General features: G+C 38.2%; 3 protein-coding genes, 1 long non-coding RNA gene, 8 other non-coding genes and 2 pseudogenes across 15 annotated transcripts; 4 read left to right on the top strand and 10 right to left on the bottom strand.

Annotated features, from left to right (window-relative positions):
• Window positions 1-2,521: 2,521 nt before the first annotated feature.
• LOC137494489 (U1 spliceosomal RNA) lies at window positions 2,522-2,673 on the bottom strand (annotated as a pseudogene).
• A 1,389-nt stretch (window positions 2,674-4,062) lies between these two features.
• On the bottom strand, window positions 4,063-4,227 carry LOC137494390 (U1 spliceosomal RNA). Its single transcript, XR_015485819.1, has one exon. It is a non-coding gene; the product is annotated as a U1 spliceosomal RNA (small nuclear RNA).
• A 1,363-nt stretch (window positions 4,228-5,590) lies between these two features.
• Window positions 5,591-5,754, bottom strand: LOC137494393 (U1 spliceosomal RNA). Its single transcript, XR_015485841.1, has one exon. It is a non-coding gene; the product is annotated as a U1 spliceosomal RNA (small nuclear RNA).
• Window positions 5,755-7,146: 1,392 nt separating this feature from the next.
• LOC148682135 (U1 spliceosomal RNA) lies at window positions 7,147-7,310 on the bottom strand. The gene has a single exon (XR_015944362.1). It is a non-coding gene; the product is annotated as a U1 spliceosomal RNA (small nuclear RNA).
• Window positions 7,311-8,892: 1,582 nt separating this feature from the next.
• LOC148682136 (uncharacterized) lies at window positions 8,893-15,299 on the top strand. The gene is made up of 3 exons (XM_088649873.1): window positions 8,893-11,775; window positions 11,862-12,224; window positions 12,385-15,299. Exons 1-3 carry the CDS (start codon window positions 11,404-11,406, stop codon window positions 12,577-12,579), a joined length of 930 nt encoding a protein of 309 aa, XP_088505999.1. The 5' UTR covers window positions 8,893-11,403; the 3' UTR covers window positions 12,580-15,299.
• Window positions 15,300-15,584: 285 nt separating this feature from the next.
• LOC137494497 (U1 spliceosomal RNA) lies at window positions 15,585-15,731 on the bottom strand (annotated as a pseudogene).
• Window positions 15,732-17,123: 1,392 nt separating this feature from the next.
• Window positions 17,124-17,287, bottom strand: LOC137494255 (U1 spliceosomal RNA). The gene has a single exon (XR_015486010.1). It is a non-coding gene; the product is annotated as a U1 spliceosomal RNA (small nuclear RNA).
• A 1,392-nt stretch (window positions 17,288-18,679) lies between these two features.
• LOC137494256 (U1 spliceosomal RNA) lies at window positions 18,680-18,843 on the bottom strand. The gene has a single exon (XR_015486130.1). It is a non-coding gene; the product is annotated as a U1 spliceosomal RNA (small nuclear RNA).
• Window positions 18,844-20,235: 1,392 nt separating this feature from the next.
• Window positions 20,236-20,399, bottom strand: LOC137494258 (U1 spliceosomal RNA). The gene has a single exon (XR_015485395.1). It is a non-coding gene; the product is annotated as a U1 spliceosomal RNA (small nuclear RNA).
• Window positions 20,400-21,791: 1,392 nt separating this feature from the next.
• On the bottom strand, window positions 21,792-21,955 carry LOC137494259 (U1 spliceosomal RNA). The gene has a single exon (XR_015486246.1). It is a non-coding gene; the product is annotated as a U1 spliceosomal RNA (small nuclear RNA).
• A 7,486-nt stretch (window positions 21,956-29,441) lies between these two features.
• LOC108183741 (uncharacterized) lies at window positions 29,442-33,885 on the top strand. Its single transcript, XR_015483784.2, has 4 exons — window positions 29,442-29,519; window positions 29,647-29,690; window positions 31,631-31,768; window positions 31,844-33,885. It is a non-coding gene; the product is annotated as an uncharacterized LOC108183741 (long non-coding RNA).
• Window positions 33,886-35,231: 1,346 nt separating this feature from the next.
• trnae-uuc (transfer RNA glutamic acid (anticodon UUC)) lies at window positions 35,232-35,303 on the top strand. The gene has a single exon. It is a non-coding gene; the product is annotated as a tRNA-Glu (tRNA).
• Window positions 35,304-46,694: 11,391 nt separating this feature from the next.
• Window positions 46,695-70,206, top strand: LOC103910606 (uncharacterized). The gene is made up of 3 exons (XM_087248984.1): window positions 46,695-46,734; window positions 47,845-47,994; window positions 62,237-70,206. Exons 2-3 carry the CDS (start codon window positions 47,910-47,912, stop codon window positions 63,355-63,357), a joined length of 1,206 nt encoding a protein of 401 aa, XP_087105110.1. The 5' UTR covers window positions 46,695-46,734; window positions 47,845-47,909; the 3' UTR covers window positions 63,358-70,206.
• A 6,903-nt stretch (window positions 70,207-77,109) lies between these two features.
• On the bottom strand, window positions 77,110-107,841 carry LOC141381691 (uncharacterized). 4 transcript variants are annotated; one of them, XM_087249478.1, is made up of 4 exons: window positions 107,803-107,841; window positions 107,205-107,354; window positions 106,352-106,498; window positions 77,110-77,386 (listed from the first exon to the last, which is right to left on the bottom strand). In XM_087249478.1, the coding sequence occupies exons 2-4, from the start codon at window positions 107,287-107,289 to the stop codon at window positions 77,340-77,342; spliced, it is 279 nt and encodes a 92-aa protein (XP_087105604.1). In that variant the 5' UTR covers window positions 107,290-107,354; window positions 107,803-107,841; the 3' UTR covers window positions 77,110-77,339. The 4 variants fall into 4 exon arrangements, with proteins under 4 accessions (XP_087105604.1, XP_087105605.1, XP_087105602.1 ...); XM_087249479.1 differs by having other exon boundaries at window positions 107,205-107,386; XM_087249476.1 differs by lacking the exon at window positions 77,110-77,386 and adding an exon at window positions 95,874-99,089.
• Window positions 107,842-113,677: the final 5,836 nt, after the last annotated feature.

Genomic DNA, 113,677 nt, shown 5'->3' on the forward strand with positions numbered 1-113,677 from the left:
TCTCCAGCACCAGCCAGCCCCCCGCTGAGGAGCTTCCAGAGGAAAGACCCCATACCAGCCGGCCTGCAGTGCAGTATCCCATCACCACTTCTCTGGCCGGCACCCGAAAGTTGAAGCAAAGGTTCCCGCAAATCTTACCTGTCCCTCCCTCTGCTCTTGCTCAACCAGTTCCTGCGCCGGCCCATTCGATGCCCGCAGGACTCCGGCACACACACACTCCGCTGACTGCACCTCCCGCTGTTTCCTTGCCGCAGGCATCCACTCCGCTAATGTTGCCCTCAAGATCAACAGTCTACAAGAGGAAAAAGGCAGAACTCAGTGGCTCTGGACATCCAACCTCAGTGAAGGTTTACATCTGTGCTCTGTGTGGCCAACCAACTCAAGGCCACAAGAAATACAGAAAGAAGAGCTACTGTGAGAGCTCCAAAGCCTCCACGTCCACAAACCTTGCTGGGCAGACGTTTGACTGTTTTGAAGACTTTAAAAGGGCTGTGGACGTTCTCTTGGGCTCTCAGTCTCAGGCCTCCGAGTCTGTCTAACTGGACCTCTATCCATGTTGCGGTTCATAGTTCTTGACTTGTAACAGTATTATTGTTGCAAAAATGGATATGTTATAATAACAGTTGGTTGTTTGAAAGTTTACAGTGTTTTACACTAATCTGTTGATTGTTGTAACACTGGTATTGATGCAAAAATGTATGTTATAATAACAGTTGATTTTTTAAAAGTTTACAGGTTTTTACGGTTTGCACTAATTTGTTGACTGTTTTTTACACTTATTGTTGCACAAATGTTCGCAATATTAACAGTTGACTGTTTCAGAGTATACATCGTTTTATACTAATTTGTAGATTGTAACTTATTGTTAATTTACAAAAGTTAAGCTTTTTTTTTTTTTTACAGTTTGCACTAATTTGTTGATTGTTGTAGAAACAAATTTTATATTAACATTTGACTGTTTAAGTTTACAATGTTTTACACTAATTTGTTGATTGTTGTAACACTGTTTTGTTCCAGAAATGTATGTTATATTAACAGTTTATTGTTTTACAGTTTACAGTATTTCTTTAATTGTTTTCTTGTTTTTATTTATTTATTTATTTATTTATTTATTTATTTATGTATTTATTTATGTTTATTAAGTATATATTATCATAATGTTATTTAAAGTACTTTAATATAATTATTTTATTTAATTATTTATTTATTATAAAATTTTAGTAATAAAAAATATAAAATTATGTTATTTAAAGTACTTTAATTATTACTTTGTGATAACTAATGTTGCTTTATATACTTTAATTGTTAGCTTAGTTTTTTTTTTAAGAGGATTTAATTTTTTATTTTTATTTTTTTTATATCTAAATGCTTGACCTGGCAGTATTTTTTTATGTATACAAATATATTCTTATATCTATAACTGCTATCAGTAATATTAAAACTAATGATTGTAATAGTAATGTGTTTTTTATTATGTACAAAGTATATCTATAGTATACATTTTTTTATGTCAGGCAGGTCTAACAATATGTTTAGAACTTTTCTTTTGCACTTTTAATAAATTTGGATAATAAAATACAATCTCGTGTTTTTTTTTGTATGTGTTGGAAGGACTTCATTGGTTTTTAAAAATTGACTAAATCTTCTGATTTTGAATTTAATTTAGAATCATTATCTGAGTCTATGACAATAATATGCAGTAGATTTTAATAGTAACCTCTGGTACAGGCGCTCTGAAAAGTCTATTGCTCCTCTGTGTTTTTCCAAGTCCAGCTCTGGAGTCGATGACAGCTTATCCTGTTGCCGTCAGATGGGATGCCAGTGGATTCATCCTTAAACCACATTCCAACATCAAGCTCCACCTGCAACACACAAATACAAAAACAGTACATTATTCAAATATCCTATGCCATTACACTCTCAAAATAGAACTGTCGTAATTTGTTACAAAGTAGTTAGTTACTATAATTAAAATACTTACCCAGTAACAAAGTAAGGGATTATTATTCATTTTATGTAATTATATTACTGCTATTAGAAATATGATGGTATATCTGTATAATATAATAGAACAGATGCTAAATATTTCCATTTTTTGTTATACAAACAAATATTTTTTTTAATATTTAAGAATAATTCTACTAAACATTATGCATTTATAAAAAAGTTTGACCTTTAATTACTACTATTACATATGAATATTTTATTTATAGAACTGATATTACATATATTAATTTATATATTCCATTTGTTGAGGTTTATGGGGATTTTGAGTGAACCATAAAAAGTAATTTAATTTAAAAAGCAACTTAAATTTTAATAACAAACTTATTAAATGATCATTTCATGGTTCACTTTTATGCACAGTTAGGGTTGTTTGCTTTAATTTCAAAAGCACCACAGCATATGCAACGTGTCCTGACAGTTACTACTATTTGTTTTGATGACATCACCATGGGGGTTGTTCACTCGCAAAAGCAGTTCATTCATGGTTTGCTGAAACTCAATCAACCAATCAGGTGCTGTAATTGCCTACAGATCTAAAATGAAATTTGCACGCCGTACAGGTCGATCGCCATTCGCAGGGGTCAGCGTGGCCGGAGTGCAATGGCCAAGCCTCGCCCTGGGTGAACCACCTTCTTGATCATGGTATCTCCCCTGCCAGGTAAGTATGAGTTGCCGGGCGGCGCAAATGGCAGCCGCCGTTTTCTATCGGCCGTACTCCAGGGCGGTGATGCCCAGCCACCGAGCATGGGGAATGGGCCAGCAACCCCTGTCTCCTGACGGCGCTGTACTTGCAGCAGACGTGCCTGTGCCTGCAAACCACTCGCTAGTAACTGTGGCAACGCATGAAGAGTTTGAGCTTCCTCCAGATGCTTGCTTTGTGTTTTGTCATCAGTTGGGGCTGCCAACACATGGATTCCACCGGACGCACTCGACCTGGGGATAACAGACCCTCTATGGGGGGAGGGGAGGGGATCCTCCTGTTCTTTCTTTCTTTTCCTCCATCTGTTTTCTTTCTCTACAGATGCCGTTTTTCTCTGCTTAGTTTCTGATTTGGTCTATTTGGACATGTCGACCTCCTGCTTTGCTGCGGTTCGGACCGCCTTTGCCTAGAGCTCCGTGCTTTGCACTCTTGCCTTGTATGTTTTGTGTCCTGTTTTCTCACGTCAGCCTATCAGCACAGTGCTCAAACGACATAGCTTGAAGAAGACGAGGGGATCTACAAACGTTCCGCAAAAGAACTTCACTGACGAAAGCGGAAGCGCTAACGAAACAACCTCCCGCTGCAAGCACCTTACATTCCTGGGACGGGAAACCACCGACGGCTGGCTGCGAAATTGCCTCTGGTTCAGATTGGTTTAGAACCGTCCCTCTGCCCAAAAGGCCACAGACGTCTGCAAAAGATTGCAGTTCTTGAAACAAAGTTACCTCTGATCCGAGCAGAAGCGTTCGCTTACTTAATGGCAGATAAAATGATGACCTTTCACACGGTCTGCATTCGTTCCGTCAGTAACAGCGGCAGGCCGGTAAAAATAAAATTCTGACATTCCACAGGGCACACTCGCTTGGCGGACAAAAGCCACCGGGGGCTCTCTTTGCGTGTTCCTTCACCTGGTCAAACCGCTTTGAGGGGGGACCTTCGAGTAGTTTTCGGCGTCAGAACAGACTCTTCTAGCGACGGGTGGGCAGGCCTTCCACAGGCGCGCGCGGCTCTACTGGAGCAAAAGAGGCTTGGCAGAGGACGAGGAAGAGAGGGAAGCGCCGCTCCAGCGAGGGGGTGCTCGCTGCAGAGCCATTCGAGGAGAGCTGAGCTCCAGCGAGGGGGAGCATGAGCTGTCGCTCCTCCTCCTGTAAGCTGTTTTAATGCGTACACCAACCCCACCCCTAACCCTACCCCCAGTGACATCACTCGTAGAAGAAGTGCAAAAAAGGTGGAGCTCAAGCTTAAGCTCCCCCTCGCTGGAGCTCAGCTCTCCTCAAATGGCTCTGCAGCGAGCACCACTTGGCTCCAGCCGGGTCCGACGCTACCGCCTGAGCTCTGTCTTGAACCACTGTGCTCAGGGGAGAGCGCGAACGCAGTCCCCCACTACCAGAAATTATGCAGTCGAGATTCCCACATTTGGGGAAATTCGCAGGGGTCAGCGTGGCCGGAGTGCAATGGCCAAGCCTCGCCCTGGGTGAACCACCTTCTTGATCATGGTATCTCCCCTGCCAGGTAAGTATGAGTTGCCGGGCGGCGCAAATGGCAGCCGCCGTTTTCTATCGGCCGTACTCCAGGGCGGTGATGCCCAGCCACCGAGCATGGGGAATGGGCCAGCAACCCCTGTCTCCTGACGGCGCTGTACTTGCAGCAGACGTGCCTGTGCCTGCAAACCACTCGCTAGTAACTGTGGCAACGCATGAAGAGTTTGAGCTTCCTCCAGATGCTTGCTTTGTGTTTTGTCATCAGTTGGGGCTGCCAACACATGGATTCCACCGGACGCACTCGACCTGGGGATAACAGACCCTCTATGGGGGGAGGGGAGGGGATCCTCCTGTTCTTTCTTTCTTTTCCTCCATCTGTTTTCTTTCTCTACAGATGCCGTTTTTCTCTGCTTAGTTTCTGATTTGGTCTATTTGGACATGTCGACCTCCTGCTTTGCTGAGGTTCGGACCGCCTTTGCCTAGAGCTCCGTGCTTTGCACTCTTGCCTTGTATGTTTTGTGTCCTGTTTTCTCACGTCAGCCTATCAGCACAGTGCTCAAACGACATAGCTTGAAGAAGACGAGGGGATCTACAAACGTTCCGCAAAAGAACTTCACTGACGAAAGCGGAAGCGCTAACGAAACAACCTCCCGCTGCAAGCACCTTACATTCCTGGGACGGGAAACCACCGACGGCTGGCTGCGAAATTGCCTGTGGTTCAGATTGGTTTAGAACCGTCCCTCTGCCCAAAAGGCCACAGACGTCTGCAAAAGATTGCAGTTCTTGAAACAAAGTTACCTCTGATCCGAGCAGAAGCGTTCGCTTACTTAATGGCAGATAAAATGATGACCTTTCACACGGTCTGCATTCGTTCCGTCAGTAACAGCGGCAGGCCGGTAAAAATAAAATTCTGACATTCCACAGGGCACACTCGCTTGGCGGACAAAAGCCACCGGGGGCTCTCTTTGCGTGTTCCTTCACCTGGTCAAACCGCTTTGAGGGGGGACCTTTCGAGTAGTTTTCGGCGTCAGAACAGACTCTTCTAGCGACGGGTGGGCATGCCTTCCACAGGCGCGCGCGGCTCTACTGGAGCAAAAGAGGCTTGGCAGAGGACGAGGAAGAGAGGGAAGCGCCGCTCCAGCGAGGGGGTGCTCGCTGCAGAGCCATTCGAGGAGAGCTGAGCTCCAGCGAGGGGGAGCATGAGCTGTCGCTCCTCCTCCTGTAAGCTGTTTTAATGCGTACACCAACCCCACCCCTAACCCTACCCCCAGTGACATCACTCGTAGAAGAAGTGCAAAAGAAGGTGGAGCTCAGCTCTCCTCAAATGGCTCTGCAGCGAGCACCACTTGGCTCCAGCCAGGTCCGACGCTACCGCCTGAGCTCTGTCTTGAACCACTGTGCTCAGGGGAGAGCGCGAACGCAGTCCCCCACTACCAGAAATTATGCAGTCGAGATTCCCACATTTGGGGAATTCGCAGGGGTCAGCGTGGCCGGAGTGCAATGGCCAAGCCTCGCCCTGGGTGAACCACCTTCTTGATCACGGTATCTCCCCTGCCAAGTAAGTATGAGTTGCCGGGCGGCGCAAATGGCAGCCGCCGTTTTCTATCGGCCGTACTCCAGGGCGGTGATGCCCAGCCACCGAGCATGGGGAATGGGCCAGCAACCCCTGTCTCCTGACGGCGCTGTACTTGCAGCAGACGTGCCTGTGCCTGCAAACCACTCGCTAGTAACTGTGGCAACGCATGAAGAGTTTGAGCTTCCTCCAGATGCTTGCTTTGTGTTTTGTCATCAGTTGGGGCTGCCAACACATGGATTCCACCGGACGCACTCGATCTGGGGATAACAGACCCTCTATGGGGGGAGGGGAGGGGATCCTCCTGTTCTTTCTTTCTTTTCCTCCATCTGTTTTCTTTCTCTACAGATGCCGTTTTTCTCTGCTTAGTTTCTGATTTGGTCTATTTGGACATGTCGACCTCCTGCTTTGCTGCGGTTCGGACCGCCTTTGCCTAGAGCTCCGTGCTTTGCACTCTTGCCTTGTATGTTTTGTGTCCTGTTTTCTCACGTCAGCCTATCAGCACAGTGCTCAAACGACATAGCTTGAAGAAGACGACGGGATCTACAAACGTTCCGCAAAAGAACTTCACTGACGAAAGCGGAAGCGCTAACGAAACAACCTCCCGCTGCAAGCACCTTACATTCCTGGGACGGGAAACCACCGACGGCTGGCTGCGAAATTGCCTCTGGTTCAGATTGGTTTAGAACCGTCCCTCTGCCCAAAAGGCCACAGACGTCTGCAAAAGATTGCAGTTCTTGAAACAAAGTTACCTCTGATCCGAGCAGAAGCGTTCGCTTACTTAATGGCAGATAAAATGATGACCTTTCACACGGTCTGCATTCGTTCCGTCTGTAACAGCGGCAGGCCGGTAAAAATAAAATTCTGACATTCCACAGGGCACACTCGCTTGGCGGACAAAAGCCACCGGGGGCTCTCTTTGCGTGTTCCTTCACCTGGTCAAACCGCTTTGAGGGGGGACCTTTCGAGTAGTTTTCGGCGTCAGAACAGACTCTTCTAGCGACGGGTGGGCAGGCCTTCCACAGGCGCGCGCGGCTCTACTGGAGCAAAAGAGGCTTGGCAGAGGACGAGGAAGAGAGGGAAGCGCCACTCCAGCGTGGGGGTGCTCGCTGCAGAGCCATTCGAGGAGAGCTGAGCTCCAGCGAGGGGGAGCATGAGCTGTCGCTCCTCCTCCTGTAAGCTGTTTTAATGCGTACACCAACCCCACCCCTAACCCTACCCCCAGTGACATCACTCGTAGAAGTAGTGCAAAAAAAAGGTGGAGCTCAAGCTTAAGCTCCCCCTCGCTGGAGCTCAGCTCTCCTCAAATGGCTCTGCAGCGAGCACCACTTGGCTCCAGCCGGGTCCGACGCTACCGCCTGAGCTCTGTCTTGAACCACTGTGCTCAGGGGAGAGCGCGAACGCAGTCCCCCACTACCAGAAACTGTGCAGTCGAGATTCCCACATTTGGGGAATTCGCAGGGGTCAGCGTGGCCGGAGTGCAATGGCCAAGCCTTGCCCTGAGTGAACCACCTTCTTGATCATGGTATCTCCCCTGCCAAGTAAGTATGACTTGCCGGGCGGCGCAAATGGCAGCCGCCGTTTTCTATCGGCCGTACTCCAGGGCGGTGATGCCCAGCCACCGAGCATGGGGAATGGGCCAGCAACCCCTGTCTCCTGACGGCGCTGTACTTGCAGCAGACGTGCCTGTGCCTGCAAACCACTCGCTAGTAACTGTGGCAACGCATGAAGAGTTTGAGCTTCCTCCAGATGCTTGCTTTGTGTTTTGTCATCAGTTGGGGCTGCCAACACATGGATTCCACCGGACGCACTCGATCTGGGGATAACAGACCCTCTATGGGGGGAGGGGAGGGGATCCTCCTGTTCTTTCTTTCTTTTCCTCCATCTGTTTTCTTTCTCTACAGATGCCGTTTTTCTCTGCTTAGTTTCTGATTTGGTCTATTTGGACATGTCGACCTCCTGCTTTGCTGCGGTTCGGACCGCCTTTGCCTAGAGCTCCGTGCTTTGCACTCTTGCCTTGTATGTTTTGTGTCCTGTTTTCTCACGTCAGCCTATCAGCACAGTGCTCAAACGACATAGCTTGAAGAAGACAACGGGATCTACAAACGTTCCGCAAAAGAACTTCACTGACGAAAGCGGAAGCGCTAACGAAACAACCTCCCGCTGCAAGCACCTTACATTCCTGGGACGGGAAACCACCGACGGCTGGCTGCGAAATTGCCTCTGGTTCAGATTGGTTTAGAACCGTCCCTCTGCCCAAAAGGCCACAGACGTCTGCAAAAGATTGCAGTTCTTGAAACAAAGTTACCTCTGATCCGAGCAGAAGCGTTCGCTTACTTAATGGCAGATAAAATGATGACCTTTCACACGGTCTGCATTCGTTCCGTCAGTAACAGCGGCAGGCCGGTAAAAATAAAATTCTGACATTCCACAGGGCACACTCGCTTGGCGGACAAAAGCCACCGGGGGCTCTCTTTGCGTGTTCCTTCACCTGGTCAAACCGCTTTGAGGGGGGACCTTTCGAGTAGTTTTCGGCGTCAGAACAGACTCTTCTAGCGACGGGTGGGCAGGCCTTCCACAGGCGCGCGCGGCTCTACTGGAGCAAAAGAGGCTTGGCAGAGGACGAGGAAGAGAGGGAAGCGCCGCTCCAGCGAGGGGGTGCTCGCTGCAGAGCCATTCGAGGAGAGCTGAGCTCCAGCGAGGGGGAGCATGAGCTGTCGCTCCTCCTCCTGTAAGCTGTTTTAATGCGTACACCAACCCCACCCCTATCCCTACCCCCAGTGACATCACTCGTAGAAGAAGTGCAAAAAAAGTGGAGCTCAAGCTTAAGCTCCCCATCGCTGGAGCTCAGCTCTCCTCAAATGGCTCTGCAGCGAGCACCACTTGGCTCCAGCCGGGTCCGACACTACCGCCTGAGCTCTGTCTTGAACCACTGTGCTCAGGGGAGAGCGCGAACGCAGTCCCCCACTACCAGAAATTATGCAGTCGAGATACCCACATTTGGGGAGTTCGCAGAGGTTCTTTCTACAGTCGTGCAATGTGTACGGTGACCGTAGATATTGTCTACTGTCTGCGACCAATGAAAACAGCGGATTGTGAATCCAGCCGTCCAATCGCTGCAAGGGGGCGTCATCCTTTCGCTCTTCTCGCCGCAATCAAAGGATTCAAACTTTAGTTTGTTGCTTTTTCTGTTTTAAACAAATGTAAATGCATAAACACTGGATTTCTTCAGCTTAAATAACCTACAACCAGCATACAACGGCGTTGCTTTGAAGGTGAGTCCACATCTGTTGATTTTACTACTCAAATCATTGACTAAGCAGACATAAAGATTAATTTTGCTGTTGTAAACAGTCTAATTGTGTTTATCAAGCTTGAAAAACTTGCAATTGGTGTTCTATTGCGACGCAGTATTGTTGTTGATTGATAAAGATTAATTTTCGGATCGTGACAAGTTACAGTATGTACAGTAAACCGGTGTTTTAACGTGTATTTAGACATTCGGTGCGACGTACTGTTTATCCTGTTCCACCGTAACGTTCATCATGTCCCCGATTGACAAAAACAAACATAAATGACAAAACAACAATGTCTCGGACACAATATGCTTTTGTATGCTGTCTAAAAGTGAATTTACGTTTAACACAATATTTATAAACACAACGAATATATGAAAACGCTTGATTCATCGTCACTGATACTGTAAACATGACAAAACATTTAACAAAAGCTGATATCGATGTATGCATTTATGTAAATCAAATATAACAGTAAATATTCATGTAAAAGTCAAGACAAGTATACCTAAATATACTATTCATGGCCTTTAGCTGGTGATTATAACGTTCTATTCAAATGTTTAATGTTATTAATGTTTTTATAATGGGAAATAGTCATATCTTTAATGAGAGCACATACATAAACACCTTTGAACCACTAAAAATGTTTATAAACATGATAGGCAGCATTTTTAAAAAGCTTATTCAGCCCTGTGATTTTTAGTAATAAATACCTATGTAAACATTAACATGTGAGCTCCGTCTATGTTAATAAATCTTTATAGCATTTAGCTAGTAATTACAGCATTATATCATTTTATTATATTATTATTATGTTGCAATAATGTGAAATCATCCTAACTGCAACGATCAGCACATAAATGGGCACATTTATATCTCTGAAAACATTTATAAACATGACAGACAGCATTAAAAAAAAGCGATACCACCTTGTAGTCATTTATTCCATTAAATATTTATGTAAACATTAAGACATGTGCTTACATTAATTAACCATTCATGTTTTGATGTAATCAACCATTCATGTTCACTTTGATGCCTTTTAGCTTGAGATTACAACATTATATCATTCAAGTCAAGCATTATATTGTTTAAAGCATGCATTTATGTTTAATAATGTTAATAATGTGTTAGCATAAATTTCTAAATATATTTATGACTGCATGATATCATTCATAAGGCTTAAAACCCATCCAATATATGTGTTTTTTTCCAGAGACCTCCGAGATGGCATTGCCGACACTCCGGATTGTAAATCCATCTGCTCCTCTGGACCGTCAGCAAGCCATTTTACAGGCGTCAAAGGAGGCCCGTTTGTACAGGGAGAGAAAGCTTAGCTTTGCTCTCCCACCGGCACAGCTCCTGAACGAACATGCTGCATTTAATCATGCAGAAAGGCTCCTTCGAGCTGAAGGAACTTTGGCTCCATCACGGCAGCAGTGTTTGGGAAAGCTGGTGCTACCTTTTGGCCAGTATGCCAACGCCCCATTCCACTGGCTGGCAGAAAATGATGTGGGCTACATGAAGTTGTAAGCACATGCCATTTTGTGTTTTATAAATTTAAGAACTACTAAAATTAGATAATATAGTTAACTTTATATTATATATAATGTCTATATTTATACAGATGTTTTCAGTCTAGTTTATTTTGCTATTTATTTGCTGTGCAATTGTTCAAATGTGTTTGCAGTGTGATCGATAAGCACAGGGAGGAACTGGCCACGCAACCCAAAAAGATCCACAATGGCTGGATAAAGGACTGCTTGGCAGAATATGCAGAGAGCTTCCCTCAGCTGTCAGTAACCCTGGAAGCTAACGTCCACCGTGGCATCTACGGGCAGAAAGGGTTTGAACACTACACATTTCAGGAGATGTGGGAGCTGTACAGCCAGCGTGCTGCCTTGATGGACAGGCCTCAAGATTTTAGCAGCAATCAGAAAGACCTAATCCTCAGGGCACATAACTCTGTCACCCGCTGGCTGCACACTCCTGTTACACACATCAGCAGTGTGCAGATGAAGCGGTTTAGAAAATACATATATGACAAAAAGGACCAGGTAAGTCTTATGAAATACAAAGCATAAAACGTTATGTCACTTCTTATTTTTATTTGTACGTACAACATTTTGGATTAAATTGACATTTTAATGTTTTTTTTTTTTTTTTTTTACATAGAATTTAAAATGTACAGCTGATGTTCCTTCATGGTCAAGGTCAAAAGTGCCATCATCAAGAACCACATCAACATCAGCATCTGCTTCTACCTCTGCCAAGGCTGCCACCACCGCCACGGCTTTCACTTCTGCTACAGCTTCCACCACCGCTACGGCTTTAACCTCTGCTATGGCTGCCACCACCTCCATGGCCTTTACCTCTGCCATGGCTGCCACCACCTCCATGGCTCTCACCTCTGCCCTGGCTGCCACCACCTCCATGGCTTTCACCTCTGCTACGGCTGCCACCACTGCTACGGCCTCCACCTCTTACATGGCTGCCACCACTGCTACGGCCTCCACCTCTTACACGGCTGCCACTGCTACAGTTTTCACCTTTGCCATGGCTGCCAACACTGCTACGGCTTCAACATCTACTTTCACATCAGCTACCGCTTCCAAGTATGCCACCGCCATGTCTGCCACTGCTTCCATGTCCGCCTCCACGTCCTCCACCACCAAACACAAGGAGCCAGTGTCCTCAGCCATGAGTGACTCTTCTGTAAGTAAATATTCATGTTAAGTGCACAAATGAAAAGTGAATTGTTATTAAAGCAGTAAGATAATCTTTGTTCACATGTATTGCAGGTTGAACTTGAGGGTTGGGTGCGCTTGTGGGAAAACCCTAATGGCATTTCACCAGCTGACCTCTCGTGGGTGAAGGATGACACAGAAAGAGGGCTCTTCACCAACATTCAGGTCTACCAGGACAGTACAGGTGTGCTGAAGAGAAGGCGGGTAATGAAGTCGGACAGAATGTGGTTTTACCCCCCTGAACCTCCAGGCTACGTCAGCGGGACTGTGCCATCTCCAAACCTGTTCTTTCGGGGCCGCATCTTTGTCTGGAGACCAGTTGGGGTGTGGAGATATTCACTGAAGTGTCCCCGTGGTAAAGACTGTGTGGGTAGTGGAAACAAGGTGCACCTCTACAAGTCAGGATACCACACCAAGGTTTGTCTGTTTACATTTTGTATGATTTTTACAGCAATTAGTGCACTGCATCATATTTAGTTGCAATTAGTGCAACATATTGTACTTTTTTAAATGACAATTTTCAACAAATGTAAATTCATACACAGTTCAAATTACACAATGGTTTATCATGTTACAGGTTCGTTACATCTGTGATGTAGCCAACTGGTACACGATGCTGACTGAGGTCCTGTGCTGTGGGCCATGCACAAAGGAAGGCAGAAAAGGTGCTGGTGCCAAGGTGGGTCGTTGGTTGGCATGGCATCCTGAAATCCTTTGTCAGCTCAGTGAGGCTCACCAAGCCATGTTCCCTGCGATTTTAACACACAGGTAAGTAAACTGACAGGTGGCATATATTTAACATTTACCACAATAGCATCTGTTTTATCACACACTGATTATCACACTTTATAGGCGTGGTGTAGACAAGAGTGTGATCCGGCTTCTGCGGGATCGCACCGAAGGGAACACAATGATAAAAGTGTGGCGGCAGGTTCAGGAAAACCACGTGGAGGATTATCTCCACAGAAAGGACCTGTACACAACCCTCCTGATGACCCTGGTAAAACCCGGAGCGATTGTGTCAGCCTTTAGACACCAGTTTGAGGCTCCACCTCCTCAAAGAGAGATGCCTTCTGCTCACCTGCTTCGCCACGCCTTCCTTCTCGCTGAGGCCGAAAATGTGCAGGACTACAGAAGCCAGATTCTGTCCACTTTTGGCACAGTGCTGAAAATGGACTCTACTAAAAAGGTAAATACAGCAATATAGAACATTGTTAAAAATTTATATATTTTTTTCATTAACTTACAATTATGTTGTTCCAACACCTGCATGACACTTGAGTGGTTAACAAAAACATATAGAGTAGAATGACAGGTTTTGTCACTGTTCATTTACACTGTAAAAAATTGCTGTTAAAAAACGGTCAGATTCTACAGTAAAATAATGTTTTTTCACTAAAACAGTAATATTCTGTTAAAAACAGTGCTTTCTGGGTAACATTTTTGTTTTCGAGAAAGTAACCAACTGCAGAAAACTGTGAGCTAACAGAGTTCAGATTCGATGTTTTGAAGTCTGTGTTTGAAATCACGCTTTGTGCCCTTGTTCACTATTTCATACACTAGTTAACTAATATAGTTCACCTGACAGTTTTAATGAACACTAATGAGTGAATTCAGACACTGATGAACACCTGCTGTTAATAATTACAATTACTGAAGAAAATAAACAAGAAACACAAACAGTGACTTGAGTTACAACATTAAATAAAATCAAATAAAATAAAACAGCTTCAGTCTCAGCAGAGGATCATTAAACAACTCCACAAACAACAGCAGACACACACTTATTACTGACTGATTTAACTTCCATACTATTCTCATTGAGATCCAACAGAAATTAAGGTGGTTTTTGTGTCACCGTAATGGAGTGAGGGGCTGATTTAGTTGGGCTCTTCACCCTTGTACTCATTTAAGAAGACTTTTAAACTGCTGTAATACAGAGTTTACAAAACGTTTGTACTACAGCATTAAAGTTGGGAAGTCAATAAATAGAGAAATCTATTTGTCTGAAATTAGTTCTAATAAATGTTTTGGTATAAATCTGGAAGAAGGGCCTCATGCAATAAATTTTATGCTTAGCTGCAGGTATTAATTTAATTAATGAGAAGTGGAAACAGAAAAGATACCTCTGTAATTACTTAACAGTTAAGAAATAACATACAAAAACAGTTCAGTTATGACAACTGCACACTCAGACCTCATGAATCTGACCTTGTATCTCAACAATGGTAACATCTCAAATGTTTCATGCTGCAGTGCATGCTGGGAGTGGCACTGTACAAATATCCCAGCATGCATTGCGGTATAAATAAATGTTGTATAATGGTCTAACGGTTTTCTTTATTTGTGTTTGATTCTGCTGTTGTTTATGTTTAGACTTTCAGTTGCCTGTTTGTGAGTTAAACTGTTAATTTTGTTAGTTGTCACCATTATTGAGGTTCATATGCTGATTATTGATGTCTGTTTGAGTGCGATTTACACCATAGAGCAGTGTTATTGTCCAAGATATTCTTAAAAACTTCCAGAAATCATTGCCATATATAGACATATAATGTAAACTATAGATTTAACATTGAATAGGAGCAGTAAATTTCATTATACTAAATGAGAACAGACTCTGCCATTTAATAGCAACATGAACATCACCAGATCTAATTTAGGTTTTTGGCTGGCTTGCCACAACAAAGGAGCTTTTTAAACAAAGTTTTTAAAAATTGCAGCAGCCAAGATATATAAATGTTAAAAATGACAGGGCTAAGAGCCCAACTAAAGTAAACTCTGTTCTCCATGATGGTGACGTAAAACTTTCAGTTTTTCTCAAGAAGAACTTTAGTAGATGTTATACAAAAATACATGTATTAAGTAATAAGTGTAGCTGGTGATGATGTTTGTAGAGTTGTTTAATCATCCGCTGATCATTTCAATGATTTAATCATTTGTTGTTCTTCAGGTTATTTCATTATAAAGCTGTGACTAAAGTTTTGTATGTTCTGTTCTTGTTTTTTTCCTTCAGTATTTCTTCATTTATTCATTGTTAATCCTCAATTATCATTTAATTAGTAAGTTAATTAATTAATTCACTTCAGCTTTGCTCCATGTTTCTTGAACACTCAGTAGTGTGGAAACTTCAATTAAAACTGAAGTATATGCTCTGGGGTTTAAAGGGTTAAAGGTGTGAGAGGTAAAAACACAGTGTAAAATGTATTTTAACAGTAATATACTGTTAATTTAAACTACGGAAATCGACTGTAAAAAAACAGTAGATTGCTGGCAACCACAGCTGCCAGTAGATTACTGTTAAATCAAGGAAAAAACAGTATTTTACTGTAAAACCTGAAGCTAATTTCTTCTGTCTGTCACCGTTGTGGAGGAGAGTAGAGCCAGTGTATGAGTTAAAGATGAACAATGAACTGCTGATGTTATTCTGCATGTTTCTCTATTTAAAGATAGCGGCTGTTTAGTTGCTGATGCAGTCAGAATCTCTCTGGTGATTCCAGATTTACATGTATGTGTGCTGTTGTGAAAAATAAGACATTAGAGTTAAACCGAACTTTTCTAATTAACTAAAATAAGTTATCATTATAAGTATGCTTCTAAGCATATATAGCACATTACTTCATAAACTCATTCAGCAGTTGACCAAGTTGAGGCAGTTGCTTTCAGTGAGCAAAATGAGTTCACTTGAGTATTGTGTAAATCAATGTAGTCCATGTATTTTTACAGCAACATACTGTAAAATAACAGTACATTGCTGGCAACTGCAGCTGCCAGTATTTTACTGTTTTTTAACGGGACAATTTTTAACAGTGTACCATACGTCCCACCGCCGTTCGCAGGGGTCAGCGTGGCCGGAGTGCAATGGCCAAGCCTCGCCCTGGGTGAACCACCTTCTTGATCATGGTATCTCCCCTGCCAGGTAAGTATGAGTTGCCGGGCGGCGCAAATGGCAGCCGCCGTTTTCTATCGGCCGTACTCCAGGGCGGTGATGCCCAGCCACCGAGCATGGGGAATGGGCCAGCAACCCCTGTCTCCTGACGGCGCTGTACTTGCAGCAGACGTGCCTGTGCCTGCAAACCACTCGCTAGTAACTGTGGCAACGCATGAAGAGTTTGAGCTTCCTCCAGATGCTTGCTTTGGGTTTTGTCATCAGTTGGGGCTGCCAACACATGGATTCCACCGGACGCACTCGATCTGGGGATAACAGACCCGCTATGGGGGGAGGGGAGGGGATCCTCCTGTTCTTTCTTTCTTTTCCTCCATCTGTTTTCTTTCTCTACAGATGCCGTTTTTCTCTGCTTAGTTTCTGATTTGGTCTATTTGGACATGTCGACCTCCTGCTTTGCTGCGGTTCGGACCGCCTTAGCCTAGAGCTCCGTGCTTTGCACTCTTGCCTTGTACGTTTTGTGTCCTGTTTTCTCACGTCAGCCTATCAGCACAGTGCTCAAACGACATAGCTTGAAGAAGACGACGGGATCTACAAACGTTCCGCAAAAGAACTTCACTGACGAAAGCGGAAGCGCTAACGAAACAACCTCCCGCTGCAAGCACCTTACATTCCTGGGACGGGAAACCACCGACGGCTGGCTGCGAAATTGCCTCTGGTTCAGATTGGTTTAGAACCGTCCCTCTGCCCAAAACGCCACAGACGTCTGCAAAAGATTGCAGTTCTTGAAACAAAGTTACCTCTGATCCGAGCCGAAGCGTTCGCTTACTTAATGGCAGATAAAATGATGACCTTTCACACGGTCTGCATTCGTTCCGTCAGTAACAGCGGCAGGCCGGTAAAAATACAATTCTGACATTCCACAGGGCACACTCGCTTGGCGGACAAAAGCCACCGGGGGCTCTCTTTGCGTGTTCCTTCACCTGGTCAAACCGCTTTGAGGGGGGACCTTTCGAGTAGCTTTCGGCGTCAGAACAGGCTCTTCTAGCGACGGGTGGGCAGGCCTTCCACAGGCGCGCGCGCGGCTCTACTGGAGCAAAAGAGGCTTGGCAAAGGACGAGGAAGAGAGGGAAGCGCCGCTCCAGCGAGAGGGTGCTCGCTGCAGAGCCATTTGAGGAGAGCTGAGCTCCAGCGAGGGGGAGCATGAGCTGTCGCTCCTCCTCCTGTAAGCTGTTTTAATGCGTACACCAACCCCGCCCCTAACCCTACCCCCAGTGACATCACTCGTAGAAGAAGTGCAAAAAAGGTGGAGCTCAAGCTTAAGCTCCCCCTCGCTGGAGCTCAGCTCTCCTCAAATGGCTCTGCAGCGAGCACCACTTGGCTCCAGCCGGGTCCGACGCTACCGCCTGAACTCTGTCTTGAACCACTGTGCTCAGGGGAGAGCGCGAACGCAGTCCCCCACTACCAGAAATTATGCAGTCGAGATTCCCACATTTGGGGAATTCGCAGGGGTCAGCGTGGCCGGAGTGCAATGGCCAAGCCTCGCCCTGGGTGAACCACCTTCTTGATCATGGTATCTCCCCTGCCAGGTAAGTATGAGTTGCCGGGCGGCGCAAATGGCAGCCGCCGTTTTCTATCGGCCGTACTCCAGGGCGGTGATGCCCAGCCACCGAGCATGGGGAATGGGCCAGCAACCCCTGTCTCCTGACGGCGCTGTACTTGCAGCAGACGTGCCTGTGCCTGCAAACCACTCGCTAGTAACTGTGGCAACGCATGAAGAGTTTGAGCTTCCTCCAGATGCTTGCTTTGGGTTTTGTCATCAGTTGGGGCTGCCAACACATGGATTCCACCGGACGCACTCGATCTGGGGATAACAGACCCGCTATGGGGGGAGGGGAGGGGATCCTCCTGTTCTTTCTTTCTTTTCCTCCATCTGTTTTCTTTCTCTACAGATGCCGTTTTTCTCTGCTTAGTTTCTGATTTGGTCTATTTGGACATGTCGACCTCCTGCTTTGCTGCGGTTCGGACCGCCTTAGCCTAGAGCTCCGTGCTTTGCACTCTTGCCTTGTACGTTTTGTGTCCTGTTTTCTCACGTCAGCCTATCAGCACAGTGCTCAAACGACATAGCTTGAAGAAGACGACGGGATCTACAAACGTTCCGCAAAAGAACTTCACTGACGAAAGCGGAAGCGCTAACGAAACAACCTCCCGCTGCAAGCACCTTACATTCCTGGGACGGGAAACCACCGACGGCTGGCTGCGAAATTGCCTCTGGTTCAGATTGGTTTAGAACCGTCCCTCTGCCCAAAACGCCACAGACGTCTGCAAAAGATTGCAGTTCTTGAAACAAAGTTACCTCTGATCCGAGCCGAAGCGTTCGCTTACTTAATGGCAGATAAAATGATGACCTTTCACACGGTCTGCATTCGTTCCGTCAGTAACAGCGGCAGGCCGGTAAAAATAAAATTCTGACATTCCACAGGGCACACTCGCTTGGCGGACAAAAGCCACCGGGGGCTCTCTTTGCGTGTTCCTTCACCTGGTCAAACCGCTTTGAGGGGGGACCTTTCGAGTAGCTTTCGGCGTCAGAACAGGCTCTTCTAGCGACGGGTGGGCAGGCCTTCCACAGGCGCGCGCGCGGCTCTACTGGAGCAAAAGAGGCTTGGCAAAGGACGAGGAAGAGAGGGAAGCGCCGCTCCAGCGAGAGGGTGCTCGCTGCAGAGCCATTTGAGGAGAGCTGAGCTCCAGCGAGGGGGAGCATGAGCTGTCGCTCCTCCTCCTGTAAGCTGTTTTAATGCGTACACCAACCCCGCCCCTAACCCTACCCCCAGTGACATCACTCGTAGAAGAAGTGCAAAAAAGGTGGAGCTCAAGCTTAAGCTCCCCCTCGCTGGAGCTCAGCTCTCCTCAAATGGCTCTGCAGCGAGCACCACTTGGCTCCAGCCGGGTCCGACGCTACCGCCTGAACTCTGTCTTGAACCACTGTGCTCAGGGGAGAGCGCGAACGCAGTCCCCCACTACCAGAAATTATGCAGTCGAGATTCCCACATTTGGGGAATTCGCAGGGGTCAGCGTGGCCGGAGTGCAATGGCCAAGCCTCGCCCTGGGTGAACCACCTTCTTGATCATGGTATCTCCCCTGCCAGGTAAGTATGAGTTGCCGGGCGGCGCAAATGGCAGCCGCCGTTTTCTATCGGCCGTACTCCAGGGCGGTGATGCCCAGCCACCGAGCATGGGGAATGGGCCAGCAACCCCTGTCTCCTGACGGCGCTGTACTTGCAGCAGACGTGCCTGTGCCTGCAAACCACTCGCTAGTAACTGTGGCAACGCATGAAGAGTTTGAGCTTCCTCCAGATGCTTGCTTTGGGTTTTGTCATCAGTTGGGGCTGCCAACACATGGATTCCACCGGACGCACTCGATCTGGGGATAACAGACCCTCTATGGGGGGAGGGGAGGGGATCCTCCTGTTCTTTCTTTCTTTTCCTCCATCTGTTTTCTTTCTCTACAGATGCCGTTTTTCTCTGCTTAGTTTCTGATTTGGTCTATTTGGACATGTCGACCTCCTGCTTTGCTGCGGTTCGGACCGCCTTAGCCTAGAGCTCCGTGCTTTGCACTCTTGCCTTGTACGTTTTGTGTCCTGTTTTCTCACGTCAGCCTATCAGCACAGTGCTCAAACGACATAGCTTGAAGAAGACGACGGGATCTACAAACGTTCCGCAAAAGAACTTCACTGACGAAAGCGGAAGCGCTAACGAAACAACCTCCCGCTGCAAGCACCTTACATTCCTGGGACGGGAAACCACCGACGGCTGGCTGCGAAATTGCCTCTGGTTCAGATTGGTTTAGAACCGTCCCTCTGCCCAAAACGCCACAGACGTCTGCAAAAGATTGCAGTTCTTGAAACAAAGTTACCTCTGATCCGAGCCGAAGCGTTCGCTTACTTAATGGCAGATAAAATGATGACCTTTCACACGGTCTGCATTCGTTCCGTCAGTAACAGCGGCAGGCCGGTAAAAATACAATTCTGACATTCCACAGGGCACACTCGCTTGGCGGACAAAAGCCACCGGGGGCTCTCTTTGCGTGTTCCTTCACCTGGTCAAACCGCTTTGAGGGGGGACCTTTCGAGTAGCTTTCGGCGTCAGAACAGGCTCTTCTAGCGACGGGTGGGCAGGCCTTCCACAGGCGCGCGCGCGGCTCTACTGGAGCAAAAGAGGCTTGGCAAAGGACGAGGAAGAGAGGGAAGCGCCGCTCCAGCGAGAGGGTGCTCGCTGCAGAGCCATTTGAGGAGAGCTGAGCTCCAGCGAGGGGGAGCATGAGCTGTCGCTCCTCCTCCTGTAAGCTGTTTTAATGCGTACACCAACCCCGCCCCTAACCCTACCCCCAGTGACATCACTCGTAGAAGAAGTGCAAAAAAGGTGGAGCTCAAGCTTAAGCTCCCCCTCGCTGGAGCTCAGCTCTCCTCAAATGGCTCTGCAGCGAGCACCACTTGGCTCCAGCCGGGTCCGACGCTACCGCCTGAACTCTGTCTTGAACCACTGTGCTCAGGGGAGAGCGCGAACGCAGTCCCCCACTGCCAGAAATTATGCAGTCGAGATTCCCACATTTGGGGAATTCGCAGGGGTCAGCGTGGCCGGAGTGCAATGGCCAAGCCTCGCCCTGGGTGAACCACCTTCTTGATCATGGTATCTCCCCTGCCAGGTAAGTATGAGTTGCCGGGCGGCGCAAATGGCAGCCGCCGTTTTCTATCGGCCGTACTCCAGGGCGGTGATGCCCAGCCACCGAGCATGGGGAATGGGCCAGCAACCCCTGTCTCCTGACGGCGCTGTACTTGCAGCAGACGTGCCTGTGCCTGCAAACCACTCGCTAGTAACTGTGGCAACGCATGAAGAGTTTGAGCTTCCTCCAGATGCTTGCTTTGGGTTTTGTCATCAGTTGGGGCTGCCAACACATGGATTCCACCGGACGCACTCGATCTGGGGATAACAGACCCTCTATGGGGGGAGGGGAGGGGATCCTCCTGTTCTTTCTTTCTTTTCCTCCATCTGTTTTCTTTCTCTACAGATGCCGTTTTTCTCTGCTTAGTTTCTGATTTGGTCTATTTGGACATGTCGACCTCCTGCTTTGCTGCGGTTCGGACCGCCTTTGCCTAGAGCTCCGTGCTTTGCACTCTTGCCTTGTACGTTTTGTGTCCTGTTTTCTCACGTCAGCCTATCAGCACAGTGCTCAAACGACATAGCTTGAAGAAGACGACGGGATCTACAAACGTTCCGCAAAAGAACTTCACTGACGAAAGCGGAAGCGCTAACGAAACAACCTCCCGCTGCAAGCACCTTACATTCCTGGGACGGGAAACCACCGACGGCTGGCTGCGAAATTGCCTCTGGTTCAGATTGGTTTAGAACCGTCCCTCTGCCCAAAACGCCACAGACGTCTGCAAAAGATTGCAGTTCTTGAAACAAAGTTACCTCTGATCCGAGCCGAAGCGTTCGCTTACTTAATGGCAGATAAAATGATGACCTTTCACACGGTCTGCATTCGTTCCGTCAGTAACAGCGGCAGGCCGGTAAAAATACAATTCTGACATTCCACAGGGCACACTAGCTTGGCGGACAAAAGCCACCGGGGGCTCTCTTTGCGTGTTCCTTCACCTGGTCAAACCGCTTTGAGGGGGGACCTTTCGAGTAGCTTTCGGCGTCAGAACAGGCTCTTCTAGCGACGGGTGGGCAGGCCTTCCACAGGCGCGCGCGCGGCTCTACTGGAGCAAAAGAGGCTTGGCAAAGGACGAGGAAGAGAGGGAAGCGCCGCTCCAGCGAGAGGGTGCTCGCTGCAGAGCCATTTGAGGAGAGCTGAGCTCCAGCGAGGGGGAGCATGAGCTGTCGCTCCTCCTCCTGTAAGCTGTTTTAATGCGTACACCAACCCCGCCCCTAACCCTACCCCCAGTGACATCACTCGTAGAAGAAGTGCAAAAAAGGTGGAGCTCAAGCTTAAGCTCCCCCTCGCTGGAGCTCAGCTCTCCTCAAATGGCTCTGCAGCGAGCACCACTTGGCTCCAGCCGGGTCCGACGCTACCGCCTGAACTCTGTCTTGAACCACTGTGCTCAGGGGAGAGCGCGAACGCAGTCCCCCACTACCAGAAATTATGCAGTCGAGATTCCCACATTTGGGGAATTCGCAGGGGTCAGCGTGGCCGGAGTGCAATGGCCAAGCCTCGCCCTGGGTGAACCACCTTCTTGATCATGGTATCTCCCCTGCCAGGTAAGTATGAGTTGCCGGGCGGCGCAAATGGCAGCCGCCGTTTTCTATCGGCCGTACTCCAGGGCGGTGATGCCCAGCCACCGAGCATGGGGAATGGGCCAGCAACCCCTGTCTCCTGACGGCGCTGTACTTGCAGCAGACGTGCCTGTGCCTGCAAACCACTCGCTAGTAACTGTGGCAACGCATGAAGAGTTTGAGCTTCCTCCAGATGCTTGCTTTGGGTTTTGTCATCAGTTGGGGCTGCCAACACATGGATTCCACCGGACGCACTCGATCTGGGGATAACAGACCCTCTATGGGGGGAGGGGAGGGGATCCTCCTGTTCTTTCTTTCTTTTCCTCCATCTGTTTTCTTTCTCTACAGATGCCGTTTTTCTCTGCTTAGTTTCTGATTTGGTCTATTTGGACATGTCGACCTCCTGCTTTGCTGCGGTTCGGACCGCCTTAGCCTAGAGCTCCGTGCTTTGCACTCTTGCCTTGTATGTTTTGTGTCCTGTTTTCTCACGTCAGCCTATCAGCACAGTGCTCAAACGACATAGCTTGAAGAAGACGACGGGATCTACAAACGTTCCGCAAAAGAACTTCACTGACGAAAGCGGAAGCGCTAACGAAACAACCTCCCGCTGCAAGCACCTTACATTCCTGGGACGGGAAACCACCGACGGCTGGCTGCGAAATTGCCTCTGGTTCAGATTGGTTTAGAACCGTCCCTCTGCCCAAAACGCCACAGACGTCTGCAAAAGATTGCAGTTCTTGAAACAAAGTTACCTCTGATCCGAGCAGAAGCGTTCGCTTACTTAATGGCAGATAAAATGATGACCTTTCACACGGTCTGCATTCGTTCCGTCAGTAACAGCGGCAGGCCGGCAAATAAAATCCTGACATTCCACAGGGCACACTCGCTTGGCGGACAAAAGCCACCGGGGGCTCTCTTTGCGTGTTCCTTCACCTGGTCAAACCGCTTTGAGGGGGGACCTTTCGAGTAGTTTTCGGCCAGTAGCTTGGCCAAGGACGAGAGGGAAGCGCCGCTCCAGCCGGGCCCGACGCTACCGCCTGAACTCTGTCTTGAACCACTGTGCTCAGGGGAGAGCGCGAACGCAGTCCCCCACTACCAGAAATTATGCAGTCGAGATTCCCACATTTGGGGAGTTCACAGACATCTGCCCAGGGAACGTGCAATGGTAACTGTAGACTCTCGTCCAACGAGAAGCCGCGATTGTCTACAGTTTGCTTAGACCCTGGGCTAATCGGAGGGATGCATTGTCTAAAGTTTAAAATCAGGGCCAATCAGCGCTGAGGATTTTCCAAAGTTTCTCTTGCTCTGAATGCTCAATTTATAGGGTCAGAAAGTTCATCTGCTGTCAAGATTAATTCGTATGTTAAAGTGATTTTGTGTGGAAAGTTATTTTTATACTGTTATATTGATGCACAGTATGTTTTGTTCACGACATGTTTGAAATATCTCACTTTTTGAGCAGTATTCGTGAGGCTGCACCTTCAGAAAGTACACCTGTTGTTGAGATTTCGTGTGGTAAGTTACTTTTATACTGTTATATTGATGCACAGTATGTTCTGGTTACATCACGTTCGAAGTTTTTCACTCTTTGTGCAGCATTTTGTCTTTGTTCGTGAGGCTGCGCTATCAGCAAATACACCTCTCATAGTGATTTAGAGCGGTAGGTTATTTTTATCCTGTTCTGATAAACAGTATGTTTTGCTCACATCACATTTAAAATATTTCACTGTGTGTGCAGTATTTTGTCTGTGTGCCTGACGCTGCACTGTCAGACGTTCATTCATTACAGAGATTTTGTGCGGTAAGTTATTTTTATTGTTACAATAATGCTAAGGTCACATCATGTTTGAAATATCTCATTCTTTGTGCAGTGGTTGGTCTGTGCTGGTGACGCTGTGTCGTCAGAAAGTTCACCTGTCCTAGAGATTTCGTGTTGTAGGTTATTTTTATACTGTGATATTACTTATATGTATATATGGCTGCAAAAAACCTGAAAAAGTTTAGCTTATGTATTATTTTCAACGCTCGTGTCGGTTTGATAGCTCCATTTACATAGTAAACAGTTGTTTCATTAAAATATAGCAACCATCATGCTAATAAATAAATATCCCTTCATATACAGCAATATATGTGACCATGACAATTATTATCATTAGTTGTTACTATGAGAAGTAAAGAACATTTTAAGATCTTAGCTGGGACAAAACATATGATCCATACCTGTACACAGTAATATCATCAGAGTAAAATTTACTCAGTTCAGAGAACATTTGGTCCCTCTCTAAATTGAGCGAAATTTACTCAGCAGCAGAGTAAAGTTAATGAGCCGATGATGAGTTTAATTAAGTGATGATTGAGCACTGATGATGAACACCTGCTGTTAATATGCAGAAACAGAAGAGAAGCAGCAGCAGCTACGCTCATTGCTTACCTGATTGACTTTATTTCTGTCAGATGTTCAAAAAATCCATATGAGACTGTGGCGAGGGGGCGTGGCCGAGAGCCGTGGGAACGGAGTAAGGCCACCGCGTAAGTGGATACACCTGCGGTGCGCACCTACCTCGGATCCCACGGAAGGAGCTCTGGACCATAAAAGGAGGAACTATGGCAGAGGAAGCCGAGAGAGGACCGGGCCCAGGCATATTTTACTTTTGCTTTCAGTTTGACGGCAGTCTTCGTGAGGAGCTGCCGTCCGTCCGTTTTGGTTTAGACACGGAGACTGCCGTCCTTGTTATTAATAAATATTTTAAAACTGCGTCGGTTCTCCGCCTCCTTCTTTCTGGCGGCCAAAGGGCCATGAACTTTATTACATTGGTGCCGAAGCCCGGGAGAAGGAGGGACGCGTTGTCCAGATGCCCTTGCCGCTGAGAGAGGGGCGAGTGTTTGGGAGTTAAACCGAGTGGGGGAGAAACCTGTTCGTCTGCCCAGAGTGCCGGGGCGGCCTGAGGCTGGCGAGGAAAGGATCTGCCTGCTGCCGTCTCCCAGCATGGGGAGGAGCAGGAGACGCGGGGCTCACCACCGAAGGGGAAAGTGCTGAAGGGAGCCATTCCACAGAACCCGGGGGAGTTGCCGCGATCCACCATGATGCCAGAGCCTGCATCCATCCACATCTCTGGAGACCAGAGATGCCGCCAGCCAGCCAGGAGAACCGCGGCCGGACGCCAGAAGACAGACGGGTGGAAAGATTCCTCCACAGGGCTCCCAGCACGTCATCGCATCTCTCAGCTGGTGGAGGACCGAGTGGCAGCGTGTCTGGAGAACCGAACCCCAATTTTTTTTTTCATTTTCCTCTCTCCCCTTTCCTGGTCTACTCTGTCTTTCCTTTTTTTCATCTCCTGTTCTCTCGGCCCATCTCATATAGGTCTCGCAGGGGCTGTGGCGCCAACCCCCCCATTGTCTCCGTGAGGAGCTGCCGTCCCTGTTATTAATAAATATTTTTAAACTACGTCGGTTCTCCGCCTCCTTCTTCCAGGCGGCCAAAGGGCCGTGAACTTTATTACAGAGACTTATAGTCAAGTCCAGTGTTGTAATGAGAAACTAAATCATTTGGTGATGAAAGGTTAGTAATTTCAGGAAGAGAGTTAATACTAGCAAAAAAAAGGATTTTAAATTAATATGTTTTATGTTACGGAAGGAAATAGTACGGAGAGATTTGGTGGAAGAAAGAGAGAGTGCAAAATTAAATCAGAGGAGAAAATGATCCGTTATAAGGAGTTCCTCAGCAGAGAGGTCAATGGGTGAGACACCAGAGCAGCAGATGAGGTTGAGGGTGTGTCCTTTAGAGTGTGTGGGAACATTGACATGCTGTTGAAGTCCAAAGCTCTCAAGACAGGATATAAAATCTCTTGTAAGGGAGTTATTAAAATTATCCACATGAATATTAAAATCTCCTAAAACCATAATATTAGGTGAGAGGGTGGTAATATGTGTTAAAAAGCAGCAAAGTCATTTAGAAATTCATTATTTAGTTTGGGTGGACGATAAATTATGGCAACATTTGTAGGTGTGGATCCAGAAAGTTTTGAAATCATAGATTCGAATGAAGGAATAATGTGAAAATGTTTTTAAAGGAAAATGAGAAAGATTTTCAAGAATGTGTTCTCAAAAATTTCTACATTTGTTTCAGAAACAAAGTGCATAAAAGACCAGTTTCAGAACAATTTTGGAAAAAAATATTTGTGGAAATAGACGAAGAGGGAATCTGGAAGAATTTAAAATGGAAATATTTAGACGCAAAAATTGAAACGTTGGATTATTTTATCAGACATAATGTTATTTTCACTGAAACAAAACTGGCACAAATTGGAAGCAGTGAGAATGCATTATGCAAAATATGTGGACTGGAAAATGAAGGTATTATGCATTTGTTTTTAAAATGTGTTGAATTTAATACATTTATGGCAAAGTTAAAAGAAAGTATTAAACAAATGATGAAAAGTAAAACAGAGCAGATTGAGGAGGAGACAGAATGGTATAAAATATTTTTATTTGGTTTTAATTAGGGATGCACCGATATGGATTTTTTGGCCGATACCGATAACCGATAATTCTTCAGACTTGGAGGCCGATAGCCGATATGTATAGGCCGATAATAATAAATATTTTAAATTGTTATATTTTTATACAGCAAACTTCATAAAAGATTGAACTGCTCTTATGAACTGAATAGTCTATACTTGAAGCAAAAAAGATATGATTTCGAAATTGCAAGGTGTCAACATCAGATCGATAACGATAATCTTAAAAATAGCATTTATCGGACAATAACGATATGGGCGCCGATATATCGTGCATCCCTAGTTTTAATGGAAGTAAAACAAGAATTGCCAATTTGTTTCTATCAGTTGCAAGAACTGTAATTTGAGAAAGGAGAAACATTGTTAAAAATAAACATGCTAAAATGGAGTTATGGAAAATGTATAAAAGAAACTGGAAAACTATATTAAAACTGTGGAACAATATTTTAGAATGGAAGAAAAAGAGACTGAATTTTACAAAACGTTTATGTTGAATACTCCTTATATTACGTACTCACTAGATGGTTTGAAAATAGATTTGCCAGAATGATTATGCTTGTTGTTTTCCTGTTTTGAAACCAACATAATGTCATAAGGAATGTTTGTAAATGATATTTTTATATGCTTCTGAACTGATGTTTTGAAAAAAAAAAAACATATATTTGGATCGATACAGAGAATATTAGCATGGCCCCTGTGAAAAGGAACCTGATGGATCTTCTCTGTCCCCACCCTGTGGCCCCCAGCAGCCCTCTCGACGTCACATGGCCTTAGACTGCAGAGTAGTGACCCCTAAACCCCATTGGTGTCACCTGTGGCTTTGAAGGGTGCTCATGCTTGTTGAAATTAAACAAATTTGCCCAATATGGTAAAAAATCAAAGGCGGGAACTGGCATAATTAGCCATGTGCTTTCTGGGGTATGACAGGTGCATATTAATTAGCCATGTGCTGTAGACTGCTCTCATTGTATATCATTTATTACATAATTTGAAAAAGAAAATCCATTTTAAATGAATTGAGTAACATATAATAATAAGTATTATTTTTTAATAAATGTATTAGATTATATTCAAATATAATTGTATGTTTATTTGCAACATAACTAAATATAGCTTTTTTGAATTGCATGTCAGTTAGATAAAATGTTTTTATGATTGGGACTTATATTTCACACCTTTTAAGAAATAAAATATTTTAAAATTTCAATAATAAACATACTGAAATATTGACTTTTAAATGTTTTAGAATTTTGTCAATTATATTGACCGTAATGTTCAGGTAACTTATTTATTAATATTAAATAACACAAAATAAAATATTTAAACAACTGATTAAACTAAATATAGTACCTAAAATATTAGGTTGTAGGATATAAGAAATATTATATTAAAATACGTTCAAATTTAAATTTCAGGCATTGATATTTAAATAGGTTTGTCAATTTTTTAAAGTTTGAATTATTTAAAAATTCAATTAAATATATTTTAAAATATTTCATTTACATCAATGTTTACAGTTATATTTACATATACACATATTATTTTTAGGTGTTACTGCATTTACATTGAATATTTACCTAAATTTAATTTACAATATAATTTTATACCATTTTATTTTTACTGTTAGCTAAACTAGAGTTTATAACTTGTTTATGAATAATATACAGAACCCTAATATTACCATCCTTTAAATTACACAATGATAACATTAAAGCAACCACATGAATATGTGTACGCAGTGTATTTTTGGAAGTTTTATTTTATCCTTCAACTCTTGTTTGCAATAAATGAATAGAAAAAATGATGTAAAGTGTAATATAAATATTGTGTAAAGTTATTCGAGTCACAACAGATAACTCACTCTTGGGACACTGTAGCTACTAAACAAATATCTTTAAAAAAAGCTGAAATGTACACAGAGATTAGAAATAAAATAGAAAAAAAAATTTATTTACACAAAATATATAACTATTTATACTTTTAACATATTAGGGCAGTACAATATAGCGTAAAATTATTTTATTATCACAACAGTTTATGCAATATTTTTTTAAAAATCACAAACGTATGATAAATTATTATTTTATAAACTACCTTCCCAGTAGTTGCTGCTCGGCTATTTGCTAGAGCAGCTCAAAGCTTAACGCAGAGCTGAAAATAAACACTAATAGCAGAAGTTAAGAAGAAAAAAGAAAATGACAACAGACAATCAGAGTCAGAATATCTTGCTTATTTGTTTTAAAAAAATGATGTTTGCACCTTTACAGTGTTTTTAGACTTAGACTTAATTTTTAGAATTAGTTATTTGCATCTGAACAATATCTTTTAACTGTTTAATATTATTAAGTAAAAGATTAAATAACAGATAAAAAAATGCATTTTTGTTGGGAAATGTTATCTTAGAAATAATAGCATTTTCTATGCTATCATAAATGTTATTTTAGAAATAATAGCATTTTCTATGCTATCATAAAGCCCTACAACTTGTACATGTATATTTGTATTTGTTTTATACAAAATAAACATTTATTTTGCTTAGTTGTTTTAAAGACTAAATGTTTGCACCTTGACAGTGTTTTTAGACTTATAATTTTTAGAATTAGAGTTAATTGCATCTGAACAATATCTTTTAACCACTTAATATTATTAAGTAAATGATTTAATAACACAGAAAAAAAAATGCATTTTTCTAGGGAAAAGTTATTTTAGAAATAATCGCGTTTTTCTATGCTATCATAAAGCCCTAAAACATATACATGTATATATCTATTTTTTTGTCAAACAAAATAAACATTTACAACAAAGCTTGTCGTCTTTATAGTCTGTTTTGTCTCCTTTTTTAACTTCCTCTTTCCACTGCACCGCGTGATTTTTTTTCCCAAACCAGTTCAGCGCTAACCACGCCCCTACGCGAAAACCCCACCCCGCAGCTGTGACACGCGCGATTTCATTGGGCAACGTTGTTACTTGTCGTCTGAGAAAGAAGTTCAGAGTGCACATCAATCAAGTTCGTCTCTAATGGATCTATCGTTGACAAACGGTAAACACTTCTTGCTTAATAATGTTTAATATTAATAATTTAGTCATGGAGATGTGAGTGTATGTTTTTTTTATAGTGTTCATTTTATTTATTTCATCTTTATTTTATCATTTTCGATTGCCCTCAGGAGAGTACGATTGTAGTCCCAAAGACCAAGCTGCGGATCTAAAGGTAAAAAATACATTGTTTTTTCATTTAACACACAAATTTAGTACACAGTCTTTCAAAAATTTGGGATCAGCAAGGATTGTAATTTTGTTTATAGAAGGATGCTTCAGTTAATCCAAAATACAGAATTAAATAAATGCTGAAGTTAAAATAATGCGTTTCTTATTTACTGAAAACTAATTTAATTAAACTGTTTCCAACAATGATAATAAATCAGCATTTATAATGATTTCTGAAGTATGGTGTGACACTTGAGTGATACATATAGTGTAAGACTAGAGTAATAATGTTGATTATTCAGCTTTCACATCGCAGGAATAAATGATCGATTTACATCAAAATATAAATATTACTATAAATTTCATTAACATTTCACAATAATGCAACTTTCTGTATTTTTATTAAAGTGAATGCAGCCTTGGTGAGCAAAAAAAGCTAATATTGATCTCAAACGTTTGAACAGCATTAAAAGATTTATAAATAATATAAATTATTATTATTACTTTTATTGTAATAAACTTGGCTTACTGTAAAATTTTGGGATATCTCAGTTAAAATGCTTATGGGTGAACAGTCTTTCAGGTAAATTATTTCTACTTTTACAGAACTGGTTGCCTCTTGAGAATAAATACCACTTCTGCACCTATCGCTTAGGCCGTACAAACAGTAAATCACATTTGGGCCACACATGTTTTGAAGCAATTCTAAAAAATGCATTGAGAGATTTGGGAAGTAAAGGAATGGGTAAAAAAAACTTAGTGAGCCTTGAGTAAGTTGGAGAGTGGCAGTGACAAAACCTAAAAAGGGACAATGTAAAATCAGTTCATTCTTTTTTACACTATATAAATGTAACTCACTGAAAATAACTTTACAGTAAATATTGTAAACATACATAGTTCTACTGTTCAAAACATTTTAGATTCTTCACACAAATTGAGATGTTTATTAATATATTTTGCTTTAGTGTGCCAGTTAGAAATCTCAGTTAACATTGACTTGGTTAATGGTTTGTAATAGTCCAGTGAGATTTTTACCCTTGTGATGGCTCCAGTATTTGTATAAACTTAGGACAGGTCATATGGATAGATGATTGGATAGACAGATTTTCATATGCACAGCCACAGTGATTCTGAAATCATATAGTCTCAGCCTCAGACATCATGCCAAGCAACTTCTGATGCATATGGCACACTTTTCTGGAAATCTTTTTAAAGATCCTCAGTCGTCCTCTGATTAGTTTAAATATATAGGATTTCTGTGAGTTGACAGCCCACCTAGAAACAAGTCTGTGCAAATAAAATAGCTGCAATGGTTATATTGATGACAGCACTTATTAATAAACCTATAACTTTCTGAGACATTTAGTGATTTACTGCCTGCATGCTTGTCTGTGATGATAGGCATTTATTCATTGGATTTAAATGCGAAATAATTAAAAGTATCCAATATTCACTGCATAAAAGCTTTAACTCACGATATTGACAAACTTGCAGGTATGCTTGTATATATGTGTGTGTGTGTGCGTGAGCGTGTGTGTGTGTATATATATATTTTTTTTCTAATGGCAGTGTAAATCTTCAAATATTCTGTCATTTTGGTCATAAAGATAAGAGAATGACCATTCAAAGCAGCAACTGTTTTTTTTTTTATTTGTGGATACTCACAAAAACAACAAAACCTTGCTTTTATAGAACAAAGTAAACTTTTACTCACTTATCTCATCTGAGGTGATCTTTAGGTAAAAATGCTTCATCAAAATAATGAATGAATCTGAAAACAAATGCTATATACATGTCCTACAGATTTCCTGTATGTTTTGTTGACAGATCATTTAGAATATTGCTGCATCATTGTTGTAAACGTTTGAAATTTCTAAATGTAAAATAAAAATATCTAACATTTCTGCACACTTAAACATTTAAAAATTAATATTTTTCCTGTAGGCTCATTACAGGTGCCAGCACAATGTTCATGTTCGATCAGGCATGGCTAGTCAACAACGGCTGTCCAAAAACATGCTGTGGGGCAAAAATGGTTTGCACTTTGGTAAAGACTGTAGACAAAAGGGGAGGATCAAGTAGGTGAGTTAGAAATGTCAAAATTGTAAAAATAATTTTTTTTTTAGTTTCTTTGTGTAATTTATTTTCATTTTTCAGGAACAATGAACCCCATATTCCCACTTACTCAACTTCTGTGCGTAAGAGTTAACTCTGTTGAGATGCCACCATGTCAGAGCCTGAGCTGCCAGTTGCCACCAGAGCTATTGATGCCAGATTCACAAGAGTTATTGTCAACAGAACCGCTTACAAAGCCTCAACCACATTCAGACCCATTCCAGCAAAACTGCCAGAGCCCATGGTGCTAGAGCTGGCAGATCTGCTGCTGCCATAGCCAACGCTTCCAGAGCCACCGATGCCACCACCTGAGCTCCAAGATTGGCCACCTCTGCTAGAACCAACTAACCTATAATAGCCACTCTACCTATTTCTAAAGTGAGGACAATTTATGCTTTATAAATCTCTAATAAATGACAATTCAAGGCTCAGTGTCAAATGAACAGTACACCTTTGTAATTCTATCTAAAAATAAAATTACTGTAAAGTTTAAACATTGCCGAATAACAGGAGTGTCAAAATACGACATAAAATTGGATAAAAAAACAACAACAATATAATATTTAACAATATATTATGATACAAAATTATAATGTTATTTAGCGAAGTTTAAACTGTACGGTAACTTTATTTTAGTTAAGATTGCAAAAATGTATTTTTCATTTGATGCAGATTCATTTATGTATCTTCAAATGATAAGAAATAAATCAAGTCGTGTTTTTTTCCCCTGTTTAGAAGATAACTGAGCCTTTAATTGTTATTTATAAGGGATTTATAAAGCATAAATAGTCCTCACTTTAGATTAGGTCACAAAACTGGATGAAGTTAAAATACTAAAGCATTTATTAACATACAAATTAATTATTAGTATATGCCTGAATAATAAGATATATAAATGTTAATTTGAATGGTTTATTATTTACTTATGCGTTCTAAATGATCTTTAAAAGCCACAAAGTACTCTCAAATAATTGGTTTGTAAATGATACAATACTTAAGTATTGAAAAAATTATTATTAACAAAGTATGAAAATACAATCATTAAGCACATTATAGATGTGCTTATAAATCAAGAATAGAGCATTTGTATCTGTAGTTAGAAACTGCTTACTAACTTCTGTTAATGTAGAGTTAATGCTTAACAAATGATGAATTAAATTTGCTAATGCTTAATACATTATTAGCGTGTAGTTATTATAAAGTGTTACCAAAATGTGTATTGTTTATTTATTTTTTATGGGAGGGCTCTAACAATGAATATTATTGCTGTCCAACTGATTATTCTCATTTTCTGGTCATTAAAGGTAAAACAATAGGCACTGTGAGAGGAATCATATGATCAATTTTAACTTGTTTTCAGCATTAAATGAAAGCCTTATTTGAAAGGCCTGCAGAACATATGTTGGTCTCATTTGCAGTTATTAAACATTCAAACTCTGTATAGAAACAGGTATAGTTCAATGTACTTGTGCTTCAGTTGATTTTCATCTGATATGCAGATTATGTGCAGTGTTGGGTAAGTTACTCTGAAAACGTAATTCATTATTGATTATTACTAGTTATAATTTAAAAATAAATACAATTGTATTTTAAATTACTTTTTTATTCAATTTAATTAAAAACTTAATTACTCAGTAAATCATTTATTACTCAATATTATAAAAGAAATATCCACAAATCCCAAAGCATTGACAATATAAATAAATAATTTAATTCTTTAAATTTGAGTCTAACAGGACCTTTTAGTTTCATTCAACATTATATATTTCAAATATTTTCAAATTTGATACCACAAATGTAACATTCTTTAATTTAAAAAAATGGGTTATTTTGCAAAATATCTGAATTTTGACAACAAATTATACACATTCCTATCCCACTTCTCTGAATTAATACAAGATATTGTCAGAATAAATCTTTCAATTTAACTATTTTATACTAGACAACGAAAGATAAAGAGGTTATGTTTGCATGCAGGGGCTGTGTTAAATTAATAATATATAAAAATGTTTTTTTAAATAAATATTATGTTTGTGTGTTTTTTGCTGGTTTTTGTACTTGAGTAAAATTTTTCTCATTGTTAAGATGATGTTGTGTGTGTGTTTACTTCATGTATTTTTGGCACTATTTTTATTCATTAAACACAGCTTTTTATATAAGCTGTAGATTGTTTGTACTACGTTTTATTTCATACACGCACTTTGTTAACCTTTCGTATTTTAGGTCTTTTATTAAAAAATAGTTTGTGCTCGCTGCCATTGTGATAAAGCTGGAGCTGCTGGACCAATGAAATCGAGCCACGGACGTGAGTCACAGCAGCGGGGTGGGGTTTTCGCGTAGGGGGCGTGGTTTGCGCTGAACTGGTTTGGGAAAAAAAATCACGCATGCCACACAGTGCAGACGCTCATACTACTGAAAAGGAAGTTACCTGACTGAGAAAGGTATAAATAGAAATCGGAGCCTGCTCCAAACGACCTGGTCAGCCCCAAGTGGGCTGTAAAAACCTCCTGGAGTTTTCATTCATTTAATGTCTGGTACAAGACACTGCGTCCAACCAGTTATGTTTGAATGTCAAACCTACCCCAATCCTTAAACCAACCTCACAGTTTCCTGCTGTGTTTTATCAACCTCCCAACCTACCCCAACTCTTAACCCAACCTCACAGTAACAAACCTCCATGTGGGTTTCATTGATTCAATGTCTCGTACATGGCACAGAATACAACCTATCGCAGTTTATTAAAATCACACCTACCCCAGCCCTAGGCCCAACCACACGGTAACCTGCTGTGTTTTATTCAATTTTACTCCTACCCCAACCCTAAACACAACCTCAGAGTAAGCAGTTTATATATATTTTTTATTTTTATGAATGTCTACTACAGCTACATCAATCGCAAACCCAGCCTACGTGCGGTATAAGTGCCTACCACTTAGAGGTCATCCAGCCAACTTGCAGTGTAATCTCCTCCACTTGTAGGTCTCTGAGCTGCAGCAACACCTAAGGGCTCTGACACACAGACACAAAAGAAACCATTGCTTTTAACCTACTCTTGGAGAGGAGAGAGTCTCCGACCCTGGATCTCAGGTCTTCTATGGAGGGACTGTCAGGAACCCTGTAAGAGCATCCCATCCACACAACCTCTTGCCATAAAAACAAAGCAGAATGTGTGGTGAAGGAACTCCGGGTTGACAGAGCCTTGTCCTTGCTTCAAGCAAAGTGCTAACAAGGTGCTGAACAGAGTGACGGTGGCACAAAGGTTAGCGCTTATGACTACGGATCGGAAGATTCTCGGTTTACGGAAACCAAGAAACTGTGTATGAGAGAGTGCGTAAGTGTATGAGTGGCACTTGTGCAAGCGGAGCAGGGACGTGCCAGCGATCAGAATGAACTGGAGTTTGTGCCAAGACTGGGTTTCAAGTGTGGCAGTTCCCATATGGTCTAGCGGTTAGGATTCCTGGTTTTCACCCAGGCGGCCCGGGTTCGACTCCCGGTATGGGAAGGCTTGAGTGCTTTTGCTTCTGTCCTTTTTGGCCAGCGCTCGGTCTGCAGCTACCTTATAGGATGTGGTTGTGGAACTGCCCCGTAAGCCTTCGATAGCTCAGTTGGTAGAGCGGAGGACTGTAGGTGGGATGATGGCAATGCTTAGGTTGCTGGTTCGACTCCGGCTCGAAGGACATCTTTTGCGCTCAGAGCCGCTTTCTTGCCTTCGCCAAGTGAGTTAACCACTCCTCAAAGTTCAGCATGGAGGTGAAAAGGAAGTTGCCTGACCGGGAATCGAACCCTGGCCGCGGCGGTGAGAGCGCCAAATCCTAACCACTAGACCACCAGGGAAGGTCTGCGTAAATGTTGGCCTCAAGTCTAGCTGTGGGCCTCCACCCAGGTGTGCTGCAGCTGCTCTGACAAAAATAACTAACGTTTGCAACCTCCTCCTGGAGAAGAGAAAGTCTCAGAGCCTGGATCACAGTTCTTCTTGGGAGGGACTGTCACATGCTCGGTGTAAGAGCATCCTATCGACACCACAACTTGCCATGACAACAAAGCACAGCATGCGTTGAAGGAACTCCATGTTCACCGAGCCGTGTCCTCTTTCCAAGCAGCATGCTAATGAGCACTGCTGACGTGGACTGGGCCAGGGGCGCAATGGATAACGCATCTGACTACGGATCTGAAGATTCTAGGTTCGACTCCTGGCTGGCCCATTCAGGATTTTTTTGCGTTGCTCTCAGTGCAGTGCGGTCGCGGTTTGCGCCTGCCTGAGATGTTCGGTTCTACTCTGGAGTGAATCGAGTTTCTGGGGCCGCCAGAACAGAGCCTGTGGGGTGCTCTCCTGGGTTCAAAGGCTGCCCCAACTGCTCTAATGTCTTGGTCCCGTACATCCCTCAGGACTTCCAGAAGAAACCAGTACAGCCACTCTCCTGGGAAGATGGCAGTGACAGCTTGTAGACCAAAATGTTTGCTGTGAGGCTAAGGCGTTCTACTGCAGCACAGATACGCATTCGAAAAGCAGACAATATTCAAAAACAAAGTGCCAACCTAAAACAAGATTGCAGTCAAAATGACCACCTCAGACAAGTGTGAGCAATGTTTCAGTCTCTGTTATATGTCGGCAAATATGCCACACAGTGCAGACTGGGCCAGTGGCGCATACTGTCACCTGTAAGTTGTGGTTATTCTTGGTTACACCGGCCAATCACGTTCTGAGTTGGAACCAAGATTTTTTTTAATTCTTGGTCATGCTGGCCAATCACGTCCCGAGCTGGAACCAAGATTCACCCTATTCTTTGTTACGGCAGCCAATCGTGTTCCGAGTTACAATGAACGCTATGGCCAATCAGAGCCCTTATACCATTCAATATTTGTACTGTTATAACAGATTTCGTTGCAGATTAATTCGGACAACAATTGCAAACTAAGTATTTTTATAACAAGTTGGTTTAAATGAATAACCATTACAGTAACGTTGAATACTACACTGTTAAAAATTGTCCCGTTAAAAAACAGTAAAATACTGCCAGCTGCAGTTGCCAGCAATGTACTGTTATTTTACAGTATGTTGCTGTAAAAATACATGGACTACATTGATTTACACAATACTCAAGTGAACTCATTTTGCTCACTGAAAGCAACTGCCTCAACTTGGTCAACTGCTGAATGAGTTTATGAAGTAATGTGCTATATATGCTTAGAAGCATACTTATAGTGATAACTTATTTTAGTTAATTAGAAAAGTTCGGTTTAACTCTAATTTCTTATTTTTCACAACAGCACACATACATGTAAATCTGGAATCACCAGTGAGATTCTGACTGCATCAGCAACTAAACAGCCGCTCTCTTTAAATAGAAAAAAACCATGCCGAATAACATCAGCAGTTCATTGTTCATCTTTAACTCATACACTGGCTCTACTCTCCTCCACAACGGTGACAGACAGAAGAAATTAGCTTCAGGTCTTACAGTAAAATACTGTTTTTTCCTTGATTTAACAGTAATCTACTGGCAGCTGTGGTTGCCAGCAATCTACTGTTTTTTTACAGTCTACTTCCGTAGTTTAAGTTAACAGTATATTACTGTTAAAATACATTTTACACTGTGTTTTTACCTCTCACACCTTTAACCCTTTAAACCCCAGAGCATATACTTCAGTTTTTATTGAAGTGTCCACACTACTGAGTGTTCAAGAAACATGGAGCAAAGCTGAAGTAAATTCATTAATTAACTGACTAATTAAATGATAATTGAGGATTAACAATGAACAAATGAAGAAATACTGAAGGGAAAAAAACAAGAACAGAACATACAAAACTTTAGTCACAGCTTTATAATGAAATAACCTGAAGAACAACAAATGATTAAATCATTTAAATGATCAGCGGATGATTAAACAACTCTACAAACATCATCACCAGCTACACTTATTACTTAATACATGTATTTTTGTATAACATCTACTAAAGTTCTTCTTGAGAAAAAAGTTAAAGTTTTACGTCACCATCATGGAGAACAGATTTTGCTTTAGTTGGGCTCTTAGCCCTGTCATTTTTAACATTTATATATCTTGGCTGCTGCAATTGTTAAGAACTTAGTTTATAAAGCTCCTTTGTTGAGGCAAGCCAGCCAAAAACCTCAATAAGATCTGGTGATGTTCATGTTGCTATTAAATGACAGAGTCTGTTCTCATTTAGTATAATAAAATTTACTGCTCTTATTCAATGTTTAATCTATTGTTTTACATTATATGTCTATATATATATGGCAATGATTTCTGGAAGTTTTTAAGAATATATTGGACAATAACACTGCTCTATGGTGTAAATCGCACTCAAAGAGACATCAATAATCAGCATATGAACCTCAATAATAGTGAAAACAAATTTAACAAAATTCAACAAAATTAACAGTTTAACTCACAAACAGGCAACTGAAAGTCTAAACATAAACAACAGCAGAATAAAACACAAATAAAGAAAACTGTTAGACCATTATACAACATTTATTTATACCGCAATGCATACTGGGATATTTGTACAGTGCCACTCCCAGCATGCATTGCAGCATGAAACATTTGAGATGTTACCATTGTTGAGATACAAGGTCAGATTCATGAGGTCTGAGTGTGTATTTGTCATAACTGAACTGTTTTTGTATGTTATTTCTTAACTGTTAAGTAATTAAGGAGGTATCTTTTCTGTTTCCACTTCTCATTAATTAAGTTAATACCTGCAACTAAGCATAAAATCTATTGAATGAGGCCCTTCTTCCAGATTTATACCAAAACATTTATCAGAACTAATTTCAGACAAATAGATTTCTCTATTTATTGACTTCCCAACTTTATTGCTATAGTACAAACGTTTTGTAAACTCTGTATTCAAGCAGATGGAAAGTCTTCTTAAATGAGTTCAAGGGTGAAGAGCCCAACTAAACCAGCCCCTCACTCCATTACGGTGACACAAAAAACACCTTAATTTCTGTTGGATCTCAATGAGAATATTATGGAAGTCAAATCAGTCAGTAATAAGTGTGTCTGCTGTTGTTTGTGGAGTTGTTTAATGATCCTCTGCTGAGACTGAAGCTGTTTTATTTTATTTTATTTTATTTAATGCTGTAACTCAAGTCACTGTTTGTGTTTCTTGTTTATTTTCTTCAGTAATTGTGATTATTAACAGCTGGTGTTCATCAGTGTCTGAATTCACTCATTAGTGTTCATTAACTCTGTCAGGTGAACTATATTAGTTAACTAGTGTATGGAATAGTGAACAAGGACACAAAGTGTGATTTTAAACACAGACTTCAAAACATCGAATCTGAACTCTGTTAGCTCACAGTTTTCTGCAGTTGGTTACTTTCTCGAAAACAAAAATGTTACCCAGAAAGCACTGTTTTAACAGAATATTACTGTTTTAGTGAAAAAACATTATTTTACCATAGAATCTGACCGTTTTTTAACAGCAATTTTTTACAGTGTAATGATGTTGAGGAAGAGGCTACTGATGTATTTGATTTTCTGCACTGTTGAAGCAATTTATAGAGAAAGTTTGCCTTCATTCTGAAATTCAGAGAAAATGTTGATGACAAATTATTTATTATGACCGAGTATTCTGCCTAAAGACAAATACTTTGGACTTTATAAAGTGCAGTACTTGTTGTAGATGTGTAATGTGTTTATAAATCTTAAACAGTATTCTTGTGGTCTTTGTATTAAGTGTAGATTATTCAGTTTTTATTTGTTATCTAAATTGTTCTTTTTACTGTTTTACATGTCTGCTTTATACTTGCTGTGTAATTTTATTTCTTAACATTCAGTTGTGAGTTGTAATTAAATATTTCTACATTAATAAATAAAAATGGACATCTGTGAACCAAAATATTTTATTTATTTATTTGTGCATGCAGTCACCAAAGGATCAAAATGCCTGGGTCAGTACCCTGAAAATACTATATAATATAAAAAGGTACATTTTTGTACCTTCAGTGTCTAAGGTACAAAATTGTCCCTTAAAGGGTACAAATGTAGAAGGTACAATTTTGTACCTTTTAAATAGAGGTACAAATTTGTACCCTTAAGGGTACCACCCCAGTGACGGGCCATTTGTACCCCAAAAGGTACAATTTTGTACCTTTTTTTCTGAGAGTGTGAACAAAGAAAAATAAAGACTTGTATAAAAAAGATTTAAGACCTACAACACAACATTTCAGTAAATTTAAGACTTTTTAAGGCCTAAAATTTTAGATTTTGAAATTTAAAGGGGTGGTCCAGAATGTTATTTTTAAGGCTTGGTTGTGTTAATAAGATGCAAAGCAATGTGTGCTCATGTTTAACTTGAAGGAAATCGTGTTATTTTTTCATAAATCTCACTTTGATTATACACAGCTACTCAGCTAACATGAAAACGACTGTCATATTTCCTAGTTCCTCTAAAAGGCCCACCCTCAAGTGACTCTGATTGGTCATCATCATAATATGCTGTGATACGCCGATCGGCTTCACGTCACGCCCTGACAAGCACGCGCGTTTTGTGTAAACAGTCAGTCAGTCAGTCAGTCAACACGTGTCTGTAACGAGTGAAAATGGGATGCGGCTCCTTTAACTGTTTCTGTGCCTTTTAGTGTGTTTATGCGTGTATACGATGAAGTATTTGTAACACGAGAAGCGCATGTGCGCGGGAGAGATTTTTATTGTTCTTTTTCTCTCATGCTCGGATTAAGTTATTTTCTGTGGTGACAGAATAAAGCACAAGATGTGAGATGAGACCTTTGTGAGCCTGGATTGATTTGTTTTTGATGTTACACTCCAGTTGGGAAATCATTGCTGTATTTTTTTTTTAAATCAATGCGTTACAGGACGTCTTTCATGCATATGCGGAATATGCCTGTGTAAGTAACATGAATCGTTCACATATCTTTTGCGACTTTATTGTCCGAGTTGTAAAACGCATAGCATAGCTGCCTATAGAGAGAAATTCTGCCGTCTCACACAGAGAGACGCAGGTGCTGGCCAAGAGTGCGTGTATGTGTATGTGTGTGTGTGCGTTTACAGCCGTTTGATAAATATGGATTTGTAACGTTAGCGAAGTCGTTAGCGGTTACCATAATTTCCCGTTGTTTACATCTTTGCTACAACACACCGTTAAAGTTAGACACTGTACATGTCATGATCAATTTTAACAAATAAAAACACTTACAGGTCATGACTCAGAGTTCACAGCGTCTCCTTGCTCCATCTTTGAGGAGATTTTAACTGAATCCAGCACTGAACTGGGAGAGATTCTGGAAGCTGTGTTTTGTCAAATCATGCTTGCTATGTATTTTATAGTTCTCTGGAACATAATTAATATTGAACTGTAAGCACTTCTGTGTTTGGGTCGTGTCATTTGGAAGCCCAACAACAGAAACAGAACAGCTCTGTGGAAACAGCAGGATGGCATTTCTCTCTCTGCAGTAACGTTACAGCGCCTCTGGCCACGGCCTTTACCTGCGCAGTGTGGGATGCGCAATAACGAACTTTTGTGATCTCACAGGGGGCGGAAGTATTTTTTGTAGTCCCCAAAATTCGTTAATTGTAGGCGTTGCTAAGCTAACTCTGTACAAATCAAGGTCTCCCTTTGCATTAAACTTTGAATATTTTACATTCAGAGATGCTGTTTATGTTCACACAGCTACATTACACATCAACTGAAGTTTAAAATATAATATCGTAGTGGACCACCCCTTTAAGACATTTTAAGACACTGCAGGTTTTAAATAGGGAATAGCCCTGGTAATTAGTTAATATAACTATGATGTCATTCTAACTCAGTTACTATCTGTGAGAACTAGTAACAACTACTAGAAACAAGTTTAAACCCAAAAAGTTGATTAAAAAAAGGGGAATTGTGATCAACATGACATATGCAAATGGAAAGTACTAAGCCAACACTATCACTGTAATAGAAGATATCTTTTATGAGGATAGAATAGGTCAAATATCGTCAGCTCAGGTAAACCTTTTTAATTTATTGTTTTTATTTATTTTAAATAGCGCCAGTGCTCATGGACGCTTTACAAACAGTAGGAGAACAAGAAATGCAATAACCTTAAGAAGGTAGGGAAAATGGGAGACTATTAAAACAGAAAAAGAATGACACGAGAACAAGTATGAAAGAAACTCATTCCTATCTTTCAATAAGTGCTTATGTGCGTTTAGGATAATTAGGCAGCACACTCAGGGCTGCAAGATGGATTATATTTAGTATTTTTATTATTAAAATATATCTGAATGAGGATCAAATGACTGAGTTGGTGTTTGAGAATGAAAACCAACCTGTTTGTTCCTGCAGATCTTCCTGTTTGACTGTGAATGTTTCTTCAATCTTCACATCTTCACTCTCCTCTTTAATAAACGCCATCTTTATAACAGTGTGGAGATCAGTCGCTTCAGCAGGAGTTTTTCTCTGTGTTTGGACACTTTATTCTGTTTAAAATTAACAAAACAATGAACAGAAACAAACTTATCTTTAACATTTGCTTTAACAGTTTCTTTATATGAGAGTAATTAACAAAAACAAATCAGGTAAGTCTGAGCAAGAAACAATAGCCACAAATGAGCTGATTAAAACTAGTGACGTAACTACATGTCAGGATAAAAACAATATTTATAACCAAATAAACAAACAAAAAACTGAATAGTTGTAAAGAAGCTTTGAAAAAAGACTGAAGAACTTAATACAATGTTGAACAATGCATCCACACATATTTACATTTTATAATGTTAGCATTCAGACATTATTTGAGTGTAAATTCAAAATGTGCAACTCACCTTTTCTGTCTTCAATGAAGAAGTGGGATAAAAAAGTCCTCAGTGGGTTTTTCTTTGTAGGTTGTTGTTGGTAATAATCCCAATGTAGAAATCCACAATCGTAGTTTGTCCTCCAAAGTTGTTCTCTTACAGCTAAATCAGATAATGAAGCATCCGTTGGAAACACTGAATATATAGATGCAACCCTGCTGAGATACTGGATCTGGAATGTGATTGGATTAGACTCAATTGGCCCCAATTAAAGCTGGTATAAAGATGCAAATTAGCAGTGGGGAGCAGTGAAGATTCAAGACACATACAGTGGGGGATGGGAAGTTCAGCAGCTTTACAAACCAGTTTTACAGAGAAATAATGATGTATTGGGAAAATAAGTTGACTTTAGCCATCATCATTTGTTTTGTTGCTGTTGTTTTATAGGACTATTGATGGAAGCTTTTTTTATTTTGGCTGCTGCATTTTGTAGTTAATGCTGATACACTTATGTTGAGGTATTTTGATTTGAAACACATTTTAATTGTTTTTTTTCCCCAAGCTGGTTTTTGTTTAAAGATGCAAATAAGCATTGAAGACTTAAACCACACTGATGTCTCAACACACACAACTACATTCACTCATATAATAGTTATGTAAGTGATACTATTATACTGTGATATATCATTATTCGTTAAAAGAAACAATTTCTAATCTTCACAGTGAGGTTTTATTTGTGTTAAGTTCAGTCAATATATTAATATTTGCAATGTTTTAGTCATTTATTTATCACTGAACCTGTTCTTTATGTGAGTTTAGAGTCCTTTACTTCTCCTAAAGCACATGCAGCTCATTACTGCTTCCTGTAAACTGTCAACACACTCTTAACAGGTCAATTATTTCTTTCCAAAAGTGTCTATACATTTTTATGATCAAAATGTAACTTGTTTCTGTGCCAATTTTTTTTCTTTCCTTCGTTTTTATAGTTGAACAGAACATGTGTGAGCAGCTCATCTTTCTCGAAAGCCTCTTATTCACCTGATATGTAACAAAGATGTTTTTCCCTCTGATTATCACTTGTTTTTGTGCATACAAATATGCATAGACATTCACAAAAGAATATATAAGATACCCTGTGACAAAACCTTTTTTAATACAGTTGAAGTGATCACATACTGTCCATTTTTGCTACTTTTGGCCTTAGAAGATAATTGTTTGTACATTAATCACAAATGGATGAGACACACTGTAACTTCAAACTCATTTGTGTTTATTCCAGGTGCAGTGAAATGTTATGTACAAGCTGCAGAGGCAATCAGGTGTGAGTAAAGTGCCATATATCTGATCTAGTCCTCCAGCATCTTTTTTGCTTCAAATTAAAGTCTTTTACACTAAAATCATTATGAAGTTGGTCTTTTGTTGCTAATAATTGATTTATACTATCTGAAATATAACTAATTCTACTATATAGCCTTATCTATTAACCAGGAGAAGGAGGGTAAATGCACTCACTCACTCAATGCAGTCGAATCAATGAGCAAAAAACAACACATTAAAGGTTACCAAGACACATATCACAACAAGAGAGATCTGTCATGGTACAGGCACAAATCATAATTTTAATCAGAAACTTCTACAGCACAGCAGCTTCTAGATGTACCCACTGTCTAAGGTAGGCTCATACATATATATAGCAGCCGGGCATAGTTAATCTGAAAGCAAGTTGGGCTGCAGTCACACTAGAGTTTGTGCTTGCAAAATTCTTTCGTACAGCGCTGCAAAAAAGGGTGGGATAAAACAATATAATTAGACGATACTAAAAGCGACTGGTTGCTCCATATAGCTCATGTTTTGATCTTCTATTGGTCTCATGCACTCACGTGATGCGATTTCAAGCTTTGGTCTTACCTTTGTGGAGTCCACTATCAAATCTGTCATGCAGCTATATATTTATAATTAGAAAATAATTATGTCACAAGTTAAACTATTGTATAGGCAGTTTATACAGCGTGATTCAATGACAAGAGTTCACTTTCATATCTACACAATGCTGAACTTTTAATGTGATTAACCTGCTCCACCGACACCAACTACAGCATTTCTCAGACTTCTGTTTCACTATGGTGTAATCACAGTGGTGAACATCACATACAACAACTGCACTTACTCCTGTAACTTGTTTGCAACAATGAAATTTAAATATCTGTGTCACATATTCATTTAAATAAATGGCTCATCATCATGTGCAGTCGTCTTTATTAATAGCTGCCTAATAGGCCAGACCATTAACTGAATAGGACCATTTTACATATATAAAACCTGTTAACAGTTATAGCTGTTCATGCCAATACCAACTTGATAGCCTAAAGCATATTACATGAACAGGACCTGCCTAACATCTCTTAAGACAAATAAGCAAAGGTGTCTATAACAATGCATGCTTGATTGCCCAGATCATTACATCTGAATGGTGCCTTTTAGTAAGCATAGTTCTTCACCAATACCAGTTTAATACCTCAAATAAAGACACAGATGTGAGGCGTCACAGTGGTGCAGTGGGTAGCATGATCACCTCACAGCAAGAAGGTTGCTGGTTCGAGCCTCAACTGGGTCAGTTGGCATTTCTGTGTGGAGTTTGCATGTTGTTTGCGTGAGTTTCCTCCAGATGCTCTGGTTTTCACAAAGTCCATAGACATGCGGTGTGTGTGAATGAGTGTGTATGCTTGTTTCCCAATATTGGGTTGCAGCTGGAAGGGCATCCGCTGTGTAAAGCATGTGCTGGATAAGTTGGCAGTTCATTCCACTATGGCGACCCCTGATTAATAAAGGGACTGAGCTGTAAAAAAAATTAATAAATATATGAGTTATATCACACGAGTATCATTTTCTGTATTTTTATTTGTTGTAATGGCCAGTTGTTATTGCAATAAAAAAATTAATAAATAAATTTGAAAAAAGCAGTGTGATGTGGCTCTTGAGAACGATTGTCTCTCTACCTGTTGTTTCAATCCCCTGAGAACTTTTCTCATCTTCAGAACGCAAATGAAAACACTTTAGATGAAATCAGAGAGCTCCCTCGTCTGTCATAGACAGCAAGAGTCCAGAGATGCTTGGCTTGACAGTGGTTTTTCTGGAAAAGAAACCAAAAACATTGTCAAAAACTGTGACGTGACTTTTAGTGGTTAAATTGTAATCGAGTTCCAAGAACATTTTGTGTGCCAGAAAATGTTGATAAAAGCAGCCATGTCCAAAGCAGGAGCTGTTGAAAGATATAGTGTCTGTTTTTTGCCCCTGTATTCTCTTCATTTGAATTCAGCAGAAGAAACTCAAACAGGTTTGGCTCAAGTAGTGGATGAGTAAATTACCGAATTGTAAATTTTTAATGTAAACTACCCATTTAATGCTTCTGTAAGTAAAGGTAAATGAAATATTATTACTGAAGATATTGCTAAAGAATGGCAGGAAACGTGGCACACAGATAATAAGAGACAATTCATATGAAACAATAAGAAACACTATATAGGCCTATGAAGTTGTAAAAATAGAAAAGAAAATAAGGGGTCATAATTATAAGATTTGGACTCAGATATTAATAAGAAGTAATGTTTTGTAGACATGCAAGTCATCATGAACTGGATGAAGAAAGTTTTTCAAAATTGTCTTAAAATGTTTAGATTAAAGGTTTTGATCAACTTTAAATAATAAAGTGTGTGTTTGTAAGAGAGAGATCTAATCTATTTTAATTTTTATTAATATTTATTATTTTATCAATCTTTTTATTTTTATCTATCTATTTTTATTTTATTTATTTCTGTGTTTTTTTCTGTATTAAATTTTAAATCTATATTTGTTTGCACTACTGCCCTTTTTGCCTTTTGCGTCTTGTTTTTACGCAGTGTCGTTGCACTGCTTTTGGCAATACGAATGTAGTTATTTGTCATGCCAATAAAGCACCTACAATGTGAGGGGGAGAAAGAGAGAGAGAGAGAGAGAGAGAGAGAGCAGAAATAGTATAGAGTGAAAAACTAGAAAGAAATGTGTCAATAAGTCATGACTGCAACAGTAAGGGGCAAAAAAGCTAAACAAAAAAGACTTTTATTTTGGCGTGGTGTGTGACGTCATCAGGTGGCGCCGCTTCAGCGCTTTGATTCAACTGCAGAAAGGTTTGTGTTTTTAAATGTTTACGGATATAACCCGATTTAATTTCAGGTTTTTCATCCGATGCTACATTATGTACCCGCTGTTGGAATTATTATTTTAACCATTTATACAGCCTACTACTATTTTATTCTCAGTAACCGAGGGCTTTTGATTGAAACAGAAAAGTGTGTAATGCGAGTTTTAAAATAGAGGCAAAGTTGGTTTTATATTCGCACATTTGTTCATTTAGAAGTCTCTATATTGTTTACCATGTTACTTTGAATATTTGATCTAAATTAGCATGCAAGTATGACTTGAAAACAACATCAACACTGTTTATTTGACTGTGAACAATGTTGTACTTTGATAGTCATTTGCTGCTATTATGATTTTACTGTTTAGAGTTTGCAATAATACTTTTATGAAATTATATTATTAAGGGGAAAGTCTGAATGTGCAAATATAAAAACCAACTTTACTTCTATAATGCCAGTGACCTGCGACCCCCACATTCATTTATTTAGCAGTACTGAAAATATTCGGTCAGAATTAGCATGCAAGTATGACTTCCAAACAACATTAGCACTATCTAATTGACTGTAAACAATGCTGTACTTTGGTAATTATTAGCTGCTAATATGATTTCCATATTTAGAGTTTGCAAAGAATACATTTAGGAAATTTTATTATTAAGGGGAATGTCTGAATACCCAAATATAAAACCAACTTTACCTCAATTATCTACAGAGGTAAAGTTGGTTTTATATTCAGATATTCAGACATTCCCCTAATAATATAATTTCAGAAAAGTATTATTTGCAAACTTTAAATAGTGAAATCATATTAGAATTCAATGACTATCAAAGTACAACATTGGTCACAGTCAAATAAACATTGTTAATGTTGTTTTTAAGTCACACTTGCATGCTAATTCCGATCGAATGTTCAAAGTACATGGTAAACAATATAGAGACTTCTGTTTTAAAGAAACGTTTTACCTGATTTCTTTTTGTTAATTACTCTCATTAATAGAAACTGTTGAAGCAAGTGTTAAAGAGAAGTTATTTTGTTTCTGTTCATTGTTTTATTTATTTTAAACAGGAAGTTTTTATTGTTTTGTTCATTTTAAACAGGATAAAGTGTCCAAACGCAGAGAAAAACTCCTGCTGAAGCAACTGATCTCCACACTGTTATAAAGATGGCGTTTATTAAAGAGGAGAGTGAAGATGTGAAGATTGAAGAAACATTCACAGTCAAACAGGAAGATTTGCAGAAACAAACAGGTTGGTTTTCACTCTCAAACACCAACTCAGTCATTTGATCCTCATTCAGATATATTAATAATAAGAATACTGAATTAAATCCATCTTGCAGCCCTGAGTGTGCTGCCTAGTTCTCCTAAACGCACACAAGCACTCATTGAAAGACCGAAAAAAGTTTCTTTTGTCTCTTGTTCTCGTGTCTTTTGTCTTTCTTTTATTTATTATTAGTCTCCCATTTTCTCTACCTTCTTAAGGTTATTGCTTTTCTTGTTCTCCTACTGTTTGTTAAGCGTCATTGAGCACTGGCACTATATAAAATAAATAAAAACAATACATTTAAAAAGGTTTAACTGAGCTGGCGATACTTGACCTACAGTATTCTCATAGAAGACTCATTTTAACTCTATTCATCATAATGGTTTAATTATTTTCCTTACAATAACATTTGTTTAAATGTGCTCCATGTATTTACTGCTGAGGACATCGACATGGACAGATTGTTCTGCATAGATTTAGTTTATTATAGTTTTTTTAAAACTTTTAAAACATTTGTTCATTTTTTATTATTATAAAGAAAGTTTATGTTGGAGTACAAGTTGAGCTGGCTTGTTTTTACACAATATTTATTTTTTTTTCAAAGAAATATCTAAAATATATTAAATATATATATATATATATATATATATATATATATATATATATATATATATATATATATATATTAATTTATTATTGTATTATTAAATGTATTCACTTGTAATATTTGTTTGATGGGGCAAATAAAAACCTTTTCGATCTGGGCCATATGAAAAGTTCTTTAGCCTTTATGAGTCTAAAATTTCATTCATAATGGCCTTGAAAATGTCTTAAGAAGTCTTACATTTAACTTGGTAAAACCCACAGAGAGCCTGGTTTAAAGTATGTCAAAAATGTGGATGCCCCTAATATTAAACAAGTTGAATGAAATGGACACTAAAATAATTAATTTTTTTAAACATTGTACTGTCTCAGAATATAGACCATATTCTTCATTTACCAGCAGGCGGCGCCATTGGAATCTTTTTGCTTGAGACTTTTTTAAAGAATAAATTTTTAGATCCTAAAAACGTTGTTTTATAATTTATCTGTTTTTATTATTTTCCTTACAATAACATTTGTTTAAACGTGCTCCATGTATTTACTGCTGAGGACATCAACCTGGACAGATTTAGTTTATTGTAGTTTTTTTAAACTTTTAAAACATTTGTCCATGTTTTATTATTATGAAGTATGTTTATGTTAGAATACAAGTAGAGCTTGCTTGTTTTTACACACTATTTATTTTTTTTCAAAGAAATATCTAAAATATATATAAAAATATGATTAATTTATTATTGTATTATTAAATGTATTAAATTATAATATTTTTTGGCAAATAAAATTTTTTTTCATCTGGGTATTTTGAAAAGTTATTTAGCCTTTAGACCTATATGAGTCTAAAATTTCATTCATAATGGTCTTAAAAATGTCGTAAAAAGTCTTAAATTTATCTTGGTGAAACCTGCAGAAACCCTGGTTTAAAGTATGTCAGAAAATGTGGATGCCCCCAATATTAAATATGCTGAATGAAATAGACACTCAAATAATTAGTTGTTATAAAACATTGAACAATCTGAGATTATTGACCATATTCTTTATACACCAGCAGGCGGCGCCATTGGAATCTTTTTGCTTGAGACTTTTTAAAAAAATTAATTTTCAGATCCTAAAATCAGAGTTATGCTTCTTAGGCATGGGGCGATAACCATGTTCAAGGTTTACCGCTGTTTGGAAAAGTCAATGTTTTACAAACCGCCAACATTTTCTGCTGTGCCTTTTTAATAAATCTGTGATTCATTTGAATGATTTAGCCTGACATGTTTACTGCTCCAAAATATTTTATAAGTTTCTGAGAAGAAAATATATTTTAGTTTATCATACCATCAGAATCTTAAACTGGCCCATGCCAAATCCTTGATGTTGCAAAGTCATATTTTCTAATTTTATTATTTTTCTTTGTATGTATAGTCATTAACACACCTGTATGTAGAGCAAGTAGTGTGACTGTTTGCTTAAAGTATTCTGGCACCATGCCGGATCTCCGGTGTGCGGCCCTGAGGGGAAAAAAAAATTCAGAGCCTGCACATGCAGTTTAATTATAGTGCATTTGTAACCGATTTGTAACCGATTAATGTTATCAGTTAAACAATAAAACAATAAAAAAAATACTTTATATATTTTTAAAGTTTGGCTGCATAAGGGGCATATGTTGAATAGTTACTAACGACCGCAAGTGTTTTGCTGTTGCGCGCTGTGTGCTCGAGCGGGAAAAAGCGTATAACCTCAGTCTCATCTTTTTTATTCTTTAATCAAATGAAAGCACTGCAGGGTTTCTGTTGAGGTGACAGCAGTGTTTGGATTGTCAAGGTGACTATGGCAAACTTTTAATGATGGAGGAGACTTGTGGTTGCTGGTTCAATCCAGAGCTGTATTACTTTACAGATCTTGAATATCATAATATTTTTAAAATTACAATTATAACATCGACAGCAACATGACTCACGCACACCAGCTGATTCAGTCGTTTTCCAGTGACATAAAAAAAGAGCACTGGGCTTCTTTTTTTTTTTTGTTACAGATGTTGCCAAGGACTACATTTATGAATATAACGTTAGAGGCGATTCAGCGAGTTCAAATTCAGCCATGAAACTCTTTGGAAAACCTGTTACATTGCCTATTTGGGAACATTTTGGATTTGTGGCGTACGAGAAAGGCGAACCAATAATTTGGATGAAACAATTTGCAGGGCTTGTTTTTTTATTTAAAAATAGATAAATAAATAAATAAAACACCTGACCGATAGGATGATACAAAGAAAAAGCATGTTTTTAATCATTCTTCATAATCTGATTCATAGCCTACATGTAATAAACCCATATTGCGCCAACAAGAACAAGCTCTAAAAGGTAAAGTTTAAAGTGAGAGGAGTTATTGATAAGTTATTAATATTAGTTGTTAAAATTAATCATCATAAACACGACCTGCGTTGTATAATAAATGCCGTCATGGTGTCGTGTCTGCGGTCTTTTCTCATTGAAGAATAGATAATTCATGTTATCCCCGTCTTCCCAAACAGGTTTTCATCCACAGTTTCCTCTTTTGTTTCTTCTCAAACCATAAAGTATCGCTATAGCAGACCCGGCGACAGGATGTCATAATTCATAATTCAATTTCATCAATGAAGGTCAGGCAACGATACCATTTCAATTAATGCAGACAGATCATGGCTTAAGAACCAAACAAGTGGTTTAAATTAAATGTCAGTCTCCTTTTTTCTTTCAGTTTTATTTTAAATAAATGTTTAAAGTTTTAGGTAAAGACGTCAAACTATGTCCACACATGCAAGCTAAACTAAATCATGCTTTATTACCCAACCAATATCAGCATTAGGAAAAAAAATTAAATGTTGCAATTGAATGCCATTTAATATTTGTTAAACAAATGTTACTTTAAAAAAAGCATATATATCTATTAAAACTGAATAAAGTACATCGTCTAATCGGAAATAAAGGAAATTAGTTATTATTTCCATTATTACATGTATTAAAAGGCTAGTCTTTTAATTAAGTTAGTTAATTGATCTGAAAATTTTAGTTGCATTTTCTTTTCTTGTAAATAATAAAAGTTGCATCAGATTGATGAAAACAAACCTGAATACTCGTGTGAACAGGGCCACAATGACTTCTTTTTTTCTTTTTATTTTTTTTACATAGAAACTATAGAATAGTGTCTTTTGTCTATAGACTGGCAAATGCGTCTGAAAAAGAAACTGCTGAATCTCTGTGAATATTTGGTAACTTATAAAACAAATGTTGTCTGGTTTAGTGATATTAGTAATGCATAAAAAATGCAAAGGAGAATTCTCCTACACTTAACACACTGATGACAGCCACTTTGTGATGGCTTTCAAGGTGGTTAATGAGGTTTGTTGTGTTACCTTGGGAAGTTTGAACTGAACAATCTACATTGTAAAAGCGCTATACAAATAAAGGTGAATTGAACAGAAGCAAAGGCTACCTGATCACCATTACATTCCTTGAAAAAAACACTTGCAATCTAGACACAGTCACCTCATGCTTGTGTTGTGCTACAATCTGTAAACTCCACTCATTAAAATAATGGCTGGGTGTTTATACTGTAAAATCATGACTATATTTAATTATTGACTGTGGACCACAAATATCGTTATCATGATAGTAATATGATAATTGTGCAGCCCTATACCCTTTCATTATGTTCTTGGCTGTTTTTGACCCATTGACTTTCATTATAACCACATTTTTTTAACCGCAAAGCCATGACACCAAGTCTATCAGATAAAGAGCAGGATTCAGAGATTCAATTAAAAGAAAGTTTACTGTAGATAGTTTGCAGTTTCATCAGCAGAGGCCAGCTTAAACACAAAGTTTGTAGACCGCTCAACATACAAACTCAGAACAACATATAGACTCTTACATACCGTCATTAACTGTATAATATTATAATGCCAAAAAGCATTCTCTCTTTTTTCTCTCCGCGAACTGTTTTTAGATACGCATCAGTAAAGTGCACTGAAACTCCAAGAAAACAAAACACACAGATGACTGGAAAGGATTATTTGAACCTATGGGCTTACAATATACTGATACCCTGTTTTTCTAGGCCTACCTCTAGTATATGCTTTTGCGCAGTCCCATACAATTAGTGGAGATACGTCTGAGGTGTCATTTATACTTAATTTAATTTAAGGTCACTTGTGATCAATGAAATAAATTCATTATCATTGAGGAGCGAAGTGTTAGGTCTCCATTGTTTGGAAGTATGCTTATTACCTAAGTCCCATAATATTTCTATTGGTAAATGGTCCGACGTGGTCATCGGTAATATCTTTATGCTAGTTATTCTGTGCAGCTTATCTCTGGAAGTGAAAAAATAATCTATTCTGGAGTAAGACTGATGGCTATGTTAATAGAATGTGAAGTCTTTGTGATTTGGAAAATTGCTTCGCCATACGTCCACAGGTCCAAGTTCTGAAGATTGAGATTTTATTATTTTGAGTTCATCAGAGGCTGGATTCAAACTGAGTTCTTGCTCGAATGTGTCAAAACATTTTACCATGCGTTTTACAAGCTACGCCACTCACACCGTTAAGGACACTGCAAAATTTTAAACCTATAAATCTCACTTTTTCTTTTTTAACCCACTCAGTGCTATGTTCAAACTTAACTGTGTTAACAGCATCAGCTCAACTGTCCCACTCTATTTTTTTTCTTTTGTTATTAATTCCGGAGAACAAACTTGCAAATAACACGTTTTTCTCCGGTCTACCTCCGAAAGCAGCACCTCCAATTAACATTCTATTCAAAGTTTCTCTTTTTGCTTGCTTTTGCCGTTGCTTTTTTGTTGGGTTTTGCCAAAGTAGAGTCATTAGCATATTCATTCGGGGGAGGAGGCAAGGAGGGGTTTTGCGCTCTTCCGTGTTGCACTCAGTTTCACGTTCATTCGAATGTACGAGAATATGCGTGTTATTCGGCGTACGCAGTGTTTCAGACTCCTACAGAACCATAATTTTTGAAACTCAAAATAAACAGCTTCATAAACAGACACGTGTTTTTCCAAGCATAAAAACTGCTGTATAAAGTTAGCTAATCTGTTCATACCATGGAAGAAAACAAATACCTCATACCTCATAAAAATCAATTGTAAGGATCAGTCAAATGCAACGTAAGGAGTCGAGAGTGGATTATCACCTAATAAGTTTGAAGGCAGGATACTTATTGTTTAGTGTTGTAATCTTCAAGTAGAATAAGTGTCAACTATTAGATTGATTGTCAGATATGATTTTCTTTTTCAAATAATCCATTGCCTCGGACACAATGAAACCACTTTTCTTTTCCATTGTGTGAAATTCGGAACCTTGCCGGGAAAAGCTGTCCATATTGCTTGTCCTGTCGCCCCCGAAGAGCTCTCCTGACATCAGTGAAGGCTGCTCTTGCCCCTGCAACATTGGCGGCGTAATCCTGAAAGATGGTGATTTGATTAACGTTGTAAATGAGCCGTGCGCGTTCTCTGGCTTTTTGTAAGATCTCCACGGCATCTATATTGTAATGTAACTTTGCGGTTATGGTACAAGGCTTGTCCCCTGGCCTTTTTGGAACAAGGCTATGATGTGAGTGGTCAATTTTGACATCTCTGTTCATTTGAAGCACTTTTTTTAGCAGTTTGAATACTGCTGTAGTTTTGATCCTGGGAGCTCGGAGATTACAGTAACGCGCATATTTCCGCCTTCTCATGCGCCCTTCCATATCTTCACATTTTTCTTTTAAGTCGTCAACGTGCCTTGTGAGTTTAGTTACAGTTGCTTGGAGAGTGACCATCTCGTCTAACCAAGTTGAGAGTCCTCCCTCTACATCCTTAATGTTCTCTTTTCTTTGGTCAATTTCAGAACGCACAGCTTTGGCATTAATCAAGATTTCGGGTCTCATAGCCTGTAGTTCAGATTTAAGTGCATCAAAATCCTTTGTCAATGCGTTCTTCAATTTTTTCGTTATTACAGATCATTTGTCCACTCTTAAGGAGCAGAGAATGTCCGCCTTTATCTTCTCGAAGACAGTATTTGTATCGTCACAACGGTGGTAGGGCCAGAATACTTGTATTTATGGAGATTCGCTGCCATCCTTGACTGTATTTAATCAACGTGGTCTTCTGTTTGTTTGCAAGAACAAATACTGTTCATTCCCAGACATTAAACAGCTGTTAATATAACAATTTTTAAAGATTATATAGGAGCGCTGAAAACACGTGTTTACTCCATCACGCTCGGCAGCGCCCCCTCGACTGACACAGTTTTAATGGACTCTATGCAAGATCTCTTCCGCGTTTGTGATTAGCCCTCATGTCAACTTCTGGTACAGCACCGCGATCACTGTAAGCGGATGGCGCAGTTGATGATGATAGATTACACTCGTTGTTTATAAGTTTCCTTGCAATACCATGAAGGACAATAATGGAATCGTGAGACAGAGAGCTGTCACACCAAACAGCAAAGAAGAAAAGGGGTTAAAATTCTACATTTCGAGTTGCATCGATCATTTTGAGGGTGAGTATTATTATGCTATATATAAGAAAAGCAATTAAATGCTAGCCGTATCTGTTTTTCTCATAGTTCATATTGATTTTTATGTTGTTTTAATTACCTGTATCATTTCTATCCATCAGTCTGTTTATCTATTTACATGTATGTGGACATTGTGTCCTTAATATCCATAAGTATGAACGTTACTATGGGTTATTTCTAACTGTCCTATAAGAGTGGAGTGACGGGAGATCAGCATTTCAGGCTGATAGTAAAGTCAGATAAGCTGCAAAGTTTGAGTGAAAGGTTATTTATACTCGGGATGGTTATTTATACTCGGGATCCAGCTCATCTACAATAACATCAAATTGTTTCAGGGGAAGCCAAACTTTTTTTTTTTTTTTTTACTTTTACCTGTCAAGATGACTGCAGATTTGAACAAACACACTCACACAACTTTTTTTGTTTAAAATTGTCAAATTTACACGTGTCAAAAAAATTATTTATATTTATGCTGCAGTGCAAATGTCTAATTACTTATATTTAGATAGTTTGGGGTTTTCCTTGTTGAAAATTTGTTTAAGAGGGTATCCCATTTGTTACATTTTTGCTACTTGAAACAAATGCATTTTGCATTATTGAGCATCACTGGGGGTCTGACAGAAGTTGCCTGCCTGATTTTTGCTTGAAGGCGGAGGTGGTACATCACAAAATTCTGCACAATAAACTCTGCATAATTACATTAGTGCAAGTATCTACAGTGATTTATATATTTACATTAGTGCAGAGCAAATGTTCACTCAAATTGTTCTGTTATTTATGTTTGTAATCTTTAGCTTAAACTTTTACTGATGGGCAGAAGGTAAGCCATTGTGTAAATCTGGTTGATGCTCGCTGTAATAGAAAGAGATGATGACTGTCCAGCTTGTTGCTTCACCCTGTGGATGAGATGCTCAGTGTGGACCTATAGTCTTGTGAAGGATGGCTTCTCCCTCACAGTTGCTCTTACTCTGAACGCATTACTCTAGATGTTGTAGGATGTAAATGAATAAATCAGATAGAAATGCATTTGGCTTTGAGTATAAAGACTTGTGCTTAACATATTTGTTTTAGTTTGTTATTGACCTCTTATATGATACTAGAATGTTTGATGTGGGTGTGTATATGCATGTATACAGTATATACAGTATAATATAATTTACTATAATATGGTTAAAAATTTAATATTTTATATAAAATACAATTACAACTTGTTACTACTTTCATCTGGGTTAAATTCTAGTACATCATTTTTACTGTACCTTTAGAATCTTTTAACATCACTAAAAGTAGCATTGAAGCAGTCTCCTTTCAGTTACTCTACCTCTTCACTGTGATTATTAGTCTGATCTGGTGTATTAATCAACAATAATGATGTTTCAGATGCTGAGCATCCACTGGCACTAGATCCTTCAATCTTCCTTCTTTGCCATGCTCTGATTTGTTTAGGTTTCACCGCTATTAGATTTCACTGTAGAACGATTTCGCTATGCGGAAGAGCCTGACTGATATTCTACCGGAAACACGTCAGCAGAGTTTGTGCATAGAGCCCATTTACTATAACTTTTATGTTAATCTGCTTTGACAGTTTACATTGTAAAAGCACTAGATAAATAAAGATGAATTGAATCTGCTTAAATGTGTACATGTTAATGGACCAAACAAAATATGATCTGATTTATTTACATTTAATGTGCATTAAAATTACAGTGTGTGTAGCCAATGTTTCCAGTGTCTTTTCACTTTTGATAGTTTTTAAGACTTAATGGAAACTAATGTTTTATTTATTTATTTCAGACCTAATTGAAGAGAATGAGGGGAGTAAAGAGGAGGAACATCATGTCAAAATTGAGGAAAAATCTCATTTACAGACTGATGATATTTTGAAAAGAAGAGACAAGAATCAATTCACCTGCACTCAGTGTGGAAAGAGTTTTAAAAGAAAAGACATTCTTAAGACTCACATGAGGATCCACACCGGAGAGAAACCATTCACATGCACTCAGTGTGGAAAGAGATTCAACCAATCATCACACCTTAATCTACACATGAAAATCCACACTGGAGAAAAACTATTCACTTGCACTCAGTGTGGGAAGAGTTTCGGCCAATCATCGTACCTTAATCTACACATGAGGATCCACACTGGAGAGAAACCATTCACATGCACTCAGTGTTGGAGGAGTTTTATTTGCTCATCACACCTTAATCAACACATGAGGATCCACACTAGAGAGAAACCATTCACATGCGCTCAGTGTGGGAAGAGTTTCAGCAGCTCATCAAACCTTTATCAACACATGAGAATCCACACTGGGGAGAAACCGTTCACATGCACTCAGTGTGGGAAGAGTTTTAACTGCTCATCAAACCTTAATCAACACATGAGGAACCACACTAGAGAGAAACCATTCAGATGCACTCAGTGTATGAAGAGTTTTAACTGCTCATCAGACCTAAATCTACACATGAGGATCCACACTGAAGAGAAACCATTCACATGCACTCAGTGTGGGAGGAATTACAGCCAATCATCATCCCTTAAGCGACACATGATGAGCCACACTGAAGAGAAACCATTTATGTCTAATCATTTTGTTTAATCCCGCCCCTTTTCGCAGCAACGTACAAAAGAATTTCTCATGCTCAAACTCTAGTGTAATTGCAGCTTTGGTGTGGGATGAGTTTTAGCAACTCATCAGACCTTAATAAACGCATGAAGACCCACACTGAAGACCATTCACATACACTCAGTGTGTTGGGAAAAGTTTCAACTGATGAGCAAACCTTAATGTAGACATGAAGATCCACACTGGTGTGAAAGAGTATATGTGCTTGAATGTGAGAAAATTTTTATTACAGCTCAAATTTAAACTGCACCAGACGATTCACACTGGAGAGACCCTACAAGTGTTCACACTGTGACAAGAGGTTTAATCAGTTAACAGATCTGAAAACACAAAAGAGGATTCACACTGGAGAGAAACCGTACAGATCTGATCAGTGTCTTTACAATTGGACAAAAAGTTGCACACATGACCTGAATGCAGCAAAACAAGCACAGGATGTTTCATGTCTGAATAATGTTTGAAAAGGCTGAGTGATGGTATACTGTTTTCCTACACTGCAGTAGGTGGGGTTGTAAATGTGTTGCGCTCATCTCGTTTACCGTAAACATTGCTAGCGGCTGAGAGAAGAATAGTTTCATAAACATCTGACAAACAGCATCTCAGCGGCTTAAAATCTCTCTTTGCAAGTGATTGTACAGGTGCGGATACATCTGTACTCCACTCTCCAGTGTATTCATGTAGCTAGTGTTGTTTTGGATGATGTTCTCCTTCTTACTCCCTGAATGAGAAACAAATCACTGGGAAGACACCACACATCAAGGAAGGTGGAGCTCCAAGACAGTTAGTTTTCAGTATACCAGGGCCTCAAGTTTAGAAAATATAATGACTAAGAGCAATTTATTTAAAAACGAAAGGAAAGGAGAGTGTTAAGTGTTTCAGGACATAAGGGCAAGTAATAAAATAGGCTATAGCCTACATTTCGCTCCACAGAAGCCCAGCTTTAGCCTGATCAGGCCCTGGAAGTGACAGTGGAAACGCGACTGGCCTGGGCTCCCTCGCTTTTGGTGCGATAGTGGAAATGGGGCTAATGGTTCTGGTGGCTCTCAATGGTGTGGAACACTGGTCAGTTTTTGTTGGCTTGTCACTGGGTTACCACCATTCAGTGGCAACACAGTAGTCCTCACTGTATTGGGCAGATTTTTGAAGCAGCTCACTTTATTTCACTCCTCAAATAATCTTCATCGAGGGAAACAGCAGCCATTGTCTTGGACCACATGTTCCGTATTCTTGGCCTCCTAGTTGACATGGTTCTAGACAGGGGTCTGCAATTTGTATCTAGGTTTTGGGCAGAATTCTGCCGACAGCTAGGGGCGACTGCTAGCCTCTCATGAGCACCACCCACAGACCAATGGCCAGGCCAAGCAAGCTAGTCTGCAGCTGGAGAGGGTCCTGCATTGCGTTGCATGCAGGGAACCCTTATCTTGTAGGTCTAGATTAACCATGGTCAAATATGCATAAAACTCTCTTCCTATCTTGTCTATGGGCTTGTCTCCCTATCAGTGCTGCTTAGACTACCATTCCTCTGTGTAGACTGATTTTATGTGTCTGCCATTTTAAAAGCAGTGTCAAGGCTGTGTTGGGAAGAAACCTGGAAGTATCGCCTGGAGTCGCACAGGATCATTGTGTACCTGGCTGTATATCTTAATCACAGTCATTTTTAACGGGCACCAGTGAACACTATGGCAAATCAGCGCTGTTTAAGAACACGCTCAGCGGCACCTAAACGTTAGCGGGAAATGTTTTTAAAATCCCATTTTAAAATCCCATTTTTTAAAACTTCAGTACCGGAACAATTCTATTACATACAACACGAGGGTGTTATATCGCTCACCCAGTTACTTAGGCCGAAGCAAGGAATCGTCCCCACAGTGTTTACCTGGTGCCGTGAACTGAATCCTAGGAGGACACTTAAGCGTATTACTCTTAAAGAGATTGTAATTTTATTTGATGCTTAATTTGCTTTTAAGTGTTTAAATTAAACTGAACTAAATGATGTTAAAGTGATGTTTACATCATCTGCATTTTGAAATCGCGGCAACAGCTGGAGGTTTGTAGTCCACCGCAAGTTGTTGCAATGTTTACAGTGCTGATCCTATACTTCCATGTGTTTTCCCACCTCAGCCTAGCTTTCGTTAAAATGGTTTTTCGTTTAAAATGGTGGCCATGTGAAATAAGCGTATTCTCTTCCCAAGAACCAGATGCCATTGTTTCCTCATGCATTTGTTCATTCAGAGATGCCTCTAGACATGAAGGATCACCAGAAAAGGACTAGCAATAGAAATTCAGCGTTTGCCCCCTCTATATATGTGTGGTCAGAAAGTCTGGTTATCTTCCAAAGGCATTCCTCTCAGCTTTCCCTCACATAAATTGAGACCCAAATTCATTGGACCTTTTTCTGTTATCAAGGTGCTCAGTCTAGTGTTTGTTCAAATTAAGCTCTAAGTTTAAAGACATTCATCCGTTTTTTCCAGGTGTCTAAGATCAAGCCCATTCTTCTCTCCCCCCTGCAGCCCATAACCTCTGCTACTCTACGTCCCAGACTGGTTGAGGGTGCATTCACATACACAGTGCACTGGCTCCTGGATGTGAGGAGGAGAGGTAGAAAGATTATCAGTATCGGGTATACTGGAAGGGTTATGGTCCAGAGGGGAGATGTTGGATTCCGGCTTTGGATATTCTGGACCGCTCTCTCATTGATCAGTTTAAATAGGTCCACAGTGAGTCTTAAGGGAATGCTAGGGGGCATTCTTGAGGGAGGGGGTACTGTCACCATGCCTCACAGATTTGCTCTCTTCTCCTGTTCTGGGTCACAGGAGCTCTCGTTTCCCTTTTTTCCTGTTTATACAACATCATTTCCCTTCATGTTTGTCAGTATGTTATCGATCATTTGTGTGCATATTATTTTGTTACTCACCCTGTATTCGTGTGCAGGAATGCTAGTGAGTGAGTGTCTGGTTGTTTTCTCCCACGGCACTTTCTCAGTGCTCACTCGACCAGATGTTTACTTTGACTTTTGCTTATTCCAGGACTCACTCCCCAAACACATTGTTTTTCTGCATTTGAGTTCACTTCTTTTTTCCTTGTGACAAGTATTTTCTTTCTCATTTGTGTTTAAAGGTCTTTAGGTTTTGGCATGATGTCTAGCTTTTGAAGCTCTTTTGGTCTACTTCACTTTGTCAGACACATCCTATTTAGGTGATTTATTGATTGCAAACATGTGGTAGTAATCGGGTCTGGGTGTGGCTAGAGAACTTGAAGCCGGTGTGAAAAAGTTAAGTTAGGTTTTAATGGGGAAAAACATTTTCACACAAGGCTATGTAGTTCAGTACTTTGTCTTCCTTTTAAGAATAAAAACCTTAAAAACTGCACAATGTGTTTAATTGTGTTCTCTTTAATCAATATTCACATTTGTTTGATGATCTGAGACTGTTAAGTATTAGAATTCTGCACTGTAGATTACTAACCCTTAGAACATTTGTCATTCAAAGGTGCAGGCTTTATGCAGATATGTCTCATGTCTATGGAGGCAAATACTCAGAGATTCAGCTGTTTTTTTTGACAGGTTTACCATTCAGGCACAGAATGAAAAACATTCCCTATCTGCTTTACAAAAACATGTTGTTTTGAGTGATTACGAATGTATACAAAATGAAAAAACTGGCCATTTACAGCTTTCAAATTTGTGTCTCATCAATATGACCAAAAATGATCTGGGATAAATCATATAAGAATACACTTAAATGTGCATGTGTGTATGTAACAGGGAGACTGACATGGAGGGATCCATTTTGCAGTATTTATTAGACACAGTCAAACACAAACATCCAACACGCACTAAAGTGCGAACACACATCAACAGTAATCAATAAAGGTTGTGGGGCTGGCGGCTAACAGACAGAGTGATTTACCAGGCATAGATCAGTGGCAGGCGGCGTGGCTCAGAGTCCTTATGACAGGCGTAGGTCGTGGGCAGGCAGCGTGGTTCAGAGTCCGTGTAACAACCAAGGGTCGTGGGCAGGCAGAAGGCAATTCAGAGTCAGAAACAGTCCGTGGTAATGTACAGGAGATCAGGCAGGAAAGACCGCTCAGTAATGCTGGCCGGGGCTAAACAAGATTTCGCACTGAACAGTGGTTTGAGTGTGGCTTATATAGGTGGCGTGGGTCATTACCGAGATTCAGTTCAGGTGTGTGCACAATCAGTCTAGGTGGATGATGTAATGCTAGAAGTCTGGGGATGGCGGCCTCTGCTGGCCAACGAGGGGAATGACTGGGACCGAGTTGGTGACAGTGTAATGGACCCCAGGAGGTTGATGTGACAAGATTAATCTAAATATGATCTGCTATGTCTTTACATTTAATGTGCATTAAAATTAAGGTTTGTGTAGCCAATGTGTTAGAGCCCTTTTACTTCAGCTTTCGATGAGCTTTAATGATTTACTAAAAACTTAACTTTTTTTTTCAGACCTAATTGAAGACTATGAGGAGAGTAAAGAGGAGGAACATCATGTCAAGATTGAGGACAAAACTCATTTAGAGACTGATGGTATTTTAAAAGTGAGAGACAAGAGTTGTTTTACCTGCACTCAGTGTGGAAAGAGTTTGGCAATCAAAAGCAAACTGAAGATTCACTTGAGGATTCACACTGGAGAAAAGCCATTCACATGCACTCAGTGTGGGAAGAGTTTTAGCCACTCAGCAAACCTTAATCAACACATGAGGATCCACACTGGAGAAAGACCATTCAAGTGCACTCCATGTCGGAAGAGTTTCAGCCAATTATCATCCTTTAAGCAACACATGAGGATACACACTGGAGAGAAACCATTCACATGCCCTCAGTGTGGGAAGAGTTTCAGCCAATCATCAAATCTTAATCTACACATAAGGATCCACACTGGAGAGAAACCATTCACATGCCCTCAGTGTGGGAAGAGTTTCAGCCAATCATCAAATCTTAATCTACACATGAGGATCCACACTGGAGAGAAACCATTCACATGCCCTCAGTGTGGGAAGAGTTTTAGCCAATCATCAAATCTTAATCTACACATGAGGATCCACACTGGAGATAAACCATTTACATGCACTCAATGTGGGAAGAGTTTTAGCCACTTATCACACCTTAATCAACACATGATGATCCACACTGGGGAGAAACCATTCACATGCACTCAGTGTGGGAAGAGTTTCAGCCAATCATCATCCCTTAATCAACACATGAGGATCCACACTGGAGAGAAACCATTCACATGCCCTCAGTGTGGGAAGAGTTTCAGCAAGTCATCCTCGCTTTATAGACACATGAAGATCCACACTGGAGAGAAACCATTCACATGCCCTCAGTGTGGGAAGAGTTTCAGCCTATCATCATCACTTTATAGACACATGAAGATCCACACTGGAGAAAAACCATTTACATGCACTAAGTGTGGGAAGAGTTTCAACCAATCATCATACCTTAATAAACACATTAGGATCCACACGGGAAAGAGATCATTCACATGCACTCGGTGCGGGAAGAGTTTCACCCACTCATCACACCTTAAAAAACACATGAAGATCCACACTGGTGTGAGAGAGTAAATGTGCTTGGAGTGCGAGAAGACTTTTATTACTGCTGCAGAATTGAAACAGCACCAGAGGATTCACACTGGATAAAAACCGTACAAGTGTTCACTCTGCAGTAAGAGGTTTATCACTCAGGAACCCTGTGAACACATTAGAGGATTCACACTGGAGAAAAACCGTAGACATGATCAGTGTGTGCAGAGTTTTACTCATTCGGGGCAGCTTAAGAAACACATGGGATGGTTTCCAGTATGGCGTTAACACATGTAGCAGCATAGAAAGAGCGCTCCCATACACACTGGTATTAATCCTTCTTTTTACATCATATGTAATAACCAAAACCATATTTAAATAACATGAAGGGGGACAAAAACAAAAAGGCTAGGACAAAACAACCATTGAAACCTGAAAAAAACGAGAAATCAACAGATGAAAAATTAGAGACGGACAGGATAGCTAATAGCCCGTCAGCTAGCATTGCATTTCATTGCAAAACGAACTGTCACTTGATGAATTGGACCTTACAATCCAATGGTGTCACTGGGTACTCGGACCAAAACAACCTGCTGACGCACACCCTAGATCAGCGTTGGTATTCTTACTGGAAAACAAAACAAAGGACCTGGTTTTCCACTTTGCATGGATAAAGAAAGTAATACAGTGGAACGAAAAAAGGATTTTCTTTGACCAATATTACCCACCTGAATTCCAACAGAAAAGACGGGCTTTTGCTCCAATAGGAAAAATTCTTAAAGAAAAGGGGATTAAGTTCCAATCACCACCGCCGGCGAAACTTAGAATCTTTTCTGGAAAACGGGCAGGTCATGTACAATTTGATGACAGGCATCAAGAGATCTGAAAGAAAAAGAACTGATAAACAACGAAGAAGAAACCATTATAGGAATTTCTGGGAAAGAGAAACAAAGATTTTGGCAAAGTTTGGAGTGACATCGAAGAAGAGAAAACTATGTGACTTTTAAAGGGACAACACTAGCTCTGTTTGAAAGAAGAGTAAAACCTGACAGATCCTAACAAAGAACTCTGAGAGGCTGGTAAAACTTCTTGACTTTATTTACAGATGATGGACATTTACATGATTTACATGAAAGAATGATATTTAACCGAACTTACCAACGACACACCAAGACTCGAGTCATTGAGTAACATACTGGTAGAAAGACATAAAGGAATTCTATTTTATACACGTAAAATCCCTTGCTATAATTAGTAGAAATATATAACTTGAAAACCTAGCTGGAAATAAAAGAATATAATATTGCCAGATATATTGCCAGATATAGAGACTAAATATGGTAATAAAAAGATCCAGATATTTTAATATGATCAAATAAGTTTAAGCAAGAATAAGGAAACAATAGGCAGAGTAGAGTATCAATAAAATCAAAGATCCCAAAATCAAAAAGATATGTCATAGATTGGAGGAAATACAACAGGGCTCGAAATTGCGACCATTTTGGTCGCATATGCCCCCGAAATATGCGACCTCAAAATATATTTGGGAGCATTTGTGCGAGTGCAAAAAATTGTTGTGTGCGACCAGTTTTTACTGCAAAATGTTCACCACATTTTGATTTCACGCAGAATGCATCCCTGCACTTAAAGCGCGAAACGCAGCGCTCAGGAATGGTTTAAAACAGTTGTCATGTCAACATGCTGCAGTAACCAAAGCCAAGTCCGTAATGTTTTCCCCGCCTTCGTGCTCTTCTTATTGGCCCACCCCTGCTCTAGCACTGAAATATCAGCTGTCAATCACTCAGTCAATGCCTTCTGGCTTGGGATGACAGAGAGAGCTACTACCGCTAAAAATTGTAAAGCGCTGAAGATGAGAATGAAGATAACACTGACAGATTTTGTTTTAGAAACCATGGCATCTAAAGTTACAAATAATGACTTATCTTAGGTGTAAAAAAGGATAGTGATGATGCTTGGACAGAAGTATGGGTTGTCCTCTTGTGGCAACTCTGATAGACCATCTGATATTTCCTTCTTCACTTTTTCCATAACTTGCTTAAAATAAGCTACGAATGGTGATCTGGCCATGATGGTCAATGAATTTCTCCTTTCCTTACTCTCATAGATTTCCCAGTCTTTAGGCTGCATATTTTCTTCAAGTGGATTGTCTTTGCCCTTTGAAATGACAGTTTCCAAAAGAGACAGACTTTCCTTAACACAGCTTGTGTTTTGTGGGCTTGTGAGCAGGACACACAGTGCACGGAACACAATTGTTGCTTGTGTCATGTTGGCGGCATTTTGGAGTCTGGCGAAAGCATAGGTGGCAAAGTCTCCCAGACTCTTGTCATCTGTTTGCCTACGGATTGACTGTCTGACAGCTTTCAAAATGTGCGGTGAGCAAATGTGCAGGATAGTAAATGACTTAATTTCATTCCATGATTTTTGTCCCGTGCAGAACTGATATGCTCTGTCAAGATAACAGCTCATGTTCTCTTTGTTGAAAGCATGAAGCGCACACAGCATCAAAGCCCAGCTGTAATCAGTCTCGATGTGGTGAATGTTGATTTTGGTGTATTTTGACAAATCTAATTGAAAGCTCATGAGCAGAGGTGGTGCATTTCTATCCTTTCTTCACCTCTAAAAAAAGATGGCGGCGCCCAGTACGGCAGCGGCTACTCCGGCTCCGTGTAACGATGTGCGTTTTATGTTAAATGTGTCGTCTGAATCGCCTCAGTCATGTACGAGAAAAGTCTACAAGAGAGACCTACTGCTTGGTCTACGAAACACGAACTTTTCAAACGATTTCTCTGGAATTATGTTTGCTTTGGATCACAAAATTCTCGACGAGCTAGGTATCCTACGACTGCAAGACCCAGAGGCCTGCAAAGCAGCGGTCTCCCCTCCCGATACTGGCCGATGCTCGAGGCGACGTAAGCGGTGGGAGGGACGTAGCACTCGTCGCAAGCGGTGTGCTAGACCTAGCAAGCGAGGGAGTTGAGCGGGTATTAGCGCAAGGCTAAAAGCTAAACCATACAGACCTGCACTTCCTGCGATTCTGCTTTCCAACGTTCGCTCGCTGGAAAACAAAATGGACTATCTCAGATTGGATCTAAATACACAAAAGAAGGTGAAAGATTGCAGCGCCATCGTCCTCACCGAGACATGGCTTAACCACAGCGTTCCAGATAACGCTATTCAGGTGGACGGACTAACAACATTCAGAGCGGACAGGAGTCACGCACTCACTGGTAAGCTACGAGGTGGTGGAGTGGCAATCTACATCAATAACAACTGGTGCACTAATGCTAAAGTTCTCCGAAGTCACTGTTCTGAAGACATAGAATTTTTAACAGTTAAATGTTGTCCAGTATACTTGCCAAGAGAATTCTCAGCCGTGACTATTACAGCCGTGTATATACCGCCCAGTGCGAATACAAAAGACACACTTACTACATTGTATCAATCTGTGAGCTCGATGCAGGACTCAAACCCGGACTCTGCCTGTATAATTGCTGGCGATTTCAATCAGGCCAAACTAAAGACAGTACTCCCACACTTTTATAAATATGTGGACTTTGCAACCAGGGGAGAGAACATTCTGGACCAGGTCTACTCAAACATCAAACAGGCATACAGAGCTGTTCCCCACCCCCATCTGGGTAACTCGGACCATCTTTCTGTTATACTTATGCCATCTTACAGGCCACTGTTAGTGAGAAACAAAGCTTCTGTGAAGCAGATCCGAACCTGGCCTGAGGGGGCCACTTTAGCCCTCCAAGACTGTTTTGACTGCACAGATTGGGCTGTTTTCAGGGAGGCTGCCACTTCCAACCAGCTTGTTAATATAACGGAATACACTGAATCTGTGACAGGATATATATCCAAATGCATAGAAGATGTGACCGTCATAAAACACATTACCACCAGGGAGGTTTGTGAGCTTCTAAAAGCACGGAATGTAGCTTTCAAGTCCGGAGACAAAGAGGCCCTCAGAATTGCCAGGGCCAACTTGAACCGGGGCCTGAGAGTAGCAAAGCGTGCCTATGGACGAAAAATCCAGTCACACTTTACTGACATAAATGACCCTAGACGCCTCTGGCAAGGCATCCAGTCAGTAACAGACTACAGGCCTATACCTCCACCGTGTGAGGACAGCACAGTCTTCTTAAACTCACTCAATTCATTCTTCAGCCGTTTTGAGGTAAACAACAACATCATTCCAACAAAAGCTCCACACTGTGTGGACGATGTAATACTTCAACTTGACCCTGCTGATGTGCGGAGGACCCTTCAAAAGGTCAACCCCTGGAAGGCTGCTGGGGCCTCATGTATCAACGCTGCGTACGCACAAAAACTTTGCGTACGCCAGGTTTCACGCTCAGAATCGCTCACGTTTGGATTTACTAACAATGAACTGAACGTGGAAATTTGCGCAGGTTCACGGCAGGTTTCTGGCAGGCGTACGCACATTTTTTGTGCGTGTCTGTTTTATTTCCATTGGCGACTCCTAGAGGCAGTTGTGTTAAATTCCTCTCTACAAAGTGTCTGATCCTTGCAATGGCAGCTGTATGAGACGGGTTCATATAGTAGGTATGTAAGATTTCCATACCATACAGTTGACCAGCTAAACATTAAAGCACAATTTGCAGCGGTCGCCTGTTTTCCCAATGTAATCTGAGCTATCTACTGCACGCACATTGCTATAAAGACACTATGTGAAGATACATTTGCATGCGTGAATCAGAAACATTTCCATTCAATAAATGTGCAAATAAAATATGATGCACAAACTTATTGATGATTCCTACTTGTCTTTCTCGTGATAAATAGTGGGCAAAATCTGACATGTAGCGGGGAAAAAAAAGAAGAATGAATTCATCAGACGCTGGATTCGAGCCGAGTTATGCTCGAACGTGTCAGTACATAATCACATGCGTCTTACGAGCGCGCCACTGAGACTGCGAAGGGTATTGCAACATTTTACAGATATAAACCACACTATTTCTTTTTTAAATGCACTCAGTGCGTTGTTCAGACCCAACTGTGTTAACCGTATCAGCTAAACTCTCCCACTCTATTTTTTTTCTTTTGTTGTTAATTCCGCCGAACAAACTTGCAAATAACACCGCTTTTCTCCGGTCTACCTCCGAAAGCAGCACCTCCATTTCACATTCTGTTCAAAGTTTCTCTTTTTGCTTGCTTTTGCCATTGCTTTTTCGTTGGGTTTTTACATTAGCATAGTCATTAGCATATTCATACGGGGGAGGAGGCAGGGAGGGGTTTTGTGCTCGTGCATGTTGCGCTCAGTTTCACGTTCATTCGGATGTACAAAAGAATATGCGTGAGACTCGGCGTACGCAGTGTTTCATACATCTGAAATTTTTTCTGCGTACGCACATTTACAGCTTTGTGCGTACGCAATGTTTTAGTAAGATTTCCACGCAAGTCTTCGTACATGAGGCCCCTGGTCCTGATAATATACCTGGGCGAGTGCTTAGAGACTGTGCAAACTCACTTACAGATGTTCTCACAGATATTTTTTACATTTCTCTGAGTAAAGCCATTATACCAGAAAGCTTCAAAGCTACTACTATCATCCTGCTACCTAAGAAATTACCAGTCACAACACTGAACGACTACCGGCCTATAGCACTTACGTCCATCATAATGAAGTGCTTTGAAAGGCTGGTTAAGGCTCACATAACATCTAGCCTACCTGCCACATTTGACCCTTTCCAGTTTGCTTATCGTTCCAAGCGTTCCACTGATGATGCCATAGCAACAGCACTTCACCTCAGCCTGGCTCATCTGGAAAACAAAAACAGCTGTGTGCGGATGCTGTTCATTGACTTCAGCTCTGCCTTTAACACAGTCATACCACAACACCTGGTGGGAAAACTCAGAGCTGTAGGCATCAGCACCCCACTGTGCAACTGGTTATTAGATTTTCTCACCAACAGACCACAGACAGTAAGAGTCGGTGAAAACTCCTCACAGACCATCATCATGAACACTGGGGTCCCTCAAGGATGTGTGTTAAGTCCTCTGCTGTTCACACTGATGACTCATGACTGTGGTGCCAGATACAACTCAAATCACATCATCAAATTTGCAGATGACACGACAGTTGTGGGCCTCATCAGCAACGACGACGACTCGGCCTACAGAGATGAGGTACATCAACTCATCAACTGGTGTGACACTAATAATCTACATCTCAATGTAAATAAAACAAAGGAAATAACTGTGGACTTCAGGAGGAATCACAGGTCACACCCCCCCCTCACCATCTATGGCAGTGTGGTAGAGTCAGTGAAAAGCACCAAGTTCCTGGGGGTGCATATTACCAATGACCTGTCTTGGTCTACCAACACCACCTCTCTGGTCAAGAAAGCTCACCAACGCCTCCACTTCCTGCGCAGGATGAGAAGAGCTAACCTCCCTCCACCGGCACTCACTACCTTCTACAAAGGTGCCATTGAGAGTATTCTCACCAGCAGTCTCTCAGTCTGGTATGGTAGCTGCTCTGCTGCTGACCGGACAGCTCTACAGAGGGTGGTGAGGTCAGCTGAGAAGATAATCGGATCAGCCCTACCATCCATTCAGGACATATACCCGCTCCGTTGCTACAAAAGAGCTACAAACATCATCAAAGACTTCACCCATCCCACACATAAACTGGGAAACGCTACAGCAGTATGCGTTGCAAGTCTACTAGACTCATAAATAGCTTTTTTCCTCAAGCTATTAGACTGCTCAACTCACTCATGAAAACTGGATTATAAAATCACAATCCACAGCCCACACACACAAAAATCTGTGGAACTTTGAGAAAAGCAAACTCAATGTTTTTATATTAATATTTCTTGCACGTGTAACATGTTTACAAAATACACTTACCTCTAAGCTGCTACTTTGCACTTTCGCCATACTGCACCTAATTGCACTACAATAAATACCTCAACTTGGTCATATTCTGGAACAATAGGATATATGTTAACTGTTCACAGTTTATTAGTGTCTATTATTTAATTAATCTTGTACTATATTAGTTAAATGTTTAGTTTATGTCTAGTGTGTGTCATATTTTTGTTTTTAAATTGCACATTGGAGTATGGGAGAAACGCAATTTCAGTCTGCTGTGTAATGTACTGTTACATGGTTTGATTGACAATAAAGTTGACTTGACTTGACTTGACTTTCCTGGAAGAACGAGTGCATAGTATAACACACGATTCGGCTGATCGGGCCGAATCGCAAATGATGTTGAAGAAAGCTGATAACACGCTCTGTGTACAAATAAACAGAGAAGTGGTCTGTACTGGAAAACTGTATGTACCCTGGTAATTTGAAGTAAATTGTCACATTCTCTGAGTATTGTATTATGTGTACTTCTTTCAGGATGTCAGAGTGAATGGCTTCCCTTTTGCGGACTTCCGAGGTTATCACTTTTAATACTTTTTACTCAGGCATTTACTCATGTTCCCAGACAGATGCTGCTCTGTAGGTGTTGATTGAAGTGTGCTATAGAATTATTGACTGGGTCCATGCATAATTGACTTTGCTATTTTGCCTCTTGTAAGGTATGTAGCTGGCCTAGCCTTCGCTTTTGAAAGTTTGTGTTGTACATGTCCAGTTTGTTGAACTAATATTTTTACTTTTCTGCCCCGTTCATGAGGTTTCCTTTGCTTTGTGAATGAGTATTTGCCTGGGCAAGAGGAAAATGTGCAGTCTGCTCTTATGTGTAAATATGGAGCATTTCTTTTTCTGCTCCAGGGAAGCCTCACATGTTGATATTTGAATGACAGTGTACAACATGGATTTTTTTTAATCAATATATTTTTTATTATTTTCACATCAATAATTTACAGAGTAATTTCAGTATACATGTAAACATTCTTTTCTAACCACCCTCCACCCCTTTCCCACCCTCACAAGACAGAACACTTAAACAGACATACTTGTGAGACATCGAGCTGATGTGTAAATTAAGAGGAAATAAACAAACAATAATGACAAATACAGAATTAAAGCAATGAAGTGTCATACTTTTCCATCAGTATTTTCAGTCAATGTAACATCCAAGTTATTCATGTATTCAATAAATTTACCCCAAGTCTTTTCAAACATTTAAGAGTTTTTTCTTTTAAGATTAAACATTATTTTTTCAACAGGAACATAAGAAGAAAGTTCTCTAAGCCATACAATATGACTTGGTGGTTCTACTGATTTCCAATGTATAGCAATGCATTTCTTTGCTGCTATCAGAGCCATTTTAATTAAACGTAAATTTTTCCTTTGACCGAACAGAAGAACTGATTCATCCCCCAACAACATAAATCTTGGATCAGGTAAAAGGTTAACATTGGCAATTTTACTAATAGTTTGTATTATATTTCTCCAATAGGTTTTAAGTTTGGAACATGTCCAAAACATATGAAATAATGTACCAACCTCAATCTTACATCTAGAACAATGTTCTGAATATGAATCACTTATTTTGTGCAATCGTTCAGGTGTATAATATACCCTGTGTAAAATATTAAACTGTATTAATGTATGTCTATTATTAAATGAAAATGTTAAGGCACTTTTACAGATATGTTCCCAAGTATCTTGATCAAAAATGCATTCTCAATCTTTCTCCCATTTAAGTTTTGAAGATGACACTTCCATACCATACAAATCGTTAAGGTTGCTATACATATAAGACACAAATACTTTGGGTTCTTTTCTCTTTCTTATAATAGCATCTATTGGGAGGGAAGATAGAGGTCCTAAATTACCCTTTTGCATTGTGATAATTAGTGTCTCACCTGAATATATTTTAAAAAATGTTTAACAGGAAGGGAAAACTTTGATCTCAATTGTTCAAATTTCATTAGTACGCCCTGCTCTTATAAATCTCCAAACATCTGTATTCCCTTTTTATACCAGTATTTTGTTATTCCATCTCTTAATGCTTCAGGAAGAGATGGGTTACAGTGAAACGGAGTATTATTATACACTGAAAGTAGCCAATTATTTTTTTTCTTGATTACAAACCCCAATTTGCAAGTATGCCTAATGAATGGGTTACTAACTGCCTTCATAACACAATTCAAAGGAATGAATAAGGCCTTATCTAAAGGTATTTCCCTTGCATGATATTTTTCTATTTGTAACCATGCGGGTAACAATGTACCCTCCATCTGCCAAAACCACACTGCTCTCATCTGTGCTGCCCAGAAATAAAACAAAAAATCGGGAAGTTGTAGTCCACCTTTTTTGGATGTCATCTGTAATGTCCTAAGTTTAATCCTAGGAGTTTTTTTTATTCCAAATAAAATTTCTAATTGAGCTGTTGAGATTCCTAAAAAAACGTTTGTGGGATAGAAATAGGGAGGGTCTGAAACAAATATAAAAATTTAGGAAGAATATTCATTTTTATGCAGTTTATCCTGCCAATTAGTGATAATGCTAGTGGATTCCATCTTTCCAGATCTCTAATTACCTTTTTAAGTAGTAGGGAATAATTCAAAGAGTATGCTTCTTCCAATTTCGAAGGAATATTTAGTCCTAAATAAACAATTTTTTCAGTATTCCATAAAAAAAGAATGTTATCTAAGGGTATTTTCGCTCCAGCCGAATTCAATGGCACCATAACGCTTTTATTAAAATAAATTTTATAGCCAGATATGTCCCTAAAGTTTTCTAAGAGTTGAGACAAATTAGATAGAGATAAATCAGGATTAGTTAGATATAGCATCACATCGTCCGCGTATAATGATATCTTGTCTATACAACCTCCTAGTTCTAATCCAAAGATTGATTTATGTGTCCATATTGCAATAGCCAGGGGTTCTACCGCTAGAGCAAAGAGTAGCGGGGAGAGGGGACATCCCTGTCTGGTTCCTCTTGATAAATAAAAATGTTCAGATACATCAGAATTAGTCAGATGGCTGCCGATGGATTCCTATACAACATCTTAATCATCTCAATAAAGTTTGGATCGAAATTCATTTTTTGTAAAACCGCAATCAGATAAGACCATTCCACTCGGTCGAAGGCTTTTTCTGCATCTAAAGAAAGAGCAATCACCGGAAAATCTATTTGTTTTGCTGAATAAATAATATTCATTAGCCTCCGTATGTTATCGAAAGAGGATCTATTTCTGATAAATCCAGTTTGGTCCATGTGAATTAAACTAGGCAGTACCCGTTCTAAACGTAATGCAATCATTTTGGTAAGAATTTTATAATCTGAATTAAGCAGTGAAATTGGCCGATAGGAAGCACATAGATTAGGATCTTTGCCAGGTTTTAAAAGAACTGTGATTAAAGCCTGGTTTAAAGTCTCTGGTAATTCTTTTTTATGAATTGCCTCTGTATACATTGAAAACAACGGGTCTGCTAATTTAGAAAAAAAAGTTTTATAAAAATCCATCGAAAACCCGTCTAACCCAGGTGTTTTACCCCCGGCTAGAGCAGTGACTGCAAGTTGCATCTCTTTTTTCGAAATTTCTTTTTCAAGTTCTTCTCGATCATTATCACTTAAGACTGGTATATCCCATTTACTTAAAAACATTTTAATCTTCGCCTCCTCTATTCCCTGAGATTTATAAAGTGACTTTTAAAAATCTAAGAATTCTTGGTTAATTAATTTGGGGTGTTTAATAATTTTATTTTCGTATGTATATATTTTAGGTATAGATTTACTAATTTCTTCTTTTCTTATTTGCCATGCTAGCACTTTCCCGATCTTATCTCCATGTTCTCTATTTTCACCTGGGGATACTCATCCCGAGGTCCTCAGATTATGCGGAGTCACTGATTGGATCCAAGACCAGCGACCTGATGATCCCAAGGATTCCATATTCCAGCGACGCTCCAGGGACAGACGAGTCTTCGCTGAGGCCATCTTCCAGCCTAAACCACGGCGAATGAAGCTCTGCACAAAACTTTTGGCCAGCGGAGAAATTAAAATGGTCGTGCCCAACTGAGTCTGGTTCCCTCAAGGTTTTTTTTCTTCACTCCCATCAGGTGAAGTTTTTTTTCCCTCTCCGCTGTCGCCACTGCCTCGCATGGTTCAGGATTGGTAGAGCTACGCATCGATGAATTTGCTCTTCAGTGTTTGAACTCTCAGTAATGATTAAATCACACTGAACTGAGCTAAACTGAACTGAACTGAACTTAAACACTAAAACCTGAACCACACTGTTCCAGTTACTATGACCATTTATGTGAAGCTGCTTTAACACAATCTACATTGTAAAAGCGCTATACAAAAAAAAAAAAAAAAAAGCTTCGTAATACTTCTGTCGTGATCTGAGAAGTGCATTTTCTGCTTCTTTAGATGATAGAATAATATATTCCATTTTTTTTTTACTGCAATTGTTGAAGCAGCTGATCATCTTTATTCTTGAAATGTTCCTTTTCCATTACTGAGATTTCTTTTTCAAGTGATTGTAACTGTTTTTGATATTGTTTTTTTCTACCGGAAGAAAAAGCTATGATTTGACCCCGTAAGAATGCCTTCATGGCCTCCCAGATTACACCCGAAGAAGCAGAACTTTTATTTGTACTAATAAAATTTTCTATATTATTATTTATGAAGCTTAATGCGTCAGAGCTATTTAGTAAATGGCCACTAAATCTCCAAAGCTTATAATTAGACATTTCCAGAGAGCATTGCGCTGAAATAAGTAACGGGGCATGATCTGACAAAATTCTTGGTAAATACTCACACAATTCAATCAAATAATCCTTCGCTTTTGGAACAAAAAAGTAGTCAATTCTGGAGTAATTATTATGCCTATGCGAGTAGAAGGAATATTCTTTTCTTGTTTTATTCTTAAATCTCCATACATCTATTAAATTAAAACTTGAAAGTTCGTATTTTAGAGCTTTAGCAACTTGACTTAAGGGTAACAGTTTAGTAGATGATCTATCTAACACTGGGTCCAAAACTACATTAAAGTCTCCTCCAATTATCAGCTCTGCAGTTGGGCAAACAAATTTAAAGAATATATTGTGAATAAAATCGGCACCTTCCATTTCAGGACGATATATATTTACTAAGGTTATTCTTTGCATCCCAATCGTTCCTCTTAAAATAATATACCTGCCTGCTTTGTCTTTATCAACAGATTCCATTTTAAAGGGAACGTTTTTATCAATAAGTATAACCACCCCTCTTGATTGCGATGTGAAGGAAGAAAAAAAAGCTTGTCCAGACCACTGCTTTTTAAGATTTAGATGTTCGGGATCAGTCAAGTGTGTTTCTTGTAGAAGGGCAATTCCAATATTATGCTTTCTGAGGTATAATATTACTTTTTTTCTTTTAAGTCTTTGATTTAAACCGTTAACATTCCAAGTCACATATTTATATTTCAGTGTATCTGACATTAACTATAAATTAATGTTTTATTTCCTAAGTGCCTTGAGAACATATGGTTAAACAGCCCAACACCTAAATAAATCGAATATGTGTTCTGTCCAATCCCCCCTGCCACCACTTCCCCAAACGAAGTGTGAAACTTTAAACCCCCATGACTGAGTGTGCACTGCATCATACAGTCGACCTGACTTCTTGTCCAAACTTAAAGCTCCCTAAAAAGTTATGTATATCCCTACAAATACTTATATTATGTACTTTAAAGCAACGTATTAATCACTACGAACAAGTGATAAATCCGAAATATGCAAGTTAGTAAACATTTGAACAAAAATATGAACATATATTTCTCTTGCCAGCTTTTCAATATAAAGATCACTCTTGACAGAGTTAACGTTAAGTTCTTACATGTTCATCCGAGAGAAAAGTTATCCACCGTATATTTTTAGCATAGTTTGGTGTGATTGTTCAGGTAACGTTAGAGTTGGATGATCCGGGATTCGTCGAAATAGTTTTAGTGTCTTATCCGACAAGCAGATGTGGATGATGTTGTCGAAGATAAGTTTCTGCCGATGCCTTGGAGTTGAAAGATCTTTGTCCCTCAGGCAGCTGAATCCTCAGCGTCGAAGGATAAAGTACGGCGTAAGACACATCATTATTGCGTAGCTGTCTTTTGAGTGCGCTGAATTCTTGTCGCTTTCTAAACAGGGTGGATGACATATCCCGAAAAATCATAATGCTAGAGTTGCCATAGGTGAGCTTGCCCTTTTCTCTGGCCGCATTGAGGATCTTAAGTGTGTCTCCGTACCGAAGGAATCGAACCAGAATGGCCCGCGGTTTGCCATTTTCAGCCGGTCGTCGTTGCAAAGTGCGGTGAGCTCTTTCAATTTCGTAGAATTCGTCGTCGAAGGCTCGTTACCGCTTCTTCCGTCTCCTTCTGTTTAGTTTCTACCTCCACCATTCTCAGATTCATCGATTGTAGTTCGTTACCCATTTTCTCCACGGATTCTGCAAATTTACTCAGGCGTCCGTCAATTAACTCCTGGATTCTGAGAAATCCTTTCTCCATTTCTGCATGGAACCAGGGCGGGGGTTCGGATAGTGGCTGCCTCGTGTCGTGTGTATCATCCTTTTTGTTGTCCGTTTTCTTTGGATTCGGCATGTTTGTTGTAATGTTCGAAGTTTATCAACTTATTATGTTAAATAAAGTACTTTTGTTACGCTAAGGGTCTTTAGGGTGTGTTATTTAAGTGAAATTATTCGGGAGCTCTCCACACCACGTCCTACCCTAACGCTACCATAACCGGAAGTCTCCTTCATTTTCCTTTGTTCATGTTTTGCTACCCAATCTGGCCAAAACCCATATGTTACAACCGGCTCAAAGTTGCAACATTAGAGAGACAATACGGACCAGGTAAATTGAAAAGAGAAATGATTTATTAACAAAATGTATAATTAACAAAAGTATTTAATGCAATCAAAGTCAGTATAGGTGAAAGTCAGTAGTGAAAAGCATGTGTATGGAAGTGTACTGAGCTCATGATCCAAACACAAACAAAAACAAATCAAAAGCACCAAGCAGAGACGTCCGGCTAATCGAGCTCTCCCAGACAGAATGCCGAATTCTTTATAACACCCCACGATGAGTCTCAGGTGGGATGACCCACCCACCAATCTGCAATCATGCATGCAGGCTCTGCAAAAATCACACAAAAAAAAAACACACACATACAAACAGTTCCCACATGGGACCTAACACCATACAATCACCAACAATCCATCTCAATAAAACTTTAAACCAGGGGTCTCAAACTCGCGGCCCGCGGGCCATTTGCGGCCCTCAGTGCAATATTTTGTGGCCCGCGCCGACCGCTGTACTCTGACAGAATCAGCGGAGCGGGGAGAGAGAGCGCTCCCCGCTCCGCTGATTCTATCCGTACACAGCGCGCTTGTTACTCAATGCGCGTTGTCGCGCGCGTTCTGATCAGCTGTGTTGTCGTGCGCGTACTCAAGAGCGGTGTTATTGCGCGCCTACTGAAGGGTGGGACTGAGAGTGTGTCGCGCCGCGGGGGCACTTTTGATCATTTTGGAAGGGCACTTTCTATGCAAGACTAAAACGGGCATGTGCTCTGCACAGGTTGAGCCCTATGTGTGCACGTGCCTGCCCCCAACCGTCATTGGGGGATAAGCAAATCGTACTAAATTGTACGAATTAGATCGTACGAATTCATACGAATTAGCCACTAAATGAAAAAGTTACAAATTGCCGTGAGATTGTGTTGATATTATAGGTAGATACAGACTGGTACAGACTGATGTGACTGGAGTGGGGTGGGGGTGTTTTTTTTATACATATATACGCCTTTTTTTTTTTAGGTGAGGGAATGGAAGTTTTGAGTGAGTTCCCCCACTTTTTTCCCTAGGACTTCAATAAGTCAAAGTACAGGTGTAGACTTGATGATCATCTTCAAGCCATACTGAGGGTCTCACCTGCTTCCGCTCTAAAGCCAAATGTGGTTCAGATTTGTGAGAAGAAGTGCTGTCAAGTCTCTGGCAGCAAGAAGTAGGCAAAAGATGCCATGTTCAGAAGAACTGTTCATAATCTTCACTTAATGTTCTATTAATGTTCAGGACACTTCATGTTCAGAAGAAATAATTAAAACTGTTAATAATGACATTTGAGGACTTTTTTTGGTGAAATCCCTTATGCGGCCCAGCCCCACCCAGACTTTGCCTCCTGCGGCCCCCAGGTAAATTGAGTTTGAGACCCCTGCTTTAAACTTTTCATTCAAAAAGGTCATTTTAACTGTATTTCAAGAGTTCACACTTAGATATTGCTTGACAGCTGTAAGCAGGTTTGGCATGCTGTCCCGGGAGAGAACCCTGAGCTCGGAGATAGCTGAGCCCAGGGCTCCCGCCAGGTCCATAGAGCATGTGAGGGGAGTACGAGATCAGGTGGTTCTCGAGAGCTCCCCTTTTTGTAAAAGAGAAAAGGAGGAGAAAGGGGTGGATGGGGGGTTTCTTCGGAAAACGAAGATAAGGGAGTAATGTCTAGCTAGGCTACTTATAGTGGGTTAGGATAGATCTGATTGGCTAACTAATGAGTGTAGATAGGTGGCCAGCTGCTGTCAATTATATCACGTGCTCCTCTCGAAATTAGTTTAAAAACTTCACTTCAAGAGTTCACACTTAGATATTGCTTGACAGCTGTAAGCAGGTTTGGCATGCTGTCCCGGGAGAGAACCCTGAGCTCGGAGATAGTTGAGCCCAGGGCTCCCGCCAGGTCCATAGAGCATGTGAGGGGAGTACGAGATCAGGTGGTTCTCGAGAGCTCCCCAAATGCATGAAGCTCGGGACAGCAGCCGTGTATTCGAAGAAACTCCCCAAAAGGCTTGAAATGCTATATCCGGCTGCTGGATATAGTTATTTGAAAAAGAAAAGGTAAAGAGGGCTCCTTTGGAGCAAAGGGTGAAACAGGTTCCTGCGGGAACCCGAGCAGAGTTGGCTTGGGCTGTGAATACTCCTGCTGGATTAGAGAGTCGGGGAGACCTCTGCGGGGGTCAGAGCCATGGGGTGGGCGGGAATCCTGCTGGAGTCATTATAAGGGAAGGGGCAGGAAGGACTCCGGCTGGAGAGGGGGGTGAAGGGGGGCAGGGGGGGCAGGGACTCCAAAGGAGTAATTTGCTCGAGGAACACTCCTTGCGGAGATTGAGCTGGGAGGTGGCAGCACTATATATAATTATATATTTATATGAAACATATAGATATATAAATATATAATGGGGTAATCTAGGGCCTTGGGGGGGCGTTTTTACTGACTCTTGCGAGAGTCGAAGCTCTTGGCTCTCCTGCGGGAGAGAGAGCTGTATGTGCCATCTCCAGCTGGAGTCGGGAAAAGGAATGGTCGGTGAAGCCCCAGCTGAAGGGGGAAATGGCAGTTGGGGGATGACCCCTGCGGGGGTCCGGTGCTCGGGATTAACTCCGCGGGAGTTAGAGCTTGAGGGTGACAGCACTATATATAAATATATATTTATATGCGTGGGTGCATATATATATACATATATATAAATAAATTTAAAAAATAAAAGATAAGTGTGAGAAATAAACAAAAATAAACATAAATAAAAGCTAGGGCCGGGGAGGGTTGGTGACATGACTCGTGTCACAGCTCGGGGTTGGGTGAGCTATTTAGCTGCTCCAGTAGGAGTCAGGAAAGATGAGGGGGAGGTGAAGACTCTTACTGAAGGGTGACGGGCGGTATAGGTGCTCTGGGGGTGTTCCTGCGGGAACAGAGCGTGAGGGTGACAGCACTATATATAAATTCATATTTATATGCGTGGGTGCATATAGATATAAATTTATATAAATAAAATCAAACAGAGAGAAAAATAAATAGTGCTATACTATATGTCATTATGGAATGACATAATATAAAAAGCTAAGGCCAGGGCAGTGAGAGTATTCCTGCGGGAATCGAAGCTCGGGGTAACGCCCCTGCGGGGGCCAGAGCCATGGGGGGGGGGGGGGGGGGGGGGGGGGTCCTACAGAAGTCCTACAGGGTGCGGGGGTGACAAGGGGGCCTGGGCAGGGAGAGAACTCCTACTGGAGTTAGGTGAGTGAAAAGGGGGAGAAGGCTGAGTGCAAATCAGCTGGAAGGAAGAAAGGAAGTGAAGTGGATTTTATACTCTTTAAAGTGTGAAGTTAATCTATATATTCAAATTATATGTGTATAATCTGCTTGTAGATTTGCCTACCATTAAAACAATTAAAGTGTTATGTAAGGGGAAAGGGCCTGAGGAAACCACTAAGGGTCACGAGAAGTGGATGAGAAGAGAGCGGGAGAAAGCCTGAGTAAGCAACTAAGGTGTCTCAGGAAATGGATAAGAATAGAGCAACACATGTGTAAACAGAGACGTATAGATGGATAAGATATATAGTTACCAGGTTTGGGTCAGGGGTTAAAGTAGGAGGAATCTTGTGTAACATATGGAGAACAAAGAAAAAAACTGGTGTAGAAGACTATTTAAACAGGCTAGAATTTGAGTGAGTCAGAATTTTTCAGACAGAGATGCTACTGGGGGTCTCCTGAAAGTTCTCCTTTGTTGTCGACAATAAAGTATATTCTTCTGATATTCATAACCTCCAGACTGAGTTTGATTTAGTAAGAGAAAAACCAAGAAAACCACCACATTTGGCGTCCCTGGGTGGGCTGGAAAGGAGCAGGACTGGTGTTGCTGTGCATGCTGGACTGGAGAGAAAACACAAATATGTGGCCACAATAAAAAACGGTAAGCGATTTTATGCTTATTAGTTTGTGTTTTTTCTGCCAGGACCTGCTTGTACAGGTAAATACACTTGAACTGTTTCTCCAGCTTTAAAGAATTAAAAGTAAATGTAAAAAAGATATTAAAGAAAAATGGGGTTTTGAATAACAGAAGAAAAAGAGTAATTTGCATGCAAATGATCTGTGTTTTCCTAAGAGGGCCTTGATGGATAGGATAAACATTAACTAGTAACTGTTACTCAGATTTGGGAAATTATTAATGATATAAGATATGCATAGAGCATTTATAAGTTTTAAGAGAGAGTCTTTAATGTGTGGTGACAGTTAAGAGATTAAAGCAGAGTAAGGTAAGCAAATGATCTGTGTTTTCCTAAGTGGGCCTTGATGGATAGGATAAACAATCACTAGTAACTGTTACCCAGATTTGGGAAATTAATAATGATGTAAGAAATGCATAGAGCATTTATAAGTTTTAAGTGAGAGTCCTTAATGTGTGGTAACAGTTAAGAGATTAAAGCAGATTAAAATAGAGAGATGCGCGCTAAGACCTACGATACCGCTTTGTTTGAGGAGATAAACAAAGGGCTGCATGGGTAGGCGAAAGCCTGTGGTTACCGCTCTAAGGTTAGAGGGCTGCTCGGACAGGTCACTCAAGAGGAGTGTAGTGTAGAGTATTTATTTAATTGAAGTGTTTGTGTATTTGCTGCTTCAGATTGTGGCAAAATAGTCCACATTGGTGGGCAGAGAAGACTGCCTTCCTCCTCCTTGAATGGAATGAGGATGGGGGGATGCAGCTCCTGTTACACTGAGTGGAGGAGAGGAGTGAATGAGAAGAGGAAAAGTAATAAGATTAGAAGTGTGAATGTGTTTAAAAGTATGTTTTCAATAAGGAGTAGGTTAAAATAATGATTATAGTATATTATAATATAAAAGGAGGGCTGCATATGTGTGGTGTGATTTAAAGAACAATAGGAATAGTGATTGATGCAGTTTAAGAGAAGAGATTATGATATAAAGAGAGGAGTCTCTTAAATCAAAACTAATGGAACATGTTGCATTTGAAAGACACAGAGTAAAAGGCAGAATAATATAATAGTTAAACATTTTTCTGAAATTATCTTTGTGTTTTAAGTTTGAATATGTTAAAAAAGAACAATAGGCAGAGTGAACTTAAATTCTTTACATAGCAACAGGTGAAAGACAGTCTGCTCCAGGATGGGGGTAAGAGAGAGATTTATGGTGTCCATGTGTGAACAATAGATTGCCTATTTACAGCACTAGGGAAACAGAGAAGAGGAGAGTTAATGAGAGGAGATCAAACTAGATAAAATAATGACATAGACTTTAGAATAATTTGGATAGAATATAAGTTATTAATGAATAGACAAATTATAAAGTAGTATAGTAAGATAAATGAAATGAGAAAGTACTAATAATAAAGTTATATTATACAGAAAAGAGTTTGAAACTTTACTAATGAAAAAGAATAAATGAAGCCATAGTGATCAATATATATAGAGATAAAGGAAGTATGGAGTAAAAGAATGTATTAATAAACAAATAGATTTACTAAATAAGTATGAATAAAAAACATATAAGTTAGTTCTTTGATTGAGAATAAGAAAGAAAAAGAAAACTTGAAAAATTAATATTGATTAACTGAAGATTTAATTAGAAAATGTGTAAGCTGTAAAATGTATAAGAAATGTATAAGAAAACCTAAGAGCTAAAAGCTCAAATTACGGAAAGGAAAAAGAATAAAATAGAAATAGAAAAAATAAGTCCACTGTTTCAAGGATAAAAATGGACGTAATATGCTTACAATATAGGCACATTGAACAGATAAGATAAAAAGTAAAAAGCAGTAACAATTTGAAGAAATAATTGACTTTAGAGAATTTGTTTGTATTTAAGGGCAATACAAATGTTTGTTTCATCTTTCTCAAAGTCAGCTACATAAGATCTAAGCCATCATCTATTTGTAGTAAAGTAAAGTGATTTAGATGAAAATTATAGGAGCTAGGTAAATGTTAAAGAATGCGTTAGAATGAGTTGAAAAATAAATGTTAAAGTTTATGCATTAAGAAGCTAAATTGATAAGTATGCATTGCACTTCCAAAAATGAAAAATGCTTTTAGTAAATAAATATGTGAGTTTAATTAATATGAACCCTGAGCTATAGCAGTAATGATTTTTAACAGTTATTCCAGATATTGGGCCACCATGTAGTATTGTTGAATTAAATCAGGTATGGAAAAACAGATATGGAAATAAAAAATGCAATACTAAAATATGTGACAGAGAAAATAAAAGATAAGATAATGACAAATGGCAAACAGAAGAAACATTTGATGTAAGCAGTGAAAAAATAGAAACTGAGTATAGAAAATGTTACAATGTAAAAATGAGTGGTTAGTAAAGGAACACTAGCATAGATGAGGAGAAATGTAAAGTAAAGCATAATCTGAAGCTAAAGAAATTATTTAGAAGAACACTAAAGAAATAGAAAATTAAACATTTACATATGATAAAATGATTGTGAATTAGAGAAAAATAAACTGTTAAACCGTAAAGAGGAGAAAATAGATGAGAGGAGTCTTCATTTGATGGAAAAAAAAATGGGAAAGAAGGAAAGACTTTTATGAGCTAAATTCCATATATTAATTAAGAGGACATAGGGATGGACTTTGGGGGACTGTGGTCTCTTACCTACTAGACATCTCTGAGTGCACTGGCAGATGGAAAAGGTGTTTGAAAAACACAATGGACAAACTGTTGGCTGTGGACATTTGTGAAAGCAGTGAGGCAGACACTGCATGCCCAGGAATTACTGAGGACTGGAAAGGCTACTTATGTTCAGAGACACTAAAAAGAGGCAAACAAGCTAATGATGAACTGATCAAAGAGAAAAAGCGCTCCACCAGAACTTTACAACAGCTCAATGAAAGAAGCCAGCACTAAGAGAGAAGGGGGAAACACTGTGCCCTGATATGGACACCACAGAAAAGACTACACCAATCTTTGAACCAGTTGTCTTCTCAGGGTGTGAGGAGGGGGAGTCTGGCAGTCCATCTCAAAGCAGTCGACCTATAGTCCAAATTGACTACAATGTGACCACTCAGAGGGCAAAATAAGAGCAAAAGTGTAGCTACCCATTCTTGTATCAAATCAGACTCCTATCAATGTGAATAAAAGAAAAGTATCATGTAAACTGTGAAAAGTCTTAGATGATAATGTACGATGAAACTTTAAATGTGTAAGGTTGAAATGATAAATTATGAAGAATGTTAGATTATTTTGGTTCATTTTCATAGGTTAACTCATAGAGATTATTGAACATAAGAGGATAAATTATAATGCATGGTGGTGATAAAAAAAGATAATAAAAGACATTTTTTGATAACTGAAAAAATAATAATAATAATTTGGGTTAGAAGTTGATGGAGTTAAAAATTTAAGTTAAAATTGGGGAAAACTTATTTTGAGTAAACTAAACCAAGATTTGAGAGAAAAAATATGTCAGAGATTAAAACAGAAAAGTGATTTATACTTAAAGAAGAGAAGAAAAAATAAAATAAAATAAAATGAACTCAATACTGAATAGGTCAAAAAGTAACAATTCTAAATGTACTAAAAGAATATTTAAAAGAGAAAAGTGTTTAAAAACAGGAAACAGGTTGTTTTACATATGTGAAGAAATAATTAAAAGCAAAAAAGAATTAAGGACTAAAGGAGAAAATCAGATCAGATAGAGAGGAACCTATAAAGAAATCCAGTGATTTTTCAGTCAACTGATAAAAAATTACAACAAAAGTTTATGAATAACCAGTTAGATGTGAGAGAAGGAAGGAATTGGGAGCTGAAAATGCTGAAAAGTGAAAAATGGTAATAATATAAAATGCAAAATAAGAAATAGCTCAGAAATAAAAAAATTACTTAGGTGTCAAATTTTAATAATGATTAACAGTTCAGGACATTAAGGGAAAACAAAATTAACCAGCATAGGGAGGATTAATTAAAATTAAACCAGATGCAGGTCTGCTATGCTGGAATAGGCATTATTGAAACTTTTGAGAACATAGTAATATTGGAAACATTTAGATATGTTAAGGCATTTCTAATTAAAGTCAATTTTAATTCGGTTGTGTGACGAATAAAATGGATTCTATTTGAATTTGAATTGAATTTAAATTTTGATTATGGCATTAGTCAAAACAGCCAAAACTAGATGTTGTAAAGTTTATGATTTAAGAAAAGTCAGTGATAGAGAATTTCTTAGCAGAGGTTCCTAACATGCACTGTACTTAAATTTGTTAGTTTGGATGCCAAATATGTTAAAGTAATTAATTGATTTCTGTTCAGTTAATTATCAGAGGAGGGTAGACATTTGGTTACACTTAAAGTAAAATAGACGTGTAGAATTTAGTTATCTGTAGGTACATCTAGCTCAAGCTAAGTAAAAGACATAAATAACATTTTTTTAGGGATGACGGGTTTAGTGTTAACAAGATTCTGTATCTAATCTAGATGCAATAATAACTGTTAAGATGATAAATAAGAAATTGATTTTTCATTCAAGAAAATAGGGTAGCAGGTCTAACACTAGTATAGAGTCACAACCTTAATTAGATTATAGTACAAATAAACAACGTACTAGTCTTTATGATTATGTGTAGCATCAAAGGGAAGCAAAAAAGATAGGTATGATTTTTATAATAGGAAGTACAGATTGTTGATACAACAGTATTTCTAGATATTGTCATTGGTGATGTACATGGTTTGAATCAAGGGTGAAGTGGTAAGGAAAATTGGGCAGCAAGGATAATGATCTCATTTCTGAATGCAGTAATTATTGAATTGTTGTCCACATGTGACATTTGTGCAAAGTAGAATGTGAGTAGAGGAACAACAATAGATCTAATGGGTTAGTCAAGAACTTGATTGTGGATGTTGTGATATGATAAAACTAGCTTAGGGCAAGAGATACAAACTTTTGGAAATAACAGTTGTGGTAGATGAGTGAAAGTAATTCCATCAGCAGAGCAGGGAAGAATAAACAGTTACTATATTTAAGACAAGAGAAGTAAGTCTCCTATTTGGAATACCTTCAGAAATAAGTTTAATGTGTCTGCATTTAAAAATAAATTAGAGTAATGAAAGTTAATTAAAGTAAATAAAGGTAATTAAGTAGATAAATAAGTGGATATGTGATTCAGTGAATAGATAAGTAAATATATTGATAAAGAATTGGAAATCACGAAAATTGAGCAATTACACATAATTGTAAGGAATGATTGAAAGAGCTGAAGATGATTCATCAAGGCCTAGTTTAACAAGATGTGTTAAAATAATACACCTTTTGCATTAATAAGTGATTGCATGAAAACTGATAGAAACAAACAACTAACATTGCATGAAGTATTATTGGGTCGACCCTTGCATGTAATCTCCTATTTAACCTTGTGGAATGTTTGGAGAACATTTCTAATGCATTGGAAAGAGGTTTGGTCTTTTATGAGGAAACTAACTGCCATGTGCAAAGCGATATCTGTACAGGAAACCAGAAAGAACCAGAAGCAGGAGATTAATCCGGTGATCGAGTATATCTGAGGTGTTCTGGAGAAAGTGGAGTGAAGTCAGGAGAAATGGACCTTATGCCAAGGTTACCAAAGGGGATGCCATCAACTGGGTACCATCGGGACCACAGCACAAGACAGCCAAATGAAAAAACTCCAACAAGAGAAAGTTAACGGGAAACAGAGGAGGCAGAAAATCCCAAAGCTCAAACCAACGAATTGCAAAGTGTGGCAGAAGAAGTTCATCAGAACAGTTAAAAGAGTAATTCTGATTATATACCTGAGTGAGAAATACAGAAGGTGCCACAAATTCAAGTGATGATAATCACCACAACTTCAGGTTATAGACTCTCAACATAAAGTCTTTAGCAACACTTTTTAAGGCTAGAACGAAACAAAGAATGCTCGCAAGTATGTGCCAGATTTAGGGTCAAAAAGATGAACTAGTGCTAAAAATTTTTTATAGTTTAGATAAAGAAGAGGATGATGAAGAGGATCCATGCCTTGGGTGTTAAGTGCTAGTAACCTCTACCCCAAAACGGCGGCTCTCTACGATACGCAAAGTATCTGGGCTGAAGATCAACGTATTCTACTGATTATGTTTTGTGGGTGTTAGATTAGAATATTGTGTTGTGACCCTAGATTGGGAGATTGTGCATGTTTATTTTTTGTTTTAGGTTTATTCTTTACTGTATGTTAAATAATCATGACCCCCAGAAGCAAATAGATAACTAATTGTATGCTTAAAATACTACTTTTTATGATATCAACAAAATAGAATCAAGTCTTTTACTGTGTCCTCGTCAGAACAGGACACAGAGGTTTGGCGTGATTCTATTCCAAAGTGCAATTACATGATTTGGTCATTTGTAATAATACTGTGACATATATTTGTCATTAGGTAATATGGCTGAGGGCTAGATCATGGAGTTGCACTATGGGCCAAAAGCAAGAAGATTAAGACTTGAAGTCTTAAGAGGAGGGATTATATGAAGTGGATTTTATACTCTTTAAAGTGTGAAGTTAATCTATATATTCAAATTATATGTGTATAATCTGCTTGTAGATTTGCCTACCATTAAAACAATTAAAGTGTTATGTAAGGGGAAAGGGCCTGAGGAAACCACTAAGGGTCATGAGAAGTGGATGAGAAGAGAGTGGGAGAAAGCCTGAGTAAGCAACTAAGGTGTCTCAGGAAATGGATAAGAATAGAGCAACACATGTGTAAACAGAGACGTATAGATGGATAAGATATATAGTTACCAGGTTTGGGTCAGGGGTTAACCTAGGTGGAATTTGTGTGACATATGTAGAAATAAGGGAAAAACTGATGACAGAGGTGGAATTTGGGGTCAAGGGTTAAAGTAGGAGGGATCTTGTGTAACATATGGAGAACAAAGAAAAAAAAAACTGGTGTAGAAGACTATTTAAACAGGTTAGAATTTTGAGTGAGTCAGAATTTTTCAGACAGAGATGCTACTGGGGGTCTCCTGAAAGTTCTCCTTTGTTGTCGACAATAAAGTATATTCTTCTGATATTCATAACCTCCAGACTGAGTTTGATTTAGTAAGAGAAAAACCAAGTAAACCACTACACTAGTTTTCACACTCATGTAGAATATACTGAAGTGATATTATATATAGGTACCATAAAAGCAATATGCAAACAAATTCAATATACAAACATAAAAAGCATCAAATGTTAATCTTGATCTTTGGTCAAACTTGTTTCTCTTCTTCTAAGCTATCAGCATCTTCACTTGACTTTAATAGATGTTAATGGAGATGTGTGGTTAAGAGTCTGAGTTTTAAAATCTGCAGTTGTGCATTCATCATCCCTTGACTTGTGGCACTTCTGTATGTGGTATTCAGGCATATTATCAGAATCACTCTTTACTTTGTTCTGATTAACTTCTCCTTCCACACGTTGCACTTAGTAGTTTAGAGCTTTAGAATATTCAGGCTCCTCTGTTTCCGGTCAGCTTTCCCTTGCTGGAGTTGTTTCCTTTCGCTCCTTTGAGGCATTGGTACCTCATCAATGGCATCCACTTTGGCAGCTGTTGGATTTGCCCTCATCCAGATATGGTCCTTTCCTCCTGAGCTCACCAGAGCATCCTCAGATAGACTCGATCAGCTGGACCAATTGGACCTTGTATCACTGCTCTCTCACATGGCTCCTTTCTGGTTTCCTGCACAGATATCGCTTTGCACATGGCAATTCATTGTTTCTGCATAAAAGTCCCTACTGCATTAGACATCTTTGCAAAACATTCCAAGAGGTTATGTGGAAGGTTATAGGTGAGATTATATGCAAGGTTTTATGCAAAGTTTCATGTGGTTTCTTGCAAGGGTCGAATAGTAGTTCATGCGATGAGGTGTTAGATGCCTGTTTCTGTCAGTTTCCATGCCATCATTCACCAATGCACTTGTTAACACATTAAACCCATTAAGTTTATTATTTTCACATCTTTCAGTGAGCGTTGGCCTTGATGGATCATCTTCATCTCTTTCAGCCATTTCTGGTAATTGAGCATAATACAATTACTCTCTCTTTTGCTTTATTCACAATTTTTCATACTCCTTTAGATGTTTTTATTTATTGATCACTTATTAACTTTAATTTTAATTACTTTATGAATGCAAACCTTTTATGAACTTATTTCTGCTGATGTTTCAAATCCTTGGAAGTACTTCTTTTGTCACAAATGAATAACTGTTCCTGCTTCATAATTTGCTTCTGGTACCATCTCCAATCATCTACTCATCATAGTTTCTCAACTGTGCTTGTTTACAGATTAATTCTCTATCCAGTCAACACCAAAAACAGTCATCATATCTCACTGTTTGGAGCAATGGTCTCCACTCAAGTCTTTTAATTGAACTAGATCTTTGTGAAGTTGCAGATAATTCAATCACCCACATATTGTGAAAGTGTCCATCCTAAGATTTTCTCCCTAATTTTAACCCTTTATGCATTCTGGTGTAAACAGTATTTGCTAGTCATCAGCCTACACAAGTACAAACAAGTTTCTACCCTCCTCTGGTAGTTACCTAAATTAAACTCAATAGAAACTAAGCACTTAATATATTTACCATCCAAAAGAACATATCTTCACATACAATATGAACTTCAGCTGGAAAATCTTCTCCTATTGATTGCTCTTAAATCATATTATCAACATTAAGCCTCTTTTATCTGTCTTGATTAACCATTTATTTTAATTATCAAATTAACTTCAATTAAATATTATTAGTTACTTATAATTTATTACTCTTAAATTTAAATAGAAATGTCTAGGACAGATTGCATATTACAGTATCTAGATGTTTCTATTAGTGCTCTTTTATTTTTATACTTTTCAATAGAGTTTTATACCTATTTCAGCATTTAGTGGTTTTCTTTATGGGCAGATCTGCATCTAATCCATTTTAACCCTCACTGTGCTGGCTGATTTTATCTGCATCTCAGTCCTGTAATGACAATCATTTAGTTGGAATTTGACACTTCTTTCTTTTACTAATTTATTTTCAGAGCTATATATTAATTCCTTTTTTATCTTTGAGTTATTTTCTTTTGGCTCATAATTATTTCCTAAGGCACTCCCATTAAACTAGTTGTTTATACAATTTTGGTGCACTTTTTTATCAGCTGACTAAAACTTACTGTATGTTTTGTAAATTTCTCTTTGCTCTGTTTTAACTATTATTCCTTAATATTTTCTTCTAATTATTTTTCACATATGTTTTCATGTAAAACAATATTTTTTTTCAAACACTTTTCTCTTTCAATTTGTTTTATAGTAATTTAGAAGTATTACTTTTTGACCTTACCATATCTTATGAATTTATTTCAAATTGTTATTTCAATCTTTCCTTTAACTATAAATCATTTTTCTAGATTTGAATTTTTCCAGTTTTCAATATCCAATCTTGATTTAGGCCATTCACAATAAGATTATGTTAAGATATTTCCTTTACTTAATTTTAATTTAAATACTTAGTTCCATTCTTATTTATTCTCCAAATTAGTATTGCCTTATCAAAAGCTTTTTCTTTAGTCACCACCCTGCATTGTAATTTATCATTCTATGTTTAAGGACTTTTATGATTAAACCTATTAAAACTTAAACCCAAATTATTTAACATTAATCATAATATATCATTCAATATTTAAAGTTTCACTGTAGAATTTCCTTATAACACTTTTTCTTACTTAAAAATTTGCATGATAATAATTTCTCTCAAATTGACAGGAGTCTGATTTGATACAAGAATGGATAGCTACACTTTTGTTCTTAATTTTCCTTCTGTAATGCTTGAACGTAATTTGGACTATAGGAGCTACTTTGAGATGGACTGTCAGACTATCCCCCCTCGCAACCTGAGACAACTATAGCTCACAGATTGGTGCAACAGTCTTTTCTATGTTGTCCTGAAATTGCTTCATATCAGGGCACAGTGTTTCCCCCTCTCTCTTTGGGCTGGCTTCTTTCTTTGACTCAGCTGATGTAAAGTTCTGGTGGAGCGTTTTTTCTTTTTGATCAGTTCATCAGTCTCTTGTTAGTGTCTCTTTTGAATGTCTCTGAACACATGTAGCTTTTTCAGTCCTCAGTAATTCCTGAGTATGCAGTGCCTGCATCACTGCTGTAGCATGTCAGAAGTGTCAACAGCCATTTTGCTCGTTGTGTTTTTCAAACACCTTTCCATTTGCCAGTGCACTCAGAGATGTCTGGTAGGTACAAGACTACAGTCCCCCCAAAGTTTATCCATACGTCCTCTTAATTAATATATATAGAATTTAGCTCATGACTTTTTTTTTTCCCATTTTTTCCTTCATCAAATAAAGACTCCTTTTATCAATTTTTTTTTATTAATTAATTAATTTATTTATCTATTTTTGTTTACTGTTTAACAACTTATTTTCTTTAATTCTCAATCATTTTTATCATATGTAAATATGCTTAATTTTCTATTTGTTAAATGTTCTTATAATTAATTTCTTTGGCTTCAGATTGTGCTTCACTTATTTTTCCTAATCTTATTCTAGTGTTTCCTCACTAGTTACATTACATCTAACATTATGTAATTTCTCTAACATTTCCATACCCGTTTTATTTCAACAGTACTATATGGTGGCCTAATGTCTAATATAACTGTTCAAAATCCTTACTGCAATAGCTTCAAGTTCATAGTACTATTTTAACTCTATATGTTTGTTTACTTTAAGCATTTTTCCAATCTGAAATGCAATTTTTATTTTAAATTAATTTTTAGGTACATAAAATATTAATTATACATTTTTTTTTAACTCACTCTATGATGTTCTTTAATGTCTCCTCATTGTCTATGCTTTACATCTGTATCACTGCTTTACTACAAATAGCTGTTGGCTCAGATGACAGTCTGTAGCTGACTTTAAAACAGATGACAACAGTCAACTTACTCCACAACAATTTTTTATTGCACTTAAACATAATTTTATCTTTTAAAGCCAAATCTTGTTTTCTTCAAAATGTTACTGTTTTTTCTAATTCTTATCTTATCTGTTTAATATATATTTTTAAACATCTTCTCTTTTAATTCTATTAAACAATGTTTGGACTTCCTTTTTTTTTTCCATTTTCCTATGCTTCTTTTCCTTTTCAAAAATTAGCATTTTTGTCTTTTAGATTTTCCTAATTAAATTTTTTTAAGCTTATTTTCCTTAAACATTTGATCATTAACTCTTCAATTAATCAATATTCATTAAAGTTTTTTCTTCTAATTCTTTATTTACTCAAATTATTAACTTATCTTTTTTTATACTGATTTAGTAAATTTATTTCCTGATCAATTTAACAATTTATATCCTTATGTAGTTATTTCTATGCTTCAATTTTTAAATTTCTTAGTATTTATTAATATAGCTTTCAGTTGCATTTTTATTAACACTTTTTATTTTTTATTTTTTTAATCTTATTCTATCATTAATATTTTCTTATTTTATTTATCTTATTACATTACTTTATAATATTTCTATTTATTTAATATCCTTATAATATTTCTTTACTCTTTAGCTTCTATCTGTCCTGTGAAACTTTTGTTCTTAAAATAGACAGATTCTTACCACTCCTGAAGCAGACCTTCTTCCAGACTGTCGACATGTCAGGAATTTCAGTCCCCTCTCTGCCTAGTTCATACTTAAAAACACTTTAAACACACAGAGATTATTCAGAAAAATGTTTAACTAGTATATATTCTTCTTTTCAGTCTGTGTCTTTCAAATGCAATATGATCTCAATTAATTTTATGAGGCTTAATCCTCCTCTGTATCACAATCTCTTCCCTAAACTGCATCACTCTCTATCTTATTGTTCTTAAATCACACAACATATGCAGTTTTTCTTTTATATTATAATATAAAACGATAATTCTTTTAAACTCACTCTTATTGCAAACATACTTCTAAACACAATCATACTTCTCACTCATTCTAACTCATCTGTAACCTGAACCTCACCTCTATTCTAGTCTCTCTAGATCAAAGGTGATAGCTTCTAAGCACCCCAGCAACACAGACAAATACACAAATACTTACAATTACATAAATACACCTCACTCCTCTTGAGTGACCTGTCCGAACAGCCTCTAACCTTAGAGCTATAACCACAGAATTCTCCACTACACTCCTCTTGAGTGACCTGTTACTTCTGCTCCCGTCTTTACTGTTCTTCAGTAAAAATAGCAATTCACAGGATTTTTGCCTTTTTTCCCCCAGCCTCCTGAATAATAATATTTATCATTATTAAAACAGAACGGGTACTCCGAGGTCTTTGCGCGCTTCTCTCTATACCTTAATCTGTTTTAACTTATTAATTGTCACCACACTTTAAGAACTTCCTCTTAAAGCTTAAAAATGTTCTAGGCATATTCTTCATCATTAAAAAATTTCCCAAACATGAGTAACAGTTACTAGTTAACGTTTATCCTATCCGTCAAGGCCCTCTTAGGAAAACACAGATCATTTGCATGCAAATTGTTATTTTCTTCTGGTATTCAAAACCCCATTGTTTTCCTTTTATATCTTTACTTTTACTTTTTTAGTTTTACTTGTAGTTCGTTATAGCTGGAGAAACAGTTCAAGTGACTTTTTACCGTTACAAGCAGGTCCTTGGTAGAAAAAACACAAACGTACACTGTTAAAAATTGTCCCGTTAAAAAACAGTAAAATACTGGCAGCTGCAGTTGCCAGCAATGTACTGTTATTTTACAGTCTACTTCTGTAGTGTAAATTAACATTATATTACTGTTAAAATACATTTTTACACTGTGTTTTTACCTCTCACACCTTTAACCCTTTAAACCCCAGAGCATATAGTTCAGTTTTAGTTGAAGTGTCCACACTACTGAGTGTTCAAGAAACATGTAGCAAAGCTGAAGTAAATTCATTAATTAACTGACTAATTAAATGATAATTGAGGATTAACAATGAACAAATGAAGAAATACTGAAGGGAATAAACAAGAACAGAACATACAAAACTTTAGTCACAGCTTTATAATGAAATAACCTGTAGAAGAACAAATGATTAAATCATTTCATGATCAGCGGATGAATAAACAACTCTACAAACATCATCACCAGCTACACTTATTACTTAATACATGTATTTTTGTATAACATCTACTAAAGTTTTACGTCACCATGATGGAGAACAGAGTTTGCTTTAGTTGGGCTCTTAGCCCTGTCATTTTGAACATTTATATATCATGGCTGCTGCAATTGTTAAGAACTTTGTTTAAAAAGCTCCTTTATTGTGGCAAGCCAGCCAAAAACCTGAATAAGATCTGGTGATGTTCATGTTGCTATTAAATGGCAGAGTCTGTTCTCATTTAGTATTATAAAAATTACTGCTCCTATTCAATGTTAAATCTATTGTTTTACATTATGTGTATATATATGGCTATGATTTCTGGAAGTTTTTAAGAATATCTTGGACAATAACACTGCTCTATGGTGTAAATCGCACTCAAAGAGACATCAATAATCAGCATATGAACCTCAATAATGGTGACAACAAATTTAACAAAATTTAACAAAATTAACAGTTTAACTCACAAACAGTCAACTGAAAGTCTAAACATAAACAACAGCAGAATCAAACACAAATAAAGAAAACTGTTAGACCATTATACAACATTTATTTATACCGCAATGCATGCTGGGATATTTGTACCGTGCCACTCCCAGCATGCATTGCAGCATGAAACATTTGAGATGTTACCATTGTTGAGATACAAGGTCAGATTCATGAGGTCTGAGTTTGTATCTGTCATAACTGAACTGTTTTTGTATGTTATTTCTTAACTGTTAAGTAATTACGGAGGTATCTTTTCTGTTTCCACTTCTCATTAATTAAATTAACACCTGCAACTAAGCATAAAATCTATTGCATGTGGCCCTTCTTCCAGATTGATACCAAAACATTTATCAGAACTAATTTCAGACAAATAGATTTCTCTATTTATTGACTTTCTAACTTTATTGCTACAATACAAGCATTTTGTTAACTCTGTATTACAGTTATTGGAGAATCTGAATTAATAAGTTCAAGGGTGAAGAGCCCAACTAAACCAGCCCCTCACTCCATTACGGTGACATAAAAAACACCTTAATTTCTGTTGGATCTCAATGAGAATAGTATGGAAGTCAAATCAGTCAGTAATAAGTGTGTCTGCTGTTGTTTGTGGAGTTGTTTAATGATCCTCTGCTGAGACTGAAGCTGTTTTATTTGATTTGATTTTATTTAATGTTGTAACTCAAGTCACTGTTTGTGTTTCTTGTTTATTTTCTTCAGTAATTGTGATTATTAACAGCAGGTGTTCATCAGTGTCTGAATTCACTCATTAGTGTTCATTAAAACTGTCAGGTGAACAATTTTAGTTAACTAGTGTATGAAATAGTGAACAAGGGCACAAAGTGTGATTTCAAACACAGACTTCAAAACATCGAATCTGAACTCTGTTAGCTCACAGTTTTCTGCAGTTGGTTACTTTCTCGAAAACAAAAATGTTACCCAGAAAGCACTGTTTTAACAGAATATTACTGTTTTAGTGAAAAAACATTATTTTACCGTAGAATCTGACCGTTTTTTAACAGCAATTTTTTACAGTGTATAAGCGAAAATTGCTTACCGTTTTTTTTTTTATCGTGGCCACATATTTGTGTTTTTCCTCCAAGCCTCAGCATGTCCAGTGTCACCCGATCGTCTCTGTCCAGCCCCACGTTGGGTGCCATTTGTCGTAAATTCGACGTCTAATCAATTAGAAATTATCAGACCGGAGGTTTTGAATATCAGAAAATAGACTTTATTCTCCATAATAAAGCCGAGAAAGAGCAGAGCAGACCCCAGAGCATTCTGAAGTCTCTCCTGGACACCTTCTGAAGTCTCTCCTGCACCTTCTAAAGTTTCAGTGTGTTTGTTACAATTTTTATACAGGATTATTTGACAAACCCCTAAGTCTCTTTTTAACTATTGACAATTTTTGAATAGGTTTTTAGTCTAAGGGGTCCTGCTATTCTTGGCTCTCAGCCCACCAGCTCATGTCAACAGAGATGTTACAGGTCTCTGTCAGCAAAGTATAGATGCAACTTATGCAAAAGGATTAAGTGTTTACATACATTGTCATGAAAGCATAATCACTTATGTTACTCATTCTAACTTCTGACACATATAGCTTCATAGAAGTATTTAACCTATATAATCAGTGCTTTACATATTCAGTTATTCTACACAATCAGTCACTCAGCCTTCTCCTAGTGTTGCTTCTGTGCAGGGCTACTCATCTTACACAGACTGTATTTTTAACACACGCTGGCATGTTTGCTGCAAACACTACATACATTTTGTGAAGAGAAAATTAACTGCTTTACACTTAGAAAATACTTCACACTGAGAGAATAGAAATCTTCTTCAACATCAGATCACACATTAAAACACGACTAAAGAGGTTAGTCTTAGGAAGCTTCTTAAAACAGTCCAGAGACACAATATTCCTAATGTTAATGGGAAATGCATTCCATCATTTTGCTGAGATACGAAACAATATGAAAAAAGCCTGAACACCCATGATGCTAAGTCTGAAGCGTGGCGGGAACAGGGTAAGACCCAAAGTAGACTGCGAGCAGGAGTGGAAAGTGTCACAAGATCACTGATGCAATCAGGAGCTAGCCTATGGACTGCTTTATAAATTAAAATCAGAGTCTTAGCGTGCTTTCACACCTACACTTTTGTTTCGGAACCTGTCTTGTTTGCCCAGTTAGCGTGGTTCGTTTGGCCTATGTGAAACCACCAATCACGCTCGGATCCGCGCCAAAACAATCGCTCAGAGATCGCTTAAACGAGGTGGTCTCAGCTTGATTGACACAAACTCTGGAGCGGATCGATTGTAGTGAGAAAACAAACGATTCTAGCCCGGTTATATTACAGTTATGGCTGCTCTATTATGTGAAAAAATCATAATCACGATTATTTTGGTCATAATTGTAATCACGATTATTCAAAACGATTATCAGTTGAAGTCAAAATTATTCGCCCTTCTGTGAATTTATTGTTATATATAAATATTTCCCAAATGTTGTGTAATAGGTTTTTTTTACAGTATTACCTATAATATTTTCTCTTCTGAAGAAAGGCTTATTTGTTTTATTTCAGCTAGAATAAAAGCAGGTATAAATATTTTGAAACCTATTTTAATAGCTCGATATTATTAGCCCCCTCAAGCAATATATATTTTTGATTGTCTGCAGAAGAAACTACTGTTACATTATGACTTGCCTAATTACCCTGACACCTGTAGAGGTGAATTGGGTAAGCTAAATTGTCTATAATGTGTGTGTGTGAATAAGAGTGTATGTGTGTTTCTCAGTGATAGGTTGTGGTTGAAAGGGCATTCACTATGTAAAACAAATGCTGGATAAGTTGGCGGTTCATTCCACTGTGATGACCCCAGATTAATAAAGGGGCTAAGTCAAAAAGAATATGAATGAATGAAAAAAAATGCACGATCATGTTGGAACTTCATATCTTCCAAATTCTTCCAGGAAATGTTAAATGTCTCTGATATTGCATACAGAAAAATATTATATCCTCAAGAAGACACAGATCCCTTTCCAATTCAGCATGTGCAGGTTTCTGCACACAGTGTAACATGTTTTCTCAAAAATGTCTTGTATGTAGACAATGAAAAAGTTCAAAGCTGGTAAGTGGTGTCTCTGCTAAAGCTGGTGAAAGGATGCCAAACTATCATCAATATATAATTCCTGAAACCTGAATCAGTTCATCCTGGCTAAAAGGAATGATTCAAACAAATTGGACAATCCATGTGCAGTTTCTGATGTGTGAGTCTTAAATAGTCCACAAAAGAGAAAAAGGTGAAACAGCAATTAAGGAAATTGTCCTGATAAAGTGTCATCTGTAGAGGTGCAAAGCTTTATGGGAAATGTAATCCAGATGTGGAATAGAGTGCCATTTAGTAGAAGTTGTGCACACCCCAGCTGGTGATCATAACAGCTACATTCACCGTGGGGAAAAATAAACGTAACACTTTAAAATATAGGACACATAGTTAATGTTAGTTAATGTTTTTTCTAACTTGACCAAACAATGAATTAATGATACATAAATTAGTTAATGTTCGTAAATACATTAATTAACATTAATTATGTGCCCTGTATTGTACAGTGTTACGTTTAGGATGTTTATCAGGTGGATTGGCTGAGGAAGCATAGGGTCTGGAGAAGAGAAGTAGAAAAGGTACAAGAGGGAGAAAAAGTTGTGACAGATCTGTCTGAAGTGCGATGGCTAGTTAAAAAAACAACACCCAACAAACAAACAAAAGAAAACACACACACACACACACATTGTTCATCACATATCAAAAAAACAAAAAAATCTTGGCCATTTTTCATCCCAAAACTTTGTGGAAACTCCAAATCCAGCATCACCCTACTGGATTTGATTTTTCAGACACTGGGCAAGGTTTTTTAAAAATATGTCATTGCCCAAAGGGGTCAAATGAACTCTATCATGTAAGAAATGGCCAGGATCTTTATATGTTATCTCTGGGTGATGAACAATGGCACCACCAACTGACACCATAATAGTAGCCATTGCATGGTTGACAAAGCGCCGCGCCCTGTCAACCTTCCTCAGACTTTCAGCAAACCTCCACAGGCATCGCTGGGTGATGGCAGAGAAGATGATCTTCATCTGAGGGAACTGCCTATGGAGGTCTTCCAAGTCCTGCTTCATCACTGCGGCAAGTATAACACTCTTTATGTTACCGAGGTCATTTCCGCCACAGTGAATAAGCAGGACATCTGGCACAGCTCTTCCTTCAAGACAGCGGCGAAAGAAAGAGACAAGGTTTCTCCAGACCAAGCCTCCACAGCCAAACCACCTGATATGGGCGTCGAGACCAAGGTTGGTCCCGACAGTTTGCCTTGCCCGTTCTTCCCCACGGCGAATGTAGCTGTCACCAATTACATATACGATGGGTCCTGTTGATTGAAAAAGAATAAGAATGTCAGTTTTCAATAAAACAAAAAATTATATATATATATTATCTTTTTTTTTTACTTTAAACATGCATTACATTTATTTATTTATTTTTATCTAAAATTAAATAATGAAAATAAATAAAATATATAACCTAAGTAACATTGATATATGTTATAGTTTCGGACAGAATGAATACTCATGATAACACTACTGTTTAACTCTTGGGTGAAAAATTCCAATTCAACATTATCTTCTTTTCCTCCATTTGGAATGGTTACAGATGTGTTTTCACGTGACCCTGTTACTGCACAGAACTGCAGTACACTGCAAATTTTAGATAGTAGATTTAACTACCTTGGAGTTAAAATTAACACTCCCTCAGAGTTTATATGGGAACCACTATAAGTGTTAAAAATAACACTTTTGAAAGTGTTAACATTGTCAACACCAAGAGAGTGTTAATTAGCAAACTCTTATTGTGTAAAATATCTGTTAAATTTCCGAAAAAATACCAGCAGCTGTGGTTGCCAGAACCTTTTTGTGAAAAACATGGAAGTTTTATGTAACTGTATAAATTTACAAAAAATAACAATGTTTCATGAACTAATACATTGTTTATTTTACAAAATCATAGCTTGGTGCACAAAAATGTAAAGTCTTTAGATGCAATAATGTTTGCATATGTGATAGCAATTAACAGATTTTGACTGCATTAGTAACTACACAGTTACCTTTAAACAAAAGAAGATGCAGCCTAACATCAAATTTTTTCAGTTCTTCTTGGACTTGAACAGAGACGCTATTATCCTCCACAATGGTGACACAAAAACAGTTTTGCTGTTTTTCTTTCTTTTTTCATTTTTAGATTTTAAGGAAAAATACCAGCAGCTGTGGTTGCCAGTAATCTGCTGTTTTTCACATTCATAAATTCAGTTTACAGAATATTTCTGTTAAAAACACATTCAACAGTCTGTATTTTTTATCGATCTCACACTGCAAATTTTAGATTTGGTAGATTTAACTCCCTCAGTGTTTATATGGGAACCACTATAAGTGTTAAAAAAATACTTTTGAAAGTGTTAAAAATTTTAACACCCAGAGTGTTAATTAGCAAACTCTTATTGTGTAAAATATCTGTTAAATGTATGTCAAAATACTGGCAGCAGTGGTTGCCAGTAATCTGCTGTTTTCAACATTTTACATTCGTAAATTCAGTTTCCAGAATATTTCTGTTAAAAATACATCCCATAGTCTGTATTTTTCATTCGAACACACGTAAGCCTTAAATTCCAAAGCAAAATCCTAACTAGTGTCCTCACTACAGAGGGCTGAACACTCAGACAGTGATGAAGTTAATGAGACAATTAAGTATCTAATTAAAGGAGGATTGAGAATTATTGATGAACAACTGTTAACAAGCAGGATCACTGAAGGACAGCAAAACACAAGCTAAAACCAAAGATGAAATCAACTCAGAAAAAAAAACTCTAAATAAAATAATAATCAATAAAAATTTTTATTTTTCAACATCTTTAAAAAAACTCATCACATTAAACAACTTATCATGGAGCTTCACCTATTACTGACCTTTGACTTTATTTCTGTCATGTGAACAAAAGCTCTTAATAAAATTTCCGTTGTTCATTTAAAGTCACCATGATGGAGGACAGAGTCTGCTTTAGTCAGGCTCTTCAACTTCTTGCTATAAAAGTCTTTTATTTTGGCTGCTATAATTAGTGTTAATCACACTATTTATACATATAGCATAGAAAGCCAAAAGAAAATTAAAGTGTCAGTCTGAAGAGATTATTAATGATATCATAGCCATCCTTTCCTGCTTGTTTTCTACTTCAGTATCATATTAGTTATGTGTGAGAAATAAATAATATACATAAATGAAACAACTTAAGCTCCAACAAATAATGACTTTATAACAGGTTTAAAACACCATTTACAATGAGAATGTTTGATCTATGGCAGAACTTAAAAACACACAGACATCAACAATTAGTCTTTGAATCTCAATAATGGTGACAAACAAAAAAAAATAAAAATCTAGTAAAAAACACTCTACTGAAATATCACCTCCCAAAAACAACACAAAATAAAGGAAAAGAAAGAGATTGTAAGAACATAAAGCTGCATAATTTATTCATGCTGCAATGCATGCTGGGAACTTTGTACTATGCTGGCACCCAGCATACATTGCAGCATGAACTATGCAGCTTTTTTTTTTTAGCAACCACGGTTGAGGTTCATATCCTGATTCTTGATGTCTGTGTGTCAGAATGAGCAAGCTGGAGCTTGAATGTTTAGTGCATAAAACTTTAATTATTAATTGCATTCTAATTGTTTATTGAATCTTCCAAGAAATAGTATTGTCCCATGCAGTTTTAATGCAACTATATTTGCATAATTTTATCAATCAACTTTCTAAACACCTTGGGCCTGTTTCAGTAAGGAGGTTCAAACAACACAGAGTTTAAACTTGAACTCTGAGTTGATTTACTGAGAGATTAAAAACTCAAGAGTTTTCGGTTTCAGAACAGCTGATCTGAGTTGGGTCAATCAACTTCGAGTAGACCAACTCAGAGTTAAGCGCGCACACCGTGACTTTAAAAAGGCATTATCAGTGGAGCGCAGACATTACGAGTGACTATGGCACTATCTTATAAAAGAGATCACCATCTTTCTCCAGCTGAACTTGATGTTCTCATGCAAAGTTATAGCAAATATGAGTGTATCTATTTGAAAAGAAGCAACCATCAGTGAAGAAGAGACAGTTAGCGTAGGAAAACAGCTGCTCAAGTTAATGCCTAATTTAACTTTTTAAGTATTTAAATATTTAAGTATAATAAAATAAGTAATGTAATTTGTGACGTTTATATACTTTTTTCTAAACTTTTTTATACATTTATTAGTTTTAAATGATTTAACAGTGCACTTGTGTGTCTGCCTTTTTTATTGATCAAGTGATAGAGGTTAATATAACATTTAGAAGGTAAGCAGTACTAAAAATAATTTTTTGAAAGAATAATAATCCCATTAATCTAGTTACAGTGCATATCGAAGGTGAATTCAATTTAATTATTTATTAAAAAAGCATAAGCCATTCTAGTACAGTTCTTCTGTGTGTGACTAAAATGTAGGCAATAGCTATGTTTCCATCCAAATTCATTACATAAATTTATGTGCTAAACTGGAATATTGCATAAAAGATGCGAATAAAATTCCATCCAACGAGTCAAAGAGAAAAAAATTGTCACTTCCTGATTTAACTGGCACCAAATATCAACAGTAAAAACAGAATTTACTGTGGTAGAAGAAGCTGCGTCACTTATTTCTTTATTTAGCTTAATTAATGTACTTGCACCTCGATGTCAGAAGACAATGCTGAAACACAATGAACACGTGGAGGCGTCTGAAGCCATGAGACGCGGAGACTCTTGACACGCACCAGACGTTCGGAGGTAAATAATAATATACACTAATACTGAAACAGTTCAGGCATTTTAGAATGACTAAAACAATTTTTAAGACGTGTTACAGTGTTCTCAGCCTCCATTTACACACATTTTCATTATCATATGATCATGATCTTTTTTTTAATGTACATACTGTAATTTGTTCAGTAAAAGTGTTTCCATCGTAGTTTATGCGCACATTTTCTATCGAATAAAAGTTTATCCTACTCAGTTATGTGCGTTTTTTATGCATATTTTAAAAAGTTATGTGCATCATGACATTTCTATCAATTCGTTTTTATGCACGTATCCAAAATGAGCATTAAAATAGGTGGGTGGAAACGTAAGGCTCAGGCGAGAAATACCGCTTCATCTTTAAAAAAGATGAGGAGACCGACAGAAACTCTGAGTTTAGAGAATAAAACCTGCTTCTGACCAGGTTAGATTCACAGAGTAAGTTACAACAGTAACTGACTCTGAGTTAAAGTTAACTCTCTTTCAGAAACAGGCTTGACTTACCCTGATTTCTCGAGTTTAACAAACCTGCCATTTTGAAACGGAAAACCCAGAGTTTCTCTCATTTCAGGGTTAAAATACTCTGAGTTTTCAGTTAACCTCCTTTCTGAAACAGGCCCCAGGTGTTTTAGAATGACCAAAACAACATTTTAGACGCTCTGCAGTGTGCTCAGCCTGCTGGTTTGTGCATTCACACACATTTGTATCATCATATCTCTTATAACCAACCTTTTTTAATGCACAAACTGGAATTTGTTCAGTAAAGGTGCTTGCGTACTTTACGTAAGTTTATCTTTTCTTATAAAATAAAAAGTTTATCCTACTCAGTTATGCGCATGTTTTTTATGCCAATATTTCAAAAGTTATGTGCATCATGACATTTCCATCAACTAATTTTTTTATGCTCATAGCCCATCCAAAATGCACTTAAAAATAGGTGGCTGGAAACGTAAGGCTAAGCGAGAAAAAGGAAAGGAGACTGACAAAAACTCACGAGTTTAGAGAATAAAACCTGCTACTGACCAGGTAGGTTCACAGAGTAAGTTACCACGGTAACTGACTCGCAGTTAAAGTTAGATCTCTTTCAGAAACTGGCTTACCCTGCTTTCTCAAGTTTGACAAACCTGCCATTTTGAAATGATAACTCAGACTTTCTCTCATTTCAGGATTAAAATACTCTGAGTTTTCACTTGACCTCCTTTCTGAAACAGGGCCCTGAACTCATATGCTATTGTTTTAGAACTTCAATTGCCTATTTGAGAAATGACCAGGATTAATAAACTTGCTCCACAAACAAATGTGTTCATGACTATACATACAAAAAACAATAAAATAAGAAAATATGACTTTGCAACATCAAGCAGCATTAGGCATGGGCCAGTATAAGATTCTGACGGTATGATAAGCTTGAATAAAAATATCATGGTTTAACTGTACTTTTTCCCTTTGAACAAAATATTTTCATTGGAGAAACTTTTACAATATCTTGGAGCAGTAAACATGTCTGGCAAAATCATTCAAATGAATAATTGACAACTGCTGTCTTCATTTGTTTTAAAAATACAGATTTATTTACAATTTAAAACCTCATAATTTGGATACATTTTCTCCTGGAGATACTGTTGTCCTAAAAAACTTAAAATAAAACATTTTTAAAAAGTATATACTGTAGGAACAATACAGCAGAAAATATTGGCGGTTTTAAAACCTTGACTTTTCTCAAACCGAGGTATACCTTGTAAACTGTCCCTTGCCTAAGCAGCATAACACTGTTTTTAGGATCTAAAAATTCATCTTTTAAAAAAAAAGTCTCAAGCAAAAAGATTTCAATGGCGGTGCCTGCTGGTACGTGAAGAATTTGGTCAATACTGACAAACTTTACGCTCAAATGTTTGCATATCATCAGCATGCTGTAATCCATTTCTTAAACAGCAAAAGTCATTTTTAGACTAGTTTGGCCAGTTGTAGTCAGTGCAATGCTAAACATTATTTTTCCACTATAATGTGTTTGTTTTGTCTCATGTCATTCCACAGCAACATCATATAGTTTGGAATACTGTACAATGTTTTATAATAATTAATTATTTTAGTGTCCATTTCATTCAGCATATTTAATATTGGGGGCATCCACGTTTTCTGACATACTTTAAACCAGAGTTTCTGCAGGTTTCACCAAGTTAAATTTAAGACATTAAGACATTTTTAAGACCATTATGAATGAAATTTTAGACTCATAAAGGGCTAAAGATTTTTTCAAATGGCCCAGATAGAAAGGATTTTATTTTCCCTATCAAAAATAAATAATAATAATTTTATACATGTAATTATACAATAATAAATGAATAATAAAAACATTTAATATTTTAGATATTTCTTAGCAAAAGATCTTAAATATTGTGTAAAAACAAGCAAGCTCTACTTCACTTTTTTCCAACATAAATTTTCTTTAAAAAAAAACAATTAACAAGTGCATTAAAAGTTTAATAAAAAAAAAAAATATGCACAACAGTCTGTCCTCAGCAGTAAATACATGGAGCACGTTTAAACATGTGTTATTGTAAGGAAAACAATTAAAGCATTATGATAAATAGAGTTAAAATGACCTTTTTGAATAAAAAGTTTACTGTTTTATTGAGGTGGATAGTTAATGATTGTATGGGGTTTGACCAGATTGAGCAGCAAAACATGAACAAAGGAAAATGAAAACTTGTTTAAAAAAGATTTAAGACCTACAATACAACATTTCAGTAAATTTAAGACTTTAAGGCCTAAAATTTTGATTTTGTATTTTACAACCCCGCATAAACCCTGTTTAAACACAATAGCCCTGGTAATTAGTTTTTATAACATTAATTTAGTTCTAACTCAGAGAGAGAGAGAGAGAGAGAGAGTTTTAATTTTATTGCCATTTCAGCGTCTATGGCTATGTCATGGCAAAAGGAAAATAGATCAAGTAAAAATATTCTAACAATTAAAAGTCATCAACAGCAATAAATAATGTACAAGGTAAAACATATAAATAATAATGATAATATATAAGATAAAAATCTAAAACAGTTTTATAAGATTTCCTTTTGATAAAAATTCTCCAACTTTAGATGGATTCACGTTTAAAAATATTTCCTTTAAAGTCTCTCCAGATAAATATTGTTGTCTGATGGGCATTCCACAAGAATATGTTTAACTGTTTGGTTTCTGTTGCAATAAAGGCATTTTGGTGGTTCTTCTCCTTTGAGTAAATGTTCATGTGTGAGTCTCGTGTGTTCTAACTCAGATAAAATCTGTAAGAACTAGTAACAACTACTAGAAACAAGTTTAAACCCATAAAGAAGTTGAGGGGGAAAAAGGGAATTGTGATCAACGTGACATGCAAATGGAAATACTAAGCCAACACTATCACCGTAATAGCAGATATCTTTTATGAGAATACTGTAGGTCAAATATCGACAGCTCAGTTAAACTTTAATTTATTATTTTTAATTAATTTTGTATAGCGCCTGTGCTCTCAAGAACTCTTTACAAACAGTAGAACAAGAAAAGCAATAACCTTAAGAAGGTAGAGAAAATGGGAGACTAATAATACATAAAAGAATGACAAAAGACATGAGAACAAGTAACAAAAAAAACTTGTTACTGTCTTTCAATAAGTGCTTATGTGCATTTAGTAGAACTAGGCAGCACACTCAGGGCTACAAGATGGATTTAATTTAGTATTCTTATTATTAAAATATATCTAAATGAGGATCAAATGACTGAGTTGGTCTTTGAGAATGAAAACCAACCTGTTAGTTCCTGCAGATCTTCCTGTTTGACTGTGAATGTTTCTTCAATCTCCACATCTTCACTCTCCTCTTTAACAAACGCCATCTTTATAACAGTGTGGAGATCAGTCGCTTCAGCAGGAGTTCTTCTCTGTGTTCGGACACTTCCTGTTTAAAATGAATAAAACAATGAACAGATACAAAAATAACTTATCTTCAACACTTGCTGCAACAGTTTCTTTATATGAGAGTAATTAAAAAGAAATTAAGTAAAAGAGTGAGTCCGAGCAAGAAACAATGAGCTGATTAAAAGTAGTACTCTGTTTATTATATATAGTGATGTAAACTTAGAATGGAGTGATATTACGCTATTGAATCAAGTAAACCTTCATCATTAAGACACCTATTACACACTTTTCTGTTGCTTTATTCAAACAATATAGGTAATATAAACCATAAAGTTAGTTTTATATTTACACACTCGTTCATTTAGAAGTCTCTATATTATTTACCATGTTACTTTGAATATTCGATGCAAGTGTTAATTAAAAACAACTTTAACTGTTTATTTGACAGTGAACACTGTTGTACTTTGATAGTCATTTGCTGCTAATATGATTTCACTATTTAGAGTTTGCAAATAATACTTTTAGGAAATTATATTAAGTGGAAGTCAGAATGTGCGAATATAAAACCAACTTTACCTCTATGTAAAATAGTAACGTTGTATAAAGGGTTAAAATATATGTGCATTTAGGAGAACTAGGCAGCAAACTCAGGGCTGCAAGATGGATTTAATTTAGTATTCTTATTATTAAAATATATCTGAATGAGGATCAGATGACTGCGTTGGTCTTTGAGAATGAAAATTAACCTGTTTGTTCCTGCAGATCTTCCTGTTTGACTGTGAATGTTTCTTCAATCTTCACATCTTCACTCTCCTCTTTAATAAACGCCATCTTTATAACAGTGTGGAGATCAGTCGCTTCAGCAGGAGGTTTTCTCTGTGTTTGGACACTTTATTCTGTTTAAAATTATCAAAACAATAAAAATGTCCTGTTTAAAATAAATAAAACAATGAACAGAAACAAAATAACTTCTCTTCAACACTTGCTTCAACTGTTTTTTTTATATAAGAGTTATTAACAAAAATAAATCAGTTAAGTCCGAGCAAGAAACAAAAGCCACAAATGAGCTGATTAAAACCAGTACATCATCTCTTATATGAAGTGATGTATACTTAGAATGGAATAACATGCAGTTTAATAAATTAAATCTTCATTAAAATAATTACACACATCTCTGTTTACTTATTCAAACAATAGCTCTCATTACTGTGAGTAAAATAATTCTTCGTTGTATAAAGGGTCAAAATAATAATGTCAACAGCAGGTACATGATTAAGCATCGGATGAAAACCTGAAACTTTAATCAATCGCTTTATATTTAAGTAAACGTTTTAAAACACAAACCTTTGTCCCGTTAAATCCAGCGCAAGAGTGGCGCAGCCTTATGACGTCATGCGTCACGCCAAAATAAAAGTCTTTTATTTTGTTTAGCTTTTTTTGCCACTTACTATTGCAGTCATGACTTATTGATATTTATCTCGTTTTCTTCTTTACACTTGCTCTCTCACACACACAGAGACACAGATATTCATTATTTGAAGATAAAAAAAACTTTAACACATTTAGGGCAATTTGAAAAACGTTTTTAGGGTCATTAACACAGGATCATTATATTTGATTTAAGAGATGAATATAAACTTTTTAACAAAACTACTAACTCGTAAAGCAAAAATTAAACCTGACTCCACATAACACACAGATTTAAAGATTTATAAATGTATAATTGTCTGACCATAATTAATACTTAATTAATATCATTTATGTAGACTTATTTTATTTGAAATTTCTTTTATATTTTTTTCTATCTGCCAAGTGAATAATACCCTGATAAATAATTGACAAATTTATTTTAATGCTAAATCTCAAGCCCTGACATAGTTTTTAAAGTAGATAGCAAAATCCTGAGTGTAATTATACAATTTTTAATATCTTAAAATATGACAATATTTCCAAAATATTTTTTTAGAAAATAACTTACAGATGATGTCAGAGACTTTTTCAGAGTCCAGTCGTGGCTTAGCTGCTTTGCCTCTGAAGGCATTTGAACATTTGCCAGTGTAGCAGTGTGTACCAAGGGTGTTCCTTCCAAACACGGCTACTAGTAGATCTTTTGTGGCCTTTTTGGGGTCAGTGCAATTCACATGGGCAAACTGTTCACATGTGATTGAATTATTGGGGCCAGGTAATTCCAGACAGTTTTGATCAAAGTTCAAAATAAATGTATTTCCCTCAAACATTAGAATGTTGACAATAAACAAACTAATATGTTGTGCATTTTAGTAGACACACTGCAAATTTTAGATAGTAGATTTAACTACCTTGGAGTTAAAATTAACACTCCCTCAGAGTTTATTTGGGAACCACAATAAAAGTGTTAAAAATAACCCTTTTGAAAGTGTTAACATTATCAACACCAAGAGAGTGTTAATTAGCAAACTCTTATTGTGTAAAATATCTGTTAAATTTAGTAAAAATACCAGCAGCTGTGGTTGCCAGAATCTTTCTGTATACATTTACAAAAAATAACCATATTTCATGAACTGATACAATGTTCAGTTTACAAAATCATAGCTTAGTGCACAAAAATGTCATTAGATATATTAATATGTTCATGTGTGATTGCAACTAGCGACCAGATTTTGACTGCATTAGTAACTACAGTTACCTTTAAACAAAAGAAGATGCAGCATAACATCAAATACTTTCAGGTCATCTTGGCATTGAACACAGACGCTACTTTCCTCCACAATGGTGACACAAAAAACGTTTTGCTGTTTTATTTTTCCTTTCTTGATTTTACAGAAAAATACCGGCAGCTGTGGTTGCCAGTAATCTGCTGTTTTTAACATTTTGTATATGTAAATTCAGTTTACAGAATTATTTTTGTTGAAAATACATTCCACAGTCTTTATTTTTTTCTAACATACTTTTCCCCAACTGTTCACTAAAATCATCATCATGTACCACTTCAGCAATTTGCCTGGCATGTTCCTCTTTAGTTTTTACTTGGAATGATCCTGACTGGACCCCCTTTTCCTGGATTTCACACCTCCTGACAATTAAAAATCGACATGTGTGTTTATCTGTGGAACTCTCCTGTAATCCTGCAAATGGAATGAACACCTACACAGCAAACTTTGGATAGTAGATTTAACTACCTTAGAGTTAAAATTAACACTCCCTCAGAGTTTATATGGGAACCACTATAAGTGTTAAAAATAACACTTTTGAAAGTGATAACATTGTCAACACCAAGAGAGTGTTAATTAGCAAACTCTTATTGTGTAAAATATGTTAAATTTCCGAAAAAATACCAGCAGCTGTGGTTGCCAGAATCTTTCTGTGAAAAACATGGAAGTTTTATAGAACTGTATAAATTTACAAAAAATAACCATATTTCATGAACTAATACAATGTTTGGTTTATAAAATCATAGCTTATTGCAAAAAAAATGTAAAGTCTTTAGATGCAATAATGTTTTCATGTGTGATTGCAATTAGCAAACAGATTTTGACTGCATTAGTAACTACACAGTTACCTTTAAACAAAAGAAGATGCAGCATAACATCAAATACTCTCAGTTCATCTTGGACTTGAACAGAGACGCTATTATCCTCCACAATGGTGACACAAAAACCTGTTTAGCTGTTTTTCATTTTTTTTTTTTTTTCATTTTTAGATTTTACGGAAAAATACCAGCAGCTGTGGTTGCCAGTAATCTGCTGTTTTTAACATTCATAAATTCAGTTTACAGAATATTTCTGTTAAAAACACATTCAACAGTCTGTATTTTTTATCAATCTCACACTGCAAATTTTAGATTTAGTAGATTTAACTACCTTAGAGTTAAAATTAACACTCCCTCAGTGTTTATATGGGAACCACTATAAGTGTTAAAATAACATTTTTGAAAGTGTTAAAATTTTTAACACCCAGAGTGTTAATTAGCAAACTCTTATTGTGTAAAATATCTGTTAAATGTATGTCAAAATACTGGCAGCAGTGGTTGCCAGTAATCTGCTGTTTTCAACATTTTAGATTCGTAAATTCAGTTTCCAGAATATTTCTGTTAAAAACAAATCCCATAGTCTGTATTTTTCATTCGAACACACGTAAGCCTTAAATTCCACAGCAAAATCCTAACTAGTGTCCTCACTACAGAGGGCTGAACACTTAGACAGTGATGAAGTTAATGAGACAATTAAGTGTCTAATTAAAGGAGGATTGAGAATTGTTGATGAACAACTGTTAACAAGCAGAATCACTGAAGGACAGAAAAACACAAGCCAAAACCAAAGATGAAATCAACTGAGAAAAAAAAACTCTAAATAAAATAATAATCAATAAAAATAAAACAAATTACACAATAAAAAATGTTATTTTTCAACATCTTTAAAAAAACTCATCAAATTAAACAACTTATCATGGAGCTTCACCTATTACTGACCAGTGACTTTATTTCTGTCATGTGAACAAAAGCTCTTAATGAAATTTCTGTTGTTCATTTGAAGTCACCATGATGGAGGACAGAGTCTGCTTTAGTCAAGCTCTTCAACTTCTTACCATAAAAGTCTTTTATTTTGGCTGCTATAGATGGTGTTAATTACACTATTTAAACATATAGCATGGAAAGCCGAAAGAAAATTAAAGTGTCAGTCTGAAGCGATTATTAATGATAACATAGCCATCCTTTCCTGCTTGTTTTCTAATTCAATATCATATTAGTTATGTGTGAGAAATAAATAATATACATAAATGAAACCACTGAAGCTCCAATAAAATAAAACAATATTTACAATGAGAATGTTTGATCTATGGCAGAACTCAAAAACACACAGACATCAACAATTAGTCTTTAAATCTCAATAATGGTGACAAACAAAAAAATAAAATCAAGTAAAAAAAAAACACTGCTGAAATATCACCTCCCAAAAACAACACAAAATAAAGGAAAAGAAAGAGATTGTACGAACATAAAGCTGCATAATTTATTCATGCTGCAATGCATGCTGGGAGCTTTGTACTATGCTGGCACCCAGCATGCATTGCGGCATGAACTATGCAGCTTTTTTTTTTGCAACCACGGTTGAGCTTCATATCCTGATTCTTGATGTCTGTGTGTCATAATGCACAAGCCGGAGCTTAAATGTTTAGTGCATGACACTCTAATTATTAATTGCGTCCTAATTGATTGTTGAATTTTCTATGAAAAGCAGCAGACTGCCAGTAGTATTGTCCCATGCAGTTTTAAAACAACTATTTTTGAATATCTTTATGAATCAACTTATTAAACACCTGAAATTATATCTAGAACAATTAAACATAAACGTATAGTTTCTCTTGATCTTTCTTGCTATAGCTGATGAGTTTTAGAAACACAGCTATAACAGTCAGAGAAACATTAGAATATAAGAATAAAGCTTTAAGAGCTCAAATAAGCAGCCTCTGATCTCCATGATGGTGAGGTCAAATGAAATATTTTTAATAAAAAAATATAAACCTCTGTTCATTGTCAAATATTCTTACAGAAATGAAGTCAAACTGTAATCAGTGAAGCTGCTTATACTATTATTTAATGGAGTTGTTTATTCCTCTGTTTTAATTCAGTTGGTTTGGTGTGAGGCTGTGTCTGTAGTTTTATTTCTTCCTTCAATTTCTTATTCCTTCAGTGATTGTGCTTGTTAACAGCAGGTGTTCTACAGCAGGTGTCTGAATTCACTTATTTGTGGTCATTCCTTCTGTCTAGTGGACTAAACTAATTGACTAATTTAAGGGCCAGGTGAATGAGGGTGTGGCGAGATTTCAGACACTCTGATTAGTTTCTCAAATACAAGGGTTTTCTACAAAGGCAGATACATGTTACTTTGTGTGACAAGGAGGCAAATCAGCTTCTAATGCCGATCTAACTCTAGAATTTTAACACTTTACTCTGAATTACCTCAACACTTGAAATTTAACACCAATGAATTTGCTGTGTAGATTATCAGATGACAATACACTTCCTTTCACACAATCTACTAACTGTTCACTATATACACCATGTGTTTCCAAGAGTTTTAAAGTCTTGAACAAATGGGTGCAAGACAACCATGCTGTTTTACAGTGCTACCCCCTGCAGTGGTGGATTATTGTGGGTGCAGTGGTGGGTTATTTTTCGTTGCAGTGGTGGTTCTTGGAACAGAAACAAAGACGAACAGGACGATGACCAGATGAGGAATCAGGAAGGCTGGAGTACCTGGTCTCACTGTGACAGCTGTGAACTTAAAAAGGTGTATTCAGTTGTTCACTGTAGAACTTCTTAGTCAACTAAAGAGCTTCAAGTCAATTTAATTCAAGGCCAAGCTTTACTGGTTTTAGATGAACTGAGAATAAATTTTCTGCTTAAAATAAAGGTGGCTGTTACTCCATCATTCTAAATAATCTTTCTATTTCTAATTATATCATCAAGGATTTTCAATGAATTAAAATCAGTTTAAATGAACAATTCAGTAAGTTGTTTTTACTGTAATTTATTTAATTTACTTTCTGTAATAAAGTTGTTTGTTAAATCTTTTACATTAAATTTTAAATCTTCATCTGTGTTTTGTGAAACTTTGATAAAAATTAGGTTTAAATAATAATTTTCTAAATAATTTGCAATACTTTAAACATAAATACATGTACAATGTTAAAAAAGAATCTTGCAATGTTATACAAATTATTACTTTGAACTTTCTTTTTAATTATTGTAAGAATCATTGTTAGTGATTTTGTACCAATAACATCTGATCATAGAAAAACAGCAGATCTCCATGCTGAAAATGCAGCTTTGAATCACAAGAATAAGTGACATTTAAAATGACAATTATAAAGAAAACAGTTTGTACTGGCCTCACTAACACTGGCTGCCTGACTGTTCAGTCAGCAACATAAAAGCATAAAGAACCACAGATGCAGTTTGAAGATCTGTCTTTTTTTGGTCCTGATTCTTTTTTGTAAAACAGTAAAAATGAAATAAATCTCTTTGACTCTCTCATATAAATCTTGTACAGTGTGTTTTATCACATCATAATGTTCTCCTGATGAAATCAGCCATCATGAATGAGTAGCTATACAAACAAAACTATATTCTTTAACAGAAAAAATTGTTACATTTATCAAATCAGTTTACAAAAAATTGTGCTTACAGGGTATTACCCTTGATGGAAATATCTAAACTATTAGCACAACCCTTTAACGC

The sequence above is a fragment of the Danio rerio genome, chromosome 4 (assembly GCF_052040795.2).
Source record: "Danio rerio strain M-AB ecotype USA chromosome 4, GRCz13ab, whole genome shotgun sequence".
NCBI lineage: Eukaryota > Metazoa > Chordata > Actinopteri > Cypriniformes > Danionidae > Danio > Danio rerio.

What these genes read in the sequence shown, in the direction of transcription:
- LOC148682136 (XM_088649873.1), top strand. Translation starts at nt 11,404, where the DNA reads ATGGCTGCCACCACCTCCATGGCCTTTACCTCTGCCATGGCTGCCACC. An exon ending in CAGCCATGAGTGACTCTTCT is followed by an intron (nt 11,776 to 11,861) that starts GTAAGTAAATAT and finishes CATGTATTGCAG; the next exon opens with GTTGAACTTGAGGGTTGGGT. An exon ending in AGTCAGGATACCACACCAAG is followed by an intron (nt 12,225 to 12,384) that starts GTTTGTCTGTTT and finishes ATCATGTTACAG; the next exon opens with GTTCGTTACATCTGTGATGT.
- LOC103910606 (XM_087248984.1), top strand. Translation starts at nt 47,910, where the DNA reads ATGGCGTTTATTAAAGAGGAGAGTGAAGATGTGAAGATTGAAGAAACA. An exon ending in AGATTTGCAGAAACAAACAG is followed by an intron (nt 47,995 to 62,236) that starts GTTGGTTTTCAC and finishes TTTTTTTTTCAG; the next exon opens with ACCTAATTGAAGACTATGAG.
- LOC141381691 (XM_087249476.1), bottom strand. Translation starts at nt 107,289, where the DNA reads ATGGCGTTTATTAAAGAGGAGAGTGAAGATGTGAAGATTGAAGAAACA. An exon ending in AGATCTGCAGGAACAAACAG is followed by an intron (nt 106,499 to 107,204) that starts GTTAATTTTCAT and finishes CATTTTAAACAG; the next exon opens with GAAGTGTCCGAACACAGAGA. An exon ending in AGATCTGCAGGAACTAACAG is followed by an intron (nt 99,090 to 106,351) that starts GTTGGTTTTCAT and finishes TTCAATCAACAG; the next exon opens with GACCCATCGTATATGTAATT.